Here is a 144,179-nt window from a genome sequence, read left to right on the forward strand (position 1 = left end):
TGCTATTTGCGCCTGAATGTTATGATTTACATTTTGCAGCTATTCGTTTACCTCCATAGCTTATCCTTTTAGTTATTAAAGTAATTGCCTTGATGGAGGTTTTTTGCAGATTATTGATTTCTATTTTTCTGTCATTATACATCAGTAGAACTTATAATATGCACTAGCCGGTCAGGGCACTGCCCCCCTGGACCCTCAATGCATTCATTCCTCATGTTTGTAAGCATATTAAGTATTTTACAGAAATATTTTAAGAAAAGAAATATTAGTATGTAGTGAATATGTTTCTGAACATTTTGGTGTTTTTATTTTTAAAATAGGCTTAAGGAACGAGTAGATATAGAATTTAATAGAAATATAATGTCTAATACTAGCCATATTGATAACAGGGAGTTAGCTTGTGTGTGTTCGTGTGAGGTTGTGTTAGTTGCCAGTCTAGCTGCTGCTATTGGTGCAGAATAGACCACATGATGCACCTGCAAGATGTGCTCAAACAGCTCTCTCCCACTAAATAAAAAAAATCCCTTCTTTTACTGTTAAATATTAACTAATAATAATCATTTTTTTTTATTAATAAAATTAATAAATAAGTAAAAATACAAGTATGAATAAAAATAATCTATGCTAGAAATTAAATTAAATAATCTGTAAATTAATTGACAACAGGCTGCTTCTAGCAGGAGAGAGAGTTGCCATGCGCAGCCGCCTAGCGCTCCACCATTGGTCCACTCTGTGCCAATAACAGCTAAAATAAAAATGTGAGCACATAACAACAAACAAACCCATGCACTATCCCATATTATGAGATATGAAGACATAGTAATTTGAATTATGCCAGTAATATATTCAATGAAAGTTAATGAATGTGGTTAATATAAAGTAATGAAAAAATAAAAGAAAAGTAATGATAATTGTTCACTGTACAAGATAATACAAAAGTATGATATTAGAAATTTTTAACTAAAATGTTGATATAGACTAAAAGTTTGTGAAAAAGAACACTAACAGTTCAGGCAGCATCAGAAAACAAATATTTTTAAATCCTTGCTGAAAAACTATGTTCTTATTAAAAAATTCTAAGGTAAGTAAAAGTACAGTAAAATTGAAATTGTTAAAGCAGGATTAGGTATAAAGAGCATTAAATTGGAAAGAAGAGTGAATATTAGATCAATAAAAGTAAAACTCAAAGAATCAAAAAATTGTTCAGCGTGCTTATAAAAAACATTATATTGTGTGATATGGAAGGTGGTGTTAACAGATATAACCTTGTAAATATCCCTTTTCTTATTGTAATCTACCAATAATTTATTTTAACTCTATAAAGAGGCATCACTTTAACTTGAATGGTCATAAACTGGGAGGAGTCTACTGCAATTTAATTATACAGTATATAAGTAGCCTAAGAAACATAATAGAAGGTAGAAGGTTCATCTATATTTTAAGGATTTGAAATTCGTTATCAAAATTGTAGAAAAAAAATTATACTTTGAATAAAAAACCGGCCTAGATAAACAAAAGAAATTGAAGAATAAATTCTATGACAGCTTTCATCATTTCTAGTTGCAACAGTGAATTCTGAATCTGTGTCTCATAAAAATATTTTGTTAAATTGCTAAATGATATTTTAAGATTCATTTCAATATTGGTAGGCCTGTTAAAATAATTCTAAAAAAACGCAATAGTTTGTTCATAAATAAATCATATATATATATATACACACAAAAAATATGTTTACCACGCATTAGTGTATAGCATATTATCTATCATATTAGAATAAATAGTATTCATTTAAATATGAGTATACATATTAATATTAAATGCACTGATAAACATAATTTTTGTTTCCTAACATGGGATACATGATTTTCATCTGTTTTCTGATGCTGAAAACGAATATGAACTCCAGACTCTTTCTAACACCCAACATTTTTGAAAATTTCATAGATGTGAAACATGTAAAGAGACTTCTCCAGTTGAAGCATACAATTAATTAAAATTTATTATTTCAGATTGTCAAAGTATTTTATATTTTTCAGAAACTCTACTTTTTAAGAGTAAAAACTTCAATGTATAATCATGTTTTATTTAGAATCCCTACAATTCAATTAAAAATTTTTGGGATATTCTGTCCTTGGGCACGGTGCATCATAACCTGATAACTAACTGCATTCTTTCAGATGAAGAGCTGAAAAGACAGCCAAGGGGAACTATTGTTGAATTTGTTTGTCAGTTGATGGAACAGAAGTCTCCAATTTAGATTGGAGAGATAAAATAGTTTTCACGATGTTTTAATCATTTGTTAGAACCCAACCTGTGAAAAATGTTGTGTGTTATAATGGAAAAACAAAGTCCCATGAATAGGTACCTTGTCCAAACGTGATCGTGACATAAACACCTGGGTGGAGTGGACTTAATGAATAGTTCAAATGGGAGAGGATGAATTGTGAAGAAAACAAAAAATACTATAGTTTGTTCTATCAAACAATTGATATAACTGTTGTAAATATTTTGTTTTGCAGGAGAGTTATAGAAAATAAAGGTACCAGTAGTAAACAAAAAAACCCTGTCATCATTTGCTTTCAGACTGGAGATAGCTTAATTATTATGTAAAATTGGTATAAATACAACATCGACTAGAAGTAGTTCCTGCAAAAGAAAAGATTAAAATCTTCAACTGATACTCCAGCTGATGTTTGTTTAGATAAATGTGAATACTGGCCTGTACGTTATCAAAAAATAAAAATGTAAAATTCCAAATTGTAAAGGATTTACAAGAATGAAGTGCACAGTATTTACTTTATTTATGTTTCAATAAAAAAATAATTGTTTTATGAAATGTCGTACTGATGAACATAATTAGACTGTTTATTTGTGAAGATAATGTTAAGTGATTAGAGAATAATTATTGTGTTGGCTAATGGAATGTATTATAATGTTAAAAAATGTCAATATAAATCATTTTAAAAAATTAGCTTGTGCCTTATCAAAAATAGAGTATTAGTTTTTAAAAAAGTGTTTTTTCTTAAAGTCTTTGATTATAGGCATCAAAAATCGGTTAAAAACTAAAAAATAATTAAAAATAAAAATAATTTAGATTCATCTTTTAAAATATCTAATATTTTTATTTGTATATTTATATTTTGTTTTTTATTTTTTCAAATTTATTAAAATTGCATATTTTTAATTACATTGCTGAAAATGATAGTTTTTTATATGATTTAGCGTTAGAAAATATTTTTGTAATAAAATTTAACAGAATAAACAATATATAAATAATTTAGAACCTAATAGATGGTTCGAAATGCATAAAGTAGCTGTTTGTCAGTCATATAAAAAAAATTTCTAAATAATTTTAAAACCGAATTTTTTTTTTTAACTATTTTTTCGATAAATTGCACATTTTTTTTTAAATTTGAAAATTCATGCATTGTAGGGTTAATAAACAATCTAAATCACTTATTAGCTGTAATATCCGTTTTCATAATTTTTGCTGGAGAAGTTGTGATCAAAATCAAATAATAAGTGGGTTGTTAAAAAAGTTATTTTCTAGCGTAAGTAATAATGTTGTGAATATTTTAATACATAATTTATACAGCATGCTTCTGGTGACATAGAACATCTACATTATAAATTCACTTGCATTAAATTTACCTTTGTAATATTTTCATTTTAATTAAAATAGCTTACAAAATGAAGATATTTCTTTCATTTGGGTTTGGTTTAAATGCATTTATTAATCGCAGTCAATTTTTTAATAATATGGAATAAAACACATTAGGGCCTGTTAAAGTTGAACTATAGGAATAGTATATGAACCTAGTTTAGTTACTATAAACAGTAATTACTGATAAAAGATTAGAAAATTGATAATCATCGGTAACATTTTTAAGTAAACAACACAGTCATTATTGTTTCATGTGGTGCTACTGTACTATACATGCAATGGCAACGTCGAACAAAGTTGTTTGGTGTTCTCACAACAGTGTTGAAATGATGAAAGCTCTGCCCCTCATTTACCTTTAGATGTAATAGGCAATGGAGATAAGTATAATTATTTGTGCTATATTATATTTTGAGTACCTACTCAAATAGAAAAACTGTAAATAAATAAAGGTATACAAAGTGAAATTGAATAAATAGACTTAAATAATTACCTGTATGGTTTTATAACATGTTCATTATTATTATTAAATATTTTTGAACAAATGTGTTATAACAAAACAAATATTGTTTTATTATTCTGATTAAATTATAATATGCACTCACAAAAAATTTAAGCACAAATCATGGAAGCAAAATGAATTGTTCTGGCATTCGCCTTGTTTGCCAACCAAGGGAAACCATGGTAAAACCTTGGTCAGAACATCAAAAATATTTTAAAACATTCATTGTATAAAAAAAATAAACGTTACAATCAGAAATAATTTAAGTTCTTCCAATTATATTATGTTCTGAAATAAAATCAATTGAAAGAAAAATCTCATGTTTTTTGAATATATTCTCGTCAGGAAGGAGCCCTACATTAGTGACCATCAAACATTTACAATTGTCTTTACACATTTATGATTATAAATACAAATAAGAACAACAAACCTTTGTTTTGATATACAAGAAATTAAGTTTTAGTACCTTAAAATATATTTGTTGGGCAACGTGGAATTTTATCTACAAAATATTTGTAATTAACACTTTAAATATTTTTAGTTTTTCTTTTGTAGAAGAAATAACAATTAACATATTTACATAAATAAATAGTATAAAAGTTAATAAATGTTTTTTAGTAATAAAATATTTCAAAAATATTTCATAATGTAAATTTAACATAAAACAAAATCCATAAGAAATTAATCAAATAAATATAAAAAAAAACATTGTACTTTTAATAATAATTAACAATATTACTTTTAATGGCGAAAGAAAAATTAATTTTACATAATATAAAACTAAGTATTATAATCTTAATGAATAATTTCTCCACAATATTTCTAAATAAGAATTTATAACATTACAATACATTTAATAATGAAACAAAACATGATTCAAAATCATATATTATTATGTTTTTCATTTTACTTGAAACGTTGATTTTCTGTATTCATTTTATAATTATTTACTAATAATTTTATATTTAAATAATTTCCTGATGATTTTCCATACAATTATATTAGGTCATCAGGAATGATGCTGTATAAAAATTCAAGCAGATAGAAGAGTTAAAATAAGAGAAATACAGATGATAAGAATTATATATTAACTAGGTATTTACAATATCTAATCACTAAAACTGTTATACATCCTGAAGCTCTTGTTTTTTGTACAAAGAACAAGAAACTAGGAGTTTCTTTACTTTTATATAGAAAAAAAACACTATTGAAATTCTTGATGGTACTTCACCAGACTCATCTTACACAGCCAACACAGGTCTCATGTCTTTTGCATGCACAACATGGTTACTGTGATTGTACATTTCAGTTCTTGCTCCTTGTTCAAGTCTCTCTATGCTTAATCAAATTTTGATTTTTCAAAATCGGTTCATTTCCTCTACCAGCACTATAACTTTACACTCTGTACAGTCATTTGCTATTTTTCTTCCACCCTAAACGCTATCGTATGCACTTTGCTAATTCATTTCAAGTTTGTTTTCTCTAAAATTTTCCTTACTTTTGGTTACATCCGTTTCCTTTAATTATTGTCATTCCTATATCTCAGTATCTTTCAATCGATCTTCCTTAGCCGGTTTCTGTTGAATGTATTTAACTTGATACCATTCACTGCATCTTTTTTCTTGCATGTTTGTTTCTTTGCATTTTATATTTTTAATTTCACAAGCAGGATAGGTTATGAAAAAACTTTGATATACACAATCTATATAATGTGATCTCAATTTCTAATTTTTTTTTCTGTAGTCTCCGTGAATCACAGAGGGTATTACTTCTGCAATAATGAGTAATACAAAGAAATAACGAGTATTACAAATCATATTACTATGATTTGATTATACCAACCCGGTTGGTATAATCTCAATTTAAAGAAAAAAATATATAACAAAAATAATGTATTTAAAGTTCTATTAGTAAGTAAGTTAACTTTTTAAAACATATAAATTTTATACAATATAGCGATTCAACTAACATAATGAAATAAATATCTTGCATAAACAAGATGGGTATAGTTTAAAACGTGAAAACTACCGTCTAGAATAAATTGTTATTACCATCCGTTCTTTTTCTGTTAGAGCTAAACAACACATTAATAGTATAAAGAAAAGCTATTTCGATAAATCCAATTATGCTAAACACATTTTATAAAATAAACATAATTACAGCCCGGATAATTTTATTTATATATAAGATTTTCCAACGATTTTTATAAAACCAGCAATCTCAAACAAAATTATCTATATTTTTACAACAATAAATTAATAAAGGGACATATAAAATTTGAGGATGATTTTCTATTTAAAATAATAACTATCAAGTTGCCTAACTTGATTGCCTACTCATTACAATGATGGCTTGTTTTGTTAATAGTAATTTGTTATTTTTTGTTTACGTTTTTAATTTTAAAGTTTTAATTACAAAAAATCTATCTCCTGATGATGGTCAAATGACCCAAAATGCTAGGGATATAATATAAACTGTTGGTAAGGTTGATTTTTATAACAAATTATTTAACCTAAAACTTGCTACTTTTTCTACGATTTCTTTACCGTTAATATTTCATAATTAATTTATTTACCTTAACGTCATTTCATGTGTTTGATTAAATAATTAATATGAACTTTAAACACTTCTATTTTTATTTATAAACACATGAAATGACGTTAAGATAAATAAATTAATTATGAAATATTAACGGTAAAGAAATCGCTACTGCAAATCATTTTGAGCATATACTAACATCTGTACATGTAGAAGTAGACACAGATAAATCATATAATTGTCTTTTCATCAACAGAACGATATTGTTTCTGTAAAAAAACTGAATCCTTTAATTGTGAAATAAGCTGATGGGTAACTGATTATAAAGTTTGTCTCAATAATGATCTGAAAGCACTTTTTTTTTATTCTAAAAGGTTATGTTTTTAAAAAGCCCACAAATTGAACTTTACACATTATACGAGAAAATATTTAGGCATAAAAGTAATTGATAATGATTACAAGCTGATTGTTTTATAAATATGCTTCAGAGTAAAAAGGTTCACTTCATTTTGGTAAACAAAATCAGTCTTATCATCCCACAAGAATTTATCAAATAAAAAACCCAAAGGTTTTGCTTTGTGGACAACAGAATTACTATCAATATAATGGGAATTCTGGCCACACAATCTGCAATGTTATGTTTAGCCAATGTGATTGTTTTATCCATATTTTAAGTTACATTGTTACATTCCATCCAGTGAAAATTTTTTAAAGCTGCAATTGTGAAAGTTTCAATCCATTTTTATTAATTATCTTTAGAAATAGATACAGTTGTGTCATCTGTGAAAAGGGTTGTAATGAACGGCTCAAGATTTTGCAGCAGATCATTAATAAACAATAAAGAAAGAAAGCAAAAAATTTTCCCCCGAGGCACTCCACACTCTACATCTTGAAGAGAGGCCCTAAATTTGCATTTGTATTCTTGGCAAATGATGAAATTTATACTACTTGTATACAATTTGTGAGGTACGACTTGAAAAGCAAGTTTCTTTTCAGATACTGATACCACAGCTACTAAATTGTTTTATCTGTATAAATAAATGTTTTCCAATAGAAAATTGAAAATGAAATTTTTTTATGTTAAAGAATTAAAAATATTTACCAAAAACTGGGAAATGGCGCTACGTCTTGTAAGACTTGTTTGCTAATGGAAATATAAAAATTAATTACCTTATAAATATAGTGGTGAATTTGCTGTTAAGCTGTCCAGTCAGTACACTGCACACTCATATTTATCAGGAATAAACATAGCAATATAAGTATACACTTTCTTTTAGTTATCACACATTTGAGTATGATATTTTAAGTACGTAATAATACAAATATTACTCTGATCAAGTAGCATTTTGATAGGTAATGCAGAACACATACTTTAAGAACAGATTCAGTATATGAAAAACAGAATATAAGTTAATTAATTTATTACCATCAAAAGTTCTATGTATCTATCTATATTATCTGTCCCATTTTTGTTTTTTTTTAGATTATTTCTTTGTAAGTTTTGAGGTATCATGATAATATTTAATATAGTTATTACATTTTTTGATAAACTAGTAGTTGTGTGACAAATAAAGCTTCATTTTGTAATAAATTTAACATTAAATTAAGCTCTAAAAAGAGAGAATAACTACGGTGAAGATTAAATTAAATTGTAAAATGGAATTATTGTTTGCAATAGTATTGTATTGTAATTTACATATAAATTTATGGTAACAATATTTTTAAAGTTACAACCACCACATCCCCATTTTTTTGTTGTGTTTTTGTTTTCTTTTTGTTCATAAAAGTTATTTGAAGGTAAAATGAAAAATAATATATTTGTAAAATTAAGAATTTAATATACTACTAAAAACAAAGTAATGCTATATTATAACAGAATGATCTCAAAGAAAAATGTTAGATTTGAAGGTGTAATAAATCATGAAAGTGTATTTTATACTGCCAAGAATAGATTGGAACTGACAGCAGATTATGTCGATGGTAGGTTACATCAACAGCAGCTGGAAGGTAAGTTCATTTTTTTTAGAAATTATGGTGTGATAACAGAAATTTTCCCACCACTGTACCTGTCCTGAACATTACAAAATGCCAAAAGTTTGGTTTAAGATATAATTTTTCTTTACTAGTTAATAAGTAAACTGTGATGATTATGATAATTTTCAAATCATTATTACCTCTTCATCTCATATGTTCTATTAAAATTATATTTTTTGGCTTAACTGTTAAAAATTTTATAATGACAAAATTACATCATTTATTAAAATGAAGTTAAGAAAGTGAAGTTAACTTGGAACTTTCAATGTTATCCAAATTAATCGCTTCATTACTAATATTGTATTGAGCTTCAAGACAAATAATTTTTGATATAATGTAATTTAATTACATTTATAAACTATGTTGTAGAGCTAAGCCTTTATATATAATAAAATAAATAAAAATTTGTAGAATCAAGAAGTGATGAGTTAATCCCAAGTTTTCGTAATTCTTTTAAATATTTTTTCTGAACTTAAAAAAACCTATGGAATTTTTTTTTCTTAGTGCCCTCCTAATCTTCTGTTACAACTGTCTTCCCCTCTCTAACAGCTGCTGGACACTTAAATGTATGTTGACGTTACCACTTTTCTACATTAATTTTTTAATGGTTTTTACTTATTGTGTTGCACATTTTATATATTATAATTAAATTAAAAACTCACCAATTTACCGTTTTCTCTCCAATCTAATTTAATGAAAATGAATATTCTATTTTTGATTAAATTCTGGGATAAAAGTCCTCCATATCAGTACTCCTTCTGACATTGCTGAAAAAGAAAACTTACCAGTTTAGTTATTAAATTATTGCAAATAAATAACAAACAAGTCTACAAGTTGTATTAGTATAATTATTTGTTTAATGATTTAATGATATAAAGTTCACACATAATTCAATCTACAAATAAATTATAAAATTTATCTTTATGCTTTATGTTATAAAGTAATTCGGTGAATTAAATTATAAGAAATGTAAATTAATTCATAAAGATATCAAAGTCTAGTATGTTGTGCTTTTAATATAATAATTTGCCTGGAAAATAAGTTTCATAAACAGATTCTGTTAAGGGGACATTAAGAAAGTTGCCTCAGTCTAAGAGGTAAATTCAGAATTTTATTAAAAACAAAGCTCAAAGATGTAATTGATATTCATGGAATCTATTTGAGGAAAAGGGATTCCAGTCGACTCAAGAAGTCTAATTCACAATAGTAATAATAATTAATATTTATATGACTCTGACGGTGTCAGCTCAATAGATAACCTGACATGACACATATCTATTCCCAAAAAAACGCTGAGCCAGTCTAAATAAAAACTCAAAATCACGAGTTAGGCTTGCTGAGAAAAATGGCTATTTTAATTGTTTTTCTGATGTCTTTGCCTCAAAATTATTGCATATCAGCACGAAGCTAACTAAACTATAGCTGATATTCAGCCCTGAAATTGGTCCTTTTACTCTATTCACATTAAATGGTTATATCGTGTCATAATAATTGTAAAGAAATCAACTTTATATGGTATCACTTGTATCTTGCATGACTTGTATAACACACTAGTCACAGATCAGGAATTTATTATGTAATCACTTGTTCAACCACTTCTTCATTCTGTTTAGTGCTGGTAAAGGAGCAAGTGATGAAAGACATGATGATATCGCTGTTTCCAACTTGTAATTCTGTGTTTTGTAATTCATTTTTTATGAGCAAGCATACAGTGAAACTCAAATCTGTAGATGATAATATCATGTTTACACTAATATTATGAGCGACATAGTCATGACGCCAGAAGATCAGAGAGAGTGAGCCATACAGATTCAGATTATAATTTTGAACTGAAAAATGATTGTCACGACATTTTGGGAACAAAAGCATCTACTAGCAGAATTGATGGAGCTTGGGACTGCAGCCATATCAGAGTCTTATTATGAATTGAAGGATGTTAGACAAATCAAACGGTGCAGGCTGCTCTCTATGGCTGCTATTCTTCTGAATGAAAATGCATAACCTTACGCTATAAGCCACTCACACTTTAGTTGTCGGTTCAAGTTGGAGATTTTTATTGTTACTCCTATTGTTTGGATACTGCTTGAATACCTTCTCTTTATTAAGATAAATATTTGTCCATTAATTGGTATAATGAAACTAACAAGGTGCTCAGAAATGGATGGGTGGTGGATTTTTAAAATCATTTCTACAAAAGCTGGTGTTGTGGTGCAACAAGTGCCCAAGAGTGGAAATCGACTGGAGGAAACTCTAGTGCAGATATGTTTATAATATATAGCGATCCAAATAACAAAATAATTAGTCACTGTTTTTTTTTCTTACCAGAATTCATGTACATGCCATATTTTTCCATTCATTGTGGAGAATTGACTTTTCACAATAGCTTTAGACTTTTACTAAAGTAAAACTTGCCAGTTTTTATCCATTTGTCCTAACATTGCATAAGATGATCTGAACAATTTTTTGTAAATAAGAATTACATTAAACCTGATTGAAGGTAGATATTTATTTAAAAACATGATAGATGCACCACAGCTGTTACGGTAATTTTTTTTATTTCTACTTGCTTAGGAAGAAATTGTAGTTTGAAAAAAAGTCAATAAATAATTATAGACATTTATATATGTCATTTGCCATAAACAAAGTATTGAACGCGACAAGATATGAGATACTAGTCCCACAAAACAGCATTACCATTCTTAAGAAAAAAGCATTTCATGTCAGGCTTAATAAGGAAAGCAATGGCTGAAGCAATTACCCATTGTCTTCTGCCCACAGTAGGCCAAGCCCACTAAAACACAGGAAATCTTTCACCTGTACAAGTGACACCTTCACTCTATTCAACACTGGTACTGGTCGTGTATGTAAATCAATATTCTTAATGAAAGTGAAAGCAATTGTATCTCTTGCATCTGTTGTGCTTTATATGCATCACTGCACTGTGATTGTGATAGATTATGTTACAATTATTTAACAATAAGTTATCCTAAATTGAGTGATGAATAAAAATATTTTTGTGGATAAACTTAGCGAATATGAATTAGCTATATGGAAGTTCGTCAAAGACATTGTTGGCTTAGGCAGCAGAAAATATGAAAACTATGTTTTTATGGTTAATAAGTAGTTAAAAACCTACAAACATTTAGTATGTAGGATGTTATTAAAAATTCATTTCCTACAGTCCCATGTAGACATTTATCCTGAAAATTTGGGCTCTGTCAGTGATGAGCAGCGAGAGTGTTTCAGTCAGGATATTCTGACTGTGGATCATCGTTACCAAGGAAGATGGGATCCTGGAATGATGGTCGACTATTGTTGGTTTTTATTTAGAGAAACTGATCAAACATCGTACAAGTGAAAACATTTGACAATATTTTAAAAATTCAGTTCCAAAATCTAAATGTTTAAAAATTGTATTGAATATATTTCAATTCATCTGTATTTGAATAAACAAAAATTTAGCTGATTTAAACAAATTATAAATGAACACACACAAATAATAACTTTTTTGAAATATTTTTATCACACTGATTTTGCATTTATTGGTAAATAAATCGTATGTATCTAAAAATGGGATGTATTACACAAAATTTTATAAGTTCAAATCAGCACCCAAATTTTCTGAATATTGTACCATGTATAATTTTATATATACATATTGTTTTTATGGTTTGCTGCGTTTTAAAAACTCTATTAGACATTTACGGTACTTACTTTTTGTTCAATCCAGATTTGAAACTACGGTTGATAGTCACTTCAATTAAAATTTTCCTTATCTTCCATAATAATTTTCCACTTTCAATATTACATTTAGAATCGGTAACCATTTTTTTGTCACAGCTTCCATGAATTTAAAAATACTCCCAGTACAGCACCTTTAACTCAAAATCACTTGGCAGAAAGATTAGTAATGTACATAATATGAACTGTTAATTTTTTTTTTTTTTTTTTTTTTTTTGTTTTGCGTAGGAGGAGGAAAAAGCTGTAACAGCCACCATCTGCGCCCGCAACAGATGGTAGTGTCGGGCTCTCACCGACTAAAAAACCTCCCCCTTTATGACATAGGGACTGGACCTAACCATAAGGCATTAACATGGTTCCCATGCGACACAAAAACATTGAAAAAATCATATCCTATCAATGGGGAAACCTACTGGGACCCTATTAGGGATTGGGATCGTGGACACGACTTAACTAAGTAATAAAAAAATAATATCTACGTTGAACCTGAAAAAACATACATAGCATATACAAAACTTTATATCTACTTTGATAAAATTTAATCTACACTGCTTATGTAACTAATTTTAATGTAAAATTTATGTTTAACCTGAAACAGAAACATACACAAAAGTACACATAAAAAAATCCCTACAGGAAAGTTCCTATCAGTGGGTCCTACTGGGACTTGGGACCTACCGTGATTTTAGCTTAATATTATACTATTAACTTAAAAACTACACAACTTAATTGTAACATGCAAATTTATAATATTAAACAATAATAACAAAATGTAAAATTTATGTTGAACCTGAAACAGAAACACACACAAAAGTACACATAAAAGAATCCCTACAGGAAAGTTCCTATCAGTGGGTCCTACTGGGACTTGGGACCTACCGTGATTTTATCTTAATATTATACTATTAACTTAAAAACTACACAACTTAATTGTAACATGCAAATTTATAATATTAAACAATAATAACAAAATGTAAAATTTATGTTGAACCTGAAACAGAAACGCACACAAAAGTACACATAAAAGAATCCCTACAGGAAAGTTCCTATCAGTGGGTCCTACTGGGACTTGGGACCTACCGTGATTTTATCTTAATATTATACTATTAACTTAAAAACTACACAAGTTAATTGTAACATGCAAATTTATAATATTAAACAATAATAACAAAATGTAAAATTTATGTTGAACCTGAAACAGAAACGCACACAAAAGTACACATAAAAAAATCCCTACAGGAAAGTTCCTATCAGTGGGCCCTACTGGGACTTGGGACCTACCGCGATTTTATCTGAATATTATACTATCAACTTAAAAACTACACAACTTACTTTTAACATGCAAATTTATAATATTGAGCAATAATAACAAAAGTAAGTACCTTAGTAGAAAATTATCCTACAGTAAAAGGGAGTACTACAATGTAAGGAGGGCCACTTACATGGCAGCTCTCCCTTAGAATATTAAATGAACCGTTGAGTTACCTGAAACAAAAGAAAATAAGACAAATTCAATTAGCAGTTGTGAAATTAGTTTTGTTTTAGTTATTAAATTCATTTCATATATGATAGCACTGACCTTTTTCTAACAAAAATATTTATTAGGAATGATTAGGTGGTCCATTTTTACTCCTTAAATATTTAGCCTGAGATAGAAATATTTAATAGACATTTTTTACAGAAAGAGAATCGCTAGCTAGGTAGGTACATATGAAAAGCTATACCCTCCTCCAGACAAGATAGATACCAAGAAGACTGAATTTTTTACATCCCCCACATCGTTAGATATCCAGTGAGAAATCATTGAAAAACACCATTTTAATAGATCAAGGTGGAACAACATAAAGGAAAGAAGTGGAGGTTAGAAAGGAGTAATCCACAGAAGATTGCTAAACAAGACAACTCGCTCGAAGAATTCTAATCCCCTTTTAAGGCAGCATGGATTACTCTCGTACAAGATCAGAGAGCTTTTACCAAGAATAGAAGCAAAAAAATTATTCTGAATTAAGGTTCACTTATATAGTTGGTAACAGATCTATATCGCATCCAGGAATATGTGTTATATGAACCTATTTGGCCGAGCTAAAATTTTCAGCTAAGAATAATGTTGAATGGTAACAAAAATCAATACAGGATGTCAGTTCGATACACCACCTGACCCATTTACTAATTTTTATATTATTTTTCTTTTTTAAATCATACTTAATATTTTTATTGAATGAACTGCTGTTTCATTTATTTTCTTATTATTTTTACAATTTTATATAGGTTTCCACTTACTTTGATCGCTCTGGTAATTAAAATTCATGAAATATTTATGTACCATCTACTTTGTTAAGTATATTCTACAACATGTTTTGACAAAGAGGTGCGAGCATGGTTTCATTAAATTTTTAAACCGCTGTCAGGCAAGAGATTCATCACCAAAGCAAGCAAAACAACAGAATTTCCATGTCAAAAAAGATAAAACCTGTGAATCCACTGTATATCTTCTACTAAAATAATATGTTAAATGAAGATGTCGCTTTGTTTCATCTATCAAAACCAGTTCTCTATCTGTAAATGTAAATAAAATTCATTTTTATTGTAATTAAAGGTTTGGGGGGTATAAGTGAAAAGATGACTGCCACGACAATAATTTGATTCTTATTTCATTTATTTTACACACGATGAAATCTCACAAAATCAATTGCTTTTCATGGCTATTCTTTATATTATAAACAAATAATTGTTGTCTACAAAAAGAATAATTTAAATAAATTATATATTGCATTTCAGTTTCATTAACAATGATGAAAAAATCAAGTGATGTACTATTAACTGATAAATACTCAAAATATTATTAGAAAGGTTTAAAATATGAATAACAGTCTTCTTGAAATACCACAAGCCAAGAAATGTACATAATATGCTTATTAAGTTTCATTGCTGTAACTAACAAAATTCATAAAAATTTGTGTGTGTATATATATATATATATATATATATATATATATATATATATATATACTGTGTTTAGGTGTTATATTTCATATAATGTTAAATTTTATATATATAACACCTAAACACAGTAATTGGATTAGTTATACGTACCTTATTTATTTCCAATATCTGGTTTTTGCAGTATCTTGCACCTTCAGTTTGCATTAAATTATAACTTATTCTTTTTAATTGATTTGTATTGTTTTTCATTATAAAATTCACAACTACATTTATGTTCATAATATCATTTAAAATTTCACAATAGATAACATTATAATTTGTGTTAAAAAAGAGAATTCGTTAAAAAGAATTATGTTTTAATGTAATAAAAAATAGAATTTAATTTTTAATTTAAAAAAAACAGTCAGTGGAAATTAATATGGCAAGTTTAACTTATCTAATTACTCTGTTTTGGTGGTTTATGTTTCAAATAAAATATTTATGAGAGAAAAATTAGGCATTGACCAGATACTGGCATTTCTTGATATGTAATGCTACTAAGTTTTTCTCTTTATTATACTGATGTTTGCTTTCCTTTATTGCATTTATATTGTAATTTGCCACACAAAATTTCTGTCTCGCATGACATTTTATGTCATCTCTACTTAAAATTTAAAAAAAGTTATATATAAAAGTAACTGGAGTATCAAAAGAGAAAGTTACTTATCGATGATGTAAACTGGGGTCTAAACTAATACCCTGACCCTCTCTTTTTCTGTTTAGCCTCTGGAACCACCATAAGGTATTAATCTTCAGAGGATGATATCTATGAATGCAAATTAAGTGTAGTTTGTTCAGTCTCACGTTAACCATTCCTGAAATGTGTGGTTAATACATAGTTTCAAATAATAGTAGTGATAATAATAGTTTCAAATACATTTAATTTCTTTACTAGTATATGAACCTTAGAACTCTCAACTTTGAAATCATTTGATTTGCGACGACTAGTTAACCACTAGACTAGCCAGGGAGGTCTAATGCCTTGACCCTGGTACAAGGTAAGTGATAATGGCTGATTGAAGCCACAGAGTGAGTGGCTCAATTACTTGGTTGCTCTAAATGAAGCTAAACATTGCATAAATGGATGGAGTCTTTTAATAAATACTAGTATTATTGTGAAATATATATGATGTACTAAAGAATTAGTAGTACCTTAATATTTTACCATTTGGCTACACAGCGTTACATTCATCACCACGGCTAATCCAAGGATCAAATCCATCGAGCAGCTGAAAGAATCGATCGATCTGGTACTCTGAAGATACAGGACACAGGATGAAGTGAAAAGTTGATGAGATGTTGAATATAACCTGATAATCTGTATTATTTCAAGTCTCATTTTTATTTATAGTTTGTAAATTTTTGTAGTGAGGAAGATAATGTTAATTTCACACTTTGAGATGATTGCACTTCAATTTCACACTTTATTTACACCAATCACTTATTTTCCCCACAATTTCAAAAAATGTGAAAGATAAAATAAGTACTTGCTAAAAACCAGGATCAGTTCATGCCTATTTAATATGCAAGGCAGATATATTACATATAAAAATGATTAAATTTTGAAATAATTTGGATTACTGCTAGATGAATTTTTTCAAATAATCATTCTACTTGGAATTTTACCACAAAAAAATTTAGCAAGCAAGTTAATTTTTTTAATAAAAAAATAAGCAAATAAAATGAAATAATTTATTATGGCACCTCTAAAATCAGCTGACCCTGGTTTGAAAAAATTAAACTTAACATGCATCTTCTTTGAAGCACGTGGCTGAACGATGATTGGGGAAAGCAAAGGGGTACTCAAAATTTATAATATTTCAAATAAAATAAAAAAATAAAAAATTCTTAAAACTGTAATTAGATATAAATATGTTCTAACCTTCAATTTGATTAACACCTACCAAAAAAATTTAAGAAAAAGTTTATGTAATATAATAAATATAAAAAAAAAAATATATATATAAATAAATGTATATTATATCCTACGTGAACCAGATTTAAAAGCTACAGTTAATTATGAAATTGCCTCTATATCTTTACTTATTTTAATTTCTTGAACTTATTTAAATGATTAATTTTATCAATGAAATGAATAAAATTAAATAATTTATAAAAAAGGTAATTTTAAAAACCTACCCATTAATATTTCAAATAAAATTTTATAAAGCAATTTAAACTACAAAAGGAATTTTTATGTAATGTTATAAAAAAAAAAATTGTTAATTGATTTATAAGGAGGATTTCAGCCACTGGTAGTGAAGTGATGAGCTGAAAAGACAAAGAAACATAATAAACATAGAATAACTATAAATATTATGAATAAACTATTTCTAACATAAACATATTTATATATCACCCCCCAATATATAGACACATTTATATACACACCCCCCAACCGAACCCGATGAACGATATCGGGATGATGAAATACGGTCGCGACGCGGTTGACGCGGTACGAATGCTTTATGTACCGTGCACTTGCTAGAACTATTCATTGCATACAACATAGATATTTACAATGTCAATTTGTAATCAAGAATTATAATTAAAAATAATTTTGTATCATATTTGGTACCTGATAAGCTAAGATGTGAATAATACACCCTGAACTGTGCAAGAGCACATCGAATCTCCTACCAGTTAAGGAAAAAGTTGAAATAATATACACCCTGAACTGTTTCAGAGCATATCAGATTTGCTATGTGTTAATAAAAAATTTAAGAAGGTTACACCCTCAACTGTGCCAGAACATATCAGATTTGCTAGCTGTTGAGTAACAATCTAAAATAATACACCATGAATTGTCAGAGCATATCAGATTTGCTAGCTGTTGAGCAACAATCTAAAATAATACACCTTGAATTGTCAGAGCATATCAGATTTGCTAGCTGTTGAGCAACAATCTAAAATAATACACCCTGAATTGTCAGAGTCTAGCTGTTGAGCAACAATCTAAAATAATACACCCTGAATTGTCAAAGCATATCAGATTTGCTAGCTGTTGAGCAACAATCTAAAATAATACACCTTGAATTGTCAGAGCATATCAGAGTTGCTAGCTGTTGAGCAACAATCTAAAATAATACACCCTGAATTGTCAGAGCATATCAGATTTGCTAGCTGTTGAGCAACAATCTAAAATAATACACCCTGAATTGTCAGAGCATATCAGATTTGCTAGCTGTTGAGCAACAATCTAAAATAATACACCCTGAATTGTCAGAGCATATCAGATTTGCTAGCTGTTGAGTAACAATCTAAAATAATACACCCTGAATTGTCAGAGCATATCAGATTTGCTAGCTGTTGAGCAATAATCTAAAATAATACATTATGAATTATCAGAGCATATCAGATTTGCTAGCTGTGAGCAACAATCTAAAATAATACACCCTGAATTGTCAGAGCATATCAGATTTGCTAGCTGTTGAGCAACAATCTAAAATAATATACCCTGAATTGTCAGAGTCTAGCTGTTGAGCAACAATCTAAAATAATACACCCTGAATTGTCAGAGCATATCAGATTTGCTAGCTGTTGAGCAACAATCTAAAATAATACACCCTGAATTGTCAGAGCATATCAGATTTGCTAGCTGTTGAGCAATAATCTAAAATAATATACCATGAATTGTCAGAGCATATCAGATTTGCTAGCTGTTGAGCAACAATCTAAAATAATACACCGTGAATTGTCAGAGCATATCAGATTTGCTAGCTGTTGAGCAACAATCTAAAATAATACACCCTGAATTGTCAGAGAATATCAGATTTGCTAGCTGTTTAGCAACAATCTAAAATAATACACCCTGAATTGTCAGAGCATATCAGATTTGCTAGCTGTTGAGCAATAATCTAAAATAATATACCATGAATTGTCAGAGCATATCAGATTTGCTAGCTGTTGAGCAACAATCTAAAATAATACACCCTGAATTGTCAGAGCATATCAGATTTGCTAGCTGTTGAGCAATAATCTAAAATAATATACCATGAATTGTCAGAGCATATCAGATTTGCTAGCTGTTGAGCAACAATCTAAAATAATACACCCTGAATTGTCAGAGAATATCAGATTTGCTAGCTGTTGAGCAACAATCTAAAATAATACACCCTGAATTGTCAGAGCATATCAGATTTGGTAGCTGTTGAGCAATAATCTAAAATAATATACCATGAATTGTCAGAGCATATCAGATTTGCTAGCTGTTGAGCAACAATCTAAAATAATACACCCTGAATTGTCAGAGCATATCAGATTTGCTAGCTGTTGAGCAGCAATCTAAAATAATATACCCTGAATTGTCAGAGTCTAGCTGTTGAGCAACAATCTAAAATAATACACCCTGAATTGTCAGAGTCTAGCTGTTGAGCAACAATCTAAAATAATACACCCTGAATTGTCAGAGCATATCAGATTTGCTAGCTGTTGAGTAACAACCTAAAATAATACACCCTGAATTGTCAGAGTCTAGCTGTTGAGCAACAATCTAAAATAATACACCCTGAATTGTCAGAGCATATCAGATTTGCTAGCTGTTGAGTAACAACCTAAAATAATACATCCTGAACTGTGCCAAAGTATATCTGCAAATTTGCTATCTGTGCAATACTCAGATAAAATATGTGTATTTTTACAATTACACAATCTGAAACTGTATATCTAAAAATGAAACCGAATAAGAAGATTGAACTCTGGATATATATGAATTAACCAGAAGGTTTTTGTTTTATAATTTCAACAGAAAAATGTTATTGATTTGATGAAATATAACTTAAGGGATTTTTCTATTATTTTCAATACTAAAAATAGAAGATCCTTCAAAGAAATCAGTTACTCAGAGTTTTTAATCATAATGAATTTACTTGTGTTTTCCATATTTCTTTTTTTTCCTTTTGCACTTGTGCAGATGTATGCATTACCATCCAGACCTCTTAACTACCTCATTTAAGATTCTCTTAAGAATGTATTTTCACAGCATAATATGGCCAATCCCAATTGGAATTAAAAAAAACAAAAGTCTATAATTTATATTATTGAAAAAATGGTAAAGTTAGTAATGAATAGCAAATGGAATCAAGTTGAGATTGATGACAATCCAAGTGTAAAAGGGGGTATTAAATAATGCAAATACTAAATGTAATATTGAAGTTACCTTTATCTGTAGGATTATAGAAAAAAATTAAAATCTTATTATTCAGTAATCCATAAGGAGGACTTTTTTCAATATGAAATATAATTACAATTTAATTCTATATGTGAACAGTGGGAGGTGCAAAATGATTAATAGCAGGTGACAGGTACCCATTAAATCGCAAATTCTAATCTCGTATAAGAAAAGAGAATGTGCTCTATTTCAGTTTTACATGGTTTTGGAAAATGGTTTATAAAAAAATACATTTATAGAATATAAACTAATAATTTCAGTGGATAACCACCAGGCAAGATATGGCATATACTCTAGAAGACTAAAACCAGGGGGTTTATGTATATAGTTTGCTCATATGAAAGGTTTAATGTAGTGTATTTTTAGGTTTAACATTCCTGTAAAAATTATCAATGGTAATAGTGATGGGCCTTTTAAATAGAACTAAAATGATTCCTGACGGATATACTGTAATAGTTCCTCGATTGTTCTGTGCAGAAGACCAGTATACTTTCAAATACTGTTTGATGGTGTCAAAAATAGATTTATGTAACATTAGATGGTTAGGGTGAGATAGAAGATCTTTTTAAATGAAAGCTAAAAAATCGTATGATGTGTTATATTCATAAATTTGTTTATATGTAGATAATCAAAGGGGCATTTTAGAATTAATTTTGTTGTTAAATATGGTTATTTATTTAAGAAATTACTTAGTGTAATTATAAAATAAAAGCAAATCCACAAAGAAAATAAGATGCGAGGCTGTTTTACATAAACAGATCAAATACGATTGAAAAAAGCCAATACTATGAATTAGCAAATCACAAAATTCTGCTTATTTAAAAAAAAAGTATAGTAAAAATAATAAATTTACAGAAAACTGCAGAAATTGTATAAACAGCTTGTCAAGTGGTTTATGTAATATCCTCTTCCTTAGAATCAATTATAATTTAACCTCTTTGAAAACAGTTCTAATTTAATACTAGAAAATCGATTTATATTACATTTAAATTTAGATATTCAACTCATATACAGCAGAATGAATGATATACATAAAATACCCATCAACTAAACTTAAATTAGTATAATTAATGTTAGTCAATGTTAGTAAAACAATTTTTTACAATAAAACAGTTATATTTCTGAGCTACATAAAAAGAACATGCAATTACAAGCTACATAAAAATGCATGAAATTACTAGCTACATAAGAAGTACATGCTACAAGCTACCTAATTATTTTATGTATTATTAAAATTACTGTATATGAGCCAACAAAACCATGTAAACATAATTGTATATGAAATATACATAGTAAAAACATTTCTTTCTCCAAAGAGGTTAAAGTTAAATATTTAATTAAAAGGTTAGGAAAATAATGCTTATTAATGTTTTTGAAAAAATCTATTATTTACATTACATTAAAAAACCGAGAATTCACAAAGAACAAAATTACAACGTACTACTTGTTATTATGAAAATAAATGGAACCTTTACAGTATATGGTCATTTGACTACTTGCTTAAAGGCATGAATATAAACTGGGATTGTATTTTTCTTCCTTATGAAGTTTTGCTAATGGCTATACATAATTCAACAAATTCTGTAAAATAATTGTAACTGAAAAGCAAAAACAGAGTAAAAAATTTTAAATGATTTCAATGAAGAAATTATTTGAAATAATCGGCTAACTTATTGATATGAATGAAGTGACAAGGGAGGTATAGAAAATCAATAATTTAACCACCAAAGTACCTAGCCTAACAAAGTTAAGAATTACATAAAAAATATATTAAAGCATAGACTAAAATTCATTTAGAAGAAAAATGAGTAATTAAAACAATTATGCCCTTATAATTTCTTTCTATCTAGTCACCTGTATAATCAGAGATAAAGAAAAAATTGTCACTTTCTTGAAAATAATAAAAAAATAATGATTAAACTTTTTTGATTGTATTACAGTATTCAGAAATTTGTGTGCCGGTTGTTAATTCGCAAAACGTGGTAATGGATCAAATGGATTAGAACAAGTTTTATTTGGATTTGAATATTCTGTTAGTGAACTGAACAACAATGAAATAAATTTAGACAAAATATCTGAAACAAGATCAGTTGATTACGCAATAAAACAGCTTTACACAGGATTTCTTTTTCAGGTTACAATCAAGAGACCCAGAAATGAATGCAGTTAACTACAACTGACATCCAGGAAAAATTTAGAAATGTAGGAAACAAAAATAAATTTTAAATTATCTTTTATTAACATAAAAGCTAATTTCTTATTATTATAAACTCTTGAGAAATAAATAAAGACTATATCTGCAATAATGGAAAATATTAGTACAAGTGATAATTGGCTTTTATTTCAAGAATTTTCTACAGAATTGCAGAAAAAATAAATTGAATAATGAGATGTGAAAATGTGTGGATGTCCGATAAGATGTGGTTCAATGATTTGGATGAAAGAAGATTCCAATTGTTCTATTGGGGAGATAACATAATTATTACGATCTGAAAAAACTAAAAAAGAATAAGTGTGTTTTAAATATGATACATAACTGCCCTTACTGTTTTCCTAATTCAAAATGCAAACTTTCTTTTAATAGAGTTTCTAAAAAGCATTTCCTGTTTCAGCAATAATAATTAAAGTATTTGATATATCAAACTATAAATAAAATGTTATAGTTCCTGTGATATATTCATTGTACTAAGGTATTTGTTCTTATTTTCAGTAGACAAAGGTAGCAAAGCGCAAGAAAAAACATGTCTATTCAATACATATAAATTACATTTACAATACAAATAATGTATCTAGATGCAATATAAAAATTAGGCAATTCCTATAAAATTATTGAAAATATTAAGATGTTTTATACTTTTTTCCGGAATAAAATTCATTTTAGTTTATACATAAAATTCATCGGTAATTCATTTTATAAAAATTTTGCCATATTGATGTATCCATTTCAAAAAAAGATTACATCACCCCTCTTTTTTTGAATAAAACAAATTTTGTAAAATGGAAGATTATTATTTATCTAGAATAGATTTTAAATTAAAAAACAAAATCCCATGTAAAAAAGATCATCATATAAACTGTAGCAACGTGCTTTAAAAATTCTACGTTAAATTTTAATTTTCATTAAACCGTAAATTAAGAAAAAAATGTTAATTTAAAACCGATATATTAAAAAAAATAAATCTATGTTGCATACAATAAAATAAATGTTCCTCACTTTAAAGTAATGTCCTAAATTGTGTGGTTTTTCTTTATAGAAGATTGTTCATAGTTACCACACGAACATGTGCACAGGTAAACGTTTACGGCGCAACTAAAGAGATGTCTTACTTCGTATAACGTACAAGCTGAAAAACAACTGATTACCGTTCTGCGTTTCTGATTGGTCAATCATATCGGTTGTTTACGCAGTGACCGAGCGACTCCCTCGCTACATATCGTAATCCGTCCAACGTTAAAATAGACAAACAACTTTGTTATAAGAATTGAATTGAAAAACAAGTTAATTACATTTCTGTGTTTCTGATTGGTCAGTGGTGGTATTACAGTTGTTTAATCGTTCTAATGAATCCCTCCTGACGTAACTTTGTAATCTTCTTCATAATAATCGCATTAAAATATATATTTCAATTTAAAATAAAAATAGCTAATTTCAAAATTATTTTTTTACTTTTACCTGTATTAATATATTATTTGACAAAACAAATTACGTCATCAGAATTGCCGATGTAGTCGAAAATTAACAGAATTTTATTTCAATAGTAATTTACAGAACTGAACTTTTGTTTTTTGCACCGATATTTATTTTTTTCTGTTAAGAAAAAAAAATTGGTAATATTATGTTCTCCAAGACAATAAGGTATTAATTTGTTAATTAATATCTGTGAAAATTGCTAAATATAAAATTAATTTTGTTATAAATTAATTTCCTCCATACATAATATTTTTTTATTAAATGGAATATATTAGATCCGGCCTTTGCTAACACCGAAGGCTCACACAAAAATTCTCCTTATATCTAACGTCAATTAGGCGATTCACTCAAATCATTTTTGGTTGTGTCTTTAAACGCCAAAAATAATATCCTCATGCTAACAAAACAAGTGTTGACTGCAACAACGACAGTTTTGTCCTACAATTCAATTTACTTAGTCGTCTTGATTTACTTAAAAATCAAGAAACACATTTACAAAGTTAGTAAGCCTCTAATAAAAACCTACCCTTCTCTCTGCTCTGATCCGCATTCGGCAGTGAGGTCACTGACTATCATAGACAATGACTCGAGGCATTTACATTTACATTTCTGATGAACTTTGACCTCCAGCCTTTTACTTCTACCTCCATAATCTTTTCTCTTCCTATTTTTGTATTCAGTTTTCCATCTTCAATATTTCTAATCCGACGTCAGATTCACCATCTGTTGTCGAATTACATTCGCGAATGGTGAGGAGAGTGTTTATGTAACACATAAATGCATTTATTTGGGTGTGGTAGTTTTTGCGCGTAAAATGTAACTGTTTTTTCTTTTACAGAATGGATTAGGTTGCGCGCGCAACGCACACGCAGTCATCGCGCACTCTGATTGGTTGACAGAATGGTGGGAATCTTTAAAAAAAAATTTCGCAATAGTCGCCTCCCGATGCAAAAGCCACGACGACCAGGGTCATCCTCGAGGTACATCCGCGACGGTCGGTCGATTCTTCAGTCGAACGCTAAACATCTCCGTGCCACTCCGTCAACACAGGCACGCGAACACATGCGCACACGCCGCCTCCTGGTGCATGAACCCCGTCGGGGTCCTGGAGTGGCGGGTGGCACCTCCCGTTGCAAACGCCACGACGACCAGAAACATCCTCGAGGTACGTCTAAATTTTTATTCATAACCATACACACACACACACACACATATATATATATATATATATATATATATATATTTGTAAAACGCAACAAGATGGTCGAAGTATACTAATATATATTTCATTTTTCATGAAAAATCCCTATTCGTTAGTACATGTCTCTTGGTGGTCAGGTGTATACTTGTTATATTAATATATATATCGATATACCGCATATATATATATATATATATATATATCTATTGACGTTTTGGAAAAATTTAGTACTTTTTAACAGGATCCGAATTTTTGGAAGAAAATCTAAAACATCTCGAAAACGGTCGGTCCTAGCGCTCTGAAAAATTTTCTCATTCCCCCTAGACGAAACCCCATCCGGTCCCAGTGGTTCCCGTCAATGATATTAATTTCAAGTGCCCCCGGGGCGCCGTTCGGAAATTGGGCGGGGGTGCGATGGGGTGCCACCGTAATATCTCGGCAACCGCACGTCCGATTTTTACGATTCAAATGGCGTAAGTATCGGTAGATCGAGCGCTAACTGTTTAACGAATCTGGTACGCACTTGATGGACTTGATCTTGGTTATCCGGAAATTAATTTGTTTAGCCCTATGTTTCGATTGCGCTCACCCGATGTAAAACGTACCGATCCGATCTTTCGCTAAATACGCTCAAACCTGTGCGCTAGCGAAGCTGTAAACTATAAACTTATCAAGACTGAATAAAAGTGGAGAATAAAAAATATTTTAAAGCACTACTGTTAAATTAAACGCACTAACATATAAAAAATAATTTTAGGACGGTATCTCAGAATGGATTTGACAAGCTTTGACGGTGATATATAACATATGTGAAAGTCATAGCTTCAAATTCAAAATTTGATGTTTTTGACAATTTTTTCTTATGCGTGATGAATGGCCTAAAGAGTGGGGTTCAGACACTCATAAGAAAAAATTGGCAAAAACATCAAATATTTAAATTGAAGCTATGACTTTCACATAATGTTACATATCACCGTCAAAGCTTGTCAAATCCATTCTGAGATACCGTCCTAAAATTATTTTTTTATATTTTAGTGCGTTTAATTTAAGACTGGTGTTTTAAACATTTTTTTACATATTTTTTATTTATTTATGAGCTTGTTTTTGTTTATAAAGTAATGAAAACCAAAAAGTAGACACCGGAATGTACCGATCACTAGCGGAAAATCCCGATTCGTAAGTATCAATTTCTAGAATTAAATTTCTTATTTAACTTTCGTTATATCAATATTTATCATTAAAAAAAAAAATATTTTTACTGAAGAGGTAATCAATTTTGGACACCTAATAATCCAATTTCGAGACGCCATCCGCCAGGGCAACCCGTTTGGAAGGTCTAGATGCGGAGGGCGTGGCATAGGCATGCCTCTGCAATTAATATAATCGCTAAATTGGGGCGAAGAAGAAATATAATCACCGAATACTTCTTAAAAAAAAAAATTGTAAATTTATTATACTTCGAAAAAACAAGCGTGTGTGCGCGCACGCACACATTTTCAGATCAATATTACAGTTCCTGTACAAGATTGAAAAAGCATTTGAAATGCAGTTATAAGGAATATGTAAGTATGGAAACAGCTTTATACTGCATACCTGAGAGGGAGAAAGAAATGGGGTTCACCCCAGTTAAAAAAATGTGCATTATGATGGTTTTTTAATTTTTTTCCGCCATATTGAATCAAACTTAATTTTTTAAATAGGAAGGTTGTATGATACATGATTTCGGTTTAAAATTTTACAAGAAAAACAGCTGTGAACGCCGTTTTTCTGTTAACGCCTTCGTTATCGAGTTTTAAGCATTCAAATTTGGAACGATGGAAAAATCGTGTTAATAATAAAACGCGATGCACGATCAATTTTATTGCGTTTTCCATTCAGAATTCAGACAATATCAAAGCTGTAATATTGGTAATAATAAACAATAACTAATAATTAACAATGAAACGACAAATTATATCAACTGTAATTATTTTCAAAATAAAAATTAACTTCCACTGCTAATATCAGCTGATATTTGTAAAATGAAACAAATCAGCTGGAAATACTTAATTAAAAAATCTGATGTAGACACCATTAAATTGCCTATTAAATTACATATAATAAATTATATAGACGCCTATTAAATTACATATACACATTTTTTTTAAATGAAAAGTACATCAAATTTTATTTTTTTAATAATTTTTTTTATTTTTTAATTTATTGTTTTTATTGAATTATTATTTGTGGAATACATTTTTTTTACAATCAGAGGTTAATAATTATTAACAAATAAAAAAAAAAAAAATAGAAGTTTGATTTGAACCTAGATGCCTTCCCTTTGTAAGATCCAGATATTTCATTAATTAAAATTTTATTTGGCTGTAACTCTGGAACCAATAAAAATAAGTATTTTTGACCTTTTCTTAATTGCAGTAAGCCCTCATTGAGAGCTTTTCAACGATATATCATAAGTGGTGCTTATTTTTATTGGTTCCAGACTTACAGCTTAATAAAATTTTAATTAATGAAATATCTGGATCTTACAAGGGGAAAGAACATCGGTTCGAATCACACTTCATCTACTTTTTTTTTTTTTTTAATTTAAATATATTGATTTATTAATAATATTAACCTCAGATTATAAAAAAATTACAATAAATAATAAATTCAATAATAACAATTAAAAAAAACAATGAAACAAAATTTTATGTACTTTTTAAAAAAAATCCTAGTCGACTAGGTTTCGAATCGTGCTATGACTAGTCGCAAGCGACTGAAGCCTTAGACCAATCGGCTACAACCTATCCCTGATGTTTTACGTAAAACATGTCGTATATAAGATGCGCGGGAGAAAAATGAAATATATATTCATATACTTCGACCATCTTGTGACATTTTACATATATATATATATATATGTGATTGTGTGTGAATTAAATTTTTTTCTCTAATTATTATTGTCCCACTGTTAGTATGTGACGGGCACACCTACCATACAATATTTATATATATATATATATATATATATATATATATATATATATGACCGTGGTCGTCGTGGCGTTTGCACCGGGAGGCGACGATTGCGAATTTTTTTTTTAAAGATTCCCACCATTCTGTCAACCAATCAGAGTGCGCGATGACTCCGTGTGTGTTGCGCGCTCACCCTCATCCATTCTGTAAAAGAAAAAAACATTTTAAGGAGATACAGAATTGAAAGTTTGATAAAACATTAACAAAATGAATATTACAGAACTTCACAAAATTTAACTTTTCACTTATTCCCGCACGTAAATCAGGTTGGGTTAAAAATGACATTCTCATTGTATAAATCGTCACAACTACACTGTCAAAAAAATACTCCCGTTAAAGCCCATCAGGGCTAAGAATGGGTGGGGGTGTGTGGCAACCGGAAGCGTAACAAGGCAGGTGTCTTCTCCTACGGGGTTGGGATGCCTACAAAATGACAATAACAATTTTTTTTTAAATTCAAAAAAATTGTTCAATATAATTAAGTTTAATGAACTTTTTATTTTATAGAATTTTAATCAAATTTCCTGACAGATCACACGATTTAAAACTTGCTGGCCCGTCTAGTCAGAATTTGAACCCTCGGGGCTCAGTTCAGCCCGGGCGAATCCCGGAGCCAACTCACGGGCTCCTCGTGACCTACTCCATGGCTCCAGAACACGCTTCGCTAGCCATTTCCATCTACCCAGACGGCACCATCCCTAGACTCCGCACTGTATGTTACGCTCATAGTTGTGAAAATAATACTGATAAATAATAATTATATTTTCAGGCTTTATAGAAACCTAAAAAAGAAACCAAATTACGAAAGATAGAATAGTAATCATGGCAACCAGAAATTTTGAACCGAAAGCATATACAATAAGTAAAATGAAAAAAAATATGGTTTACGAGGTATTGCAAGTATACCGGCGAAATATATATATATATGTTATTCCATTTTTTATTTCATCTACAAAACTGAGCTATTTGAAATAACATTTGAACTAATTTTTTTTTTTTTTGCTTGATGAAATTTACTACAGAAACACTTATTTTGGTTATGAATATGAAATGTGATTTTTGCAGCGTGTAAAAAAATACCATACCTGCCAAATATTCGAACCCGGTATTTCTGGATGAGAGATCGAGACGCTACCACTCGCTACTTGCTTTATCCTAAAAGCAAATCAGGCTTTCTTAAGCTATAAAATCTGTTTATAAACTGCTAATTTTAACGCAATTTTTTTATTTTTAATATTTAAACTGACGAACAAATTTTCCGTTTTTGTTTTAATTCTTTAGCAAACAAAAATATATTTATGTGACATTTTATTGACCTGGATAATTCGTTTTTATTATTAAAAATGCCACCAGTTATTTATAACTAAATCAGATGATTAATGTACGTTAATTTTAGAACGTAAATCTGAACTGTAATATTAAAATCCGCTTTAACAGCCAACTGATCAATTCATACTGAATCGATAGTCAAAAGCAATCAACATCGATAGCTACAATTTATCGATTCAACTCCCATCCTCAAGATGTTACCTTGTATTATGTATATAGAAATGTTACATATATAAAGTGAATTTGTTTTCCCGTATTCGTTGCTATACCATTCATCCGATCTCGATGAAACTTTGGTGAGTTGTGCGCACGCTCGCCATGGTTTCTGAGTTAGTTTGGATCCGCTAGGTAGCGCTGGGGGTCAAGATATTTGGAAAAATTGTATTTGTAATCCCATTTGCTTCATATTTGTCGAAAACGACAAAATGTTGGTCGACACACAATTAAAACTGTGTAACGATGTAGTGCGGCGAAGGACGACGGGAATGCTTAATAGTAATTGTAAACTCTATCTTGTTCTCATTTGGAGAAGCAGATTTACCATAAGTTCTTGATAGTGGAGGATATTAACAATAACAAACCAGCATGTCAGGTTATGACTGATAAAGAAATAATAGAGGGTACAATTTAATAGAATAAGTATGAAGATATTAATATTAATGTTCTTTCATCTAAGAAGTGTTTGATGGTATTTAAATGGCAATAATGTGTTTCGAAGTACAGAAAAAATTAACTTTTATGAAAAAAAATTACAAAGAGAATTTTAGACTTTAAAAAAGAAATAGTATTAATGAAGTTTAAAAATTAGACTATAATCTCATACAAAATTTTTATTATTTATATTAATTTGCTAATTTAAAGTATTATTTTAACTTTAAAAGGGTTAAAAAATATTTTTTATCAATTCAGGTGTTTTAATATGCAAGAAAATAAATTTGCTTTAGTTTTATTATTGAAACATACATTATTTGTAAATATTATATGTAGTTCCAACATAATTAGTCCTGTGCATTATTGAACTGTATTCCAATTCTTTCTATTTTAAACAATGTGTAACATGGTATGATATTAATATGGTGACCATTTTTGAACTCAGTTGTTAACTAATTTATGGAATAAAAATATATTTGAAATATATAGTATTTTATCTCTATAAAAATAGTCTATATACATTACAAAATGAGAAAAAGCTATCTATATGGTAGAAAAGATCATTCTGTTATATCAGGGGATATATATGTAGTATGTCGTATAATATACAAGTAGCCAAAAGTAACTTTTCCAACTTTTTTTTTAATAAAACTTTACAAATTAACTCAAAACTAATTTTTTTATCTTTAAATTAAATTTCAGTCAAAACATGATTTACTGAATTAGGCTTTGAAAGTATTATCTTTTAAATGCTAACCTCTGAAGTGTTCAGAAATCTAGACTCTTTTTAACACATTTTGCCTAGTTAAAACCAATATTTCTTATGGTATTGCTGCTATTTTGTCTCAAATGTTGGTTTTTTAGCTTTTCTAAATTTTGTGACTTATTTACATAAACCTTTTCTTTCAAATAGCTCCAAAGAAAAAGTCAGGAGCCACCAAATCCAGATACTTTGGAGGCCAGTGAAAATCTAAATTTCTCAGAATTATTTGATTTACAAATGTTGACCTAAGGAAATCGATTTTGGTGTAAGCCGTGGCTCCATCTTGCTGGAATCTGGCCTCTTTGACGTCATCTCCAAGATCCGGAATGAAAAATTCTTTCTTCATTTGCTGATATCTGGCACTATTCACTGTTACTAAAACACAATTTTCTTAAATAAAAAAATTACGGCCCATTGATTCTTTGTTAAGAAAGAGCACACCACACCGTAACTTTTTGTGGCTGTAAAGAATGTTTGTGTGTAACTTGGGGATTGGCAGTACCCTAAAAACGATCATTTTGTTTGTTGACGTAGTCACTAAGGTGGAAGTGGGCTTCGTCACTCATCCACAAAGTAGGCAAAAAGGAATTGTCAGTGTTGATAAACTGTCGGCAGTATTTCAGATGTAATGTGTAATTATTGGAGTCCATTTTATGGTCTAATTGGATTTTGTAAGGAAATATTTTTAAATCCTTGTGCAATATTCTGCGTAATGATGTTAAATTAATGCCCAACTGAGTGAAACATTTTTGTGTTAGCATTGTGGTATTCTCGGATAGACTGTTCCTTACAGACTCAATATTTTCATTATTTCTGGAAGATCTTGGTCATCCTGATCTTCTGACGTCTTCCACTGATTCAGTCTGTACATATTTGTAAACCATTGTGCAGATAATTGTACTAGAAGGTGATTTTCTAGTTTTGTAAAACTTTCAAAATTTTAATTGTTTCAGAAACACTCCTCTGACTTTTCAAGTAAAATGTGACTGTTATTATTCTTTTTTGGAGGGTGTACTTTTACAAAATGAATTTTGTTTTTATTTAACTTTAATTTGAAAGAAATAAAAAATTATAATATTTTAATAATAAAAAGATTGTAAATATTTTTTCATAGGAAGTGATATTTGGCCCACCCAGTACCTGTGGACCAATACCTATAAGACCAATGATATAGGTCCAGTAGGTACAAATGAGTGTATAACATATCATAGTCTTTCTTATGTACATATCAGATAGACCAGTTGTTGAACTGTCTATATCAGATGTAAATGTATGGTGTTAATTAGTCAAATTGTCTAGTGATATGTCTAAACTAAGTGACTTCTAAGAACCACCTTGCTGTATGTAGTACATTCAACAGAACTTGAAGTGGAAAACTTATTTTATGATCTTCCCTTGTACACAGAAAAATAAATGAGTCTGAGTTTGTATGATTTTTACATGTTGTTTCTCTTTTTCTTACTTTTTTTAAAGTATTTGCTTGATGAAAATTCTATAATTAAACCTGAAGAAGGAAGAACTGAGGATCTTTTAGTTGTTCATTCTATTGAATATTTAAACAGCTTAAAGGTAATAATTTATTATTATTTATAAGGTAACAGATTATATTTGATTCTTATTGATTTGTTTGTGACGATTATCTTTTTACCAGACTGCACCAGGGGAATTTATTTATTTAATACTAGTTAACATAGTAACACAGTGTAGTGACATTGGATCAACAGTACTCTGCAGAGATGCTAAGACATCTGTACGCAGTTCAGTGTACATACAAAAAAAAAAAATACAAAGGTAGAAAAGAAAAAATTAGAAGTAATGTATTTTTGTTGATGCCTATGTATCTCCAAAATGATTGCTCTAGTTTTTGTGAAATGAAAACAAATAATTAATCTCATATGCATAAGGTAACAGTGATTAATGTTTTCTGTAATCTTGAAAACCAAAATAATTGTTTGATAACTTTTCAACTGTATCAAAAAAGTGCTTGAAAAAGTGGTATCAGATATATATTTATATTCTTCTATTAAGGTAGAGGCCATTATAAAAATAATTTCAGGAGTAATTTGTATCTCATGTCAGGTTGATTAAAGCTGTTTTGTTTTGATAACTAGCATACATACATATACCACGGACAAGTATATATTTTTTATACAATAAATTTATTAATATCATAAAGACAGTTAAAAAAGATAAGAACCTGTGAGTATTTTCATGAAAGTCATTCAAATCTCCAGCATATTTAAAATAATAAAATGTATTATGTTTAAATAATATTGTACATGATAATTACAGAATAATTTTTAAATTTGAATGTTAGTTTTAAACATGAAAATAAACAAAAGTGATATACTAAATGATTAGACATGATTCAAATCTCATAATGTGATTTTCTATCACAATTTGATTACATGTCTGTTTAAATTATAAATTACAATCACAATATTATCAACTGACAACTGGTTACAAATATGACTGAAAATGTTTTGAGATAAATGTAAGAAATTTTTTGTTGTGCACACATCTGAGAAGTCCCTGATGCCTAACTGTAGTTATTGTGGTAATCATTTTATAAGCCATATATGGTATTGGTGCCTAAGAAGTAATTTCTTTACCGCATTTAGTATTCCTGTCAATATCACATAGAACCCTAACTCTCTCTCTTGTTTTAATTTCAAACCCATGATATGAGTGGACATAATTACATTGTAGAGGGGTGGTTGTTTGACATGTTTGAATGCATGAATGACATTGTATGAGACAAGCAGGATCACTCATAATGAATACATTTGATGAGTCCTTTAACAAGGATCTGCCTCATAAAGCAAATTCCTTGATTGAGAGAGGTGTGGGTTTTCTGCCAGTAGTTTTTTAAATATAGACCAAGTAGTAGAGGAAAGAAGATGCAAATCAAATGTGTGTTGACATTTCAATTTGAAGAAGCACTCCTTAAATTTATTCATAAACATACTCAATATACTACAATCAAAAATTCATGATGATTTAAAAAAAAATAACGCTTATGAATGATTGGATGGAAACATGTTTTATTAGCACAATTTCCAGTTGAGCTGCCCTACATAAGAGTTGTTTTCTGAAGATGTGTAATCTATCACAGTTCGTGAACCAGAAATGCGGTTGTTTGGGCTAAGGTGAATTCTTATTTCGTGTGTGGGTTGGAAGGGAATCCACCACATGTCATGATAAGGGCTAGGATGACATCGTGATCACTGGTTACCATATTTTTTTGAGGAGAACATGAATAGTGATATGAAGTCTCGACCTTGCTACACCTGACAACTCATTGTGGGAAATAATCAGTCAAGAACTGTGATCTCAACATCAGTATGCAAAAATTGAAGAATTGCATAATAGTATGGAGGGAAGCCTTTTGAACTGTTACACTGGAGATACTTCAAAGATGTCAAGATAAGTGTAGAGATGTTTATACATCTCTACATTTACATGTACACTGTTATCAGTCTACATTCAGCATGATCTACTGGATAAATAATTTGTAAGTACAAATACTTTCAAAATATGTCCACAAATACATATTTAAAATAAAGATAAATGTATGTTTATTTTACAATAGGATTTTTTTATATTATGCAATAAACTTGTTAAAAATATTTAAAATAGTAGTATAAATAATCACTATACTTACTGAAAATAATCAAAATTGATTTCAAAATGATAATTCATTACACAAATATGAAAAGGTAATCTATGATAAAGTTGAAACTGAATTGGTAAGAAACGTTTTCAAAAAATATCTAAAAAGTTTTACTGAAAAAAGAAAAACAAAAACCTATAAAATGTTAATTTAAAAGAGATGGTTAATTAAAAAGTACTATTTATATTTAAAACATATGAATATTATTATAAAGCATTAATTTAAAAACCATTTTATTTGCATTAAAAAAAATGTTATTTTCACGAATAAGGTCTAATCAGAAGTCCCTTTTTCCAGGCTAGATTGCTACCATCAGAAATCAGATGATTTTTCATTTTCCACTTCTTTTATAATAACAATAATTTATTTATTAATTTGATAAAATGTGTATTTAAATGTTTGATGAATGTGTGACTTATTTAATAATAATCATGGCTTATAATGTGAAGAATATTTTAATTTTGTTTTTTTATTATGTTTAGTTTTTTATCGTTGAGAAAGTGATAAAAAAAAATAAAACCAATATGGAAAACAAATAGGATTAAAATTAGTATAATCTTCTATTAAACTAATTGCTAACAAATTATATTTTGGCATTAGTCTTGCTGCTGAAAATCTAAGGCCATGTAATAACTTTTTCACACACTAAAAGTTTCCATACATCATTCCTTTAATAAGGTGGAATCAGGAAGTAAATCTGACTGTAAAAATATCACCAAGTTACTTCTTTCAGAACCTAGAAAAAAGTGAGACAAAGCAGGCATAAGAAAATTAAGTTATAAAGCTATTTAGATAATAGTATTAACAACTTTTTTCTTAAAAGTTAATTTATTATCGTCTTTTTTTTTTAATCAGTGGAATTGGACTAACCCAGGGATTGCTGAAGTTGCACCACTTGCTATGTTGCCAAACGTTTTAATACAATGATTATATCTCAAACCTATGAGGTAAGTATGAAATTGTTTTTCTCTTTTAATAATTTAAATAAATTTATTATTGTAATTTATTGACGTATAACAAAATTTAGTGATTGTGGCATGCATACAAGTGTTGGTTAATAAGAAAAATTTGTTTGATCAATGTATGATGTAATACATGGAAATTAAACACTTTGTATTGGTAGAAGACTTTCATTCACTTAGTGGTATAAATTTAAATACTGAAAACATTTCAGTATTGTAAAATTATATATGTGTATATTGTTTAACTGATAGTTTGCTAGGTATATATGCATTGTTTTTTCTCTCTCAGTGATTTGTGGGTTAACAAGGTTCACGATTATCTTCTGAGGGTTTAGTAGTTTGATATTTCCATGTTACATGATTGCTAGAATGGATGAAATTGTTCCTTTAGAACCTTTTATCCCATGTTAGATGATTAAATCTTTTCAGGTAGAGCAATTTTTGTCGCAACTTATATTTCAGCAGATTACTTCAAAATCATTGTTGAATAACATACTGGTTCCATCTCAGTAAAAAATGTTCTTTCTGAGGGAGTGTAATGAGGATGGGAGCTAACTTTTGGACAATGGTTTTAGCATTTTTGTTGTTGGGTTTTATTGTCTTGTGACTGAATGACTGAATTTCTACAAGGGTCAGGTCCTTACTCTTCTCCCATGTCTTTATTGTATTTTTTATTTCTGCTCCATTTTTGGTTCTGTGATTTTGGAATTGGTACAAACTGAAGGTGCCAGGACCTGCAGAGCTAGAAAAGTTTTGATGTGCCTTGTACAAAAGGCTATCTGTAGACCAACCCAAGATCTCTTGTTTCCTGTCCAGTGCTTGCACAATAATGCTAAGGGCCGACTGAAATACCTATCAGATAAATCTGGGTCCCCCAAACCTTTCTAAAATAAGAGTAAAAAGTTTCCAGTATTTATTTATTCTCTTTAATGCCTTGAAATTTTTGCAGTCTAATTTTTTATCCACAAATCTTGCATAACCATTATGATGGTTACATAAGACATTATGTTTCTTGGACCTCCCTAAGGACATTTATTATCGGTTTATAAAATCAATGATATTTGACCTATGACTCTATATTCAACATTATGGCCCCACTAACTTGCCTCTTTTTCACTTCAAAGTAAGGGGAACAATAACCTATCCTTCTCAAAATGAGAAGGATAAATTAAACTAAAGAAGAAAACGCATCAAGTATAGGTGATAGGAGAGAATGTTGTACAGATTAGTGGATATTAGGTGCATTATTACATTTTAGAATTTATTGATATAAAATTTAACATAACTTGTAGAATAAATATAAATAGCGCATGTAATTTCAAATTTTTTCTCAATGTAGGTATCAGACTGGTGGTAGTATTTTAGCTGGAAGACTGGCAATTGAAAGAGGATAGGCTATTAATATAGGAGGTGGCTTTCATCATTGTTCAGCAAATTCTAGAGGTGGCTTCTGTCTGTATGTTGATATAACACTATTAATACATTTCTTATTTAATAATGAAAGTTTGCGTGTTAAATCTGCAATGATAGTTGACCTTGATGCTCATCAGGTAAAAAAAAAAACAGTGTTTTATAGGCTGATGTACATAAATGACCAGAGGCTGATATGTATGATCATTATGTATTTTTTTCATTTCTTAATCTATTATTAATTTGCTTAGCTACAAGTATTTTTTTTTTGTGCTTATGTTGTGATGAAAAGATAAACAATTAAGTAAAATTACTGTATCACAAACAGCCATAGGACGATCACCTATGGCCATTAGATACATATTATTTTTTCTGATGTGAGAAGTATGCAGGTAGTAATGGATTTCCCCAATTGGCATATTACCCAGTTTTTTCTAGACATGGTGCTTTTCGAGAGGTTGACCAGATTTGGTTTGATTAATTCAGGCTTGTGTCCAGAGTGTAGGGCCATTGATGTGTGCCATGTCTTATATGACTGCCGCAGGTATGAAGCTGAACATATCAAAGTAGCTAGAGAGCTTGTGAGGATCAATTCTTGTTATGATCTGCAAGTTAATTGGAAAATCAAAGTTGAGTGGAACATATTTGCTGCCTTCCTTACATTTTTAACCCAGCAGAGGATGACTGAGGGGATCTGATGCTGTTGTATAGATATAAAGCAACTCGGGTAGCTAGGGGCTCAATTGGGTGCTTACTTTGCCAAGATAGGTGTTTTGGCAACAAGCCCTGATACCAAATTGGCATCAGCACTTGATGCCTTGATTCTGTTTAGCTGAGTTAATTTTAAACGGTTAGCTGAGTTATTTGCTGTTAGGATGAGAATGGATGTGTGGGGAACATTGTGATAGAGTTGCAGTGTGGAAGGGTGTATTTATTGACCTCGCTCCTGAAAGCAGACCAGAGCAGAGAGAGATAGAGTATGTTTTTATTAGAGGCTTAGTAAATTTCTGAATCTCTTTCTTATTTTTAAGTAAAATGAGAGGACTTCGAGTAAATTGAATTGTAGGACAAAATTGTCATTGTTCCGATCAAAAGTTGTTTTGTTGGTATAAGGATAGTATTTGCGGTGTTTAAAGATTCAGTCAAATAATGATCTGAGTGCATAGTTAATTGAAGTTATATATGGGAAGAGGTTTTGCATTGAAAGTTCGGTGTTAGAGGAAGGCGTGGGGATCGTGCTTCTGCAAATTGTTTATTTGATAGTTGAGGGTTGTAAGTTATGGTAGGCGGTTGTGGCTATACGAAGGAGGATAATAAGTTGTGTAAATACATTGATGGCCAAGGCATTTGTATTGGTGGCATCCTGATAGAGGCTAAACTGATGATGATGTATTATATCAAGTTTAGAGAGTTTAAAAGACAACCTCCGGAAAAGCCCATCAGGACTAGGATTGGAGTGGGCGGTGTGGCGAATGGGATCATCATAAGCCAGGTGTCTTCACCCAGCAGGTTACAATGTATCACAAACAGCTATAATCATAGCCACAAATTCCTTTGTAAACTAGTTAGAATATTAATTCCTTAATATTTAAATTATTAATAATTACAATAAAACTTTGATTTCTTTATAAAACTGAAATATATACATGGTATGGTACCACACTATTTTTTGTGTTATAAGTATAGCTTTATTCATTCTTTTTTACGATTTATTTATAAATTCATTTTCCTGATTAGTAGGTTATTTTTTTATCATTGTTAAATGTATATATATGAAAATTTGAATTTTTTTAACATAAAAAAACTGGCAAAGGATTACATGACTTTCCTGGCTATTAATAGTACAAATTAAGAGTTAGAGCCAAAAAATAGAATATATAAATTTTTAGAAGTGGGGGATAAATTTTAAGAAAAAACTTCTTTTTTTTAAATATTCATACATGGTTAAGTTTAACAAATTTATTTCAGTAAACTTTTCTCTAAACTTAATCCCCACTTGAATACAGGCTAAAATAAGAAAAGAAAATCCTCTAAAGACGTTTCTGCATTTTAGGTCTGGGATTGATAATTTAAAAAAATTGTAGAAATTTCTTGATAGCTCTTATTATGAAGTATTAACTTTCAGAAGAGTTTTGAAAAGTATTTAAACCGCAGGAAGAAGGAACAAATGAAAAAAAAACAATTTCAGTTAAGAGCAGAGGTTGATTTTTTGAAAACGTTTTTGGATTAATTTTTTATATGCATTGTAGGTAAAAATTTTGTTTTTGATAAAGTTTTTTCTAAAATATTTCTGAAGAAAATTTCTCAAAAAATGGTTTTTTTATAATATCCCCCACCCTCTTAAAAAAATTTGAAAAAAATAATATTATTAATGCTCCATATATTTTTGCCAAATTTGAAGAAACTTGGTTTGGTCAGTCTTGAGATATAAGAGCAAGGGCAGTGTGCAGCACTACATACAGTATGTTCAAACATACATTGTATGTAAGCATACAAGGAAGTCACGTGATGTCCACATCAGATTTTTTAATATTTATACAATTAATCGGCGAATGATCCGAAACGCTACCTCACGGGGATCAATGAGTAGAAATACAAATATTTAAAAAATCCTAATATTAATTTTTTAATATTTAAATTTTAAAAAAGACAAATTCCAGTTAAAATTTTAAAATGGTCTAGCTTTGCTCTAATCAATAGTTTTTGAAATACATGTGCAGAAAATTTCATTTTATGCATCTTCCCCTTTTAATACTTTCTATCACTCTAATCCGGGATCAGATATAATTTATTCTATGCATTATTACAATCTAATAATTCTAATTCATTTTAATTATTGACTTTAATATTTTAACCTCCTGATAATGCTTTGAAAAACAGAAAGATCTGGAGAGCGTATATTTCATTTGCTGGTAAGGTGGATTTTTCGGTTTTTAATTATTTTATTAAAGTATATCAGCGTAAACTATGTTTAAGAAATTTAATCTAACAATTACTATATAAATTAATTATTATAATAAAAAATAATTATAAAATAATATTTTAGAATAATTTTATTATGCAAGCAATTGTATTATTAAAACTAGTACCATAATTTTAATCAGCGAATAAAACTAAACAAAAACAACAATTTTCATGGGTCTTAATTTTATTATTTTAATTAATGTTTATTTTTAGTCTAATAGTCGAGTTTAGAAATTTTACAAAGTTTTTAAACTTTATAATGTCTTGTTGGGGGAAAATCACCCAAAGTTCACAAAAATTACTAAATAGAACACTTTCTTTCACTAGATAACAAAGTAATCAGATCAGAATTAAATGAAAATAACCGGTTTACCGTATACTATGTTCTAATAATTATTTAGGTTGTATAAATGTACTGGAAAAGTGAAGATCTCTCTCTGATAATGTTAAGCTCAGTAGTCTATTCTTCATTGGGACTAACAAGATTAAGATTAAACCGTTTGGAAATTGGAACAAAACAATGAATCCCTAAAGCTTTTAAAGATTAAATGGCGAAATTGTAATTAAACTAATATAATAAATAAAATATACGAGTATTTTTAATTTTCAATTATTTATTTATTTTTACTAGTTAACCATGGCTACAAGTCATCAATCGTAAAATGGAAATTATTAATAATTTCAAGATATTAAGCATCCCATGTAAGGTATACTAACGAAAACAAGGAGTCAAATGGTTTTCCATTGTCTTCTTTACTAAAACAAACATATCATCGATATTTTGCATCCCAGCCCTACCTAGATGACACAGTTATTCACATTACAATATTTAACAGTCCGGTCTTCTTCGCCTTGTGCAGTCGTGCTGATTGTAAATCTTTGACAGCTTCAATGAACAATCCTGCAGTTTTCCTTTCATTCTTTACTAGTCCGCTAGCAACTTTCACAATGCATTGGGCTATCATGAAAGGGCTTATTTTGCTAAAATCTTCTTCACTACTCTTGATAACCAAATATGTTTTGTACATCAGACATTTGGATACACAGCGGCACATCTAGTTGACCCATACAGGACTCCACCTATCTTTGTCAATTGTCACAGGAATCATTCAGCAAGATCTAGAAACTGTTCAAAAGATGAGCTACTTCAAAGTGAAGAAATCATCAAAAAAAGATCAGTGAAAGTAATGTCATATGCCCAGGCTGCATTAACTCCGGCAATTTTTTTCAAAGGAAAGGATATGATTGCAGAGCTAGCACAAACATCAGCAAGTATGTTTGTATGTACTGTGAACAACAAACTTGGAAATTGTCCAATCAGATATGACAGCCCAAAACTGGAGAAGAAAACAGCACCTATTAAACAAAACAGTTTGTTTCCTTTGAGGAATGAACCTTCAACCGCTTCCAAGGCGAAGGAAAGTGAATGCAGAATAGAGAAGACTGAAGCCAAAGTAGAAATTGCAAAAATTCCCATGTAGGGAACTGAGAAGATAGAGGTAAATATATTAGAAAAAGACTTAGGAAAAACAAAAATGGAGTTCCCAAAAGCATGGAGGCCTTTAAGCAAGAGGGCAAGCAATTTTAGCAGGGAGTGCATGGAGTCTCGGCTCTGAAGCACAGCTGACCACCACATCATCTGAGCCAGTATCAGCTGACGCCAGAAGCAAGACAGCCTCCATAATTTACTATGATTGGAAGGATTCATATCTGAGGCATTGGAATCTTTCAAATTTGATATTAAGGTCTTCAGGAAGATGGAAACAAGCAAAAAAAAGGATGGTTTAAGGGTAAATCTAGACGATAGAATTAAAGAATGAGGACGTTTAGAAATTTTTTAATGAAAATATGAGTTTTTAATATTTGTGAGACAGGCAGCATATGAAAATTTTAACAACAAATTTTTGTTGGAGATGGTTTGTGTGTTTTTAATAAATTTTTGATCTGTTTTTAACTTTTTTTTTATAAGTGGCAAGGTGCCTTACACCCTTATCATATTGTGTTTCTTTTGGGATTTTAATACCCGTTAACAAGCCTATTTTTGAATGATCTGTTATGACATGACTATGTCGCAGGTGTTTTTAATAGAGATGGAAAGAAATCTTTTTTTTCTTTTTTTTTAATGTGGAAAGGGACTAATGACCACAACAGTTGATGTGGACATCAACTAAAACTTAAAAAAACAATTATTTTATATATACATATGAATATATATATATAAAATTATTTTATATGTAGATCATAAAATAATGATAAAATTTAAATATAAAAATGAAAAGTTATAAAATTAATTTATTTTCACTCTTATTATTTATTAATTGTTATGCAACGTTAAATAAATAAGTAAATATAATTTATGTTCTCTTAATTTCTTTATTACATTTATTGCTAACTAGTATTTATAGTTTGTACCAGGAGACTGTGTGGCATATGAAAACAACAAAGCTGGCTTTTCATGGTAAAAATCTGTTTAGATGTCTTAATCCTATCTATCATAAAAATATAACTCAGTTTTAACCATCAATTTGTCTTTTCACTGATTTATTGATATATGACTTAATAATTTATCCTAGGTAGTCATTACATCTGTCCCTTAATTCCTTTTAATGTTACTTAATTCCTTTTAATGCAGTGAATGATGCTCAACACTGAGCTATTGAACTGGTTTGACCAATTAAATAATTTCAGTAACTATATTTTCTACAAATTTCATTATTATATCATTAAATAGGTATTTAACAATTTATTGGTGATTCTTTTACGAACATAAATGTGTTTTAATTTATGAATATTTACATTAATCATGTCAAGTGGGATGTTTAATTCATGAATATTTAATATAATACATTAATATGTAATATAATTCATTATACCATTAATACAAAATATATAGTCCTTTTATCATCATTTCATTTTTTTTATCATATTCTTCATTAATGTTATTTAATGCCAAAGGTAACAATTAGTTTATTGTTATTGACCTCAAAGGTGTTTCATTGACAATAATGACCTTCACTACCATGGTGTCCACCACCTTCATGATGCCCATGTTCACTGCTATGGTGTCCACTATTTACAGGACGGTCGATAATATCACCTATAAAATGATGTGGATGTTGCAACAAAGCCAAAGGTGATATTGTTAATGCTGTCTGTAAGAATATGAGAACCATCATCAAAACCTGTTTAACATGGAAAAGAAGTAATAAATAAATCAAATAAATTAACAAATAAAAAAATTATCCTATTCAATTCTTATTTAAATTTAGACTTTTTAAGTCAGTGCCAAATTAAAAACAAACACCTACCAACAACTGTTTATTAACTCTTAGTCTAGTAACAACATCTAAAAATTGAAATTTAAAAAGAGAAACTCGGATCTTGATCTAAACAAGTTATGACAGAGAAACAATACTGAATAACTACTTCTGAGATTGAACTGAAATTGTCCTAATGCAGAAATATTTACTATCTTTTTCTTTACGTCAAGTTTTTCAACTTGTTTCAATGAGATTTTGTTAAAATACTGTACTACAATTATTAGAATAAGTCATAGCTAATTTCCACTTAAAAAAAATAAAAAATCTAACAGTTATGTGTGATGTAAAAAAAATAAATAGCTTAAATATCTTCTAATCAACTGCTCGATCATGTAGTTTTTCACTTAAATACTGACAAAATTATTACACGAACTTCCCAGAAAAATCTTTAAAAATCATCAAAATCGTTCATATCGACTGGTAAAGCTAGAATACATAAAAAAACATGTCGAATTGAGGATCTCCTTTTTAAAGATATTAAAAAATCTGTTCTTTTATCGGTGGGATGATATATAACTTGTATTCGATGTTAAATCGTATTTCAAAAAGGAGACTTCACACAAGCTGTTTGTAGGGCGTTTCACTAACACTTCAATCTTCGACGTCAAGATCCTGTCTCATCCGCTCATAGGATAAATGCCTGGGTTAGGAATTTTGAAGAAATATGCTCAACATAGAACAGAAAAACCTGCCGGTAAGACAAGAAAAAATCGCACACTTGCAAATGTTGAAATTGTAAGAATTGATATTTTTTTTGTAAGAATTGACGTCTGATGCGATCTGCTCGAAGTCATTCGAGGTCGCTTAACATATCGTGTACAAGTTTTGCAAGATACCGTCAAAAGATTTGAATTTTTACCTATATCAATTGCAGTTTGTTCAAATATTGAATCGTCAGGACTTGAGAAATCGTTAAACGTTTTGAGTTCATTTTTGATAAACTCACTAACTTATTGATTTATGAATTAACAATCTATCCCAGCTATTCGTTACATCTGTCGCTTGTTTTCTTTAATAAATTAATCTTCTTCCCAAAATGAAAATGACCAAAATTTTCTTTCCGATTTCGATGCCAGATGAAAACGGTTTTTATTTAAATGATTTTGTAAAACTTCCGTTATTATGCGTTGGAAAGCCAAAGCAACTTCCCGAGCGATCCCTTCACACAGGAAAGGTGGTAGTTGCTTAGTTTGCTGTTGTCTCATTTCACAGAATTATTGGACCATATTTTTTTAGAAAATAAGAACGGTCGTGCAATAACTATTACTGCAGCTCGATAAGTTGATATTAAATGTGACTACTTTTAGTGGGTTTTCTTTTTTAAATAGGGACTGCAACACCAAATCTTGACATATTGATGAAGTTAAAAAGAACCGTTGAAATGGTGCAGAAAGCTGTGAGAAGCTTCAACCAGAGGGTTCAAGAATGCACTCATAAGAAGCATATGCTATTTGAAGGATATAATTTTTAAATATAATGCTTGCAAGTAAATGGCTTAAAACATTTCCGACTATAGCGATAAAATTCTGCTGTACCTAAAACGATAATTTGTATAATTATTCTTGCTGTAGAAAAGGATTTAATGGGAGTTTATTTCATCTGTTTTTTACATTAATAGGCCTTCAGACCACTAAAATTTTTCGTCTATCCAATTCCAGTGGTCTGTAGTAATAAACTATATTTTTTTAATCTTTGAAATCTATTTTAAATTTATATCCATCTCGCAAGTTATCCGTCGCATTTAAAATGTAAAAGTATATTTAGTATTTCTTGAAAACAAAATCAGCTAAAAATGTTCATCTCCTTCCTAGAAAATTACAACTTTGTTTATTTAGAATTATAGCTGTCTGTATTTTTTAAACAATTTAAAAGATTTTTTTAAATTTATCATCACCACCTAGGGGTTACTTTATTAAAAATTAATTTATCAAATGAAAAAAAAGATTTTCTCAATTTCAAATTATTAATGCTCAAAACATATTTTGTTAAACAATAGTCACTAAAATAACTTTATACCTCTCTCCTGATTTAGGAGCTCCCAAATTTTAAAATAATATATATATATATATATAAAATAAATTTTAGTGAATATTTTAATCATTAAAATTATAGATAAAATATTATATTTTAACATAAAAATGTGAAAAAAAATCGTAATTTTGATTATCATTTTTCAGTAAAGGAATTATTTTATTAAAAAGATACAAATACAGCTTAAAATAATTGAATTGAAAAATGAACTGCATTAACTTGACGGTCAAGTTATGCAATTCAGAAAAAAAATTCTGAAAATTGTGAAATTCAGAAAACTTTTTTTTGAAAAGCCTGAACAAATTTTTTGCCGGCTTTATTTTCGTAAATCTGATGTAAATAAAATTAATAAGGCAAGGTTTTCATTTTTCATTAAAATCTTCCATTTATTTTTATCACAGTATAAACTTAAGGCTACTTTTCCGGTATTCTCGAAAATATTTTGAAAAATGTGAAATATGATTTAAAAGAAGCGTTAGATTGATTGCATTTTTGAAAATAATGCTTTGAATTCAAATCAAGGTTCCAGAAAAAATACAATTTTACCATCTTTGCATATGTTTGTGGGATTTGAGAGGTGATTGACAGGTTACAGCACGCTATTGGTGAACTCTGTGACTTATCTAAAGAATAGTGGTGTTAATTACAGCATGTGGCTCGAAAAATTGAAGTTCTAGGAAACTTTCCCTCCAAGTTAAAGGATTACAGCAATGTCCATACTTAAAACTTCGTAAACCCAACAACTCAAGTTTGGGCACACTCTTTTAATTTCCTGACATCATAACTCTGCAACTATGTTGCAAAAAGGAAAGTACGGGGTAATCAGTCAAAAAGTGGGGTATGGGTTTTTCATTTATCGACGTTTCATGACCCAGGGACCCCAAAAACAAAAAAGGGAGGAATTTACATCTATGCAAGTGCATTGGCGTGTTTGAAGGTTAATAACTTTTGACTAGATAAACCGATTTTTATGAAATTCTGTGCAGTCTTGTGTATATGAGACAATCTGTTGGTAAACTTTTGTTCTGAACCCACTACTTGGGGGTTTACTGTATACCACTTTCAGACTAACTGTGAAAAATATTAAATTACCGAAATTTAAATATTAATTTAAAATTAAATATTAAAAATAGAATTTAAATATTAAATATGTCATTTTAGTTAGGGTTGTTGAGAAAAAAAAGTTTTTATGTCAAATTGTAGTTTTTCAGTGTTTAAAGAGCACTGAAACCCTACTCTTTCCATTTAAAATTTTTGAGTTGCCTTCATTAGGGCTCTCTGGGTGCTCGGTGAGGGTATTCTTTTAATGAAAAGTAGATGGTTACAAGAAAGAAGCATTTGCTAAATTTCATTTTTACTTCCTTGTACGAAGTAAAGGAAGTATTGTGATCGCAAAAAATTTTACTTTTCAATTTTTCAACGGAAATATCTATTTTGACCATCCCTGAATCCATTTTGACTAGTTTCGGCGTGACATCTGTGTGCACGTAAGCACGTACGTATTTTGCATAACTAAAAAACGATTCGCCTTAGAATGTTGAAATTTTGGATTTAGGACTGTTGTAACATCATGTTGTATACCTCTCCTTTTGGTCGCAATCAACTGGACCAAAAGTGTCAAAAAAAATTTCAAATTCGAAAAAATTTGGATTTTGGACTTTTTGTTAAATGCAGTAATAAGCCCTCGTTGAGAGCCTTTCAACGATATATCATAAGCGGTACTTATTTTCATTGGTTCCAGAGTTATAGCCCAATAAAATTTTAATTAATGAAATATTTGGATCTTTTAAGAGGAAGGTACATCGGTAAGAATCCGAGTTCATTTCCTTTTTTCAAGTTTTTTTTAAATTTAAATATATTGATTTATTAATAATTATTAACCTGTGATTGTAAAAAAATTACAATAAATAATAATAAAAAAAATATGTAATAAAAAATACTTGTAATTTAAAAGGCGTACAAGAAAGTCATGTGGTGTCCACATCAGGTTTTTATTTTTAATGGAGCGCTTCTTACATATAACCACCATCTAGCGGAAAAAAATTGAACTGACAACTGTATAATAAATTGTATTATGTGCTATAAACAAACAGTAAGTTGTTCACATTAACATTTATTATACTTACTACTTTTTACATTTTATTAAAAAAAATTATTGTAGGTCGACATTTTTTTTTGAAATTTTATAAAAATAAATAAGTATAGAATAAATGTTAATGTAAATAACAACTCTTTGTTATTGTTGGTAGTACATAATATAATTTATTATTCAGTTGTTAGTTCCATTTTTTTGTCATTACTTTTCTTCACTTTAATTTTTTTGGTATTGTAATGTTTTTATTATTTAATTTTTGCTTATAAATATCTATCTAAAATTATATTTGTGTTTTGGGGATAAAAAAGGAAAAAAAATTAGGGTTAGAGCTATTTTAAAAATTACAACTCAAGAAACAGCTAAAATTCTTTAGGATTTTGAAGCTTTTCCTTGTAAAAGTTTTTGTTATTGATAGATACGCTAAATTCATGAACGTTATTTAGTTACGATTGGCAAAAACATTTAACAAAATCATTTGTAATGAAACATAAACCAGGTAACATTTTCGTGGCGGGCTTAAAAAAAGGTTTAAAAAATAATACTACCGCACTTATTTTTCTGCATGCAGTTTGTCCTTCCAACATGCAAAGTTATAAACTTAAATACTTTAAAACAATCGATTTTTTACTGCAGAAGTTGCATCGTATTTTGGTGTTGAGTGCTGTTAATCGACATATTAATGTTCGCTGATCACCGTAGCGGAATTGTAACTTCTCTGTCATTTATCGGAAGATTCCGGGTTCGAGTACCAATCAGGAATGACTTTTTCACAGATTACAAAATCTTATTTTCATCCATCGACAGCTGTTATGTAGGGTGTCGCCTGTTGTAAAGTAAATAAATAAAAAATAATAATATTCCTATTAAAAGTAGCTTTGGGGAAATCCAGGCTTTACCCTACTAAACAGTTCAAGAATTCCGTGTTCTAACGATCAGGCAACTATATCTGGGACCCATATTATGGAATATTTTTTACGATGGGATCTTCAGACTACCTTATCCTGAAGGCGTAGGCATTGTCGGATATGCTGACGATGTAGCCGTCCTCGTAAAAGACAAGGAGATTGACCAACTCGAAACTAAAGCAAATCAGGCCCTACAATTAATAGATAACTGGCTTAACAACAACCAATTGCAGATGTCTCCAACCAAGTCCAAATGCATCCTACTCTCGGGCAAGAGAAGAGTCAGGAGCATAAATATTGAAATAAGAGGTGAAAACATAGGAGAAGTCAACAACGCAAAATACCTAGGAGTGTACTTAGACAGAAGCCTGAAATTCGGCCAACATATAAACATGGTCTGTCAAAAGGTTGCCCCAACAACCAAAGCCCTAAGAGCATTATTTAGTAATCGCTCATTACATCAGCACTGATATCAACTATACTATACTCAGCCCCAGTCTGGGAAAGTGCTATGAACGTAAAACGTAACAAAAGCAAAATGAGAAGCGTACACAGAGTGGCCTTAATCCGAGTAGTTCTAGGCTACAGAACTATATCTTACGACGCATTATGTGTACTAGCTGAGATTCCTCCTATAGAGCTTCAAATAAAAGGCAGAAAAATGAGGGCGGAAGGCATGACAAAATCTGAGGTGGAAAACATGATTATTAACAGTTGGCAAACCGTTTGATCCGCTTCTCAAGTGGGACAGAGGACACGAAGGCTAATCCCTGATCTGAAGGAGTGAACAAACAAAGTAAAAGGTGGATTAAATTTCCATACGACCCAACTCTTAACAGGACACGGGTCGTTTGGCAGGTATCTCTTTAGAATAGGGAAAAGGCAGACATCACAATGTTCAGATTGCCACGAGGAGGACGACGTGGACACACTATTTTCAACTGTCGAAAATGGGAGGGTTTCAGATATGAAATCAGGAGTAATAATCTCACACCGGATAACCTTGTCAAATGGTTATTACAAGATAGCAGGAACTGGGACTGGTTCTCTAATTTCGCGAGCTCGATCCTCAGAATCAAGGAGGAAGAAGAGAGGCATCGTGGGGGACAGGCGTGACGATAGGGCAGGGAGGACAGTCCCATCTTGGAGGGCCGGCATGCTTAGGTATGTCGGTACCAGAAAAGGGGTGGGAACTCCTGGGGAGTCTTAACAGGGGTCAAGTAAAGACCGAGTCCCGGCCGGTGGCGCCGGTTCCTGGGGGCGTTTCGGCGCTTGCTGGGGCTGGTGCTATCGGTTTGAGGCAGGCATGAAAAGACCGAGACCCGGTCCTCCGCTGGGGGGGGGGGGGAGACGGCATAGCCGGGTCCTCCTTGCGCGCGGAGGATTAGAGGCAGGCAATATGAAAAGATCCGGAACCGGGGGGGCTGACCTACCGTGCCGGACGTACTACCGGTGGGTGGGAAGGCCCTCTTAGAGTCACAAGGACACGTCCCTGGGCCGCGTATATTTTAGTGGATGTCCGGCCCAGGGATGTAAGGGAAAAAAAGAAAAAAACTATATATTAAGAATCTACTGTTATAAATAAATAAAAATATATGTTCATTTATATCCGTCGTGATCCATATTACAGTCTACTACCATTATCTAATACTTCTATAAATACCAGTACCAACTTAAATCAATGCAGAAGACAATCCAAGCATATCTTGGAAAAATTAATCAATTATGGTTCACATCATTCTATATATGGGAGTCTCACCAAGGTCACAAAAGGTATGGATGAATGGATTTTATCTACTGACGTTTTTAAGTTCCTATTCAGTAAAAAATTTAGGTAATCTTTTGGTTCTGTACAATCTATTTTGATGTAAACTAGTTATCAGGTACGCTATCTGTAATCATATATACATATATATCAATAAATATACAGTATCCGGAAAGTTAAAAACGGCTTAATTATAGAAAACTGAGTGTCACTACGTTACCAGGATAAATGTAGTTGATTACTGTATCAAAGAAATTACTCTATTTATCTATCTAAGAAACTAGAGAAACCGCATTCTTTGATTAATTTTACATAAATATTCTGATTTCAAATAAATAAATAAACGCAATGACTCAGCTATTTCTACTTTTGTTAAAATTCCGTTATCGAATATCGTAATGATAAATTTCGAATAATTAAATAATGAGAAGATATTTTGGAAAACGGTTTGCAGAATGAAATTGCAATGTTACATGATATGTAATTATCACCCTTTCTACCCAAAATATTTATCTTGAATGGAGCTAGGGGATGTCCCTTTTACCCCGATATGGGCACTTTAATGGTCAATATCTGAAACACGGATGAAGCTATGGATAGCGGGTTTTCACTAAAGTTTTTCCCGTTCAAATCTACACTGAAATCATGTGTAACATGACCATCAAGTCATTTAAAAATCTGAAGCGGACACCACATAACTTCCTTGTACGCCTATTAAACTACACACTCATTTTTTTTAAAATGAAAAGTATATCAAATTTTATTTCATTAATAACTTCTGATATTTTTCCATATTTTTTTTTTTATTATTATTTGTCGTAAAAATCTTTTTGCAATCAGAGGTTAATAATTATGAATAAATCAATATATTTAAATTAAAAAAAGAAAAGAAAAGGAGATGAAGTCTGATTCGAAACGATGTGCATTTCCCTTGTAACATCCAAATATTTAATTATTTAAAATTTTATTTGGCTACCATTTTATCTGGAACCAGTGTAAGTATCACTTATGATATTTGTTGAAAAGCTCTCAATGAGGGCTTATTACTGCAGTTAACAAAAAGTTCAAAAGCCAAACTGTTTGGATTTTGGGCTTTTTTGGATATTTTTGGTATCCAATCAAAAGGGGAGGTGCACAACTAGATGTTACAAAAGTCCTAAATCCAAAATTTCAACTTCCTACTCCTAATCGTTTTTGAGTTATCCGAGATACATACGTACGTACGTAAGTACAGACGTCACGCCGAAACTTATCAAAATTGATTCAGGGATGGTCAAAATGGATATTTCCGTTGAAATCTGAAAACCGAAATTTTTCGCGATCACAATACTTTCTTTAGTTCGTACAAGGAAATTATATTTCGGAGTCAACTGTAATGTTTACTTAATACTCACGAACTTAGAAAAAATAGTTCAAAATTGTTTGTTTGATCATTTAAAAACAGTTTTACAATAACTAGTCGCTTGGAAAAGTTTTTTCTGTTTCTTCAACAAATCTATTTTTTTGTTATCGTTTATTTTTTTCCAAAACCTATAATTTCAAATAACTCTTTTAGAAACTTTTTCTAAAATTTTTAAAGGAGGATTTATGTTCCTTATTTGAGGAATTGATTTATTCACCAAGGATTCATTTTTACTTCCTTGTACGAAGTAAAGGAAGTATTGTGATTGCGAAAAATTTCGGTTTTCAGATTTCAACGGAAATATCTATTTTGACCATCCCTGAATCCATCTTGACTAGTTTTGGCGTGACGTCTGTACGTGCGTACGTATGTATCTCGCATGACTCAAAAACGATTAGCCGTAGGATGTTGAAATTTTGGATTTAGGAATTTTGTAACATCTAGTTGTGTACCTCCCCTTTTGATGGCAATCGACTGGAACAAAAGTGTCCAAAAAAGCTCAAAATCCAAAACATTTGGATTCTGCACTTTTTGTTAACTGTAGTAATAAGCCCTCATTGAGAGATTTTCAACGATATGTCATAAGTGATACTTATTTTCGTTGGTTCCAGAATTATAGCCAAATAAAATTTCAATTAATGAAATATTTGGGTCTTGTAAGGGGAAGGCACGTCGGTTTGAATCAGACTTCACTTCCTTTTTTCCTTTTCTTCTTAAAAATTTTTTTTTTTTTATTTAAATATGTTATTTATTAATAATTATTAACATCTATTGCAAAAAAAATTACGATAAATAATAATTCAATAATAACAATATAAAAAAATGTGAGAAAATATCAGAAGTTATGAATGAAATAAAATTTTATGTACTTTTCATTTTAAAAGAATGTGTAATGTGTCATTTAATAGTCATTAAAGGAAGTTATGTCGTGTCCACTTCAGATTTTTATACATTATTGTAGAATAAAATGAAAGAAAATACAATTTTAAATTATTGTTTAAACAGTATAAACAGATATTTCTGTTAGAAATTTTTACAAACTTTAGATTGATAATTACTTTCTGATGAAAGATAAGCTATTAAAAAAACGTTGGGAGTTCTGGGTGTGTTTTCCGGCGTTATACTAATTTTGAGGAAATTAAGTCTATATATTCAAACGGTGTATTTATTAATTAATACAGATATTTTTATGTACTTACAACTAAAGATAACCGGCAAGCCATGGCTGTGTTATGATTTATGCGTTGTCTCAATTTGTAGTAGAACGGAACTTTGTAGTTGACAATAGAGCTACTGCGATTAAATACTTGAGTATCGTATGTATACTATGTTTCATTTATAAAAGCTAATCGGTTAACTTTCTTTTTATACGTTCCCACTTCCATAAAAGAATGTTATCGAACGAACATGGTCGGTCAATTAAGTATATTCATTAGCACTATTATTAGTACTAATAGTACTTAGAAATAAGAGAATGATCGAACCAAACAAATACAGAATTAATTTTCTTCAGCGGTAGCCTCTCAGCCTTTCATTCGGATTCGAATTGCGGTCAAGCATGGCATTTTTCATACACTACAAATTTCCTTTTCGTACTCCCTATACAAACTTCCAACCTATATGGTGAATTTATCGTATTTATCTTTTGCAGTAACCTGCATGCCTAATATACATCTATACGCGGGTAAAAGTGGTTATTCAAATATAAATGACGAATGAATATTTTTTAAATATTCTGAGAAAACTCATATCATACTCTTACATTCGTTCGTTTCATGTATGCGCTTGGCAACTCTGCCTGTGATTTACATTTTTTCCTAAGTCCAGTTTGTACTTACTAGTGATTTTATTTTTCTGTGCGTGTTATTCAGTTGTTAATAAATTATGGTAAACCTTAAATAACCTTTCAACCATTAAACATAAAAAAATCTAATTTAGCAAAAGCTTCTACCTCAAAACAATCTATTTGTGGTATGAAACCTTTGGCATGTACTATATAGGCCATTTTGAAACTAGTAATGTAAAATATTAAATGACTGTCACTATGGTTAGGGTTGCTATAACCCAATTATTTTTTCTTTAAAATTTTTTTATCAGTTTTCTTCAATGTGATTTGTCTCAACTCTACCCTTTCTACTAAGTGTTTTTGAGTTGCACTCCCTCTTTCTCTCTTACTCAATATATATATATATATATAATCTCTCTCTCACTCTCTCTCTCTCTCTCTCTCTCTCGTGTGTGTGTGTGTGTGTGTGTGTGTGTGTGTGGTGTGTGTGTGTGTGGTGTGTGTGTATGTATGTATGTATGTGTATGTGTATGTGTATGTGTGTAAATATATCTCGTATTTTTTTATTTTTCTGAATTTTTAAAGAAAAACGCTGCTTACTTAGCCTAAGTTATTTTGATATTGTTTTTAAACTAACAAAATCCATATCCATCTTGGTCATCATCGTATAACTGAGTAATTAGAAAATTTTGAAACATGTCCAGATAAACGATACCATTTATGGTTGCCTTCTGGAAGAAGAACGGGCCGTTCAGTCGTCGTGCGGTCTGTTCAACGTACAAAAAACATTGACCTTAGGGTTATCACGAATGTGCAGCAAAATTTCATGAAGGTTTTCGTTATTCCTTTTCGGCAATTATGGGTGTTCAGCTTGCCATTGATGTGAAACGTTGACTCATCACTAAAGGATACGTTGTCTAAAAATATATCGTTGTTTCCATAATTTCCACACAAAACTGCAGTCAAACAACTTTGCCGTCATGTGTAATGTGTTGAACCACGGTTACTTTGTACGGCTTCAAATGCAACCATTTACGTAATATCCGCCAAGCAGTTGTTTGTGGAATGCCCAGTCTCACTCGACGTACGTCGAGTTGATTTCTTCGAACTAGTGCAAAGCTTTCTCTAAGTTGTTCCACAGCAGCTTCAGAGGCGCGTGGACGTCCTGGTGATTTTGTATGTTTAACAGAACAACCTGTCTCAACGAAGGTTTGGTGCGAAGAGTAAATTATAATGGTTAAAAAAAAATTGTTTAACAACACTGGTATCAGTATTAGTGGTAAAATTCGGTTCTAATGAACTATGTGAGTCAAAACTTCATGTTTTGCTATGAAATGAAACTTCAACCGAATCTGTAAGTTATCTAAATAAATTTCTATATGCTTTTAAAGATGTGAAGTCATTTTTGGATCACTCGGCATTATAGGAATTTACCTAAATTTTTATTATATTTTACGTCACGGCGTAAAAAAAAATTCATTTTTTTGTTTTTGTTACATCCCATAAAAATATATCGAAGATATGCAACGTGTTTAAAGGATACGTATTTAAAAATAATTTTTTCCACTTTGCTAAATTATTTTTTTTCCTTTAATTTTAGCCGTTTCGCATGGTTTTAATGTAACTTTTGAAGTGTTGAAACCCACCCACCAAAGAACTCTGAATCCACGATCTATCAAATCTATATAAAAGTAACTGCCTTTACTAAGATTTGAACCTTAGAACTCTTGACTTCGAAATCAGCTGATTTGTAATTACGAGTTCACCACTAGACCAACACGGTGGGTAAGCAAATGGGTAGTTAGTCCTACTTTTTTTTTGTTTAGCCTTCGGACCACTGTAAAGTATTACTTCAGAGGATGATATGTGTGAATGTGAATGAAGTGTAGTCGTGTACAGTCTCAGGCCGACCATTTATGAGATGTGTGGTTAAATTGAAACCCAAACACCAAAGAACACCGATATCCACGATGTAGTATTCAAATCTGTATAAAAGTAAATCTGTAAGTAATCTTTACTAAGATTTGAACATTGGAACTCTCAACTTCGAAATCAGTTGATTTGGAAAGATCGCGTTCACCACTAGACCAACCCGATGGGTTAACTTTTGGAATTAGCAGACTTTAACTAAATCATTTTATGTCAGCGACTGAGATGATACATACCTTTCTATTCTTAATTTTAATTTCCACATATACCTTCTGATGAAGCAGATATCTCTGCGAAACGCTAAAAGAGAATGAAAAAAATAAAGCGATAAGAAGTGAAAAAATTAATTTTTATAAATAATGTTCTGCTATTAGAACTAGAATTTTGCTAGACTATTTGTTAATATTTTTATTTACAGTTTATTTTTTTTATACGCTTTGTCCAGCAGCAAGGGACTCTGTCCAGGTTCTGCGATAAAGTAGGGAGTAATAGACTCCTGCCAACTTTGCATTCCATTCCATATACGCTTTTATTAGAATTTAATATAACTTTATTAAATTGTTATAGTTTTTTTTTAAAAAAAATGATCGAACTAATAATAGTCAATCGAAATAATCTAATAAATCCATACGTAAACTGGAATAATTTATGATTAAAAAAAAAAGTAGCACAAGTATAAAAGTATAAAATAAATCTTAAAAAGTTCGAAAATTTATTAAAAATGACCACGGAAGCCGTAGTAAGGTCCCTTTCTAGTAAGTCGAAATACTGTGCTAGGTTATACGAAAATAGTTACGTTGTTTAATTCAGTTGAGGTGGATTTAATTAACAATACAAAATATAAATAATAATTTTTGTTAACGATTAAAATAAATATTTGCAATGTTGATGTTTTTAACGTAAAAGATTTATTGAATAAAAATTACTTTCTTGAAAGATTACATTATGTATTTTATTTATCAAGGAACTTACCCCTATCCCGATATCCCGACCATAATATCTTTACCTCTGATAACGAAGTTTCATTTAACGATGTAATTTCGTGGAACGTATAGTCTTCGTTAAACGAGGTATGACGGTATTATTAAGACCTGAAGATAGTTTTAAAATAATAAAAAACAATTTTATTGTTGTTAAATACTCTTGAAGTGTACTTTGGGAGATTCAGATTTATTTTTTAATTTACCATTTTTAAGAAGACTCCATTTTTAGTGATTTGAAAATTAAAATGAAATGAATTCTTTTGATTTTATCTAAAATTTCTAAAAAATATTGTACACGAATTTATAATAATTTAGTGAGAAAAATATTGTTATTTTTAAAATTATAATCTATTACCTGTTTTATCTATAAAGTAAGTTTGTGTTAATGAAATACATCATTAGCCCAGTAGCTAATTATGGCTGAACCACACTGTTCAGAAGGTAGGAGATAGTACATTATTTTGATGTGATAGTTAACGTGAATACTCTGTATCGAGATGAACTATTTTATCACATTTTTCTCTAATGAAACCTGTCTGTCTGTTAATGATAGTAGATTTAATTACAGTTTATATTTACTTATTTATCTCGTAGAATAAAATTACTATTAGTTTATTTAATTTAGAAAATAACAGTGTTTTGCGCATCAATAATTACATTCAATAATAATTTTTTTGCCGGCATTAGAACAGTCAAATAGCCTTAATGGATGGGCTTGCAGTGAGGAATGCAGCAGGGAATTTCAAACAGAAAATTTAACCGTAAAGGCTTTGACAACTAAACGAATGAGATTTGAATTCCCTAATATGAGAAAAGAAATCAGTTCCAAATTATTTCTTTATGATATTTCTTCGTTTCTTCATTAACTTTCCAAAAATTAATCTATTTTTTTTTAAATAATGGACGCATTTAAAACACATGCGTTTTTACGGCTCGCGTTTTTAAGGCGGCATTTTTACCAATCACCGTTTAAAATACGCGTGTTTTTAACGCTCACGTTTTTATCACTCGAATATTCAATGCGCGCGTTTTTACCACTCGCGTTTTCACAGCTCTCGTTTAAAACGAACGCGGTTTTACCACTCATACTAAGACGGAAGATAGAATTATTTTACTCACTTTTATTTAGTAAAATAAATACAATATTACACAATACGATAACATAAATATAACAAAAGGTTAAAAATATAGATACAGTAAATAATTTCTAATAATACATATCAAGTGTGCTCTCAAAAGTAAATACTTGAGCCCAAAACAAGAGTAATTATAAATATAGAGTAATCAAACACAAATCTTATCAAAATCATAATTTCATCTTAAAGAGCATCGGATTTTATTAAGCATCATTTGTCTCCTTACTACAAAAATTTGCTGTTTGAATGTAATGTTTTTGCAAAAAATAAAAAATTTCAAGTATTGTTGGGTTAATAGCGAAAGAATTTACATCTGAAGAGATGATAACGACAGATATTACTTATTTATATTACCGTGAGTCAAAACTTAATTTGTTTACTATGAAATGAGACCTCAACCGAATCTGTAAATTATCTAAATAAATTTTTATATGCTTTTAAAGTTGTGAAGTTCTTTTTCAATAACCTGTTATTTATCTGTAAGTGTTAAATTGGAAATAAATCATTCATTCATTCATTCACTCTCGTTTTTACGCTCGCGTTTTCAACGCGCGCATGGAGTAGAAAAATGCAATATAGCTAACGACATATTACAGTTACAAAATGAGATACACTCTCTGCAGCAGCAAACTAGAATGGAGAATATTGAAATAACTGGAATTTAACAGACCAAAATGAGGAATTCTTCAGTATTCTGAAGGCCGTCGAATCATCCCTTAAACTCTTTTTTCTCCTACGCTCCTGGGCCGGACATACAAGGAAGTAAAGCTCAGCCCAGGGCAGTGTCCTTCAAACTCAAACGAGCATCCAGTTCGGCTCGCCGGTTGGATCTTTTGTGCCTCAAATCGTCAGGGAGGGGTTAACCAGACCCAACTACGTCGTGGTCCCCCCCTCCTCAAGGACCGGGACTCGGTCTGTACATTTTCTCGCCTGCCTCTTAACTACTAGGGAGGGAGAACCGGGCCTGATTATGTCGTTCCCGGGCCCCACCCAGCAGCCGGAACTCGGTCTTTTGATTTCCCAGCCTACAGGCCCCAGGAGTCCTGGCTGATCATCGGAGCCGACACCCCTCAGCATGGCGGCCCTCCCAGCCGGGGCTGTCCGGCCTGCCCTAAACTAAAATCCCTTTCGATGACCTCCATCATCTTTTTCCCTCAAAATCGTCCTCGTCAAACCGCCAACGGCTCTCCAGTTTGCCCCTGAATCCAGCATATAATCTACTAGTTCTGGTGTTAAGTCAGCGACTCCAGCCCTGATTCGAGAGTTTTGCCATTTCTGACAATGGAACACGGTGGGCTCCACTGAATATTGCTCGTGACAGTACATACACATTAGCAATTCCCTTCTGCTTATTCTATACAGGTACCCGTCGAAATTGCTATGTCTAGACATGACCTGCGTCAGATGGTAATTTAATTCACCGCGTTCCCTAGCGACCCATTTCCCCAGGTCAGGGATAAGTCTTCTGGTCCAGCTTGCTTTTACAGTAGTCCTCCAGCTCTCATTCCATCATCGAATAACAGACATACTGCAACTCACTCCCGCAAACCGCTCCATTCTCTCTGAGATGAGAAAGTTCACCGGGGGAACCCCAGAAAGAACGCAAGTGGCATCGTATGAAACTGTCCTATAACCCTTACCAACTCCTAGTAATGCTCTCCGATGGACTCTTTGAAGCCTGTCGATATTTCGTTGGATGTTAATTGTTCTGTCACAGGCCGGCGCCACATACAGAAGAACTGAGGCTACGGCCGACATGATTACTCTTCGTTTGGCCGAGTCAGAGCAGCTCGCGAAGACATAAGTCTATTTAAGGCGTTCACTGACCTTTTCACCTTATTACAGACTTCTGTGACGTGTTTCCGAATCTGCAAACTCTATCTATTATTACGCCAAGGTATTTGACCTTATCCCTCCGATGCAACAGTTGGGTCACCGATCCTCACTTCTATTGGCCCCACCTTGCATCTCCCAGCTAGAGTTATGAACTCACATTTGTTACCGCCAGTTTCAATCCATATGTTTGCATCCACTCGTCTACTAAAGATAATGCAGAATTGTCCCTTGCCTGTATCTCCTCTTCCGTCCTTCTGTTGACAAGGACCGCAAGGTCATCGGCATATGCAATGTTCTCCATCCGTGCTGGCAGACAGAGGTCAAAAACGCTGTCATAAACCACGTTCCAAAGCAGGGGCCACAGCACCAATCCTCTGCGGAACACCTCCAAATAGCTGAAACCAGTAGCCGCTTTGTTGTGTATCAGCTGTGGCTCACCTATCCTTTAAATAATCTCCGACCTGCCTGCACAGGTAATTACATCCCTTAAAATGGACTTAACATATTACATCTTGCATTGTATTGTTTGACATATTACACCTAGCATGCTAATGCTCACAGCCACAGCTGCTGAAATGATGATTTCTACTTAAATGATAATTTTGTTTATTTTGTCAAAAGTAATGCTGTAATTTTTTTGAATGAAAGGTTATTTTTAATTTTATTTTCTACTGTTTGTATGTAATATGTTATTATAATATTTTTAAGATATCTATCGTATCTATATTTTCATCTCTACTTAAAATATAATGTTTCACACCTGCACACAGGATTTTCCTTTGTTATCTTACTCAATTGCAATTTATATTTAAAGAAATAAATTTTATTTAATTATTTTATTCATTTAAAGTGGACTTTAAACACCAGGATGTATCCATCAACCACAGGGTACCATGTGCTAAACCATCAACAGCCACAATTGTTAAGTTTGTCTCTAGGGATGTCAAAGTGGACTGGATCGTGGCAGCGAAAAGAAAGCAAGGTAATGGAATAAATATATTTTATAAAGACAAGTTGAAAATAAATACATTAAATTATGAAATTTTTGAAGTTAATTCGATAATCATAAACATAGAGATACAGGAAAATGTTGACATTGCTTGTATTGCACTTTATGTTAAAATATGTTAATATATAATGATCATATAACTTATGAAAATATACTCTTTAAACATAACTGAACAATGTATTTTATTTACCACTAAATATGAACCAGCAAGATTATACACAGAATAAATACACCCAACCAAGGTATGGCAGCAAGGCAGTTTTTATTCGACATATTTTTGGTCCTCCGACCTCGGATATTGAAGGTTCTACAATGCAATACTTTAATTTATGATTAATACCAGAAAAAAAAATTAGTGGAGATTCGGAGATACCGACATTATTCAACACTGGAATTGGGTTCACAACAATTCATATTATTATATCATTTTAATTTGTGTATAATTTAATTTATGTTTATTAATATTATCATGAAAGAGCAATTGCTATACAGAGAGGTACGTTTCATTAACTTTAATTTAACTGTGAAATAAGTAAAGAAGTATACTGTAAAAATTAACATTTCAACTATTTTATCCAAGTGTTTTTCAGGTGTTGTAGACATAATATTAATCAACTAGTTTATAAAAATACAGGACTAAATACTACTATCAAAAGGATATTTTAAATTCTGTCCTTTCTACAGTAGTAATTTATGCCATCATAATTACTGTCCTGACATGACATCATAATTCAGAAACAAATATTTCTTGTTATAATCACATTAAACCGTAACACAAAACAAACTAATAGTAACTTATTAAGACAAGTATTCTTGCATGAAACAGAAAAGAGATCACATTAAAATAAAACCAGGTATTTTGAGAATGGACCTAATACAAGGTGTCCAGATGTTATTTGCAAACAAGTTTTCTTCAGTCAAGTTTATTTCATTCAAATATTCCATATTATAATCCTATACCTATTTCAGAATTAAAAACACGATTCAAACACGGCTTAAATAAAGAGAATAGTTTAGAATTTAAACATTTTGGTCAAGTTAGAAAAAATGAATTACAGAGAAGATATCTAAAAATGTTAATGTTGATTCATTGATTTGTAGATACAGATTGTCTAAACTAGGCAGTAAGCACAATCATGTATTTGATATTGACAGAAAGGGTAAGGGTGGGTGAAATGACTTTATTGAATTCCATTGGTTTAAAGAAAAACTATTATGGAGATTTTAAATGTCTTCTATTCTATAACAGTAAATATAAATTACATTTTGCTGCTGAAAACACAAAACAAAAAAATATTTTATCAAAATTACAAATACCTTTTATGATGAATTATTATTTTGAGTCCTTATATGTTTATTAATCCAATCAATTCAAGTACAGAATTAACAAATAAAATAAAATCTAATTGGATGACACCTACCTTTGTCCATACTTCATGCAAGAGCACTTTCATGAGTTACTCACATCATCAGTTGCTCCATACAATTGTTTTTTTCAAATCAGTATCAAATTACATATTAAAATTGAAATTAAAAATCATCCTATACTATACTTTCGATTTAAAATTGTTAAAAGATCCTTTTCCGAATTAAAATCAAAACAGAAGTAAAACTAAAAATTTTTAAATTTAAAATTTTTTTTTAATTAAAAATTTAAATCAACATTAAAAACTGCATACATGTAGATATGAAGTCATTTACTAAAATTAAATTAATTGTTACATTGTTACATTATTTACAATAATTTAAGAAATATTAATGTAAGGTTTTTATTGAATTTACCATTTTGTTTGAATCCACATCATTTTCAACTGATTATGAAGAACGATATAAACATTAAAGAAAATAATTTTTTATCTGCTTTAAAATTTAATTTAAAGCATAACAAGTTTTGGCTATGAAATATTTATGAATGATATGAAAAGCAGGAGTATCAATATTGATCTGCTTATTCATTTAGATAATAAAGGAAAAACATTCCTTTGGAGATTCAATATGGGCAAAGGAAACAGTTATAATGGATTAACAATAAGATCAAAAATTAATGATAAAAGACCATTAAAACTAGAAATGAATCTGAGGAAGTATAATTCTGATCTAGTAATAATATTTATTTATGATTTGAGTGAAAGCTATCATTTGTACACTGGTGTACCAAAATAACCATTTGTTAAAATCTGAATTATCACATTCACTATATGGATTACAGATCAAAGATCTAACGATAAATATAATACTAATGATTACTACAAGATTTTGTAAGGTTATTTTCAGTATTCAACAAAAATTTATAACATTTTTATTTGAAACTATTACAAATCACTATGAAAAGGCAAAGAAGATGTTCACTTCACTGTAAGATTTAAAACTTGAAATAGGTATTGTGTTTAAAGACATGACAATCTTCAAACACAGCTCAGATTGCAATTTGTGGAAGTTTAAACGTGTTAAATGTTAAAATAACAGCTCTAAAAATATTGCTTTATTTTAAACAAACAAATTATTAAATGAAAAATGGATTAAATTTAAACAGACAAAAAAGTTGTTAATAATACCAGTAAAAATATACAAGATAATGGATTTAAATTTGTAAAGAATATTTTTTTTCATTTATTAAGCAGGTAAATTTAATAATACTCAAAGGAAATTGAGAATAATAAATAAAAATTATGATTTTGAAACTGGCAATAATATACATCAAGTTGGTTATAGAAAATACAAAGTTATTTAGATATAAAAGAAAATTATCATTTTAAAAAAGGTTATTTTATTTCAAATACCAGTAAAAATATAAATCCAAATGTAACCTAATTTGACATAATCATATTTAATTAATAACAAAAATAGTTATTCTGTCATTTATAATAAAAATATCTGTGAAATGAATTATACACAATCTCTTTGGGAGAATTATAATGGTACCTCTGATAATAATAGCAATGAAAAGGTTAAGTTGAATTACAAAAATAATACAGTAGAAACAACAGGTTGAATTTATATATTAGTCATTTATACTACATTTTTAATGTTTATACTTAAATAGATCCATCAACAGCATAAGCAAGATAAATAAACAAACTGGAATCATTAATACAACTATTAGCTCAATATTTTGATTGGTTTAAAAAAACTGAAGACTGAGTGAGTGACTACATCAGTCAATTTAAACTGCTGGAGTAGATTTAAGTACTGAAGATGTCCAGTTGCAGTCTGATTAACATAAACAATTTCTTAATGCTACATCATTTAGTGTTATTGGCAACTATGATACACTGAAAGCCATCCTATTGCAATAAATGCTATCAAAGGATTTCTTAATATAATTGTAACATTTATTACAAGACAAAATGGTTTTATAATAATTCAGGTTTATTAGAAATATTCAAGAAAGCATAAACCAGTTTGTTTGTTCATTAAGATATCACAGATATCTTGTAGAACACAGGTTCAACAACTTGGTTAGCTACCACCTTTTAGAGTAATTCCATCCTGAACATTTTCTTTGTGTGCAGTAGACCTTGGCGGCTCAATTATGAATCATAGTGGCAGGGAGAGATCTAAAACCTTAAGTAAGGCTTATCTTGCTATTTAAATGTCTTCCTACCAAGGCTATTCATATGAATTTAGTATCTGACTTGACTTCAGTCATTTATTACAACCTTTAAAAGATGTATAACAATTAAGGTATACACCTACTCAAGTCTTTTCTCACAACGGTTTCAATTTGTGACAAAAATAATGTCATAAATTATATCAACTTTTAAATTCAGGATCACTATCACCAGGACTCTGTTTCATTGTATGTCCGTTCATGTTTTCATATGAACCCAGTTACCAAAAAATTGCATTTTTCCGCTTAAGCCATTTTGTAACTACTTCAAAATATCATGCAATCTATTTGCAGCAACACCATTTATCACATAATCCGTCTGTTGGAGATTTAGTATTAATTACAGAGAATACTTCACCATACATTGGAAGCATCACATACATCCACATTGTGCCAATTATTCACAACTACAGTTATCCTAGTTTTCCTATCAAGTTATTCATATTGTGCAAGTAACACATTATTCAGTTTCTGACAACCTAGAAGTGTTGTTGATTTAGATACTCTTAATGGTCAATTTTGAAGATCTGTGCATTAATTGTTTAATACCAATCTCTAATGATTTGAGTTTATTATTTGCATACTTTATTGTTGTTACAATTTCATTTAATTTGTATCTCATAATATGACTGATTTGATATTTATATACCATTGCTATTGTAATTCCATTGATTTGTTTTCTCAAAAATATAATTATTGGTATGTTCATAAATTTTGTTTAATTGTTTGTAACTCATTCTGCATATTCATATTAACTAATTGTAATATGTTCATATAGCTCTTACCACCAGACAGTCTACAGACTAGTTACTGTACTACATACATACACACATGCATATAACACGTACATACGTACACACACAACTATATGATTCGGCCTAGTCACCAAACTTGTTTGATTCAATCTCTTATAGTGTCCCAAGATTTTACTAGAGACTATTTAATCATTTATTCAAGGTGTTTGCGACACTAGAGATTATTTATTCAATCATTCAATATATTGATTGAGATTTTTTACACATTAAGAAGATGCAAATGAGCTATATGACCATTATGCATTATAATTACATAATCATTATTCTACTACGTATGAAATGAGAATGAATCCAATTTTAAGCAAAGTATAGATTCAGTAATTTAATTGTAATATTATATTTAACAGATATTCACATTTAAACTTGTTTATTGTTCTGTAATATGGCATTATCTATGCAGCATTATATATTATATTATTTATTCATTGACTACAATATATAATACATTCATTTACATTTAGCATATTAATATTACAATTCAAGAATTATTATAATGTTCATTTTGATATTATAAAAGATCACCCACATGATTTTGGCAAACAGTATGTTCAGATGCAACTCCATACCTTCACGCAGCTCCTGACGATTCACACAGCTCCTGGCGGTTCACTTGGCTCCATCTACATTATATTAGCCAGCTACGCAATAGATTCTGGCAGTTTCTGACCATCATTCATAAACTCATTTATGTGTGTTACAATTCTAATATTGTTTAGTCAAAATTTATACTTCATACCATTAACATGTAAATTACACATATTCTTCAACAATATAACATACACATTAGGTTAAATCTGAAATATATTAATATATAATGATCGTTATAACTTATGAAAATATAGTCTTTGAACATAACTGAACAATGTATTTTGTTTACCATGAAATATGAACCAGCAAAATTAATACACAGAATACACCTACCAAGGTATGGCACCAAGTCGGTTTTTATTCAACATATAGGAAGTTTTTGTCTGTCAGAGTGGCTCTCTTGTTATTGAACTGTAGTATACAAAGGAGAGTGTTGTCAAACAACTCGTCACCAATATGTATGAGATACCACATAAGTGAAAGAACATATTTTTATAGATTTTTTTCAAAATGTCTGTACAAGATTTCATGAATGGAATCCAAGAGCCCAAACATCCATGGCACAGCTGGTCTTTCTTGACGTACCTCTCTATGCCCAATGACCATCTCAATACATTGGTGATCGCTGAGAGTCTCTGCTACTGCTCTAGCTGCCTTCTCTTTTGTTGTAAAAGCGTCTATATCTTTTATGTTAATTAATTAATTAATTTCTTATAAAAATCTATCTAAAATGAAACTTGGGAAGAAATGTCTAGTGTTAACACAATTGTAGATGATTTAATTGATTCTTTTTCAAATAAACCCCATTATATAAAAAATGCAACTGATAAAAACATAATACCTCATAAATCTAAACCTTTAAAAAACTGATAACAATTGAGTTAATTAAATCTATAAGAAAGAGTGATCAAATGTTCAAGAAACTTCCTTTTAACACTGTTTTAATAACTGAATATAAAAAATATAGAAATCTTCAAACTTCTGTAACAATCTAAGTATGAATATTATAATAAAAAAATGTTGCAGTTTAAAGGTAGCAGTAAAAAAAATTGGGAATGTATAATTGAACTTTTGTACATTAAATGCAAGGGTGAATCTCCTAAAAGAGACATTCGGATATCTTAAATAAATATTTTGCAGATGTAGGTAAAATATACTCATATGCAAAAAGTTAATGAATGAAAATGCTAATATCTTAGATTATGATAAGTATTTTGATTTGGCACTATCAATATTCTCTGCTGTGTGTAACCCATTTTTCCTCAAGTAAACTTGCAACAAAAGAAGGAAACATTCTTCCATAAGATTGCAACACTTTTTGAACACTGTATATGCTAGAATGGATAAATAAATAAGGAATTCCATTAATAACTTACACTTGCTTTCATTATTGAAATTTTTACAGGTGTTATAAAAAATCAATTTAAGAAGATGAATTTTGAGTACAAAGTAAATAGAATCAAAGTTCTATCAGAAACATTAGAATTTTTGGGTTGTTTATAATTTTTTTTAATTGTCAATTCTTTCAATTTAAATTTAATTTTTTTTTAAATTAGTTTATTTAGTAACAGTCAAATTGTCAAAAATTTCATGTTATATTTTGGTTTGGTCAGTGACATTTCAATGTTATATAGGAGAAAAGTATATTTCAGGCAATTATAATTACTCAAGAAAATATTTTTAAAATACTAATTTATTTATTAATTTAATGCTTAAAGTTAACACGGGCGAAACTTAACTTCTTCTTATCTTCTTTGTAGAGACTGTTGACTCTTTCAATTTTTTTTTGCACATATCTTACTATACAACTACTCTAAAATCCTATCTACTAAATAATTATAGATGATATGCTTGGTCAATATGCTATTTTCAAAAAAGAAAGTAGAATGTAAAGTCGATTAAAACGACAACTCTTTAAATCATCTCAACTCATCTCATTAGTTTTTCTTTTTTCTATCTTCAGAAACTGCTGCTGCTGTTGTCATCCTGATACTAGCTGATGTTACTGCTGGCATTTTTTTTTTTATTAGTTGCATGTGTTTAGAATCTAGTTGAAAAGTATGTTGAATTTGAGTTATCTTCATTTTCAATCAGTTCATTTTGCATATCAGTTTGGGTTTGCTTATTTATAATCTTTGAGTGTATATAAATATCCAGTCAATTATTGTGAATGTCTAGCACAACTAAGTTTTGTTAATGTCAGTGATTTTGTGATTTATGTCAATGAGATGGTTGTCAAATCTTAATTATTTGTTGATATAGAGAGCTTATGTGTGTGCTGTACCTTAGTCTGAAGGCACGTATTTGTTTTTGTTTGAAAAATATTGGATATTATGCAATAGGAGCACTTTACAAATTCCTGAGCCATTGTATTTGTTTTATGATTGGGTTCTGTGTTTAATTATTTGTATTATTTTAGATTTTGTTCTAAAGGTCACAATGTATCCAGATTTTTTGTTTGTGACTTATTTTTTGGGGGCTTTATTTATATATGTTAGTGTGATATAGTTTTTGTTTGTATTGGAGTATGTCAAAGATTATATATTATATATTATATTTGTTTGTACCTGGTAGGTATTTTATTATGTTTAATTCCTGTGTGTGGTTTTCAGGAAACATGAATGTGTAGACTAGGCTGTGGATCTTGAATCAAAAAGCAAATACATTGTTCGAGGTATTTGAATGAAAGTGTTCACTGTTGTTATTTTTATATCATTATGCTTTGATTTTTACTTTTTGCATTTGTGTGGTCAAACAAATTTTTTTATATTGTATTCATATTCAAAAAGATTTCAGATTCAGAAAAACATATTGCAGAAAACTTTTTACTTGGACACTGGAATAGGTGAGCACACATTAATGATTCTTAACAGAAAAATAAATTTTTGAAATTGCTTTATTACAAAATAATTTACATAAAATAGAAAGCTTTATAAATATTTATTGAAAAAACTTATTACATTAAAAGAAATACAGAATGAGATAAAATTACAATATTTATGTCAGTTTATCAGTATATGTAAAACATTCAAACATATTCAAGTGAAAGGTCAAAAGTTACTATTTATCTAAATGATAAAAATTAAATTCTTTGTTGTTATTAATCATGAATGTACATATTTTAACAAAAAAAAAAAAATAAATATATATATATATATATATATATATATATATATATATATGATAAAATTACAATATTTATGTCAGTTTATCAGTATATGTAAAACATTCAAACATATTCAAGTGAAAGGTCAAAAGTTACTATTTATCTAAATGATAAAAATTAAATTCTTTGTTGTTATTAATCATGAATGTACATATTTTAACAAAAAAAAAAAAATATATATATATATATATTATATATATAAAGCAAAATTTAATGAAATAATAGTGAAAAATGTCAAAATAATGAAATGATTCATTAATTCTGGCATTACATCTCATTCATGATTTCATTGTAATATTTATTAGAAAAATACAAGTAAAACATTACTTACACAACTTTTTGTTATATCTTTTAGACTCTAAATAAACATGCACCAATTGTATGATTATTTTTATAACTACAAATGTGTATCTGATATAAAACTACGAACTATAATTTAATTTAATAATCCTACATATGTCTAACAAAAAAAAAATAACTTTACTAATCCCTGAATGAATAACATGTTAAATTGAACTACACCAAACATCTAATTTGTAAATTGTTAATGTATCAGATGGGCCGGAATATTTCACTTTTTTTTAAAAATTATCATAAAAGGCTGTGTTCTTCACTTTTTAAAGTATGACAAATCCTTACATATTAATTTCTAAGCTACATAACTGCCTTTTTAGTAAATTTAACAATTTAAAATATAAATAATCACAAAACTAATCCTACAATTCTGCTTACTAAAGCATACTTTTACCTAATAATAGTAAATTTTTTAACACCTGCATCAACTCTTGTTATATATATTTTATAACCTGTGAACAATCATCAGTTAACTATCACCACTCATATGATCTAGTTCAGATTAAATGTGATTCATAGTTAGTTATTTAAGCAAACTCAATAACTAATACAAAGTAGAATATAATTTTACATAGTTGTCCAAAAAAAAGTCAATTGAATGGTGAGACTTATGTGCATTAATGATTTAGAGTAATTACTAAATATCATAAATTTATTATTAAAAAATGGACTAAATAAAAAATATTACATTCTACTTATTTTTCTTGTAAATTAAATTTAATATGTCAGATGAAATAGAATCAATAAGTTGAAGTGTGTATAGATTTTCAGTTACATCTACATGTAAAATTAACATGAAAATTTAGTTCTTATAGAAAATTTTACTCGAAGTAGGGAATATGTTTATAATTCATAAAACGTAATACTGATGTTCATAAAATAACTGAATAATAAATAATACAGTTAGTAAATGATAGAATATTTACTTTTTTTTTGTGAAAATTGTAAGTAAAAATTTTCACAAAAAAAAATTAAAGAAATTTTTTCAGATTTTTTTTTTTATTATGTTCTTTTTACTCATTTCATACAAGTAGCAGTTCTCATATATATACTAGTAGTTCTTTAACTCATTTTATTAATATATAAGTAGCAGAAAATGGTATACTTGTTTACAATTTTAGTTCTAAATTTAGGTTAGTATATGCTTAAGTTAATGACTAAAACTCCTAATTCAACAATTAATTATAATCCAAACCCCCACTACACACTTTGTTGTTGCGGTAGAATCATATTCTATAATTATCTCTCTTCATTTTCATATTTTTTCTAAGTTAAAGACATTTTATCTTTTATAACTTTTTTATAAAAAATACTAATGGTTAAATTATTATCTGATATACCCATTAACAAATTAGATAAGATTCATCATATTTTATTAGATAAAATGATGGGCATAGATAAGATGAATTTAGTAAGAATTTTTACAACCAGACAAAAAGTACAAACTGATTATAAAAGTGAACAGTCAGCCACTTTAACCCATTCATTTTATATGTTTAGTTATCATGCTGACTTCATTATTAATGTTGTAATTGGTGTTTTAACACAACTCAATTCATATTGAACAATAATAATTGCATTATTTTGATATCATTCTTTATTTTGATGATTACCAAAATATAATGAAATAAAATGAACAATTTGTTTAATTTAAATTTTGTATATTTAAATTATAGAATTTATATTACTTTGTAAAAAAACTTGTGTCTAATTTTTCTACATCAGTTTTAGTGTTAAAATAATATATGATCTGTCTAAATGTCTTTTCACTTGGTTAATCTATCAATCACCTCCACCTCCCATCATCAACAAGTTGGAAGCCATGTTTAGAAGTGCTGCTGGCATTGCCATCATTTTCATCATCATTTGACCACCACCCTTCATACCACCACCCATCATTTGTGGTGGGCAATTGTGTCCTCCCATCATCATTCCACCACCCATCATTTTCATTCCTCCACCCATCATCATCTTAGGTTTCCTCATCATCATAGGTGGATGACTCATCATTGGTGGATGACTCATCATCGGCGGATGACTCATCATTGGTGGATGACTCATCATTGGCTTGTGCATCATCATAGGTGGATGACTCATCATCGGTCTGCTCATCATCATCATTGGTGGAGGATGACTCATTTGCATCATGGGTTTATGCATCATCTTCATTGGGGCTGGATGGCTCATCTGCATCATGGGTCTATGCATCATCATTGGTTTTGGCTGATGCATCATAGGTTGTGGGCAGTACATACTGGTTCCTCTTCCAATTATAGCAGTAAACAGAAGAAAGCAGATCTAATAATGAAACAAAATAACATCTTAAATTAAACTTCTTAACAACTAATTATTTTTAAATTCTACATTATTTTAACACATCCTCAACTGAGAATGGATCGATAAAAATCATTAATTAGGAACTTTAAACTATGCCCCATTATATTTTTATGACTATGAGAAATAAAGTAGGAGACAGAATTAGTAGGGATGAGAAAACTATCTGGAGTTAAGTCAAATGTGTTTATTTAGATACCTCACTAAGCATCTGATTACAACCCAAACCTACTACACAGTTTGTTGTGGTTAAGCTTATGGTATCTTATATATTCATTCATTCTAATATTTTGTACAATAAGTTAAAGACATTTTGTCTCATATTTTTTTTTTTGTAAAAAAAGAAAATACTTCCATATAACTGGGTGGTTGAACGACATTCATCATTCAACTAGTCCTTATTATGAATATAATGAAAGTGTGTCGTTTATAGACTAAATATCATCTTTTCATATTGGTGCATGACAGTACATTTACCCTGTTAAAGAAGGCAACAGGAAAGCACATTATCCCTCATTTTTACCTTTTGGCAGACATGAGAAGCTTGTTATCCATGAGAATGGGTAACAATGAGTCTCATATTGTTTTCACAATTGACTTTTGTGTTTCGTCTGATTTTTTTTATCACAATTTGATTATGGGAACTTACTGAGAACATTTAATTTATCCAGATTTAGTTAATTTTAAAGGAAAAATATAGAAAAAGATTTTTGAGAAACAAAGATAACAAAGATTTTAAACAGATAGCTAATGGCATATCCTATAAGAGAAATATTATAGCTTAAAATAATAACATAAGAGAAAGATAGAAATTGTGAAATGCATACAAATTAAAAAATGACAGATGACTTGTTAAAACAAAAGTACAATATTTAAAATATTAGAAGTGATATGATTTCTGAACAAAAGTAAAGGAACGAAAAAGTATTAAAAAAGCAAATAAGCTATTATTTCTTCATTACCTTTTCCTTAAATAAATAATTGATTTTCAAGAAAAAACTTGTTCAGGCTTTTACATTAAACATTGTCCTCTAAACTGAATTAACTTTGCTAAAAAAAAAAAAAAAATAAAAATATGTTACTTATTCCAAAAGAAAAAGAAAAAAATAATTTCCACCTCTATCAGATCAACAACAGAATTGTGACAATACTTTAATACATAAGAAAAGGCCTTATTGTGCTTCCATTGTCATTTTAAATTGATTTCTCACACATTCAAAAAACCTCCCCACCTACTTTTTAAAATAAAATAAATAGGGAATATATATTAGCAAAATAAATATTTAATAATGAAGAGAAGCTTAGAGATTTATTAAGATGCTTCAAAACAAGACAGTTTGATCTTGTTGCAAATAAAATAAATTTGATCATCCTAAGAGACTTTGTCACCTTATAAAACATCAAGAAATTTTGTTGAATATCCTACAGGAATATTATTTTTATCATTAATGAGGATTCTATTCACATGATTAGTAGTATTAAGCCTAACTGAGAAACACAGTGCAACAGTTTTATTCATATTTAAAGTTAGATAGTTCCAATCCATCCAGTGAAAACTTTTTTTGAATTGCTGCAGTGGAATTTTCAAATCATTTTAAGTAATTATCTTTGGATATTAAAACAATTGTTTTATCTGAGAAGAAGGTAGCAATGAATGGTTAAAGATTTTTGGATATATCAAAGAGATAAAGATAAAATCTCTTATGATCGTAAGAGATAATAGATAAAAAAATAAGAAGAAAAAATGATTGAGAATACCTGGATTCTAACTCTGTTAATTTTAGTGTATTTCTTTTTTAACAATATATTTATTTTAAAGTATTAGTTCGTTATAAATTAAAACTAAATAATAATAATTAATCTTTATATTATGAAAGAAAAATTACAACCAGAAAAGTATTATATAAATGTATTTTTTTAATTTCATATTTAATTCACTTTACTGTACAAAATTTTTTGTTTAATTAATTGAAATAAGGAAAGTTTTACAATAATAATTTAATAATAATATTATTATTATTATATAGTGGTACATGGAGTTTGAACTTAAAACACAACATTCTGTATATTCGTGTCACGACTGGACACGCTTACTGGTTAACTGGTCTGTTTGCTGCTGCCGCAAAGATACTTTCCTTGTACAGGTCACAAACAAGTTCAAGGTTTGTTAACTTCAACAAAGAGTAAAACGTCTTTCCCTTTCCAACTACAATATACTTAAAAGCTATACATAAAACTTGATTCCTCACTCCTAAAAAATAATTCTTTTATTATAACAGTACCGTATGTTTACATATAAATGTTCATAAGTTCTATATGCTTATTACATATAATAATATTTATAAGTAATTATTCTTAATTAAACCAAAACATGTATTCAGCTAATACGTATTTGCTTATTGATATAGCATATTCATTCTTATAATTGTGTAAGGAATAATAGTAATAATCTCCTATTACATTGGCAAATACATTCATACAATTATCTTGATGTATAATTTTAACTTTTTTTCAACTGCAATCTTAGGTAAGAGAAGTAGTATACAATCTTGGGTTTAAAATTAACCCAGCGAATAGAGCCTTATGGGGCTCATAAAAAAAATCTAATAGTTTTGAGGATCCAAAATCTTTCTTAGATATTCAACAGATAGTTTATGCATTGAAATATTTTTTTTTAATAACAGAGTGGTATAAAGAAAACTCTATATTATATCAGCATTAAGTTGTCTCCTCCGACAATGCATATTTCTATTGAAAAATCGACTACAGTCCATTTTTCAAATAAGGAAAGTTTTAAAAAACCTTTTCTTTGTTTGAGCAAACTTTTCATTTTATTTTAGACTTCCTCAGAGAATAGTGGGAGCACAGGATGTGGTGGATTGCTGTCATATGTGGTCCTGGTGTTTTAATCAGGTTTTAAGAAATATTTATTCTTTGTTGTGTGTGTGTGTGTGTGTGTGCGCGCGCGCGCGCGCGTGTGTGTGTGGTGTGCGTGCATGTGCATGTATCGTATTTATTCACCTAGTATGTTGTTTTAGTATATTTCAAATTGTTGAAGTCTGTCAAGTTTATGTCCATTACTATTTACATATAAGATTTTCATTTAATTTTAATGTTTGTGCATGTGTGGTCAGTTTCAATGAAGTGGTTTGTTAAAGTGTATTCAATGGTGAAATGAAAAGCTTTTAAGTGTTCTTTATATTTTTGTGATAAAGCGCGTCCTGTTTATCCCATGTAGAAGTAATTACAATCAAATTTGTATATCCTAATAAATATCATTTTTTGAATTTTTATGTAATTTTTTCTTTAAGTAAAGGGTATAATCTGATAATTTTTTTTTTGTTTTATTCATAGTTTTGATATATGCAACATTATAGTCTGTGTTTTAATAAAGCCTGTGTAGTTGATCCTGAAAAATATTTTATTTTTGGTAAATGTTTAATGTTATGTCTATAATGACATAATGTAGTAACTGCTTTGTCATTTTAGTTTTACTGGATGGTTAGATGAGTTCTTGTGGTAAGTTTTCTGTAGATTTGAATGTGTGTCCACGCTCATGTTTTTTGTAACTGTGATATCCAAGAAGTTTATACTTTTTCAATTTTGTGAATTTTGTAGATGTATGTGAGGAATTGTTTACATTATCTGTTGTTTCAACTGGTAAAGAAGGGTTAAAATTACCCTTGACTTACTTACCCACGCCAGTAAGTTATTTTATGCGAGTGTCTGTCATTGTTTGTAAGGATTTTTCATTTTCAATATTTTTATTCAGGTGTTTAATATTTCTAAAATAACCACTAGTAATATTTCAACCTAAAAGAGAACATAAATGTTAATATGCTTCTGTTTTTATTTTCAGTAAGCTACCGACCCATTTGAAGATATTATCTCACCAATTAATTTAAAATTAAAATAAAAGATTCTTTTTAACAAAACCAGCATTAAGATGATGATGAGATTTTAGATATTAAAAAAAAAACCCTGAAAATATTTTTATACTCTAAAAATATACAGATAATGTAAATAAAATAATTTCAATTACTGACATAAAAATTATTGGTTTATTTTACATTGATATTATCTTCTCATATTTAATTTATCTTTACCCATATTAATGTATTAATATGTGTTTTTTACCTCTTATATTTTTTTTAATTGTTACTTGAGAGGGATTACAACATTAAACAATGATTGACTAAATAATCCAGAAAGAGAGCCCTAGTATACAATATTTACTTAAGCCAATCTGATTAAAAAGCCATTTTTCAAGTCTGTGTACCAAAATTATTAAAACTTATTTGACTTATTTGTATAGGTACCAACAACATAATAATTGGAGAATGGTAAGGACTCAGCAAAAATTCATATGCAAGCATTGGTTATAACATTGAAAACACGTGTTGTACATATATTGAAAACATTGAGATTCACAGGTAATATTAGAATACTTTGGCAGTCATTACTTTCAATTTACGTATTAATAAAACCTAAAGGTAACAAAGATTTAAGAAACGATTTTTCTACTGGACTCTTGGACGAAATGATGCCAGATTTCTTTTGAACCCGTTATACTTTTATACCTTTCTTTTTTCTTTTTCCTGTTTAGCCTCCGGTAACTACCGTTTAGATAATACTTAAGAGGATGAATGAGGATGATATGTATGAGTGTAAATGAAGTGTAGTCTTGTACATTCTCAGTTCGACCATACCTGAGATGTGTGGTTAATTGAAACCCAACCACCAAAGAACACCGGTATCCACGATCTAGTATTCAAGTCCGTGTAAAAATAGCTGGCTTTACTAGGACTTGAACGCTGTAACTCTCGACTTCCAAATCAGCTGATTTGGGAAGACGCGTTAACCACTAGACCAACCCGATGGGTTATACTTTTATACCTGCTTCCTCTTTTCCTTACCTCGTCTACTAAGTAAAGTAAACAATTTTTTTTTTGTATATTGTACTGATAAAAACTTTACTTTAATATTTAATGTATAAAATTTGATTCTACACTTACGAGTTGTAGCCTTCAAAAAAATAAATAAATAATTTTTATAAATAAACGTTCGTTTGTTCAAAATCTTAAATCTCCAAAAGTTCTTCACCGATTGCTTTGAAATTTTGACACAACGTTGCATTCAAATACGCGGATGTTTTATCCGCTATAGACTAAAAAACTACTGGACCGATTTACGGGCGGGGAAAAGTGAGAAAGGGAAAATCGAAAAAAGCTAAAAAAGGAAGAAGGGGAAAATTGAAAAAGGAGAAAAGGGGAAAGTGGGAGAGGAAGAGTGAAGGGGAAATAAGGGGATGAGAAACTGGGGAATGAAAGGGAAATGAGAAGGAAAATGAAAAAAGGGTGGGGGAGATGTGGGAAAGGGAAGTGAATGTGGTAAAAATGAAAACTGGGGGAAAAGGGAGAAAGGGTAAAAGGGAAAGGTTAAATTTTGTGAAGTTCCATAATGGTCATTTTGTTAACGTTTTATCAAACTTTCAATTGTGTTCATTTAATCTATATATATATATATATATATATACATAAATTCAAATCTAGTAAAAGCGAAGCATTGCCGGGTCTGTTAGTAAATAAATAAAATATAAGAACAAGATTTAATAATTTGAGTTTGAGAGATTATTTGAAAAAAAGTATGACGAATAACACTCCAAAATTTGAAAATCTGATTTTTGGTTTACAGGTTAAAGATCAATCAAAGTAAGACTTTCAGAACCAGAGTTTTTCAGATTTACATAAAAAATTCTACGTCTTAAAAGCTTTTGGAGATAATCAATAAACAAAAGACTTAAAAGGCTAAATTGAAAAAAAAACTGATAGCACATTATTTTTTAAATTCGACAGAACAAAACATTTAACCAGCAAGTTATATATTGTGATTTGTAATTCTGAAATTCTTGTAAATAAATATAAATCTTCATTTTCAACGATAACAACAGGTTACGAATGAGTAATTAAGCTATTCTGTGGATAAAAAGAGAACTTCTCCAGAATTTATCTGGCTGGATCAAGATTAACCAAGGAGAAGCATCACAAAATACACAATTATAAAATAATAAAAAGTAGATGTATAGATATGATTAAAGTCCATATTAATCATTTAAAATACAAACATATGAAATAGTGTTACGGTAATTTAAAAATAGTGTTAAGATACTAAACATAAAAAATAATTTACAATTCAAAAGGCGTTCTTGAAGATTATTTTCAACACATATTGTGTATGTTGAATGGATGTAGAAAAATCAGGGTTTTTAAAATTATTATAATTTAAAAATTCATCGAGAGTAATATAAGAATGCAGGGTTTCTTTAAAAGAATTTTTTTAATTTTAATTTAAATAAATTAGAGGAAAAATTTTTTAAATGATTCATCATTTGTTAAAAATGGTAATAGAAGTATAATAGTATTACCTTTCTCATAAGCCGAAGTAAATTGATTATGTCGAGAAACCGAAAACATTCGATTGTGTCGAGTAACATGAAAACATTCATGTTGTCTGGTTTTATAAAGCAAGATTTTTTTTAAAAGTAAGTGACTATTCTTTGTAATAAAGGTTGCACATTCATAAATATAAACACAAGGACAAATTAACATTACGTGACTGATATTTAGAAATACTTAACGGGTGCTAGATAATGATCCGACAAACTAATTTTTGTATAGTGAAAACTGTTTCTGATTTTTTGAGAGACCCTCAAGAGATTGTAGTACAATCTCATTGTAAAATAAAATTTTACAAACTTTATTTTACAATGTAACTTTTTCTTTTATAAAAATAATATTTTAGGCTTGTAAATCCCAGTTTTTTTCTTTCTGAAAAGGAGAGGTTTAACATTTAAAAAAAAGTGAACTTCCATATTTTATGAAGATGACTTTTTTATTAAGTTTTTCTTTGAAAATTAAATCTAAGCTATAGAGTTATGCTGCAAGAAGGAAATTATGATATTCAGTCAAAAATTGGGTATGAGGGTTTTTTGCATTTCTCGACATTTCACGACTCCGGGACCACAGAAAACAAAAAAGTAGGAAGTAATGTTCGTACTTACTACTTACATGTAATGGCGTGTTAGAAGCTTGATAAGTTTTGACTGGATAACCTGATTTTTATTAAATTTTGTACTGAGACTCATGTATATGTTATATGAATATATCTATACTCGCGTATTAAGTTCAGTACATACGTGACTGTATATTTTATCATCTTTAAAAACATTTGCCTCGAAATTCCCCCTTCCCCAAAAACCGAAAAAACTTATCTTTTTATTTATTGTATGTTTTTTAATCGTATTTTTTATGTCTTCCAAGACAAATTTGTAGTGTACGTGGCAGGAAAAAATATTTTGGGAACAAAATTGGGATGGGAAAGCCGATTAAAGTTTAAAAATATCGATTTTTTTAAATTAAACATTTTTTTGAGTTTATTTTCAAGTATCATTATTTTTTCATTATATAAGAATAAATAACCAATGCCAGGAAAGTATTACAACGTTTTTGTCAGATTTTTTTAAAATTAAGTCAATAAATAGCGTAGATTTCAGGATTAAATAATTCATCCTAAATATTTTATTAAAATATTAATTTTTTATTTACCTTTTTTGTAATGATTAATAGACAAAAAAGCAGATCTTAAAAATTTTAAGTAATGAACTAACTTTTGTTCTAATTTCTAAAAATAAATCTTAAAAGAAATAATAAAATTGTAGTATTCTGAAGAATTAACAGAAATAATATCTTTGTATTATGTGTCTTGTCCAGCATACACATTTGTATATGCTGGACAAGACAAACAAACAAAGCCGACAGAGGCAGTTCTGTTTTTTAATCATTCCCTTTTTTGTTTCGCATCCTTTCATTTTCTTTCCCTTTATACCTTTTCCTCAGATAAGTGCAATCCAGGTTAATGATAAATGGTTTGAACGAAATGGATCAGCTACCTTGTTTCAAATTGTGGTGTCATGCTAGTACCATAAGAATCAGCAGGGGAGACGCTTATTAATTGGAGCTCAGTGTAGTGGCAATCCTCTACACATGTGAAATTATCCAAGGACTCTGTTTCATAACTCGAATGTTCTACAAAAATTTAGAAGCTGACATGCTTACAGAGTAAAGTCAGGTCTTCTATGCGTTATAAAATTATATATATATACACTAGCGTTCCTCCGTTATGGTATTCGCTCGCGTTATCAATACGGCTTCACCAGCAATATTTTTTTAATAGTTAACTTATTTATTTATAAATAAAAATTATTTAATCAAGAATAATGATTTTGAATTTTTATTAAATTCTAATAAAACCGTAAATAACAATCTCTTTCTAGTGAATTTTAGATATTCACATGAAAATTAAATACTTCAAAAATCAAGTTATCTACATTTTTTGTTACCGAGAAATTAAAAAAAATAGTAAATTTCATTGTTTTCTCCATTTTAACCTATTAAACATGGAATTTCAAAAACTTTTTCTCAATCAGCATTTAACCGTAAAAAGAACGACCTTGACCTTCCTTATTATATATTTATTCATCCCTGTAGCGGCTTCACCCGCGGTATGTGATTACTTGCATTTTCCATCGCGGTCAGGAGATATTTAGCCGGTCATGGCTAGCTTCGCTTGTCCTTCCCGTCAAGCCATTGGACCTTGGACCTAGTCATTCTCTGCCCCTTGGACCTCGCTGTATTCATTAAACTCATGCTTTCTGAGAATAATAATGATAAATAAAAATTAAAGCCTGTTCAATTTATAAAAAATATCACTGTATTGTAATTTTTTCAGAGTGTGAAAAGGTCAAGATCCGGTAAAAACCGCATATGCCCAAATTGGATCGATTGCAATACTTTCCTTTCTAGATCTACACCTCTGCTGTAGCGCATTCTAAACGGGAAAGTAAAAATAACCGGGTTTAAAAAAATTCAAAATTCATTTTAACTCTCTATACTCGGAATTTCGAAAAATCCTTTCTTATTTTGCATTTATACCGTAAGAAGAACATGCATACAAATTTTCATCAATTTATCTTCAGTATTTTTGCTGGGCGATTATGAATCAATCAGTCAGGACAAATTGCTTTATAAGTATATAAGTACAGATATATATATATATATATATATATATATATATATTCTTTTTACTTTCTCATAAAGTTTTTTATATACTTATTTGTATATTATAAAACATATAAACATAAAATGAAAGGAGCAAATAAGTCAAATATGTGTGTATGAGAGATCTGATAGGATGATGTGTTTTATAAAAGAAAACTCAATAGAAAAAGTACTTACAGTCGTTGCAGTGATAGAATCCATATTTGAGTTTTCTGATTGTTCTTAATCAGGATTTCAACGGCAGTGTTGTTTCTTAGTTAACCCGTACACGACTATGTTAAGTTTTATTTTGAAAAAGGGATTTATATACTGAACTATTTTACCACTGAAACCCTTGAATGTTAATTTCAATGTAAAATAAAATTAAAAAATTATTTATGTTAAACAAACGGCCCCCAAATGAATAAAATTGTTTAATTTGTTACCACAATGTAATTATAATTATTTAATATTTATTATATAATTATTATTACTTTATTTTCTCGTGAATTAAATAAACTTGATAATGGCCCTATTTTACAGTTAGCACTAGAGAAATATTTACATACAAGTTACTTTTTTAAACCGCATATTCTACTACTCCTGCATGCGTAATTACAGTTCATTATTTATTTCAAAACAATGAAATACTTTTTTCCTTTTCTTATAATCACTTCTTTAATTCTGTTTCCAGATAAGTGAATTTTTTGATGAAATGAACACAGGCTAATTGTACGTTACTCAACAAATCTGTATTATTATTTTATTTTTTTTAGAAATCGATATTTCATGAAATTTTATTTGTAATGATTACTTTATTGAATCAGGTTCATAAGCGAACTCACCGGGTTTGGTCTAGTGGTGAACACGGCATCGCAAATCAGCTTATTTCGAAGTCGAGAGTTCTAAGGTTCAAATCCTAGTTAAGGCAGTTATTTTATTACGATTTGAATACTAGATCTGAATACCGGTGTTCCTTGGTGGAATGGTCACACATCTCAGGAATGGTCGACCGGAGACTGTACAAGACTACAACTCAGTTACATTCATACATATCATTCATCCTCTTAAGTAATACTTTACGGTGGTTCTGGAGGCTAAACAGAAAAAGAAAGGTTCATAAGCAGCTGTACCTCTTGAACATCTGGTAAGTATAAACTATATATATATATATATGTGTGTGTGTTTATTTACCTAGGTCATCTGACCAGACATTTTAGTTAATTACAAATGAAAAATAGAATTGTGACCAGGAAATCAGTATTGAGGAGCTGTAGGAAGTTAATTATTTGTTACTAATTAAGTTAGTGTCAATGCTGACGCTGTAATACGAGTAATTGGCCAAATTTTCTTTTTGTTGAGATGATTTATATTAAATCAGTAATCTTTATCTCCTTAGAAGGAAGTTAAATTTTTTCAGAATAATTTAAACCCGAGCTGTGGATCAAACCCCATAACCTTTAGTTTAATAGACGGTCATTAAACCGTTTGGGCCACTATAGTTATCTATTTGAAGGGATACTTGGTTCATAAATAAATCTTACTCTGATCGATACATAATAATAATTTGTATAGATCACGTCAGGAATGAGTAAATGAGTAAATATGTTATGGACAAAAAAAGGAAACTGCCCCAGTATTTTTGTATGTTAAATAATCATTCTGATTTTCTGAGAGAGCTCCAAAAGATGACATTAATATTTTAAACGGGAATAAAGTAGGCATAATAAAGATTTAATAATGAAAATAAACTTAGAATTTTATTAGGGGAAAAAAAACCTTACAAAAGCGTAAGATTTGATTTTTCCAAAGAAATCAATTTGATGACCCAAGAGAACGTGTCATCTAACAAAACACGCAAGGATCATCTAACAAGAAGAAAGAACAGAAATTTTACTACGTGGGCAACAGAAATACTAGCGTTATCATTAATAGAAATTCTTACCCACGCGATCTACAGTGTTACGTCTGCCAGAGAAGCAGAGTCCAATAGTTTTATCCATGTTTAAAGTTAGATGGTTAAAATCTACCCACTGAATTGGTTTTAGAACTGCTAACGGAGAGTTCTGAAGATTTTTTAAATAATAATTTTTCAGATTTAGATAGAATTATGCGGTTTGCGAAGAGTATTAAAATGAGTGACTCAAGATTTCGAAGCAAATCATTATAAACAATAAGGAAGGCTAGGAACCGAGAAAACGCCCATAAGATATTTCGCTTTTTTCATCTTGAAATGAGTCTAAAATGAGTCTATTTTAGACTCATTTCAAGATGAATTTAGACGTATATGTTTATTAAAACATGAAATTTCAACTGTTTACGACTGGTAAAGTATGATTTTAACCAATTGTAAGCAGTTCCTCTGATTCCATAGCTCTAAGTTTTTGTTAGTAAAAAATGTAGAACAACATCGAATGCTGCATTAAGATAAAAAAAAATGAAAATGGAATCTTATGACAACTATTCAATTTAAAATATTTTCAAAAACTTGGAAATGAATTTGCCAGTTGACAATCTTTTTCCAAAATCAAGCTGAAAGATTTATTAATACTTAATGCTTTACAAGACATGTTAAAAGTCTTTCCTTTTATAATTTCGTTCAAGTATTTTAGAAAATACGGACAATAACGAAATTGGCCTATAATTTTGTGAATTAAGTACCGAACGTTTCTTAAGGAGGGGAATAACAACAGAAGTCTTAAGGCAGTTAGGAAATACTCCGTTGTTGAAAGATTTTTTTAATTAATTTGTAAGAGGGACAGTTATACAGAGCATGTACGACTCCTTTTAAAATATTGACAAGAATTTCATCAACGCCTACTGAATGCTTACTTTGTATGTTGAAAAAATAATTTTCTTCATCGTAGTTATCAACGGGATATAAGAGTTCATTAAAACCGTTCAAGGTGAATGGCTTTCTTTGAAACGGAAGAACATTATTGTTGTCTAAAATACTGGGAAAGACTTAATTAAATTGTTGTTCTACCTCATTAGCAGTTGAAATAACCAAAAATAACTAATTTTATACCTTTGGTGACGTTATCTGACCTGTTTTATATTCAAATCTTCTTTTGATAATTGCCCACATAGTTTTAGATTTATTGTTTGAACTAGGTATCAAAATTATCATAATATAATCTTTTAAGCGTACGAATAACTTTAATATAAACTATTTTGTAATTTTTTAAATAATTCTGAAAGTTATCAGACAAATTGTATTTAGACATTTCACTGATATTTCTTAGAATATTTTACTACTAATATCAATTTTAGATTAGCGCATTGAATAGTACACCGTTCGAATTAATTTCTTTCTGGAATATAAGTTAATTTAACTTTATTAAAAAGGTAGTATTTTTTTTTAACAAAGACAAAGTGAGACTCCCCCATTTCTACATGAATCGCTCTAAAATCTTCAGTAAGCTTGAAATTACCAAGCTCATTAATGACTTCTGTGATGATCAGCATAATGTTCTAAAAAAGAACATGCAAAATCTGGTGACTGGTCGGAAAGAAGTATTTCAACTTCTTTGTTTTATTTTGTGCATTAAATATTTATACGGAAGAACTTAATGCTAGTGCAGTTAACATTTTTTCGGAGAGGAGGGATCAGAGTTTGATATTTTAAGATTAACTAGACTGCCAATGTAGTGTGTATTAGTAATTATTGTGTTTTTAGGGACAACGTTGTTAATGTTGATTATTATATTAGATGTAGTCGAAATACTCTCATGGGAGATATTAGAAGGATTTATGAGAGGGGTAGTTTCAAAGATAAAAAAATAATTTCCTTATCGTTTATACAAGATCATTCCTTAGAATATTCAATGATAGGGATTAATATTTTCTTTCTTTTTTCTGTTTAGCCTCCGGAACCATCGTAAAGTATTACTTCAGAGGATGAATGATACGTATGAATGTAAATGAAATGTAGTCTTGTACAGTCTCAGGTTGACCATACCTGAGATGTGTGGTTAATTGAGACCAACCACCAAAGAACACCAGTATCCAAGAACTAGTATTCAAATCCGTATAAAAGTAAACTTTAGTAGGATTTGAACCTTAAAACTCTCGACTTCGAAATCAGCTGATTTGCAATGACGAGTTAACCACTAGAGCCCGGTGATCTGATAGGGCTTCATCTAAAAGTGCTTTACCACCCGAATTTAAATACGCGTGTACATAGGATCGTGAGAATCGCATTCGGATCGATAAAGAAGCAATTTGTTATCGTACCAATATGTTTCCTCATGTGACATTTCACTTTCTTTCAGTTTAATTTTGTTTCGAACCTCGTGAAGTACAGAAGGCGAAAACCCCCGGTCTGACCACCGAAGTCACGGTAGTCCGACCCCCAAACGAATCTGAATAGCCAATATCTTTTACGCCTATCGTCTCGCAAAAGAACTTTATGGGGCTTAATAGTCCTTCTTAGATTTTGTTTTGACTTGTCAACAGTGTATCCGTCAAGTGTTTTCTCTCCAATTCAGAAACGCAACGGGAGATGACACAGCTAAATCGCAAGAACTTGCCTCGGTTTGACAATCGACGGAAACTCCGGTTATCTCCCTCGCGCTTGATACTCTCGAGCGGCTGTATAGATTTTTATTGTATAGAGAACATCTCCACTACACTTTTGAGAGAACCAACCGCTTCCCTTAACCTCACCATACCGTAGTCGACGGCGGCTTGTGGTTGTACGCTCTCCATTTCCCCGATATCGGGAGACCGAAGTCAGAACACTTCTTCTTTTTGTCAAAAGCCTTTAAGTTCGAGTTCTCCATTATAGAATGTTCTATATTATAAAAAATAAATAAATAACATTAAATAATTTTTAAGGTTATCTGCAAAAACAAAGAAATATTAAAACAGAAAGAAATCAGATACATTTTATGAAATAAGACACAGCAAAGCAATGAGAACAAGTCGTTCAACTGAAAGTAGCTATTATTTAAATATAAATAATACTAGAAAAATAAAATAAAACGAAGAACTTGAAATAAATCTATTCTTACAACATTTAATTTGCAGATCCATTCTGAAACAGGAAAATACGTAAAAGTTCAATACAAACCGGTCCTCAGGTAAACATGTCTGCTTAACTTACAATGGAGTCAAAACTCATACTTTAACATAAAAATGGTCATTTTCTTTATTGTAAAAGGTAATTTTATACATAAGATCTGTATATCAACATTTATGAATAACAAAGTTAAGTTGCATCTAACGTGATCTTCAAAGAGATTGGTAATCCTGCATTTGTAAAATACGCTCTTGGCATTTTCTAATCTGTTTGCTTCAAAAAGGACTATAAAAATCTTACAAAATCCTTTAAAGAAAAAATTTCTGTTAAATTTCTAAAAAAAAAAATAAAAAAAGCAGGCTTAAAGACAAACATAGTTTTAACAATAAGATGATTTATGAAGAAAAAAAAATCATTAAGAATAATGGATGAATTGCTTATTTTTTTATAACTGTTAAATGCTATAAAAGAAATAAAACAGGAACATATTATAAAAAATAAACATACTATGATACAATAAAAAGGTGATATATAATAATAAATACATATAAATAAAAATAGCAAATACATAGTATGTGTGTATAAAACAGTTATTATAAGAGAACAGACTCAATAGAAATTGAGAACCTTGATGATGACTGACATTAATGATCGTTCGCTTCTTTTTAACACTTTTTTTATCGAACAAAAATCATCCATTATATATTAAATAATAATTTCAATGCTTAATAATAATAACAAAATACAACATTAATATTAATATAAATAAAAGTATTTCGTGATTGTAATAATTAAAGCTGACAAAATTTTAATGTTGTAACATAATACATTGAGAGTAGCAGTGACTGTCAAGTCCTTGGTACATTTTATATAATATAATATTTTATTTATATATTAATTCAATTTATATTTAATTTTCTTTTCTTTTGTACGCATTATTCTTTTTATCTTTTGTGTGATCCTTACCCAGTTATTCACAAAACATTTAGACTGGGGTAAGATTAGGGAATGAATTAGTATATAAAATCAACCGCTTCGACTACGAAGTCATAATCTACCAAATATCCCAACATCATCATCATCATCGCTTCATTGTCTTCCACAGGCAACCTGTACACCTCCAGTAAAGAAGTAGAGTTCATAAGAAAACCAAATATGAAGACAGTAAGTATACATTTTAAAATACTACATTAAGTAAAGTTAGATTTATTATAACAATAATATTAATAATTATAACTTGAATAGGAACTGTTTATAACTTATGTTCTAGTTCAACCTTCCAGTGATTTCCCAGCTTTGTATGAGAGCTAAATACTACTGTGTAAGGTATATAAATATATACATGCACATAAATAAAATAATACATATATAATACTGAAATATAATTATTTATCGGGTGCAGAACTAACTTATTATTTTATGAATAAAATGTAATGTAATAAGCTGTGTCTTTATATATAAAGTTTGATGTATTTGTAGATGTGTTATATATTAAGTTCACCAGGCCAGGATGTGCCTTTAATTGATCCTTGACAAAAAACTGTGGCTGGAAGATTAAACTACGGAACCAATAGTATTACTAGATCACAATGTGTTAATTTTCTTTATGGAAAGGCAAGCACATAACTGCTGACTATAGTCATACCTCAGAGGAGTAACATAGTACCAATTATTAAAGAGTACTTTAAAAGTTCCTGACCGATTCAGCACATAGGGCTTTCATTTTGGACAGTCACTATGAACTAGTTTTTTGAAGGGCATCTAATATGTGGAAATATATGTTATATATATATATATATATATATAATCATTACAAGTAACAAAAACCATCTGTTAATATATGAAAATAGCAAGCTTAATACAAACTTATCGCTTTATGTAAAAAGCTTTTTAGATTAGTCGATTTATCATCAGTATTCCTACAACACCATATTACTTTTTTGTTTTATAACTTTTAATTCACAGAAGAAAATTAATCTATAATTTTATTTTAATAATAATCATTATAAACCATTACTTCAATGTTTTAACCAGTTATTTAAAAAGAGGTTTACTAGAATGGTTACTCTCTATTGGATAAACTTAATCTTTATCATGATTTTTTCTAGTAAAATCAAAATAAAACTATAGATAAGTAAAAGCTAATTTTAACATCAAGAATGGATTGTTGTTAAAAAATCAGCTGAATTTCTAATAACAAATTTTTGGATTGATAGTTTAAAAAATCATTCAGCATCTTACAAAGGACATCTTAGAAAGTTGAAAATAACTATCATAGATTATGAGTCACTGAAAAACAAGAAAAATTTTAGATTAAAGTCATTGGAAAACATAAAAAAATCTAATTTCCCATTTTATACCTCACAATTATGATTATGTAAGTACATCTAAACAAAGTTTTAATCTACAGTTTGTTTATGGACATCTACCCCTCCATTACATATTATTAGTTTTTGAAGTTATTTTTATTTTTTTCCTACTTTTTCTTTTCTTGTTCTTTTTAATTAATTTGTTTTACATGCATTAGTTTACTTATAAAAAATTCATATTTATGTTTCAATTTATTTATTTTTTCTTATGACTCAATCTTAATTTACTTTTTTATTATTTTTTTAATTCTTTAGATTACTTCCAGTTTTAATCTTTTACTTATTATATTTATAAGTATCTGTGGTTCTGTTTTATAGTTTCTATATACATCAATTTATATTCCAAATTGAGCTTGTATGTGTTAAATAGTCTTGCTTCATCTTTTCTTTCTTTTTACAATAAAACAATTAATAAACAATAAGTTAATCAATGATACATTAATTTTTTTGAATAATGTTACTCATGACATAGTAGGTACATTAATTCATATATTGTATCTTTATTTGGTTAATGAATAATTCTTTTGTTAGTAACAATTATTTCAAATGTGAAAAGGTTCTATCAATTCAATAAAATTTGGCTAGTACACCTCTCTAGATTTATCTAGGCTTTATATAACAGCTATTAATAGCTAATAATAACAGTTTTGGGAAGCTAAATAAGCCTTTTGATTGATGATTGCATATAGACATATAACAATAATAATAATAATACCATCTACTAACACATATTAACTATTTTAAAATATTAGTATAAGTATTTTTACTTTCATATCAATAAATTATTAATAGTGTAATCAACATTTACAAGGTTGAAAAATATAATCTCTTTTGAAAACTTTTAAAATGAATGTGAAAAATGAGTCGACAAACATATCAGAGCATTTATGATCGAGTTAGAAATAAAATCTAAGTAAAACAGTCTATTATGTAAATTGATTTTGAATGGTTATTTGAAATGTTATACCAGATCTATTATTTTAAATAAAGCTAACATAAAACTACGAAGATTAATGCTATTTGTAATGATTTTCTTTGCTAAATAATACTTTTTTAAACATATTAAAAACAAAACAAATAATTTGTAAATCTATGTTTATCTTCATAAAAAAGTTTAAAATTCTAAATAATATTATTAAATTTATTTACTTTTTTCAGCACTTAAAGAAACAATTTTATGTAAAAACCAAGCTGTAGTTATTCACAGAACTGAATTATAAAAATTATTTAAACTTTTTTTAAAAAAAGTAAGTGTAAAAAATTACTTATTTTCTAAATACATGGAAAAAACCTTGCAAAGGTGTTGTTATTCAGTTCCTTCATAATCAGTGTGGGAATGGATTGTTTTTATTACATCTACAGTAATGAATTTTTTTTTTAAATATGTAAAATAAGTTAAAGTTTGACAAAATTGGTAACAAAAAGAATAATTTAAGACTTGAAGCTGAAGCAAATGAGTTGAAAAAAGGTGGATGATTTTCCTTAAAAAAATTTTGCATTTTCTTAAAATTTTTTTTATTGTTAAAGAATGTGCTTAAAACAAAAATAATTTAATAAAAATTGCCTCATTATAATTAATTTGCACATATTTAAGAATAGAAACACATTTTTTAGAATAATAGTAGTTTCTTACTTCTTAGGCATAATCCAAATACACTGTTGATTACTGTAACACTTCCCATGTAGAAAGTTAATAATTCAAAGTGTTAGAAGTTGATAATTCAAAATAAACCATTTATACTTTAACACCAACTCTAATTTATGCTTTAAGCTCCTTGATATTGTCCTCGGCCACATTAATATTATTGGGTCCTAATTTACAACATCCTGGCCTAATCATCCACAGATGTAAGAAGCTGCAGGTTTTCTCATCATACAAAAAAGGGATACAACTGCTTAAGGCTCTGAAATTAAGAAAGTTTCTCTAAATATTTGAGGACTTTTGGAATATCATTTAAATTAATTGATCGATCAAAACCAATGCTCTGTACTCGTGTAACATATTCCTAGATAGTTCTCGATTTGATTTCTGATATAAGACTTCATGTGTTTTTTTTTGTGTATTCATCTCTGATATAATATTTATTAAAAAATGTGCCTTATTATTAAATTTTTACAATAATATGTTCAACAAGATTAATAAATACATATTATATGTTATACAAAACTGTAGAGCTGTGTATTTAAGTAATAAATTAGCGGTTTTTTAATTCAAAGAGGTTTTAGGTTTGAATCTGACTTGCTGAAATTTGTAACCTAAAAGATTATTCTATGAGTGATCTGGCTATATTGTTTCTCATCTTCATTAATGAAAAAAAATTAAAGAGAATGAGAAATTCTATTCATATCACCCCAGGTTTATTTTGTTGTCTATGAAAAAATTTAGCATTAAGTACATACATAAAATTTAGCATAAGGTAAACATTATACTTATAGTAATTACAAAATTTTGCCAATTGGATTTGATAAAAAATTATACTTATCTCACTCTTTTCACATTTAAATACTTTTAGTTGTACTAGAAGATCTTTTTGAAGCTGATATGTGGTTCTTTTGTCAGCGTATTGAGATATCACACCTTAGAGTATCACACCTCTAAAAAGATTCTATGAATTTATAAAAAGTCATTTTTAAATTAATATCTTTTTAAAAAATTTAACTCCTTTTGTCTAGCTGATCTATACTACATATAGATCAGCTAGGCCAATGTATTTTTTTCATCGGTAATATACTTAAATTTAATTAAAATATTAGAAGTAAATGAAAATTAAATGTGTATTCCATAAATAAAAACCAGTATATGTGTGGTATGCACAATAAGTTTTCTATAAAGTATTTTTAAAATTTAATATAAATATATAATTATTAATGTAGTTAGAAATTATTTATTTACTGATAATTATGTTAAAATCTGAAGTTCTGAGAATAGAGCAATAACAGATATAAAATCTGGTAATGATTATAATAGTAATTATTAAAATTCATTGCAATACCACTGAATAGATTAAAAAATGAATACTACTTATTATATTACTGATGTGAATGACTAAAAGAGAAAAAAAAAACAAAAATGAAAGTAAGGAAAAAGGAAATTAATAATTTCATATACTTATTAAGTGCAAACTAACTAATATAGTATGTTGTAAGACTGATTTTATTTTTGTAGTCAACCTAATTTATTGTTGACGTCAGTAATTTGAATATTTTTTTATAAATGGTTTTGATGTAATAATTAAGTCAAACACATCACCTCGGGGAGTTAATATAATTTTATAATTGCACTTGATGAGGTAATATTATACACAAAATTATTAATTATTAATCTAATTAGAAGTTTATTCTAATTAAAGCAATAATAAACTTTGTGATTTAAATTACAAAAAAGGAAAGTGCCTATTTTTTTTTTTGTTTTATTATAATTTGTTTACTTTTTAAATTAAATATTAATTAATGTAAATTGTGCCATTTTTCCAGTCAGATTAAATAAAAAAATTATGTTTACCTCTCTTTTTTTACATTCAAACATTTTGTTAACTTATTTAAGAAAAGAGGTTCTTAAATAATAACTGTTGTATGAAATCTACTCAAAACCATGATTTAGAATTCTATTTAACCAATATTTTTTAATATTGTCAATCTCCATGGCATAGTAGCTTTGCCTTTGATCAGGAGGTTCTGAGTGTGAATTCTAGGCAGGCATGGGATTTTTCAGATGTTATGAAATACATTATCTTCCATCAGTAATTATTAGTCAGCTTGTTGTTACTATATGAATGAATAAATAATCGCTAGAATCCATTGAAACATACATGCAGGGTGTCTGAATAGTTATTATGCACTGATTGTATTAAATACTTGCTTACTTGCTTTAATAATACTGTAGCAATTCAAATAGAACCTGTATCGCTTGAAACTTTTTAATTTAAGTATAAGTCTATGTATATCCCATTCAGATTTATAACTGAATTATAAATATTAAATAAAATAAAATTTTACAGTAACTTCTTGGGAGATTCTGTATTTAAATATATATTCAATAATTCATCTCTCGTAAGTGACTGCAAGTTGGATATTCATGTACAATTTCCAAAAAAATAAAGATATAATAAATAGATAAATATGCTGGAAAAAAATAAATTAAAGCATTTCTCATTTGGAAATTTTGTTATATTAAAATTTTAATGAAATATTATCTAACTTCCCACTCTTATGTGTTCTGTAACTGATTTTTAAAATTTCAGAATGTAAATAAAACAAGCAAGCAGGCTCAATAAACTAAACGTTTTATTATTATCTTCTTCTTATCTGAAACTCAAAAGGTTTTAGTGGACCATGGCCTCTTTCATAGCTTCCTACCATTACCCACTCATTTTTCTCTTATTTTCCAGAATCTGATCTAGTATCTGCTAATATTCTGTGCTTTTTCTCTTTTGCTGTACTGTCTCTTTATAAAGAGTTCTGTGCATCATTGTTTATTATGTTCTTGTAACACTTCCTAACCATGTTATTATTTATAAATTAATAAATCTAACAATATTAATTTTTTCCAGTAATTAACAATGACAACTCTATCATTATATTTGTTGTTTCTTTTCATTTAAAATAAATTTTCCATTAGATGCTTCTTTAAAAAAGTTTCAGATATAATTTATTCTGGTTATGATCATATACTACTTTTAAAAAGTTACAAATTAACAAATTACACCCTGAAAATAGTCTGTTTTCTTTTCTATTTTCAAGTATTTATTTTATTAACAAAATAAATACAAATGTAGCATTTGAATACAGTGTTTGATTTATAGGTAACACCCAAATAAAAAAAATTACAATTAATACTTTAAAAAGTATCTGATGTGCTGTTAGTTTAAAAACAATGTAAAGTTTATTAATTCTACATATTTATTATTTATTTTTTAATTAACTTACAATAATTATGAAGTGAAAGTGATGCAGTACAATTAATCAGTGTAATATAAAAAGTGAGCATCTATTACTATTATTATTAATTCATTTCTAATTTTTATGGATTATATTACACGTGACTCAATAATTTAGTTTACTATAACAATACATTTTTATTTTACTTAATGAATATGATACTCTTTCTGATTGTCATGAGTTTCTCCTGCTCAATACATAATCTCTTTGGACATTTGATTGACAAGAGTGATAATAACAAGCTTAGTTATTTGTTATCACAAATATGAGTTTGGAATCTAAAGGAATTGTTTTTTTCTGCCTTTTAGAGATCTATGTTCTATTTATAAATAGAAGAAGAACTGTTTCTGTTGCTCCTGATATGATGTTTTTTTACAAATGCTATAAGAAAATCTTTCTTCATATGAGAGACCTGGATTCATTAACTCTTAATCTTAGTATTCCTTTGCCCTTTTACTTAAGTTAGTTATTTTTTAGTAAACCTAGTCTTATACAGTCAGTCCATTAGCTGAAAATGTAGTCAACATTATTGTTCATCATTTGCAATAATAAATTCCACATTGTAAATTAATTTCTGTATTAACAGTTTACACACATAGTGATTCAGTTAATGGTACTTATGAGAGTTGCATGGCTTGCCTATACAAACCCTCACACACCATCATAATCTCAAAAAGGGTATAAAATACTCAGCTTAATTGATTCCACTTCTCAGAAATTAAAATTATAATACTTTTTGAGTGAGTGATGCAAGTGAAAAGTGATGATGCCTCCCTCTACCATGTAGAAGAAAGTTTTTCTACTTATTACAGGAAAATGTCTATAACAATTACTTATTTGTTGCAGATTTCAGTTGCAGTAGTAGTAATTGTGCTTGCAGTTATGGTATTGTCAGAACCATTACCAGGAGGTCTTGGTGGAGGAAGAGGAGGTGGTGCAGGTGGTTATGGTGGGAGTGGACCTTCTGGTTTTGGAGGTGGGTCTGGTTTTGGTGGTGGAGCAGGAGGGAAATATGGAGGAAGAAATGGCGGAGGGGCAGGAGCCAGAGGTTATGGCCAAAACGGAGGTGGATTTGGAGGCGGTAGTCCGAGTGGCAGTTACCTTCCACCATCAGCAGGAGGTGGTGGTGGTGGTCGTGGAGGTAGTAGTTATGGCAGTGGATGGGGAAAATGATTTCTTAAAACAACAAAATGAATGAAACTGAAGAAATATATAGGAATGAATCATGTTACAGCCTAAATAAACATTATGTCTAAATACTGAAAAAATTATAAATTTGGAAGTTATGTTACAAAGAATTTGCTTTATAAAAATAAAATAATCATAAAGAGATAAGTTGTTCTCTTTACTCAACACATTTTTTTCTGAATGACACTTATGTAAATAATTACATTTTGTACCTTGTCCTTTTTTCATCCTGCTTGATGATGTTATATTGATTGAAGGAATTCATATAACTTATTGAGAATGCTAACCATTAGCATTAAATAAGAAAATATTACTAGTAATTTAAATAGATAGTTTAAAAAAAAATTATTACTAGATGATAGTGAATTGAAACATATTGATTCTATTCTTCACTAACTAATCTTACATATCTCTTATTTTTACTTCAAGTTAAGCAATATATTGTTATTCTGTTATCTGTTAGGACTGTACATTGTTACCATTAACAATGCAAAGATATACTAAATAAATTATTTTAGCTACTCAGATATTTAATTCAAGGAACTTAATCCAAAATTACTTTTCGTCAGTTCTATGTACTAATAGGTATTTTTAACATAAAAATATCAATTTTCTGCAAAAATTTAAGTAATACTGAACTTTTCACCTCAATCACCAAATAAATCAATATTTATTTGTTCTTTACTTTTAAGGATTAGGTTCCCTGATCTGTTCTAACAACCACACCACTAAATTGTTTGATACCCTCTTTTCCAAATTTATATTCAAATAACATCTTTGGTAAATTACAGTCTTCATTCTTGCTTAAGTGATCTATTTATTTATGCATTATATTAATTTTTCATACTCTTTTTCAATATTTTTTACTTTTTCACAATAGAATTTCCAGTCATCTTCATTCATGGAATTAATTTTTTCTGTTAATTTTTCAACATTTGTGAAAGAAAATGTTGTGTTATGATTCGCCACACGTCTTTTTATAGCTGACCATACCATCTCAATCGGATTCAAATCAGGATAATATGGTGGGAGTCTAAGAACACGATGCCCATGTTTTTTTCAAAAGTTCATCCAAGTGATATTTTTGTACTTTAGTTTTATGTAACTTTATTAATTCATATAAATGTGGTTTCAGCATTTTTTAAGTATACGAAATATGGGGTTTCTCCAGCCAATCAATCATATATTTTCTTCTGAAGTTACAATTTGGTGCTTTATCAATAATTGTATTGTGATAAGGAGCTTTATCAAAGACTACTACTGACATTGGTGGAAGATTTGGAATAAATTTTTCACACTCCCATTACATGAAATTGTCTTTATTCATGTTGCCATGGCAGTCGCCACTTTTCGAACTGACTTTGCAAGTTAGTAATGTTTCAGAATAAAACTGATTTCTCCTCCAGCATGAATTACTATTAAACATTTATCTTTATTAATCAGCACATGAAGTCCGTCAACAATACCATCAGACCACGACTTTATCGAACAATGTGAACTTAAAACGTACATTTCATCCAAATAAACAACTATAGCACTGCTTTGTCTGTACTTAGCCATTGCCTGCAAATATTAATTCTCTTCCACCTGGTATCGGATTTCTCAATTAAAAGTTTTCTGTTATTTTCAGTTTTACGTCATTTAAACTCTTACTCTTTCAAACCTAACTCTCTCAAGTTGATTCACTGCCTTTAAAATCAATAGATGACTGAGGTTCTTGCCTGATCTTTTTTAAAGTAAGTAATTCATTCTTCTTTGAATGAAATTCATTAACTGTTATTTTAACTACACCTAAATCAAAACTGTCCAGTTCACTGACAGGTTTCAAACATCGTTTATACTTTTTTGGCATGCTGAAAGAACACGATTGGGATGTTGATTGTAGAATCATGTCTTTTTTTTCTCTTCTAAGTTTTTGAATGCCTATTATATGTTTGTCATCAGTTAATTTACCTACTTTTAGAGCTTCTTTTTTCATAAAATCATAAACATTATGGATAATTTCACTTGCTTGATTCCTAAGTTTTTTTTTCTTAACTATGGATTTAAATTTTGCCATAACAAACCGCACTAATAACACACAAACAAATATAAAACAAAAATTAATATATTACAAAAAATTTGCGAAAAACAATGAGAAATTATAGAATAATATGACCGCACAAAAACGCTATCCGAATATCTTCATTGAACACGATATAAAGTGGACTAATGTATACACACATTCTGTACTATGAATAATGGATCTAAATATAATCGTAATGAAAGTCATTATTTCTAAATGCATGTATAAATTTTTATAGACCTGTACATAATACCAATCAGAGCATTAGTCATTGGTTAAGGAATTGTTATTATTTACAAGATTGAGCATTTCTATACATATAATCTACTGAAGTGGAAAGAATTGAACACACAATAACATAAATGTATTGTTTGGACGTCCGTATTGTTTGTAAATCAAAAAATGAAATAAAAATAATAATTACGCGCAAAAATAATATTTTGGAAAACAATAATATAATGAGATGTCAGCACGTGACGTCACAAGCTTGTAGATTCAGTGGGGCAACTATACTGAATGCTTACCCTTTATATTGAAAAAACAAGTTTCATCTTCCTGGGTATCAACGGGAAATAAAAATCCATTAATAACCTTTAAGATGAATGGCCTTTTTGAAATGAATCAGCATTATAGCCTAAAATACTGGGAAAGAATTTTTTAAATTGTTCTTCTATTCGATTAGAAGATAAGATAGCTGAAGATACCTAATTTTGAATTTTGGTGAAGTTATCTGACATATTATTTCTATATTTGCTTTCACTTTTGATAAATGCTCACATAGTTTAGATTTATAGTTTGATTCTAAATCAAATCATCATAATATAATATTTTAGCATATGATACTATAGAAAAGACTATTTTGAAATTTTTCAAAAATTCTGAAAATATTTGATTTTTCTATACCTTCAGTAATCCATGCATTTTTCTAATTATGTTTAATTCTTTCTCTTTTAAATACCAGTTAGAAAGAAGATCATATGAAAAATAATAAGAAAACTGTTAAACATTTCATCAAAGTTATTTTGTTATTACTTTCCAAACCTGTAGAAACTAGTTGGAAAAGTAATAACTTTGTTTTCTGTCTAACCTTGATAATAGATGACAATAGATTTATTTAGTTATCTACTAACTTTGTTACTAGATAATTTTTAAGAGTAAAAGTAATAATTATCTAGTATGTTTTCATTAGTAGATGATGCTAATTGCAATCTGTAACACCATAATCTGCACAAAAGGATTGAAAATTATCTTTTGGTAAATCTATAAAACTGTTGTTGATGTAGGTAGCCGAGGTCCTTGTAATTTTACTGCTTTGAATACCAAAGTCAAACCGGGGAAAGAGTCTATGTATTCAGGGTAGTGGTTACCAAAACCCTGTCACTTTATGGCCGAACCTTTCGGTCATTGTCGCAATGTTGGGGAGCTGCGCTGGCAACCTATCGATGGTACTCATACCACCGATAATGACAACGCCGCCATTCAGAAGAAAGTTCTTAAGTAATTCCTCTACCTGAAGTGAAATGGAAAGGCAAATGACCTCTCCGAAGTCATGCGATAATCCGATCCCAAACGATAGTGCATAAGGCCGCTTAACTTTGTTCCATGTCTGACGCCAAGCAAAAGGACTTTGGGGGACTTATCGGCACTTCGCCACCTTCATCTGACGACAGATGTCGCCACATTCAATGACATATTGCAGATGATTCTGCAATAAATTTTAATAAAAACAGGAAAAAATGCGTACCAGCTCTTAAGAAAGAGAACGGTTGAGAAGTAGTCGTCTGAGAAGACTTATCTCAGTCAACAGAAAAGAGACTGGCGTGAGAAGTTTGAGACAGGATATCGCTCCTGAAGTTGTCCTTTTACCGATAACTTCAGAAAATCGTAAAAACTCAGTTTGCGTATTACTCGTATCTAAGGAGAACGATACTAGATGGGTCGACAAAGAAGACCGAGGCGAAAGTGAACATCTTTATACTCGTATAACCAAGGTATATGGACAAATCGTCCTAGGCTTGTTGTTTCTCATCAGATTGGTAATCGGCAATGTGTTGAAATAATTTCAACACATTGAAATTCTCTTAATTGGTAGCAAGAGAAAATATTATACGATCAGCCAGAATTAACGGTGGAGTTACTGTAAATGACGATTATTTGATACAGATTATAGACGTAATTTTTAATGAAGAAAATAGCAATCATAAAATGCGACCAAAGATAAGAACACGGTTGTATCCTGATTAATTTTATTTGCTTGTGTATTAAATAAAAAATTTAAAAAAAAATGACTGGATTTGTCTTCGTTCCTCAATTTTTGTCATTACAATCATTACTAATAATTATTATTAAACAAGTAACAGTTCAAAAAACTGCCTCATACTAGTGCACATGGGCATAGGTATCCTACTACGATGGTCTTAGAAAAAGAAAAATAATGTGAAAGAAAGTTAACTATTGAAAATCAACTTATAAAAATTGTTTACATGGATTATACCTGTAGGACTTCAAATTAGGCTTTTTTGGAAAATTGCTCGTTTGTTGGAAAAATTTTGAACACACAAAAAAAGTTAAATTATCAGTCAGTAAAAACTTTTAATCATAAAAAAACAATTTAATATTAAACAAAACAAATTACTAACTTTTTAATAACTAAAAAGCGTTTAAAAACTATTTGAACATCTATTTTTTTTATATTACAACATGAACATGACTTTCATGTCATTCATATACGGTATTTCATCGCATGATTTTGCCCATAACGTTTTAAGACTTTTTCATTACAAATGTTGCATCGGGATCATGCGATCACAGTGGTAAATGATTATACTATTTTGTGAGTCAACAATAATTTTAGTTTCTTTATTAAGTTACTACAAACTGTAAAACATTTACAAATTGTTAACATTACAACATTACAAACTGTAAACTACATTTTATGACTTCGTGATCTCCATTTTTTATTTCTCACTCTTCATTTTGTTTTTTGGTCCGTTGTATATTATTAATAGTTATTTCACAACTACTTAACGACCCCATTTTATTGATTTTTTGACAGTTTGAATTATATGATACGATTCGGTCAGACAAATCTATGTAACACGTTTAGCATTTAATAAATAGTGATTGATGATTTTATTACTGAGTTTTCTTTCTTGGGTCAATTCCGGTTTCGAATAAATTAAGAATTAATGTATTAATAAATTTGTATATTAATTATATTACTGTTAAGACTATCACATGTGTATTATAAATAAATTAAATAACATCTTGTATTTTCATACGTACATAATAATACGCTATATAGAACACGTCAGGAATGGGTAAATATTGCTACTAGACGGATAATTAAAGAAATTTTCCCAGGCAAATTCTGGGAAAATTTCTTTTTTGTTCGTATATCAAGAAAAAACCACTTCTTGTGGTTTTTTCTTTGTATACGACGTCTTTTAATTATTCCCAAAAGAAGAAATCCATCTGCGACAAATCGAGACTTCGCAACGGCCAAGAGATGGAAACTTCTCTGCCTGTCCGGCCCTCTGGTAACCTGACGTTGAGCCCAGTCGGCACAACTTCTGTATGATATGGAAGGGGTCCATCCTACTGAAAAATTGGGCCCTTCATATTTTCAATCTGAGGGTAACATAAAGTTCTCTAACATATCCGAGTACACTATGCCAGTAATAATGTGCTCGTAGAAAAAATTATCCAAAAATTCGATTATGCATGATACCATAACAGACATACACTTTCGGACAATTGCGGACGAATTCCACCTATTTGTATGGATTTTCTAAGCCAAATTCTCGACTATTACGGCCATGAAATGTAGCTTCATCAGAAAATGTTCCTGCGAACAGTACACGCACCGTGCCAGATGATAACGCCACGATACTGAAGCCCAGGCTTATAGAAGCTTTCGCCTGTGCACCAATCTAACACAGTTGCCATCTGACGGAGAATGTGTAAACTTAAACTTAATTGTCGTCGCTTCAAGATAGCATAAATAAAAACCATATTAATTCTTGAAACCCCAGAATTCTTTTCAGGGTTCTTTTTCTGACACCCCGATATGATCTTTTTTGACACCGATATACGTGTAGGTTTTGATACCATATCTGTATTAAAAATTTTATAAACTGGACTGGAATAAATTCTGTATCGTTGTCATATATAATAGAGTAAATTTCAGAACAGCGGAAAAAAATTAGTATGTATTTAATATAATGCACATGGGACTCGACGGTATAGTGAAAATCACCACTTCCAGAAAAAGCAACTCTTGACTGATACTTATGTACCTCAGGTACGTTACAAGAAACAAAACCATAAAAAAGACTAACATTAATGTAAAGGAATAATTATATTTTTCTGATCTAAAACAGAACGATGCACTGACTTTAATTTTGTTCCCTTTGCTATTTTCGCTTCACTGTTTTATGTACAAGTGCACGCGCACAAATGCGAGCACGTTTGGAGTTATGTGGAGACTAAAACTTTTATTTTGGGAACCCCAAACTGCTCATAGTGATTTCGACTGATTTCAAAACTTTGTGTTTTGTGGATTTCATTTAATACAGTTGAATAAATATTGCGTGTCCTTAATAATACAGTATTATTGTTATTCATTTTGTATAGGATAATCGCTCAAGATACAAATCAGGTGTCACTTTATTAATGATAATAGAACAATGTCCTTAACCACAAACTGAAACTGCTATAATAGTTATCTTCTCTCTTTATTCACGATTCTAAATATACGTAATAAACAATGACCTTAATCACTAAGTCATTCATTCGTTTAAATAATGACGAAAGCAATGAAAATGATGATGACTTCACAGATAATAGAATATAATCATAATTTTAGAGTGGCAATGAAAGTATTATAATCAAATAAAAATAATAATTTTATTTTACTTCTTTTAGTTTTTTTATTTTTTAATTCCTGAAAATATCAAATTAATTTCAGAAAATAATGTAATATAATGCTTTATTAAATTCTTTTAATAATCAAATAACTTAGATCTATTTCAGTATGCGAAAATATTTAAACCTGTTTGTCGATGAGGAAACTTTTAAAATAATACAGTCATAAAAATAAATAAAAAGTCATCGGTTTTTAAATGGTTTATTTTACCTTGGGAATATAAAACACCTTATTTTATTTTTCTCATTATTCATGAAAATTATATAACAGTCAGTACTTATAAAAATAGTAGCTTGATTTCTATCGGTAAAATACAAAATTAGATATGTTTAATGTTTAAAAATATCTCCGGTCGTGAACTTGAACTTCGCTGAGTAATGGTCATGAGTGAGTGGGTGATGTTACTTTTATTCTGTAGTTATATTTTTAACTGGTTAATGGGTAGATAATATAGGCTTCTTGAAAGTGGAAGAATATGGTAATTCAACATCATTATTTTTAATCAAGCACATCTTTAGTGATTTCTAGATTTTAAATAACTTCTTTTGATTAAACTACTCTTCTTGCTTATCTGCGTTTATATAAAATATTTTTTTAAAATATCTAATTAATTTGAGGAATAAATTTATTTATTTACTGGTTCTTACACCAAGTTTCACCTGGAGCTATATATATATATATGTGGTGTGTGTGTGTGTGTGTGTGTGTGTGTGTGTGTGTGTGTGCGCGCGCGCGCGCGCGCGTAAAATATCGTATCGCCTTTTTACACTTTGGAAATTACTCTTTCGAAATAAAATTCTCCAGGTTTAAAGAGCTAAATTGTATTAAAATTTTGTTTTTTATTTTAAGTAATATTATCTACATAACCCGCTGGGTTAGTCTAGTGGTTAAATTCGTTACCGCAAAATCAGTTGATTTTTGAAGTTTTAAGGTTCAAGTTGTAAAGGCAGTTGGTTTTTTATACATGGATTTGAATGCTAGACTAGATACCGGTGTTTTTTAATGGTTGGGTTTCAATTACCTACTTGTCTCAGTAGTAGTCGACCTGACTCTGTTCCAAACTACATACTTACCTGTACACGTACTCTTACATTGGAGCTACGTCAGGCCTGGCAAGCCGGTAGAAGAAATTGCATTTGCCTGTACACACACACACACACACACACACACACACACACCCCCAGACCTGGCAGTAGTAGGAAAACTGGTTGGAGAAAACAAACAAACTATTATCTACATCAATTTAACCGACTTATTAAAATTATAATTTTTTTTTTAAAATTAACGTTATTCACAGAGTAAAATATTTATCAGAAGCCGTATAGGAGCGGTCAAGAATAGCAGATTAGTTATTTATTTTTACCTTCATGAATGCCGTTTTGAGAGCGATTAGTTTAACAATATGTAGTTCAGCTGGATACACCCAAATGCCTCACGTAATTATGGAGTTGGATGAGGATTTTCCTTAAGGAAGTCAGAACCAGTTTTCAAATTGGTGTTTAATATCTAACAAAAAAAGCTGACAACGCAGTTGTAGGAGTTCCCGTCACGCGGCTTTTTTCTAATGCACGGCTTACACACACAAACATACACAACTTAAAATAAAATATTTATCATTTTATTTAAATTTAATATTTTTTATTTAATCCAATGATTCTAACTAAAGCGCGCGTGCATACCGTATTTCATTCACGCGGGTGTAGCGCCCGAGATTCTACATAGATTAGTTTTCAATAGATTCTACAAGATTAGTTTAATCAATGTATGTTACTAGCAAATAAAAGATAACTATTCATATGGTATCTTTGGTGATTTAAAACTAATTATCGATACAAATACGGAGTTTTTTTAATGTAACAAAATTGTGTCAAACTGGTGGGAAACAATTTAAAGGATGGTATGTATCGTACTAAAGAATCTAAAAATTAGAAATCTTAAATCTAAAAATTGAGCACTTTGTTAATACATTTTTTTTTTTAACCTCCGGGGCCGCAGTCAAGCATTACTGTACAGAGGATGAGATGAATGATTTGTAGCGTGTGTGAAAAATGCCATGCCTGACCGGGATTCGAACCCGGGACCTCCGGGTCAAAGGCCGAGACGCTACCACTCGCGCCACGGAGGCCGGCTTGTTAATAAATTTGGTGGTGAAGATCTTCACCCCCAAAATATTCTGTATAAAGTGGACAATAAAAAAATATTCTGTCAAAGGGTACAAACCCATTAGACTTGATTATTTCTGGTACTTATTTAAGGAAGGAATTATTTTTAAATCTAGCTTGTTGGATCTCCAACGATTTCTATGAAAGATGTTATAAAATTATAAAAGAGTATTTCATCAAAAATTTTAAGGAATATCAAAACGATAATGCTCAACTGCGATTGAAATTGTGAGAACTTGAAAGAAAGTACTGCAGAAAGATTACGAGATAAAACACTCAACTTGCACATAAAAATTTAAATCATAATTTAATTTTTCCATCAAATTTTTACAATAAACAGCAATATTTTCAGGGATAAGGATTCTTTAACGTAATTAAATGTAAGTGGTAGAGAAAATGCAATAAATTTATTAAAAAACAGATTATTTCGCGTTTAATTACACTAAACCGGTTGAACTATAAAATACAGTATGTTTTAAAAAGTACTTTTATTTTGTCATTTTTTTCGCGTATCGTTTCTACAACGATAGATTTAATCTCATTTATTGATGGTAGCTTTCAAGAGATCTTCTGATGTAATAAAGAAACAAATTGAATTGAATTAATTGAATTTTTATAATAATAAAGCCAACGCACAAATTTAGCGAATAAGAATGAAATCTCACACGCGGAAATTCCCGCGTGTGAGATTATGACTAAAATTGTTGGTGGTAATTGTAAAATCATAAGAGGAACATATGTTTGCGATGATTTAATACTAGCAATAGCCCCTTGGATATCCCCAAATTTTTAATTAATTTTTATAAATAGATTCTACAAGATTAATTTAATCAATGTATGTTACTAACAAATAAAAGACACTATTCATATGGTATCTTTGGTGATTTTAAGCTAATTATCGATACGAATACGGAGTTTTTTAACGCGACAAAGTTATGTCATGATGGAGGGAAACGGTTTGATAATTGGTTACAAAATAAACAATCTAAAGAATTAATTGAATTTTACAACAAAAAAGCCGATCCTGGAATTCCAGGATTGGTTTTTTACTAGAATAAGATTGGTAATAAAGATGTAACTATTAAAATTATTACCGGTACGTATGTTTATAAAAAAATTATTGTTCGATATTGCTTCATGGTTATCAAAAGAGATGTATGATTTAATAGAAGATTATTTTATCAAAGACATATTAAGTCATATCAAAACTATAAAATTCACCTGCATTCAAAGTTGCAATATATAGAAAATAAGCAAGAAGAATTGAAAATCGAAAATAATAGATTTGTAGTTGAAAATTTAAAACGTAAGTTGCAAATTAATGATTTAAACGGTAATGTAAAAAAAATGAAAACCTTGACCACACCATATTTGTCATCACTTTTTCCACATAATGAAAGTGATAATTTTCTTGTAATTTTTAATAAACATCAAGCTAATGACGAGTATAAATATTATGCTATTCCCGTTCGCTACATTAAATGCGTTCACGTTCAACGTTGTGTTCAATATAGCGTTGTAGTGTTTCTTCAAACGAACACTACACACTGTATTGTAATAATTCTTGAGTTTGTTTATTTTCTAATCATTTTTTAAATCGTTTCCCATCATTTTGACATAACTTTGTAGCATTAAAAAAACCCGTATTCGTGTCGATGAAAAGCTTAAAATCACCAAAGATACCATACGAATAGTTGTCTTTGATCTGTTCATAACACATATCCATTAAACACATTTGTTTGTATCTAAGTAAAACGATAATTTTTAACATCAATAAAATGTTAATTGTTACGTTTATGGATTTCCTTTGGATTCCTTTTTATATAAGATATTTAGTTGGTCGGAATCCTCGGTTAATTTAGATATATTAAAGAATCATTTTTCCTTTGAAAATATTGATGATGATAATAGTAAAAAAATTAATTAAACTCGTCATATTTGATGCTGTTTGTTTCCTACTTTGTAAAAAAGAAGTATCCATATAACTTATTTTTTACATTATTTTAGGTAATGTCAGTTGAAATGTATAATTTTCATCAATTTGTGGATCTATGCTATAGTTACATTCATGATGTGGTATATGCAACAAATATTTATTATCATTCATCGTTTAATATGTACTATTTTATTTTAATTTCAACTGAATGTAAAAGATATATTATTTATAAACTTCATCAATAGTTCAAAAACGAATTTATAATTTATTTATTATAACAGTAATTATATATTAAAATGATCTCATGTTTACGGATTGCAGATATTTTAGAAAAATATTATGATTCTACAAACAATATATCTGAATATCTTGCATTGTTATATTCAAAATTACGCAAAATTGTAAACGTTATTGATTATAAAACTTAGAAGTAAAAATAAAACTTTAAGTATAAAATGTGGAACATATGGAAAAATTGTCCAAGTTAACTATACGTAATTCGCAATATAAAAACGCAGCATCAAATATATTGTATAATATTGCTTATGAATTGGTATACCAAAAAGAAAATTTAGAAAACAAAAGAAATCCTATTTTAATTAGAAGTTCGTTTATGTTTAACATAAATCAAAATCTTCGTATGAAATGGTAGTTGAATTATACAAAAATTTAAACCCAATAATAAACGTTTTTTTATAATAAATATAAAGATATATATTAGATAAACAATTTTACTCATATCTCCACATTTATATAAAGACATTTACAGTTCTAAGCAGATAATACCTAACACAGAAGATTTATATAAAGAATGTCTAAATGACAAAACAATAAGTTTATCTAAAAGACGGTTACGAATTATGACATCTATATTTAAACGTTTTATTAGGTTTAGATCTCGAAAGTGTAATCTTGCATATCAACCATCAAATGGAAAACGGTGCGGAGCCTTTGCAATAAAGCATTTGTTGACTGGAATTTGTAAGCAAATTTCTAAAATTGCTTTTTCTAAAATATATCGAGAAAAAATATTTTTATCTCTAATTAATCTGTTAAAAGATGAATATTACGAACCGTTACTAGATAAAATGTTGCATGAACATTGTAATATAGAATATAAAAAACATACAACTAATATATTGAATGATAGTACAAACCCCCAACGATATTTCATTATTTGCAAAGACAGCAATCAATATAGAAACAATTAATGTTTATTCGTCAAAATATAAATTATTTTTTCATATAAAACAAAATAATAGTTTTAAATTGGTCGTATATAAAAATTAAAATGATAACAGTATTATTGTTTTCGATTTATTACCGTTAAATCAAATTTCTTTACATGAATATTCTTGGAATGAAAGACTTCTGAAGTATATCATAGATATCATAAAAGTTATGTTTTCCGTATCCCGGTATTACACTAAAACGTATATAATTTTTAGATGAGCAATTTAATCTTTTTATTCAAATAATAGTGTATCGTATAACTATATAAAAAGGTTTATATAATGGTACATTTTTTTAAAAATTAATTAACACAAATCATTAGATACAGATAAATATAAATATAGAAATATAATCCCTAAAAAACACAGAAAAGTCGAAATAAAAGACACTAGAAAACAAATTATGTTACAAGAAACTTGTAATGAAAAAACAAATAAATTTTGTGAAGACGTTATAACATTATCAATACCAGATAGTTTATTGTTTACTGATTCTAAATGATATTAATTAGACTATACTTAAATATATTTTAACATTAATCCACTGTAACCAATAATATATTTGAATAAAAGTAATTTTATATATATATATATATATATATATATATATATATATATATATATATATATATATATATATATATATATATATATATATATATATATATATATAAACAATCAGATTTCAATGAAATTAATCAATCTAAAGATCTTTATATTCGTATATATAAGAGTATTGATGATCCATATTTACATAATGAATTAAATGTAGATTTGTAAATTGCATTGAGATTAAAAAATAAATAAAATAAGATCTAGTTGAAATCACAAAAAGTTTTATTTTTTCCGCAATGAATTTTTTAAAAACGTTTTGTTAAATAGGCACTCTTTTTTTTGCTTACTTGATCCGAGTATTTAGAACCAACATGAAAACACATCTAATATAAATAAGTGAACAATTGTAATGATCATATGGTAATTGCTGTTAACAATTATAGTACGTAAAAGATAACTTGCAACTTACGTAATACAATTTTCACCATACTTGTCGTGTAGTTGGTGTAGCTGAATGGATTAAAGCTATCAACAATCTCAACTTGTAGTCAATTGGTTCGAAAGCCACCCAGTTTTTTTTTTTGTATGTGAAATGTAGATAAGTAATAATTTCTTATAAACATACGTACCGGTAATAATTTTAGTTGTTTCGTCTTTATTATCACCTTTAACCTCATAAAAAGCCGCAGTCGGGATTCCGGCATCGGCTTTATTATTGTAAAATTCAATTAATTCTTTTTATTCTTTTCTTTACTACAATACCATGCTTTAAACGCTTTCCCAGCATTTTCACATAATTTTGTTTGTTTAAAAAACCCGTATTTGTATTGATAATTAACTTAAAATTGGTGAAAATGCTATATGAATAGTTATCTTTTATTCGTTTGTAACATACATCGATTAATATTCTACTGCACATGAATAAAAATAATGTGTAAAAAACTGTAATTTACATTAATAAGAGATAAAAGATCAGTGCTATTGTAATTTATATATGCTAAACCAATATATAAAAAAACAACTAATTATGAATGATTAACAATTGCTATAGGGAATCCCCTGACGTCATAGACAGTCTATAGTATGTTATAATAAAATACATTTATAACAAACTATGAATTGTGATGTAGAAGCTGTTTAATCGGTAAACTTACTGTATTTTCCGGCTTTATAAGAAATTATTTTAGTTTCACAAAACTGAAGGAACATATAATAAAGATTCAAATGTTTGTACTCTGTTTTCGCTGAAAGTAATGATGACTGATTGATGCAGAACCTCATATATTTTTCTTAAATTTATAAGATGAAGAAGTAGATTTATTGAAAAATTGATAACGAAAAGTAGCTTTAAGGTGCGTAATTGACATACGCGAATTTCGCTCACGTTGTTATCTCGAGAACGATTAGACCTAGATGCATGGGACTAGTACCTGTAGTTCCAAGAACTTGGAAAACCCTTTCGATTAAGCCTTTCAAAATCGCGTTAAAAATCGTCTAGGACTCACTGTTTTCGAGATACGCTCTTTTTTAGAAATCTTTTAATATAAGATACCCATTTCTTATGTATAATATATATAAGATAACATCATTAGCTACCTCAACTATAAAAAAATTAACAATCCACAATCTTTATCACATATCATCCCGTTTTTTCTGAAATGAATGATGACCGATTTTTTTTCCAAAACATCCTTATAAATTTAAAAGTGATCAAAACTGTTAACTGAGTGGTTACTAGATAAAATAAAAACATATTTTTATTTTATTTCACCATCAAATACAAAAAATATTGTGAGAAAAGGGCGTATCTGCAGAATGGCTGGACCTAGACGCATGAAACTAGCGACTATCGTTCCAGGAAGTTGGAAAGTACCCTTTCGTTTAAGCCTTTCAAAATCGCGTTAGAATTGGCCTATGACGCACTGTTTTCGAGATACGCTCTTTTTATATTTGAAAGAACATATATAATAAAGAATCATTAACTTGAAAAATGGTGCTCGCAAAAGAGTGTGAAATATGTGAATTTGTCTGTAAAAGACTGCATAATATGTCACTTTACTTAGAATCACCCCTAAATCACGTGCTGCTCTCTGATTGGCCATTCTTTAATGTATATTGTGTTTGGACTAGAAGGAACATATTATATCTACTGGCGGCCACTTTAAATACTTTTTTTGCACTAGTTTATTTAATTAATTTCATTAATTTAATTCTACCGTTCACATGCGACATTACAACGTAGCAGTCGACTATTCACAGTTGAATGTCAGTGCTACACTAGCGCTCCTTGTGGTGAGAGGGGGTACTAATGACGCGCTATATCCACTTAGCCACTAGTTTATTTAGAGTATTTTTTGGGCGGGGGTGCGATTTTAAAAAAAGTTTTTTTGGAAATATTATTTTTTAATTGTTAACAAATGTGTCTAAGAAAAATACGACCTTAATTAGGCAAAATCTCAAGATACTGAGGGTGACCTTGCTCTACAGCTTCACCTCCTTTACCTTTTAAGCTGAAATTTTAATGGCATCAACGCTTCATATATAGAAGTAATCTGACTAACTTTGATCAAAATCGTTCATGTAATTCTGGAAATATAAGGTGTGAAACTCGAAACACACGCGTACATGCGAACATTTCCATCCGGTTTTTGTGTTTTTTGGGTCCTTTAGGTGTCAAAACGTAAAGATCCAGTGAAAACCACATAAGCCCAAATTTAGATTTTTTATCTTTATATTTGTGAATTTGTAATCTTTGTTAAAACGAGTAGAAAAAAAAACAATATCCACCGCTATCAAATCAGGCAACAGAACGTCTAGTTACTCAAGTCACAATATTTAATAATTACCTAATCAATTAAAATTATCTTCCTACCAATTTATTTAAAAGATTTTCTTTTACAAAAAAATTACTCTGTCGATGAATTTTTAAATAATCCCGTTCAATTTAAATAGATACGTGCTCAAATAATCTTTATGAACTCCTGAATTTTGATTTAGTTTCCAGGTTTCCAGTTACTTTTTGTAGTTAGAATCTTCATATATTTATTTTAATATTTTTTCATGACTTTATATATATTTTATTTTTATTTTGTATTGTAGTTATTTTAACTAAATTATTTTTTCAATGTTTCACAATTACTTATTATAAATTATATTTAATTATAGATTTATTTATTTGTTTAGACTTCCAAAGTCTCTATCTTAAGAATATGGATGCTTATATCTGTTATTAAAATCGTTAGTATTTATGGTTCAATTGGGGTGAATATGAATGCAATAAGGGAAATATTTTCCTAATTGGTGTGTGTGAAAATAATTCAGGTTGATGTTTAACTGCTTTTAAAAGAATTTACGGATACATTTTACGTAAAATAAACAAAAGAATCATATAAAAATGGAACCGGAAACGCTTCGTTTTCGAGTTATACTTTGAAAATATTATACCTTGTTTCATGCTCCCAGAATAAAATAAAGCCATACTAAGATTCAAATGTGGTTATTACTGTGAAGTACTGAATTCATATCCAGTAAGTCAGGTGTAGCGACCAGATCACCGATTTGAATCTTATAGATTTCTTCGTATGGACCATGCTCACACGGCCAAACCTATGAGCATACTGTTGATCATATAGATCCGACAATGAAAATAAAGTTTTTAAAGAATCGTGTTTACTGACGTTTACGGACGTAAAAAGATGTTATTTTAAGTGGATGTTATTTAACATCCCCTAAAGATGTTAGATCAAGAGGTCTTGATAGTCAGGAATGTGGACCTTCACGACCGATCCATTTCTCAGGGAAATGAATGATTTAAGTGAGTGGAAACGGTAATAAGAGGATTGGGGAGACGTGTCATCGTGTCGGAAGTATACTTTGTGTCTCAACTGCGGCAATACTTTATGTTGCATCTTCATTCAGCTGCGACAATCCTTATTGAAGAAAGTGCATGTAGACTTCAGTATTTAAACGGCCAAGTAATATGAATGGTCCAAACAGCTGATTGTGAAGAAGGCACATAAACGCTAAAATTGCCTTCCACCGTTTCATGAAGATTTACATGTATGCTCATCGCATAAGTTGTTGACTCCATCTCCAGTAAAATTTGCTTCGTTTGTAAACAAAATATACTTGTAAAGTTGTTGATTTGTACTCTACCAGTTGCAGAACTCCAAGGTTAGAGGTTAGAGGTTGAACTGGCAGTTTATGGTAAACATAAAACTTGTTTTATTTAAGTGTCCTCTAAACCATCGAATGCGAAACTCCGATCCGCTTACAAGGACATCGTGCACTGACACCTAGAGTTCGCTAAACTGCATCGATAATAATTTCATCAATCACAGCTTCGTGTTGAACAGTTCGCTCGTAAGTGGTACGAATACTAGGTAGTGAATCTGTTTCGCGAAAATTGCGAAACGTCGCGCTAATTATTTTGGGATCTGGAATCCTACTATTCAGAAAACGTATTTAAAATTCTAATACAGAAGCTGTAGCATTACCATTACACACACCCAAAATTAATACCATATTAGCGTATTCCTCTGCTGCAAATAAGTACGGCATAACTTCAATGGCCAACCGATCACGTTCAAACTAAAATTCACAGAAAACCTTCGCTAACGACAGCACAGTTCACAGTACCCGATATTGATTTTTGTTTACATTAAATAAGTACTTTTCTGACGTATGTAGTAATACGCTGTTTTAAATAAAATTCGAATTTTTTTAACTTTTCTTTGTTTTTTCAACTTATCTTACATTATTCTGTTCAAAATTAAATTCCCTACACGTTTTGTTTTTAGGTTTTATGTAGTTATTTAGGGAGTCCGACAAGGATGTTCCCTATCTCCGTTACTTTTTAATCTTTACATGGATCTAGCAGTTAATGAGGTTAAAGAACAATTTAGATTCGGAGTAACGGTACAAGGTGAAAAGATAAAGATGCTACGATTTGCTGATGATATAGTAATTCTAGCCGGGAATAAAAAGGATTTAGAAGAAACAATGAACGGCATAGATGAAGTCCTACGCAAGAACTATCGCATGAAAATAAACAAGAAGAAAACAAAAGTAATGAAATGTAGTAGAAATAACAAAGATGGACCACTGAATGTGAAAATAGGAGGAGAAAAGATTATGGAGGTAGAAGAATTTTGTTATTTGGGAAGTAGAATTACTAAAGATGGACGAAGCAGGAGCGATATAAAATGCCGAATAGCACAAGCGAAACGAGCCTTCAGTAAGAAATATAATTTGTTTACATCAAAAATTAATTTAAATGTCAGGAAAAGATTTTTGAAAGTGTATGTTTGGAGTGTCGCTTATATGGAAGTGAAACTTGGACGATCGGAGTATCTGAGAAGAAAAGATTAGAAGCTTTTGAAATGTGGTGCTATAGGAGAATTTTAAAAATCAGATGGGTGGATAAAGTGACAAATGAAGAGGTATTGCGACAAATAGATGAAGAAAGAAGCATTTGGAAAAATATAGTTAAAATAAGAGACAGACTTATAGGCCACATACTAAGGCATCCTGGAATAGTCGCTTTAATATTGGAAGGACAGGTAGAAGGAAAAAATTGTGTAGGCAGGCCACGTTTGTAATATGTAAAACAAATTGTTAGGGATGTAGGATGTAGAGGTTATACTGAAATGAAACGACTAGCACTAGATAGGGAATCTTGGATAGCTGCATCAAACCAGTCAAATGACTGAAGACAAAAAAAAAAGTAGTTATTTACTATTTTACAGAGTTATTGTAAGTCAAACATAAAAAACAAGGGTTTTTATCCCAATTTATTGGTTTTTACCACAAATTTCTTAAAACCTAGTGCAGATATGCTTCTGGAACCTACTTTATTCAACTGTTTAGGTCAAAAACTATTAAAAATCACTAGCTCTGTTCTTTAATTAACTTCCTAAAAATTTCAGTATTTCCTCATTTCATCGGGATAGCTAAAATCCGAGCGAAATCTTTCACTAGCAGTAAATCGCAAACAAAGCCTTTTAGGACATATGTTTATATGAACTTTTCCCATTATTTTTACTAGTAATATAGGTTATGAAAGTCTCGGGAGAACTTTGTGGTACACTTTGTATATATATTCATTCATTATTATGTAATGTTTTTATAACACCCATATTTTGGACCAGCGGTTTTTTTTTTTACGTGCCATTCATATGAATTACAGATACTACTAAATGAAACACCAAATTATTAATGTATTATTATTAAGTGGTACTTGCGTACCACTAAATTAAATACGTAATATAGCAATGTGAAATAGAGTTATAACTCGGAATGGTAAAGCAATAAAAAATTAAAATCTTTTTTGAAGTGCTTATACATTTTATAAAAAAATCATGCATTACGATTTTTTTTGTTTATTAAAAAGTTTTTAATCATTTTTTACAAAAGCATCTATTTATAAAGAATGTTACATTTTATATTTACTTACATTACCATTTATAACATTTTTTAAAACTAAAAGTTCAGTTAAAAGGAGGTGCTACCTGTTGAAAGAGATGAAATGGAAGAGATATCTGGTTCATTTGAAAGTAATTTTTAAGCGCAAATTTGATTCAAGGTTCAGCTTATTCTGAAATTTATTTTCCTACTGTCACCATAACAGAAAATCTAGTTTTACAAAGATATGTGGTAGAAAATGGAATTAAAAATAACATTTCTTTTCTGGCAGCGTCGGATATTCATTTTTACCTTTAACCAATATACATATAACTCTAATTTAGTAAATTTTACTTTCAAACCTCCATCGCAAAATAATTCTACCAAATATTCTGTTTCGTCGTTAGTTAGGGTTCCAGGAATAATATCCCATACGAAAGGGTTTGAATCCATAGGAATTCAGAATAATCTTCTTTAAAAATTTCAGTGAGCATTAGGCTGGAGGAAAGTACTGCGATCTTTTTTTTCTAGCGGCCATTAAGAAACTTGTTTGTACAAGTACGACGCGGTGCATGTAAGGGACAAGCAAGTTGCTACATAATGTTTTACAATTTTTTGCAACGCGCTGTGACAGGTAAGAATCCGTCGGCGATGCGTGTTTGTTTTTGCAAACCGAATAACTGATATTATTGCTGCATAAAAATAATTTTCTCAAATTAAGGGAAAAATAAATGCATAATAAAATCCTTTTAATAATATATAAAAAAACCTTTGAGAACCGCTGATCCACTGAATTAATAATAATAAATAAATACAAATAATAATATAAAATGTCTTTCTTACTAATAATTTTGAATAAAAAAATTGTATTTTTTATGATATTTTTTTTTGTTTGATGTGTCTGCGTACTACCTACTGAAGCTCTACGTACTGTAGTTTGAGAACCGTTGCTTTAAACAATATATTATTTTATTACATCCATGTTAGAAATTTATATATTTGATTTATTTATTGTTAATGTACTTTATCGTGTTTTTTTTAAATTTTTTTTTTTAATATTAGGTCATTGGCAGCTTGTTTAAATTCTTTAATCGACTTTAAAAATGGAATTTTTCTCAAACGATTACAGTTGAAGATGTTAAACTGAAAAATTACATTGACTGATTATATTGATGATTTAAACATTTTTTTTCGTCGTCATTGATTAGAACTGAGTTATTGTATCGAAATATATATATATATATAAAGCTTTATATTATCGTGATACTTAATATTTTCGTGGAGATTCAAGAAAAACCATTTCGACTTAAGATTAAAGAACTAAAATGCTCCTTTATTTCGAAACCCGTAACTCAGGCTCGGTAGAAGTTTCTTGAAGTTATCTCTCAAATTTCATTTGCTTTTTTGTCAAGAAACCAATTCTCGACTTTTTTTTCCTTGTGAAAATTTTTTTACATAAGCATCGATTGTTTTTTTGAAGTATTGCTATATTTTAAACAAAAATAAATAAAATTAAATTAAATAAAAGATTAAACCATCTTAAACAAAGCCCCAGTAAAAGGTATAAAAGTACACTTTTTGATAATTTTATAGATTTTGACTTTTGTAAATAGGCGTGAAATTAGTAAGTTGGTCTTTGTTTTTAAATTTACCCCTGTTTCTTAAGGTCATAAATTAATTTTTTAAAGGTACAAATTAATTTAAAGAACAATTGAATTGCATTATTTTATTCCTTTTAATGTGATATCTATTTTACTGAAGTCTGTTTTATTTTTTTAAAAGTAAATTAATCTTTAGTACTTTTATATAAACAAACCAAATAAAAGCTACGAAGAAATTAAATGAACAAAACAGTCGATTTAAAAATTAATAGTGATTTGATATTTAAAATAAATTAAGTTTGTTGAATTAATTTGGTAATTACACAAAAATCAGTTACTTAATTTTTTACAATAGTTAATGTTTTTTTTACACATTTGAATATGATCTAAATGTAATTATAAAGTTAAAGGATCAATTTTAAATAAACCTATCTTTATATACAACTAGCTGTACCCGCCACGCTTCGCTGTGGCACATTGTGGTTGCATGGATGAGAAATGAGAAAACAAAACAAAGCATACGTTTCATAGAAGTTTAATTTTGCAATACTTGTGGATATACAATATTTTTTTTGTTTTTCCACTGTCTGCGTAGATATAAAGGCTATCTGGTTTGTCGACTCGGGAACACGCACATATAGTTGTTCATGTGAGAAGCAATCCGCATCTAAATCTAAACCACACAATTCTAAGGATTGACATTGAGCTTTATTGATTGTGATTTATGCTACAAATGCCAATCGAATTGGGAATTGCAATCTTTTAAATTGAAATGGTGTATCGGACGGGATCATGGGTATTCGAGGAATGAGGACATCTTCAGCTTTGAAAGGCCCCGTTAAAATCGTTGCTTCCACTACGTTATTCATCAATTTCTTAACTGCAAGTCGTGTGCCGTTGCAGAGTTTTGGCTGATTAATATTCCGCAACAGGATAATTGGCACACCTATTTTCAATTTTAATATGTGTGGTGGTATCCCTGGCAGATCAAGTGAGTTTAAAAATTCCGTTGGATAATTAACTACTTCATCTGCTTCCACAACGGTGTCTATCGACTTATATGTAATTTCCTCACTTTGAATGCTGGATTGAATAGCATTATTAAGTTGATAGACATCTTTATTCTTTGCGGCAAGGATAGCTCGTTCACTGAGCCAATCGTGATTTCTATGATTAATTTGAATATCAGGAAATACTTTAACGATCAGTTCTTCTTTCGATGTTACTAAATTACAAAAATTATCAGGAAATGATATTCGTCTAGACGTCTCATCGATTGGCAGCTGTCCGTTTCCAATGCCCAGTAACTGTCGTGAGAATACCTCAGCTGATGGATCATTCTGCAACTGGACACGCATATTCGTAGTCAACTGCAATGTACGTACGTGTCACCACAGTGTTGAATATTTCAGGCAAGCATTTATTTCGTCTGCTGGTGTCGATCGAGAAATTACAGGCAATGTTTGCCTAAAATCTCCTGCGAGCAATATCAAAGCATTCCCGAATGGTTGAACGTTTCCACGCAAATCTCGTAACGATCGATCCAGAGCTTTAAGCGATTTTTTATGTGCTATCGTGCATTCATCCCAAACAATGAGTTTACATTTTTGTAATACTTTTCCCATACAGGATGCTTTGGAAATATTGCACGTAGGAGTCTCGATGATTTGGATGTTCAATGGCAACTTCAGAGCTGAATGCGCAGTCCTTCCACCTGGTAACAGTATCGCAGCTATTCCAGACGAAGCAAGAGCTAAGGCTATGTCATTTTTTGATCGAACCGTTGCTAGAATCAATCTAATGAGGAATGTTTTCCCAGTTCCTCCTGGCGCATCCAAGAAGGTCCCCCCAACTCCGTCATTTATCATTTGCATTATGCGATCATAAATGCCTTTCTGTTCACGCGTTAATTTGGGAATGTTTGATTGGACATATGACTGAAGATCACCAATGTTGTAACTCTGTTCACGGCGTAAATCCACATCAAATGAAGCAATCGCAGCTCGGGTGGGTGCTGGCATTCCCAATTGACTAAGAACTTTATTTGCATTAGCTAAGCACTTGTCTTCAATATTTATCAATGCTTCATTGTAAATGCCTGTTGTAAATTCAGACAAAAGTGAATATTTAACCTAACAAAGGATTTTTTGGTCATTATGTAGGGATATTATTTTCTGTGTATTTGGTTATTTCGACTTTTGTTGTTTGCATAGTCTTAAGTCTATCTGGGGTATAAGAAAGTTGGGTGTTTTAATTTATTTACTCTAAGTCATCCTTCTTGGTGGCTTTTCTTTTTGTTTTGGTGTGTTTTTTTTTTAATAAAATACAGATTTTTAGCTGTTAAATATAATTCAAAGAAATTTGTTACTTAATCAGTTGTGATTTTGTTTACATTGGCAACGGCCATACGGGCTGTTTGTGATTGGTCGTTGTGTTTGACAGCGGCCATCTTGCATTGATCTGATTGGTTTTCCTTTGTTTACATTTCCATCTGATTTATTAGCCTCTTATTTATTAAAAAACTGTACAAATTAAAAATAGGTAGATAGATTTGTTAAAAATAGATGAAAACATCTATTTTTCCGATTGAGCACAATCTGTGCGAACATTTTGAGTTTTTGAAGCGTACACAAACGAACTTAACATTTTTATATATATAGATTAATAAGATGTAATTATCAATAATAAAATGGTGATATTAAATATATTAACGCTAAACGTATTAAAGTACGGTAAAAATATGCATATACGAGTCTAGAAGTAAGGATCTAATATGATGAATTAATCATTAAAAAAAATACTAAGTCTGACTTAACGATGAAAAATTAAGTGGAAAGTGAGATAAACAGTCCGCACAGAAAAAAAACATACTTGAAGAGTTAATAGTGAATTATTACTTAATATTTTTTATAGTATTTAATTCAGAGATTAAAAAAAAAACAATAAAATATAACAGCGTAAAATTTTTATTTTCATTAAAGAATTTCATCAAATTGAATTTTCATATATATTTTAAATGAAGAAATAATAAGCATGCGAAAAGTTGTAATAGACTATGTTTGATGAAATTATTTACATTCAAGTAGTTCGGAGTGTTTTTTTTTAAATGTATTAAAATATTTCCATGAAAAATTTAAATAGTTAAATAACTTGTTTTGGAAAACCCTAAGGTAAATATGTAACCTGAGATATAAAAAAAATTACCAGTTCTAAACGAAGCAATTTCACTCCAACTATAAATGAGCATTTGAATTAGAAAATCTCTTGATTATTACTTATCCAATAATCTTCGAATTAAATGTAGTTATTAGTATGAGTTATTAAGAAGTAGTCACTTTAGAAAGTTTTAATATTAATAACAAAGAAATATGTATGTTTTATAATATATATATATATATATATATACCGTTTTTACAGGAAAAATGTTAAAATTATTCTTTGAACAATCTTACAGTATACTAAACTAACTTGCAATCTACAAAATATAATCTAATAATAACACTCAGAAAAATCTAAAAGCTACTACTTGGAAAAAAAAAATGCGCAACTATTTTCAAAGATTAAAATTTAATTTTTCGAAAGATTTTAACTAATTTATCGTCTACATACTATATTTATAATATCAACTACGATTACAACAGTAATTATTTTAAATTTACTTTTATGACTACTGTCGATACAGAAATTATATGCACTCGAGTTTCAAGCTTCATAAAAAATGAACTATCCACCCTATTCATAACCAATCACATCAAAACATACATAGTTTTATTCTGAGCTTGATAACTTTAATCTTTCACGTTTTAAAATTATTTTTAAGGTATATTTTTGCGGTAAGAAGGAAAAATGCCATTTTTTGTTTAATCTTCTATCGCTTAGTTAGACTTAGATCGCTAGATATTAAAGAAATATAAATCAATCGAGTTGAGAATTTAACAGAAGGTAAGGCTATTTTTTTACCTTATCATCTCTTAAATTTCATATCTTTACCTTTAATTGTTTATGAGCTGTTATTCAATTTGTAAAAACATTTTATCTTTGGAACCGTTCGACATAGAAACACGATTCGAGGTTCTGTGTCTGCTGTTTTAAATTGATAGAAATAATATTTGTAAAAGTTATAGCTCAACTGAATTTTTTCTTTTGTTGAGATTTTTATGTGAGAAAAAATAATTATTTACTCCGAGAAAGAGAAAAAAAGGCAGTCGCGGGACTGGCCGACAGAAGTGAAAACTTCAAATCATGAATACCGATTAGTGGTTTATAATTATATTTTATTATATAATTATTTCTAACTTGTGCCAATTTTATTAAAACATATATTTAATGATTGTATAATGAATGAAATGAAAAATATTAACAACAAGATTTAAATTAATTTGATTTATTAATTATTGGTAACAATAACAAAATATTTACAAGCTAATAATGATGTGTATTATAGTTAACAACGGTACATTTTATTCTATTTCTGAATGTTGACATTGTTAATTTTAATTTTTCTTTTAAAAAGTTTATTAGTAGCTGCGATGTTTCTTCGGCAAAATTAATGTTGAAGTCTCCACTTAAAATAATAGGCATTTCGTGGAAATTTTCATTAAGTAATTTTGATCCTTCTTCTGTGTATATTAGTAAATTTGAATGAAAAATTTTATAATTTCTTTTAATCTCTATGTTTTCGTACACGAAATTTTTTAAATTCTTTTTCGTGTTTTGTTTTCATCAGACATTTCTGATTGTGAAAAATTGCTCTTTTGCCTTTCTCTATGTCGCTCAACACGAAAAAAAATCTTGTTAATTCATAAGAATGTTCATTTTTTTGAAAAAAAAATTCTGACATGCCTATCTCTATTTTAGGTTACTTAATCTTCTTAATTCTTTTGAATGTTCATTTTTAGCCTTTACTTCGTCACTATTTTTTCATCATTTTCTTCATTATTACTGTCATTCTCTTCGTGTTTTCCTTTTTTGAATATTTTATAAGTCAAATTTTCATCTTCGCTTTCATCGTACCTCTGTTTGTTGAACTATCTATCTTCATTTTCCTCCAAAACTGATCGTAATTAAACATTTTTTAAAATTATTGTAAAGCTCGGTCAAAATATATATACTATAACCTATTATAATATTTAACATGCTCAATTCTATATGAATTAAATGTATGCAAAGGAATTTTTATTATATATTAATTTGTTAAATTTAAAAATACGCGGAATATAAAAAAAAATGTTTGAATCTGCTGAATTTTAGAATGTACAATATACATAGTGCTGGTCTTGGTTAGCTCTCTTAAAGTGCAAGAGATAGCGTTGATTGAAAGAGATTATTTGAATAGAGTTAAAAATTATTAAGTAGGTATTTATTTAATTAAAATAAATTATTGCTACTAAAAATAAATATTTTATCAATTCAAACTAATTTTTAATTGTTAAAAATTAGCTAAAACTAACAATTTTTAAAAAACCTATATTAAACTATTTTAAAATACGCGGTCACACATCAGCGCCATCAGTTGTATTTTGTGAGAACTAACCCTAGCGTCTCGCGTTACGTTATACATTTTGATTACTAGTCAGCGATTTTTTTTTCCATTTTCCCATATAATTCGTATGTACAAAAATTCTGACACAACGCGCCTAAAGAAGTTTTCACTACAAAAAGTACAGAGAAATTGATTAATAGAAAAAGGTCAGCTGTTTGATTGTGGGTATATAGTTTACTAACGTTTTCTGTATAATATTAATTCACCGCATAAGCTTCGAATGCGGGACTTTAGTGGTGAAAGGCAAGAAGACTATAATTAGTCGAGATACAATTAGAATAATGAAACTAAAATTAGGCGCAAAATTTCAATATCCTTTAAAATGATGCGTCAGATTTCTACTCTTTCCACTTAATATTTTTTATCTCCTCCTAACGGACACTACAACGGGCTTTGAGGTCTGGTGGTCTCGTATCAAAAAATAATTCATTTCGCGGTAGGATCGATCATTCGCTAAATTTAACTCTTCTACGTTTAACTCTTGGAAAGTTGTTTAAGGGTTCCTGTACTTTATTAACACTGTGTAAAGAATTACATTTTACTCATGATTATAATTACATTGGATCTACAGATATATTTATGTAATATCTTAACTGATTTAATAAGATTTAACGGTTAAAAAATAGTGATTCATTATTTTTTAACCGTTAAATCGGATTGAAGAATAGGCTCCGATATAGATTAAAAGACAAATCAAGTAATTTGTTTTTTAAAAATCGTTTAAACTCTATAGGCGGAGGACCTAGCGCGTAAAAAAATTCACGCAGTAGAAAGTGCTAGCATTATTTGTCAGAATCTCAATCATCAGCTTTTTTTCCGTTTTATTATTGTAATTTTTATCCAAATTATCTACATTATGTTAAATATATATACAGAATTATTTTTTCTTGAAGAGAGTACTGACACCCTTCTCAGAACGTTTAAAAAATATATATATAAATATATGGAAAATCTTTCGTGTATATCTTCTTTTGCTACATTTTTATCAAAATTTCCTTAAAATTTAAACTTTTTATTTATTAAAATACGCTATTAAATGCCTTGTTACAAATGCCGTTTTAATGGCTTTACTCTTTTTAATCCTGTTTTTTTTACGATTAGACTAACGTCTGACAACAATCCATTTTCCTCTATTACAAAAATATTTTTTTCCAGTAAAATATCCACTATTTTGGAAACATGAGATAGCAGAATGTTAGAGTTTTGGTTTTCACATTATTAAAATATAAAAGTGCCGGCCTTTGTGGCGCGAGTGGTAGCGTCTCGGCCTTTCATCCAGAGGTCCCGGGTTGGAATCCTAGTCAGGCATGGCATTTTCACACGCTCCTTGTCATTTCATATCATCCTCTGAAACAATACCTAACGGTGATCCCGGAAGTTAAACAAATTTTTTTTAATAATAAAAAGCTAACTTATACAACAAGAAGGGTAAAGAAAAGTAAAAAAAAATTAATATACAAATAAATAGTACGTAAGAATAGACAAACATAATTCAAAATAAGAAAACTGAAAGAGCATTAAACTTTAAATAAAAAGTTCGAAATTAACACCGATATTGATCATCCAAAAGGTTATTACGCAGATGAGAATAATTATTAATGACGAAACTCTAATATTAAATGACGAAAATTAAGATTTGACGAAGTTTTTACAAGAGTCATAGTAATAAAACCGACCGGGGTCCATTAATTTGGACGTACACAGAATAAAAACTGTAAAGAATAACAAAGATGAAACTTAATAAGGAGAATAACTTGAGTTTCGAGGTATGAAGTGTAAAACTATTATTAAAGGATTAGCGCAGTAAAAAAGGAACAGGTCAAATTGCTGATAAAAAATAAAAATAGGATACAGCTTTTAAAATTGTACATTAAATTACATCCATTGTTATTTATTATTTACATTATTAAACAGGTTTTTGTTTTGCATAACAAATTATGTAATCAGATATTGCAATACGATACTCTAATACAAGAATATAAATTCGCTACTTGGGTTGATATAAAATTGATCAGGCTGCCATTATTTTGCCATGTCATTACACTGATATTCTCTTTTTTCAATAATACCTTAAAATGTACAACAAAAATAAGAGACATATCATATGTTTTCTATTATTTATTAATTAAAATTATTCTCTTGCATAATTGTAACAGAGTGTTAATGAAGTATAGGAACGCTTAAGTACATTCCAACCGTTGAATGTAGAAAATTGAAATTTAGCGAAGGCTCCAAACCAGCTAGCTACTTTCTGAAATGAGACCGCACCCAACTAAGCCACCATTAAGAACTCAAAATTTTAAGTAAAAAGAGTAGGGTTGTGTTACACTCAGTACCTTTAAATTTACCCAGTTTCTTTCTCTCTTTTTTCTTAACAACTCTTTACAATACAAAGTCGTTACTTTGGGTATTTACACGTAATTTTAAAGGGAAGCGTTGAAAACACACACATTTTTACGAAAAAAATCCTGGCTTCGACAACATTAACCAAAACGGAAGTCATTTAGTATTTTCTACAGCTATTTAAAAGTGATCTACAATATCTCTTTAACTGAAAATTTAATTTAATTTAATCTCTTAAATAACTAAATAAAAATACAATTTAGCAAATTCTGCTACCTCTAAACGATTCCTATTTTCGGCATGGGATTACGGTTTAGGTAGTACTGTAGGGCGCTTTTGAAATTAGCTGTGAAAAATATTAAATGGTTAAGTTTATTATAGCCTGAATTTTGTTCACGTCAAAACTTTTGTTTTTCAATTTCCTTTAAAATGATTTTTTACAATCCTACTCTTTTAAAATGTTTAAATGGCTTGGAAGTGTAGTGGTCTTATAGTGGAAAATAGATCGTTATGAGTAGGAGAATTTGATAAATTTCACTTTTAACTGTTAAAAGGTAATGTAATTACTCAAAGTAACGATTTTGTATTGTAAAACATTGTTGAGAAAAAAAGAGAGAAAGAAAACTGGATAAATTTAAAGATATTGAATGTTGCAGTCAATACCCTTAAATCTATCCAGTTTTACTGGATACATTTATTCTTAACTGGATAAATTTAAAGGTAAACCTCTTAAATATAGTTTTTGCTGATAATAATTAAAAATTTTATATCCACCTTACCATCAAAAAAGATGTGATTTCTTGAGATCTTCCGGTTTATTTCAAACCATCATCGAAAGATAAAAATAATATATTAAGTCAAAAATTAAAATAATTTCACAGTCTGTTGACTGTTTGAGTGACAAAAATATACTGATAAGTATACTTCTGACATTCAAACAGTCATGACTGGGTTTAATTTTCTTTAATTTAGGCTTAGAATGCGTTTTAGTAAAAAAAAAAAAATCTTTTGTCAGAAAAAATTTTTAATAATCTTCTTAGGAAGATTTTTCTCTCTTCGAACGGAGGATGGGGTTCTAATGTCCTTTTGCAAAGCAGTTTTTACATGCTGAGGATTAATTTAAATGGTGAAAATTAAAGCGATAAAAAATTTTAACTTTATTGGAATTTCTAACGGAGGTTTCTTCCCCCTTCATGTGAGAACAGCCTTTTTAACTTCCTAGATGGAAATGCATTTCAATAAAAAAAATTCAAAGGACAAAAATTAAGTTAAAAAATTTTTATTTTAATCTTGACCGAGGACTTCTTTACATCTAATATATAAGAACTAGTCTCAGGAGAATATCGATAAATTAATTGTAAATCAATATTTATATCTCATGTTAAGTGCCATTAGAATAATTGTTTTAGAAAACTGACATGAGTTTCAAGTCACTCTCAAAGTTAACATAATAATCCTAAAGAATAGCAAATCCTATATCCAACTGATTGTGGAAAGTACGAAGTAAAGTGATCTCTGGTCGTCTAATTCACTGAGACAAATAATGATTGCATATCAACAGCCCAGCCCAACGAAATTTCGGTGATATTCGCCTTATGAGTGACACATCTGTTATATCCATCGCAGAGACTGACTATAAAACAAGGCTCACTACTCTCAGGGAAAACATTTCTGAGAAGCAGCTCTTATACCTTGGTAATTTCACGGGTCACAAGTAGAAAGATTGGGACGGTTAATTTAAATCAAGAGATTCTTCTACCAGACTACCCTTTCCTATCGGAAACAAAGAATTTTATACACTTAAAAATTCAAACTAGCAAGGAAAGAAACCAATAAATATCTGATAAAAGCTTATAAATAACTTACTCAAAAATAGTAAGGAAAATTATATAAAAATAAATTAAAAAGATAATTTAATAATTCTGAGAATTAATACGAGTAGACGTAAAATCATGACCTATCAAATTTCCATTTTCATTAAGTTTTTAGGCTAAAACTAAACAGCTGCGTAGGTTAATATTTCGTTAATTACCATAATCATATAATAATAACCTACTTATCTAATATCTGATTATTGTTATTTTTTGTTTGCTTCAATTAATAGAAAATTACCCAATATGTTATATTGTGACATAGCATATTATCAATAACGTTATTTATGTTTATTTTTTTATCGAACACTTTATAAAATTATGTGTTATTGAACCCGTTTTATCAAATTAAGTTAATAATCAACTGGTTATATATAAGTGCTCGCAGGTGCGTGTGTATGTTGCGTGAGCGTCCGCGTAATATTAAATGTATGTTATCAAAAATAAAATGTATATTATTAAGTAATATTCTTTGTTAATAACAAACATTTAAATAGTAATTATTCTTTACATTTTAGTAATAACATACTAGTATACAGAACATCCGATAAGATGAATTGATTCAAGAATACATCTTTTTGGTTAAAATAAATGAAAAAATTAATTTAAGCGCTGATCCGAAAATAATTCCTTTTTTAGTTACGACTACAGAAACTTTTCTCCAAATTTAAAATAATACGACCTAAATAACCGAAAAAAATTTGCATTGTTTGTAAGTAATCGAAAAAATTTAATTGCAATTCAGATTATCTTTTTTTTAATGAGTACCGTGACTATAACTTAATTATTGTTGAATTTTATAGTCGTAAATAAATGTTTTAACTGCACACGAAAGTCTGCGATACCACACGTGTTAAACATTTTAAAAAACATTGTTTGACGCATTTAATTTCAGTTAGAATTAATCGACTATGTTTAATTTTAATCCACTTGTACTTAATAAAAAATATGTGAAATAATATTAAAATTAGAAAGGCCCTGAGAATTTGACTATGAATAATCTCTGTCTTGCTGAAAGTCTATTACAAACATTAAATCTACAACGTGGTCCAAAAACAGACAGTTTCGTGTCTGTTTAAAAAATAATAATTTTCCTAAACGTACGAAATGTTGAAAGAAGCATTCAATGAAGAAAGTGAAACACGAACAAAATGTTTTCGTCGGCATGCCGCATTTTTGGTAAGACGAGAGGGCGTGGAAGATGGGAAGAGCGGGTCGACTGAGCACGTCGATTAACAACATTATGATGAACACAGCGAGTGTCATCATTCAAGATAGTCATATCGGTTTGCGGCAGTCGAAGGAATTGCTACATGTCTCAAAAAGCAGTGCACAGAATATTCTAAGCGAATGGATGCTTATATAACGAACGCGTTATATAAGCGTGTCGTTGGTTTTCGTAGCTCTTAACCTCTGACCTAATGGAGTATCGGCAAGAATTGTCGGCTCGTTTTAAGAAGGAAAAAACATGCTTTTGACATAATGCAGTAGTCGTTTACTAGTCTTGGATGTTCCATTATGACCCTGAAATGAAACAACCGTCGACTTCTTCACCACCTCCAAAAAAAAGCGAAAGCTGCAGCAGCGCTAGTAAAATCATGATGACGAACTGATGCATCACGATAATGCACACCCCCTTTTCTCTTAGATAGTCTCCGAATTTTTTAATGGAAAAACGTTAAAACGGTTCCTCACTGATCTATGCTCGCAGATCTCACAGATCTATGTTCAAACGTGAATAACCTGCAAGGGCGATCATTTGAGACGAATCTAAAGGTCGTAAAACCCTTGGAGGCGAAATGCAAAGTGCTTTCGAAGTTAGCCTGAATATCCTGTTCAAAAATTAGATCTAACGTTGAAAACAGTGTGTTGCACTTAAGGGAGACTACTTTGAAAAGGAACATATAAATGTAAATCCAGAATAAAGTTTTTTCGAACTACCGTTATTATATCATAATTTTTGGATCACCCTCGCGTAAACAGTATTCATAGTAATGCACATCGCCTCTAAGATGTTTATATTGTAACGAAAAAGTAAGCGTGGGATGCGTCGCCATAAAATTAATCATTGATTGATTGATTGTTGCAATTTATTGACTAATAGACTGTGTTTTTTAGATTTAATTTTTCTTTGAAACTTTATTATTTTTCATGCAGTTTTACTGTATTTACTAATCTTTGATTTGATTTAGCTGTGCATTTATTTTCTTTACAAAACAAAATAATGAAATAAGGATTTAAAGCTGCATTGAGCTGTAGATTTCTTAAAGGATTTTATTTTTATTTTTTTTTGTCTTCAGTCATTTGACTGGTTTGATGCAGCTCTCCAAGATTCCCTATCTAGTGCTAGTCGTTTCATTTCAGTATAACCTCTACATCCTACATCCCTAACAATTTGTTTTACATATTCCAAGCGTGGCCTGCCTACACAAGTTTTCCCTTCTACCTGTCCTTCCAATTTTAAAGCGACTATTCCAGGATGCCTTAGTATGTGGGCTATAAGTCTGAGACAGACTTATAGGTTAAATAGGCATTTGGAAAAATATAGTTAAAAGAAGAGACTTCTTTTAACTATATTTTTCCAAATGCTTCTTTCTTCATCTATTTGCCGCAATACCTCTTCATTTGTCACTTTATCCACCCATCTGATTTTTAAAATTCTCCTATAGCACCACATTTCAAAAGCTTCTAATCTTTTCTTCTCAGATACTCCGATCGTCCAAGTTTCACTTCCATATAAGCGACACTCCAAACATACGCTTTAAAAAATCTTTTCCTGACATTTAAATTAATTTTTGATGTAAACAAATTATATTTCTTACTGAAGGCTCGTTTCGCTTGTGCTATTCGGCATTTTATATCGCTCCTGCTTCGTCCATCTTTAGTAATTCTACTTCCCAAATAACAAAATTCTTCTACCTCCATAATCTTTTCTCCTCCTATTTTCACATTCAGTGGTCCATCTTTGTTATTTCTACTACATTTCATTACTTTTGTTTTCTTCTTGTTTATTTTCATGCGATAGTTCTTGCGTAGGACTTCATCTATGCCGTTCATTGTTTCTTCTAAATCCTTTTTACTCTCGGCTAGAATTACTATATCATCAGCAAATCGTAGCATCTTTATCTTTTCACCTTGTACTATTACTCCGAATCTAAATTGTTCTTTAACATCATTAACTGCTAGTTCCATGTAAAGATTAAAAAGTAACGGAGATAGGGAACATCCTTGTCGGACTCCCTTTCTTATTACGGCTTCTTTCTTATGTTCTTCAATTATTACTGTTGCTGTTTGCTTCCTGTACATGTTAGCAATTGTTCTTCTATCTCTGTATTTGAACCCTATTTTTTTTTAAATTTCAGAACATTTTATTCCAGTCTACGTTATCGAATGTCTTTTCTAGGTCTATAAATCCCAAGTATGTTGGTTTGTTTTTCTTTACTCTTCCTTCTACTATTAATCTGAGGCCTAAAATTGCTTCCCTTGTCCCTATACTTTTCCTGAAACCAAATTGGTCTTCTCCTAACACTTCTTCCACTCTCCTCTCAATTCTTCTGTATAGAATTCTAGTTAAGATTTTTGATGCATGACTAGTTAAACTAATTGTTCTGTATTCTTCACATTTATCTGCCCCTGCTTTCTTTGGTATCATGACTATAACATTTTTTTTGAAGTCTGACGGAAATTCCCCTTTTTCATAAATATTACACACCAGTTTGTATAATCTATCAATCGCTTCCTCACCTGCACTGCGCAGTAATTCTACAGGTATTCTGTCTATTCCAGGAGCCTTTCTTCCATTTAAATCTTTTAATGCTCTCTTAAATTCAGATCTCAGTATTGTTTCTCCCATTTCATCCTCCTCAACTTCCTCTTCAACCTCTATAACACTATTTTCTAATTCATTTCCTCCGTATAACTCTTCAATATATTCCACCTATCTATCGACTTTACCTTTCGTATTATATATTGGTGTACCATCTTTTTTTAACACATTATTAGATTTTAATTTATGTACCCCAAAATTTTCCTTAACTTTCCTGTATGCTCCGTCTATTTTACCAATGTTCATTTCTCTTTCCACTTCTGAACACTTTTCTTTAATCCACTCTTCTTTCGCCAGTTTGCACTTCCTGTTTATAGCATTTATTAATTGCCGATAGTTCCTTTTACTTTCTTCATCACTAGCATTCTTATATTTTCTACGTTCATCCATCAGCTGCAATATATCGTCTGAAACCCAAGGTTTTCTGCCAGTTCTCTTTATTCCGCCTAAGTTTGCTTCTGCTGATTTAAGAATTTCCTTTTTAACATTCTACCATTCTTCTTCTACATTTTCTACCTTATCTTTTTTACTCATACCTCTTGCGATGTCCTCCTCAAAAATCTTCTTTTATTTTAAATTAGTGTTTTAGTGTTATTAGGATTTTATTTAAATTAGTGTAAATGTGTTAATTTTAAAATTCGTACTGTAGACCAAATGCAGAACTATACTGCACGATAATTTATAAAAGCAAAGTTATTTTTAACAGTGTCATTCAAGTCCATAAACTTTAGATTTAAGTGTTAATATTGAAGGCGACGATGATAATTTTAACATTAAGAATCGTAATTTATCTTTGATTTTATTGCGTTTTAAATTAGAATTTTAGACTAGTCTCCTGGAGATGTTGAGACCACCGAGTCATGAGTTCCGTGAAATAGGTATCGAATGAATCATTACTAATACTGATACCGACTGACTGACTATATGGCAATTTATAAAAAAAATCAATTCAAAATACGTAAAATTATGTGTTATAAAATCTGTTCATAATTTATTTGCAAAAAAAATAAATTTATAACCTTTTTTATCTGTTATAAATAATAATAAAACTATTATTAACAGACATTAAAAACTTAAATTATTTAATCTTAAAGGTTGTCTAATTAATAAATTTGTTTTATTTAGCCCTAAACAAATTCAGGTTGATCTGTTCATTTACAACTGCTTTTAGTATGATAGATAAGAAATATGACTTTTTGTACCGTATGAAAAACGTCAAGCTTGACTGCGATTTCGAATACAGAACATTCCGGATAAAAAGCGAAGACGCTCAACTTCACAACGAGTATTAATACAAATAGATAATTTAAAATCAGTGTTAATTGAATCTGGATATTCTTTATATAGTAGTTCAAAATTGGTACTAAAAATATTTTTTTAAAAATACATTACATTATAAACACGTAAATTGAATTAAATTAATCAACAAGCTTTAATTTTTATTTATAATTTTATTCTTGCAAGCAAGAGTTTAATGAACACAGAGGGATTATTTTTATATCTTTCTTAATTTACATTAATTATTTTACAGCTAGTTTCAATAGAGGTCTACAATACACCTCATGCAGACCGAAAAAAAATCGTTTTGAAGTAAGAGCATTTGCTAAATTTTATTTTTTTATGTTTAACGAATGAAAAATTCGTTAAGGTTGCCATATTATACAAATAGTCTGTATAAAACTCGATGTTGATCTAGTTGGAATTTTAAATTTCTTATCTTGAGAATACCTTCAACACTTTTAATTCATAATTTTAAATAATATAATTAAAACAAGAATTATAAATAAATTAATCGATTTCAATATTTATTCATCTAATTACATCGTTTCTTCCTATATTTCAAATAAGTATCTAAATAAAAGAAAAAAGTAAGACATAAAACTAGAAATAAGAACCGACTATATTTATAGAGAAACGAATTTAAAATAAGTTATCTAATTATTCAACTGAATCATATTACTATAAAGAGGATCAGATATAATCTCTTGTACTCTTTATTCTTATTTGATTAGATTCTATAAAAATAATTCAAATATATCATATAGATTTTAAAGATATTCCAGTACATAAGTAACTTTACAAAGATTACAAATTTTAAACAATAGCTAAACTTGCTATTTATATATATTTTAGTACAGATTAGACAGTTAGCTGTTTTCGTGTACCTTAAATATTTTTTTTTTTTTGTTGATGACGACGATGTTTTCGGAGATGATCACGATCATGAAGATGGTAATGTTATGGACAATTACGACTATTGTGATGATGATGTTGAGAATAATGATGACTGTGACAATAATGATGAGAATGAGACGATGATAATTACCAATATGACCACTGGCGGCTCGGAGCTAAAATTAGTGCGGGTGCTGCTCCAGAACATTTTTTCTGGGCCTTTTCAAGCCGTGGTTAAAGTTTTCTATAAAATAAAAAAATAGAAAAAAATGAATCAAATAGAATAGCTGGAAGCAGAATAATAATCTAATTCTACACTTTATCACATTCGACAATATGGTACACGGTTTTTATGTGCTTAAAAACAACAATTTTTTAAGCACATACAAGCAATACTGTTTTTTTAAGAACATTGTGCTTAAAAACCTTATTCGGTTTAACCGAATAAATAATAAAATGTCAATACAAATAATATTTTTTAGTATTACTAGATAATAACTTAATAAAGTGTCTCCTTAAAAACACTATAGTCCAACGGTGCTTAATTTAAATTTATATGTACACGGAAACAAATATATAATTAGTTTTTACTAATTACCTTCTCTTTCACCCTTCCAGCGTATTTCTGGACAGATTTGGCAATCAAAGAGCCCTTGCTTTTGAAACTACTGAAAAAGACAACAAAACCACTTTCATATTTCTTCTATCGACTAAACAAGAAAAGTTTCTTGTTTCTTTGTTCTATCGACGAACAAGGAACGTTCCATACACACGCAGAGTAAAAAAAAAACTATCTTCCATCAGCACACCAGGGTCGGCACTGCGGGAGCGACAGTACTCTCTTTCCCTCGCGTGCAGTTTCCTATGTGCGCATGCGCACAACAACTGAACAACACGTCGCTGGAACTGTGAAACGTACAGTTCCACAACAAGACTTTTGTATCTTTTTCATAAACTGGGGATGACTACTGACATTAAGCTTAAGGATTACATATTTTACAAGTATAAATAAAGGATTAAACAAAAAAGGATTCATTATATTAAATTTTATCGATAATTTCAAGTGGAAATAGGGGGTGCTGCAGTCCCACAGTGCCTATACGCGAGCCGCCACTGAACATGACGATGATTGAGATGATAACGACGACGATGATGATGAAGTTTTTAACTATGACTATGATGACGGATAATGATGAAGATGTTGTTGGCCACAATTACAACTATGATGATGATGACGTTGATGACAATGACATCGACTATGATAATGACGACAATGAAAATGATGAACATCATCATAATTATCATCGTAATAATCAACATGATGATGACGACGACGATGATGTCCATCGACATCATCGTCAACAACATCTTGTTGACGATGATGAAGAAACTACTATGAATACGATGATGCTAAGGACAATAACGACGATTACGATGATGATGATTACGGCCATTTGATGACGATGATGTCGAAGACAACAACGACGAATATAACGCATTAACTGTTATTCGGAACAAGAAAATTTAAGTCGTCCTTATTGCAAATATCCTGCCCATTCTATATATTTTAAATCGATGAAAAACGCGATGATATTTGTATGGACTATAGAGCATGCTGGTATCCCAGAAAACTAAAGCGCAGACGAAGCTGCCAGAATGGCAACAATATGTGATAATATGAATATAATTCCTGTTCGAGCGGCAGATATTAAAAATTGTCTAACCAACACTATAAGAAATACACGGAGTAGTGAATAGAGAAGGTTAAATACGAAATTAAATGTGAATATAACTTTCCATAAAAATGGAAGAGCTATGTGAAATTGACTCGCCGAGAAAAAGTGACGGTGACCAAATTCAAAATCGGTCACATACGAATAATTCATATTAGTTAACCGGTGAAGAAACACGAATGTACGGTGTATGTAATAAACAGCTTACAGTCAAGCATCTATTGGAAGACTGTACTATACAGAAGGACCTCAGAAAGAGGTACGATCTAATAAATAACATTATTATTGCTGCTTTGGAAAATGGTAAAGAAGAAATTATAGTTGTTTATTTACACGCCAGCGGACTATTACCAAAGTCTATAAGTCAGTACAAGTTGTTGCTTAAGGATTCTTTACGTGAAGTAGTTTTTTCTACGAACATGGATGCTTTGTTAATCATCTTGGTACTGTCAAGAGTTTGAATTTTTATTTCTATTTAATGTATTTATTTTTTGTTTTATTTTAGTATCATTGCCCTTTACCTCCTGTATTATAGAGTGTTTACATGTTTCTTGTACTATTAATTTTGTGTTTTTAAATAAAATGTAATGGCTCTTTTAACCCTTTCATATGACAAACCCTATTTTAAAGAATGTGTCGAGGAGTAATGACCAAAGAAGTCGATGCCTACATAAACCAGAAAATTAAAAAATTTTTTAAAATAATATTTATTTACGGTAAATTTAAATTAAATCACTTACTCAGTTCATTATAATTTTGTAACGTTGTTTAACAGAAAATATTTTTATTTTATTGGATAAAAGCGTTCAAAAACAATCATCTCACGACAGTGAGTCGAATTCGGGAACTTCGGTACAAAAGACTCTACCAGTTGATCTCCCAAAAAGAATTTGAAAAAAAAAGTTGTTAAATGATAATATTTACAAATGTATACAAAGTAAAATACTACCGTTTTAGAAATATTTGTATAAAGTTAATGAGTAATACATAGAAGCCGTATGAAAACTTGAAAAAATGATTCAGTTTAAAATGGGTGTCTTCTCCTTTCATCATCTAAGAGTGGTAAAGTACTTATATCCAACTCTCATTATTAACACCGCTACAAAAAAAATTCATTTAATTATTTTTACAAAAAATAATAATAAAACAATCTACCACCATCTTCTCTGCACACACACTTTTTATTATATTTAATAGAGAAACATATTATCGAATAGGTAATTTTAAAAAATAGTACAATGACGTCAACCGATAAAAAAATAATAATAAAATGGTCACGTTTAGCTGGTTTTATACTGCTTAAACACTATAAGATTATCTGATGAGTAAAGGAAATCATTTTTTGTTGTAATAGAACTTGTGTGAAGGCCTTACGCCTCGTTCTCTTTAACTCTCTCTTATCAGTCTTGTTTTTTTGTACGTATGCGTGTTTTTTTGTACGAGTGTGCGTGTGAATTTAACACACCGGTATTTATAGAGGTAACCGGTTTGTATTAAATACCAAGATTTCCTTAAACATTTCTTGGAAATTTTTTGCATTCACGTGATTAACATAACGTTCAAATTTGTACTATATTATTATATTCTTAACTAACTAATCATTAAAAAATATACGTAAATCATCTTTTTAATTATTAATAATAATAACAACAACAACAACATAAATTAGCTCTCTTAATTGCAATTAAAGATTTAATACTTCTTTGTAATAGGCTTACCAGTATTCTTAATATTTTTTTTATAATACTGTACATTAAAAACAATTTTTAAATACTTATTACGGTTTTCTTACATTCAGGGAATCTTATTTTCAGGCTTTTCTTTTGGAAACTACTTTTTATGAAGATTCATCGGTTAGTATGTTTACGGTTGAATTTAAGTTCAACATTAAGTACAAGTATGTGTGGAAGGATTTCTGCGCATACATTGTTTGGAACTTCGCTAAAGATAATGTTGGAAAAAATTTCGAGCACTAAGTCACAGAATGTTCGCTATCTCCTTGGTGCAACAATAATGCTAGTCTTCGTGCGAAATAGATGAACAGTGTTACTGCTGCTGCTGCTGCTTTTGTTATTAGAGCTACAATAAGTCATTATTGTCATACCGGATTAAACGAACTGGTTCGTGCGCTGGTTCAAAAAGAGTTTGAAATAATACCGTTTAGAGATGGGAGCACCTTCGGATCCTACGCAATTATTTTTACTCCAAATAAACTTAGTCTTTTTTTTTTTAAATGCTGGAAGATTGTAGATATACACATTATGAATTGTGTATATACATATATATATTTATATTTATTACATTTTCCTGTTTTTTATATCTGACCGATCAGCGGAGTGAAGCTTCCTTTTAGATTTCAATGCCAATCCTAGGTCTTGATAGACGTATCCTTGTAATATTCTCATAACTATTTGTATTAATTTATAATTTTTACTTCCTTGTACGAAATAAAGTAAGTATTGTAATCGCGAAAAATTTCGGTTCAGATTTCAACGGAAATATCCATTTTGACCATCCCTGAATCCATTTTGACTAGTTTCGGCGTGACGTCTGTATGTATGTGCGTATCTCGCATAACTCAAAAATGAATAGCCATAGGATATTTAAATTTTGGATTTAGGACTGTTGTAACATCTAGTTTTGCACCTTCCCTTTTGATTGCAATCGACTGAACCAAAAGTGTCCAAAAAAGCCCAAAATCCCCCAAAAATTGGATTTTGGACTTTTTCTTAACTGTAGCAATACGTCCTTATTGAGAGTTTTTCAACGGTATATCATACCGGAACTTATTATCTGGAACTTATTGGTTCTAGAGTTATAGCCATATAAAATTTTAATTAACGAAATATTTGGACCTTGCAAGGGAAGTCACATCGGTTCGAATCAAACATCATCTTTTTTTTAGCTATTTTTTTTAATTTATTTTTTACCTTTTTTTAATTTAAATATATTGATTTATTAATAATTATTAACTCGTGATTTAAAAAAAAACTTTTACAATAAATAATAATTCAATAATAACAATAAAAAAAGAAAAAATCTGAAGTTATTACTGTAATAGAATTTTATGAACTTTTAAAAATGTGTATATGTAATTTAATAGGCATTATTACATCTGTGTATATGTATTAGATTTGGTGAAACATCTGATTATTTAATATTGATTGAAAATTATAATTTAGAATCGTATTATTTTTTGATTTTCTAGTTTAATTTCTGTTTAATTTTTTCTACATTAAAGTTAACTGCAGACTGACCGAAAAGTAGAATCTCACAAGAACAACATATACACTGAGGCAAACATGCCTGATCTTTAATAAATTTCAAAAATTTCTTATTTTTTAGTTTATTACTCCTCTGATATTGTCGGATAATATTCTTCTTAAGTCGGAGTTGATTATCATTTCCTTTATTTGTTTTTTATTGTCTATCATTTAATCGCTCTTTGGTATGATATAATTCTTCTGATCTTAATTTGTGTACTCGTTCTCTAGTTTTCAAATTTTCTCTCTCTTTATATTCATCATCCTCTCTTAATCTTTTTATTCTTTCCTTGATCTTAATGTTTTCTTCCTTTTTATATTTAACATCTACTCTTAATCTTTTTATTTTTTCTTTGTTTCCAACATTTTCTTCCTGTTTATTTTTTTTTGGTTTGCAACATTTCTTCCTTTTTATCCTTTCTTTTTCCATCCTTTCTTTGGTTTTAACATTCTCTTCCTCTTTATATTTATCATCTTCTCTTAATTTTTTTATTCTTTCCTTGTTCTTAACATTTTCTTCCTCTTCATATTCATATTCTTGTCGTTTTTTGAGATATATTTCTTCATGTTATCTTTCTTTTTACTGTATGATTGTTTCTTTTTCATTTTTGATTATTCACCAAATAATCCAGTAATAAAAACTGAATAATTTACACCGTAAAGTCGGAATTAACATTTGTAACCAGTATACAGGAGTTCACTAAACGGAATAGTTTAATTATTATTAAAGTTTATTTATACGACACATCAGAAATCTGAAACTTTTGTTAATCAACAACTCACGAAGATACGAATAAACTGAATCTAATAATACTGAATCGAATAATACTGATCTAGTAATACAAGTAATAAAGGGACTTTTACTCTATCCTAATATTTCAGTCAGAAAGTCAGTAAGAGCTGACATCAAATTCACTCACTCACACTCTCTCTTTCTCTCTCATAAAAAATTGAAATTGGGTGTGTTTGAATGCCTGAGAATTATGATTTGTTAATAAGCAAATATTATTTATTTAATTTAATATATATATATCCATATATAGATGGCGTGAAAAATAGATTTGGCTACGCGGTTCATACCTGTTCCTAGCCGTTATTAAAGAATATATTTTAATATTAGTACCTCTTTTAATCGTAATTAAGATATAGAAGAATATTCTATTTGAACTTGTTATGCGTTATATTATACCAGCCGGTGTCCAGCAATTTTGTATTTGGAAACATCCCAATTTTGTGTCCCAGACGGTTTGATGGGTTAAAAATTTATGAATGAACAATTTAGATCGTACTTAGTATATATATAACAAAAATAAGATCAATCGTTCCAGTAGTTCTTGAATCTTGATTTTCCCTCTTTTCAAGGGCCGAATGTTAGAACAGATGTTAGAAATTTTGAATGGTCTATAACCTAATCAGTGTTAAGATAGAGCCATCTTACTACTAACTAGTGCATCAAATTCAGTCGGGCGGTTCAGGCGTGATGCTCTCTAACAGATATGATGGACTTTTTACACGACTGTCCAAAAAGAAGTGTAATGTATTTAGGTATATGTATGAGGAGGCTAGAAGCCGTACAGCGCAAGGTTGCGCTGCATATAACAATGGCGTACAGGAAGGTTTCGGGAGAGGCGGTACGAGTACTGGCAGGACTACTTCCAGTGAAGTTACTGATTGAAGAACGAGACCAGAGACGTAGAAGACTGGCACCAGGAGAAACTAGACAGCAGCTTACAACGGCCTGGCAAGAACAGTGAGACACGTCGGAGAAGAGGCGGTGGATCTGACTCATCGCACGGATAGAATAATGGCAAAGCAAAAAGCATGGGGGCTGAATTACAACCTTACACAGCTCCTCACTGGCCACGGCGATTTTGGAGCCTACCTGCACAGATTCCGCCTACGTGAAGACCCTGGGTGTGTCTACTGCGGGGAAGTAGATACCCCAAAGCACACCTTCTTCGACAGTGGAAAGTGGGTGCCACTACGGACAGACCTCGGGGTCCTCCAACTGACGCTGGACAATATGATAGAGTACATGCTCAGGGGAGATAGAGAGTGGCTTGCAGTAGCAGAACTAGCCACAAAGATTCTACAAGAGAAGGAGCAGGGTGGACAGCTGAACAGATAGTGAAAAGAAACAAGATGCAACCATGTCTAGGATGCCTTGGCTGACTCAATTCAAATGAGGAGGCAAGACTCCCCGATAATAACATGCGGACCGTCCGGCAGAACACAGAAGACCAGCGAAGAGCTCAAGAAGTGAGGTGAAGGATACCGGATTGGAAAGCGAAGGGAGGACGGCTGTCCTCTGCAGAGCTGGCGTTCATTCGTGCTTGCATGAATGGGCGACAGTGATGATGCACGGGGACTCTGAACACACTGAGCTCGAAGGCACCTCCTGGGGCTGACTAATACTTAAATGTGATTTCCGGCCTCGTGAGGCGAGGGCTGGTGAGGTGGAGGTTTAGTCGGTAGGGTGCAGGCTACATACGCCATAATATCTGCGGAACTTGTTAGCGAGCCCGACACTTTGTAAATGGGATTACTCCCTTAACCAGAGGAAAAAAAAGGGTATATGTAAGTATGTTTGTTCCACCGTAACAGTTCAACGGCTGAACCGATTTAGATTATGACCCCGCATTGGAATCCTTACGTTACCTTACGTATAATAAGCTCTAAGCTAAATATATATATATATATATATATAAACTTAATATAAAATTTAAATTAATCTAAAAAACTGGAAAAAAATACTACATACAAATATTATATACAAAATTGTCACCCGCACATTCATTAATTATCCTATATCAAAGAATAATGTTTTTTTGGCATTCGTGTTTTTTTAATTTTTGATATTTATATCTTATTGTTAATGTAAATACCAGGAAAGAAAATCGTATGATTTAAGATGACGGTTTTCTATAGCCTTAAAGTGACAACTGGGTCCCAGAAATACTAAATTATATTTGTCAAGCTTATGGTTAAGAAAAAATAATTAAATAAGTATGAGAATATAAGGTTTTCTGCCAGAAAGCTGCTTTACACCTATTCAGTGCTATAATCACTTGCTATATAAGCCTTAGTAACACAAGAGATGTATAGGATACTAAAGTACTTCTTATAAACCGTCTGTTTTATTTTTTTAAGCCATCTGCTACCAAATTTTTTCATTACTTTTTGATAGCTACTTAGAAAACTGGTTTTTATTTACAACATATTAATATATGGTCATAAATAAACACAGTCAACAAAAATATTTAGCGTTATAATAATGTTTACCACAAATTAATCTTAAAAAATTACACAACGATGTATTTATTACTTCGCATATACGAGGGTTATTTTTTTCAAGGTCCGATCGGTCACGAAATTAAAACCACAGTGAAAATAACAATTTTTTTATTTGTAACAAGTAATTTTTTTATTTGTAACATCGTTACGCTATTTCTCTACATAGTCGCCACTCCGATTTAGACATCTGTCGTACCGTGGTACAAACTTTCCAATACCCTCGTCATAGAACGGAGCCGCCTGTGTTTCTTTCAGCCATGTTTCTACGCTGGTCTGCAGTTCGATGTCTTTGCCAAAATGTTGTCCTCCTAGCCTGCGTTTCATGTAAGCAAAGAGGTGAAAATCGGATGGAGACAAGTCCGAGCTGTATGGTGGGTGATCAAACACTTCCCAACCAAAACGCTGCAGGAGCTTCTTTGTTACAGCTGCAGTGTGCGGCTGAGCATTTTCATGGAGAAAGACAATGCCTGATGACAACATTGCTCTCCGCTTATTCTGAATTGCCCTACGTAGACGTTGAAAAGTCACGCAGTATGAGGCTGCAGTGATGTCATGCCACGTTCCATGAATTCCACCAAGAGAACTCCATTCTGGTCCCAGAACACAATAGCCATACACTTTCTGTTGGAGAAGGTTCGCTTGACTTCGCGAAGTCAACCTTCGAGAAGGTTCGTTTGGATTGTTCTTTTGTTTCTTCAGTTTCGAAATGTCTTCATGTCTCGTCCCCTGTGACAATTTTGTTCAAAAAATCTTCTCCTTCATTGTGGTAGCGCTGGAGAAACGTTAGAGAGGCGTCCATTCTCATTGTTTTGTGGTGGTCGGACAGCATCTTGGGAACCCATCTCGCACACAGTTTGCGGTACTGAAGTCTCTCACTCACAATGGTGTAGAGAGCTGACCTTGAAATTTCAGGAAACGAATCACTCAATACAGAAATTGTGAACCGATGATTTCCTCGAATTGCCTCATCCACTCGCTTAACGAAATCATCGGTTGACACTCGCTTCCTTCTTTGACCGCCTGCATCATGAACATCTGTACGTCCTGCTTTAAAGTTTCTACACCATTGTTGCACTTTGCTGACACTCATTGAAGTTTCACCGTACACATTACTTATTCGTCGATGAATTTCAGCTGCATTACACCCCTGAGCATAAAGAAATCGAATTACCGCACGCACGTCACACTTGGCGGGAGATGCTATTGTTGAAGACATGTTTACATGTTAGCTGCGTGTTCAGAACTAAACGAAGTGACGCGGCGTGATTGAAGGCCATACTAGAGACGCTGCGCAACACAAATTGGCAAAGGTTCATCCGATTTTTGCGCGGATTTTTATTTTGCGACCGATCGGACCTTGAAAAAAATAACCCTCTTAATTTACGTCTGGAATAACGAAGCTCTGAATGATTAAAAATTCATTTTTAAAATAAACACAGTAAAATTAAGAAGTTTTTATCTGGATAGACATTCAGTATTCTTTTTTTTAATAAAATCTTTGATAAATAACAAAAGGAATGAATTAGTTTCTACTTAACACCGGTACTCTAGTTACATCACTAAAAGAATCAACTGTTCAGAATACTAAATAGAACAATACTCTCCCACTCGGTACTCAAGGTATAGCTCAAGAAGGATTTATCAAAAAATATCAACGAAAAAATTAAACAAATAGAATCTTAAGCATCATTAGTGGGAAATAGTTATCGTGTTTTAACTCATGCTCAACCATTATTTGGGCAAAACTCCACTTTTTACTATGCACTCATCCAGGATGGATTTCTAATAAAAAAATTCAAGAGAGGACATAATATCAGAAATAATATGCAGCATAATTTTTATTGTTCAAGTATAGAAAAGTAGAAAAATAAAATTTTTAAATTACCCGACAACGAAAAAACTTAAAATGCAGTTGCTCTTTCCTAAAGGTTTATACCGTTTAAACAGCTTTATTAGTAATACTCTCGATGCAGAATTAATAATAGTGGCATCCATCAATTTTATCTCTTTACAGAACATAAACACTTATACATTTATTTTGTTTCATAAAAATATTTTTAAATATTTTTTAGTTCCGCGCATAAGGAAAAACACAACTCATATCGAAAAATAGAAAATTTAAGGCAGGCATCTACTAAATTATAATTTTCTATGCTTAACTTACAGTGAAAATGTTATTTAATAATTGTCATATTTAACATTCTGTATATACAAAAAAAAATTCAGTATTTGGAACGCTACAACCCGAGTAGTATCTCGTAACGGAAAAATAAGTCGTTTCGAAGTAAAAGTTTCACTAAACTTCAACTTCCTATATTTAATAATTGTTAACAATTTTTATTTATATTTATTTTCATATGTTTGCAATCGAAACCATAAGGATTGACAAATAATGACACGAATGTAAAGTACCGAAAAATAACCCTTGTGAATACCGACACCAATGGTTTTCATTACTTCTCTTCATAAGGAGTATTTACCAACATAAGCGTAATAACAAAACGCATAAAAATAATAACAATGAAAAAAAATAAAAATAATGCATTACTATAAGAAACAAATTATTAAAGGAGTCCAATAAACACAAACAAACGACAGCAGGACGATTAATAATTTATTTAATAATAAATTATTAATCGTCGAGAGCACGAGTACCACAATAGTCTTCGGTATATCAATAATCCTCAAATAATTCTAATCGACGGTTGAATTATCTCTCGTAGCAAATACATAAAAGAAATACAAAAATATAAGAAAGTAAATCTAATATACAAACTATGATCATAAATAATTAATATTTTAGTTCTGAAAAGTAAAATCCTGTAGTTCTGAAAGGTAAAATTCCATCACTAAGCAGCATAACCCAGGTCCAACAGTGTTGCCTCTTTAGAAGTCTAATATTCCTATAACAGATCCCAACGGATTCACCGCTAGATAGTTTACATATTCATTTAGTTTACTTATGTATTTCGCACTTAAACGTTGGGCTTCCTCACGAATGTATGGTATCTTTAGATTTTCGTAAATCTCACCGTTTCTTACAAATCGAGGCGCGTCTGTTAAGATCCTATATACTTTGTTTTGAAACCGCTGGATGATCTCAACGTTGCTGTTACACGATGTTCCCCATAGCTGTATGCCGTAGCTCATGTTATATATTATTAGTAATACATTATATAGTAGTAATTTGTTTGATTGAAACAAAGGAAATCACCTGCTTAGCAACCAGTGCATTCGCTTAATATCTAATTGATTTTTCTTCTCTTTTATGTGATCGATCCACATTAAACGACGATCAAGTTGCAATCCCAGATACTGTAGTGTTTGTATGTGAGTTGTATATATTATTCAGGTGGAGATATGGACAGAATAGTTACATAACTCCATAAATAGAATAACAGAACCGTGCAAACAAATTTTTTATTTTTTTTATTTACAACCACCATTTTCAAAATTCGGGCTTTTAAGAACCTAACAATAATAAAATTAACTTGAAAATTGTTAAATGTAAAGATAAAACTTCATGTTTTAACACTGTATTAACTTCGTATGATTTACTTTTTTTTAAAAAGGTTATGGAGATTGAGAATAACATGTACCAAAAATAGGAGCTCTTTAATTTTTATTTTATTCTAAAAATTAAACGATAACTTTCTCGTAGTTTCTTATTCTTTGAGTCGCTTTATAATTTCTTTGAATATTTAGAAATAAAAATCTATTCTTTTGTTTAAATTTTCAAAAATGTTTCATTTTATCTGTAATATACAGAATTTTAATTACTTTTTAACACTTAAATAACTTTTTAACATTTAACATAGGAAAGTAAAATGTATCAAACGTACCACAAACGTACTCCCTCGAAAGGTATTGGTTTTCTGTATGAAACCACCCCACTCCAAGTGAAGCAACTCAAAAATTTTAAATTGAAATTGTAGGATCTTGTCTACCCTTTTCAAAATCATTGAAAAAGAAACACTTTGTCATAAAAAAACTTCAGATTATATACCTTAACCAAAATGGCGACCATTAAACATTTTTCACGGTTGGTTTCAGAAACAGCATAAATAATACATCACAGTAGCGTCTAATAATGAAAAATAGATTGTTTTGTGGAAGGAGGATCTGCAAAATTTCATTTTTCCATTATTCTTTCAAAAGTTATTTAAACGTTACCAAATTTTGTTATTCTGCATATATTTATATATATTTTTTTTTGTCTTCAGTCATTTGACTGGTTTGATGCAGCTATCCAAGATTCCCTATCTAGTGCTAGTCGTTTCATTTCGGTATATCCCCTACATCCTACATCCCTAAACATATTCCAAACGTTGCCTGCCTACACAATTTTTTCCTTGTACCTGTCCCGCCAATATTAAACCGATTATTCCAGGATGCCTTAATATGTGGCCTATAAGTCTGTCTCTTCTTTTAGCTATATTTTTCCAAATGCTTCTTTCTTCATCTATTTGCCGCAACACCTCTTCATTTGTCACTTTATCCACCCGTCTGATTTTTAACATTCTCCTGTAGCACCACATTTCAAAAGCTTCTAATCTTTTCTTCTCGGATATTCCGATCGTCCAAGTTTCACTTCCATATAAAGCGGCACTCCAAACATATACTTTCAAAAATCTTTTACTGACATTTAAATTAATTTTTGATGTAAACAAATTATATTTCTGACTGAAGGCTCGTTTCGCTTGTGCTATTCGGCATTTTATATTGCTCCTGCTTCGTCCATCTTTAGTAATTCTGCTTCCCAAATAACAAAATTCTTCTACCTCCATAATTTTTTCTCCTCCTATTTTCACATTCAGTGGTCCATCTTTATTATTTCTAATACATTTCATTACTTTTGTTTTGTTCTTGTTTTCATGCGATAGTTCTTGCGTAGGACTTCATCTATGCCATTTTTTGTTTCTTCTAAATCCTTTTTACTCTCAGTTAGAATTAATAATATATATATATATATATATATATATATAAAATATAAATAAAATTTTGAAACAAGATCTTGTCAGTTCTCAAATTATTCTAAATTAATCTTGATTCAAATATTTGTCTTTAAAAGTGCAGATAATGTTTTATTTGGAAATATTTTACATTAAATGATTCACATTAAAAATCATTTACTAAATGGATTTGAAAAACTGTAATTTATTCATCGTTGATTAATCGATGGTAAGCAAATAGATGATTTAAAGAAATAAATTAACAATGCATAATATTTAAATATTATAAAAAATCCTACTAGTTGAACAGAAAAATAAACTTTACATTAAATAAAA

General features: G+C 29.7%; 2 protein-coding genes across 3 annotated transcripts; one reads left to right on the forward strand and one right to left on the reverse strand.

The window, feature by feature from the left end:
• The first annotated feature begins 30,167 nt into the window (after positions 1-30,167).
• LOC142321579 (uncharacterized) lies at positions 30,168-94,111 on the forward strand. Of its 2 annotated transcripts, XM_075359786.1 has the most exons (8): positions 30,168-30,456; positions 35,807-35,898; positions 37,253-37,369; positions 60,326-60,457; positions 68,287-68,342; positions 75,667-75,784; positions 86,440-86,633; positions 93,623-94,111. In XM_075359786.1, exons 7-8 carry the CDS (start codon positions 86,625-86,627, stop codon positions 93,947-93,949), a joined length of 336 nt encoding a protein of 111 aa, XP_075215901.1. In that variant the 5' UTR covers positions 30,168-30,456; positions 35,807-35,898; positions 37,253-37,369; positions 60,326-60,457; positions 68,287-68,342; positions 75,667-75,784; positions 86,440-86,624; the 3' UTR covers positions 93,950-94,111. The 2 variants fall into 2 exon arrangements, with proteins under 2 accessions (XP_075215901.1, XP_075215900.1); XM_075359785.1 differs by lacking the exons at positions 30,168-30,456; positions 35,807-35,898; positions 37,253-37,369; positions 60,326-60,457; positions 68,287-68,342 and adding an exon at positions 81,274-81,593 and having other exon boundaries at positions 75,706-75,784.
• Positions 70,777-107,730, reverse strand: LOC142321578 (uncharacterized). The gene is made up of 2 exons (XM_075359784.1): positions 107,311-107,730; positions 70,777-71,315 (listed from the first exon to the last, which is right to left on the reverse strand). The coding sequence occupies exon 2, from the start codon at positions 71,268-71,270 to the stop codon at positions 70,800-70,802; it is 471 nt and encodes a 156-aa protein (XP_075215899.1). The 5' UTR covers positions 71,271-71,315; positions 107,311-107,730; the 3' UTR covers positions 70,777-70,799.
• Positions 107,731-144,179: the final 36,449 nt, after the last annotated feature.

This window comes from Lycorma delicatula, chromosome 3, assembly GCF_047948215.1.
Source record: "Lycorma delicatula isolate Av1 chromosome 3, ASM4794821v1, whole genome shotgun sequence".
In the NCBI taxonomy this organism is placed as follows: domain Eukaryota; kingdom Metazoa; phylum Arthropoda; class Insecta; order Hemiptera; family Fulgoridae; genus Lycorma; species Lycorma delicatula.

Coding starts and splice junctions, on each gene's coding strand:
- LOC142321578 (XM_075359784.1), bottom strand. CDS start 71,270: ATGTACTGCCCACAACCTATGATGCATCAGCCAAAACCAATGATGATG.